General features: G+C 39.3%; 10 protein-coding genes, 1 long non-coding RNA gene and 2 pseudogenes across 11 annotated transcripts in view; 9 read left to right on the top strand and 4 right to left on the bottom strand.

Moving 5' to 3' along the window:
- The first annotated feature begins 9781 nt into the window (after positions 1–9781).
- Positions 9782–20284, top strand: HFE (homeostatic iron regulator). The gene is made up of 6 exons (XM_007534575.3): positions 9782–9983; positions 13779–14042; positions 14205–14504; positions 17082–17357; positions 17497–17610; positions 19468–20284. Exons 1-6 carry the CDS (start codon positions 9908–9910, stop codon positions 19506–19508), a joined length of 1071 nt encoding a protein of 356 aa, XP_007534637.1. The 5' UTR covers positions 9782–9907; the 3' UTR covers positions 19509–20284.
- Positions 20285–32193: 11909 nt separating this feature from the next.
- Positions 32194–32505, top strand: LOC132538198 (histone H4). Its single transcript, XM_060190798.1, has one exon. It carries the CDS (start codon positions 32194–32196, stop codon positions 32503–32505), a length of 312 nt encoding a protein of 103 aa, XP_060046781.1.
- A 7329-nt stretch (positions 32506–39834) lies between these two features.
- Positions 39835–40497, bottom strand: H1-6 (H1.6 linker histone, cluster member). The gene has a single exon (XM_007534598.3). It carries the CDS (start codon positions 40483–40485, stop codon positions 39835–39837), a length of 651 nt encoding a protein of 216 aa, XP_007534660.2. The 5' UTR covers positions 40486–40497.
- Positions 40498–42536: 2039 nt separating this feature from the next.
- Positions 42537–49477, bottom strand: LOC103123898 (histone H2B type 1-C/E/F/G/I). Its single transcript, XM_007534574.3, has 2 exons — positions 49044–49477; positions 42537–42744 (listed from the first exon to the last, which is right to left on the bottom strand). The coding sequence occupies exon 1, from the start codon at positions 49432–49434 to the stop codon at positions 49054–49056; it is 381 nt and encodes a 126-aa protein (XP_007534636.1). The 5' UTR covers positions 49435–49477; the 3' UTR covers positions 42537–42744; positions 49044–49053.
- A 218-nt stretch (positions 49478–49695) lies between these two features.
- LOC103123897 (histone H2A type 1-C) lies at positions 49696–50556 on the top strand. The gene has a single exon (XM_007534573.2). It carries the CDS (start codon positions 49762–49764, stop codon positions 50152–50154), a length of 393 nt encoding a protein of 130 aa, XP_007534635.1. The 5' UTR covers positions 49696–49761; the 3' UTR covers positions 50155–50556.
- Positions 50557–83216: 32660 nt separating this feature from the next.
- On the top strand, positions 83217–84689 carry H1-4 (H1.4 linker histone, cluster member). Its single transcript, XM_007534572.2, has one exon. The coding sequence runs from the start codon at positions 83265–83267 to the stop codon at positions 83925–83927; it is 663 nt and encodes a 220-aa protein (XP_007534634.1). The 5' UTR covers positions 83217–83264; the 3' UTR covers positions 83928–84689.
- Positions 84368–116700, top strand: LOC103123925 (histone H2B 1/2/3/4/6-like; annotated as a pseudogene).
- Positions 84937–87124, top strand: LOC132538036 (inhibitor of growth protein 2-like; annotated as a pseudogene).
- Positions 116701–117903: 1203 nt separating the features above from the next.
- On the bottom strand, positions 117904–121341 carry LOC132538197 (histone H3.1-like). The gene is made up of 4 exons (XM_060190797.1): positions 121248–121341; positions 121057–121128; positions 120864–120955; positions 117904–118404 (listed from the first exon to the last, which is right to left on the bottom strand). The coding sequence occupies exons 1-4, from the start codon at positions 121339–121341 to the stop codon at positions 117991–117993; spliced, it is 672 nt and encodes a 223-aa protein (XP_060046780.1). The 3' UTR covers positions 117904–117990.
- A 1231-nt stretch (positions 121342–122572) lies between these two features.
- Positions 122573–123028, bottom strand: LOC103123895 (histone H2B type 1-C/E/F/G/I). The gene has a single exon (XM_007534571.2). The coding sequence runs from the start codon at positions 123000–123002 to the stop codon at positions 122622–122624; it is 381 nt and encodes a 126-aa protein (XP_007534633.1). The 5' UTR covers positions 123003–123028; the 3' UTR covers positions 122573–122621.
- Positions 123029–123335: 307 nt separating this feature from the next.
- Positions 123336–124040, top strand: LOC103123894 (histone H2A type 1-B). Its single transcript, XM_007534570.2, has one exon. The coding sequence runs from the start codon at positions 123344–123346 to the stop codon at positions 123734–123736; it is 393 nt and encodes a 130-aa protein (XP_007534632.1). The 5' UTR covers positions 123336–123343; the 3' UTR covers positions 123737–124040.
- A 2541-nt stretch (positions 124041–126581) lies between these two features.
- The window catches only part of LOC103123893 (uncharacterized), a 25242-nt gene continuing 21230 nt past the window's right edge, over positions 126582–130593 (top strand). The window contains exons 1-2 of the mRNA XM_007534568.2: positions 126582–126867; positions 128087–128453. Of these exons, the coding sequence (XP_007534630.1) occupies positions 126582–126867; positions 128087–128453 (653 nt within the window). The remainder of the gene's footprint in view (positions 126868–128086; positions 128454–130593) is intronic.
- Positions 129107–130593, top strand: part of LOC132538047 (uncharacterized) — a 20668-nt gene continuing 19181 nt past the window's right edge. The window contains exon 1 of the long non-coding RNA XR_009549449.1: positions 129107–129254. This is a non-coding gene — a long non-coding RNA (uncharacterized LOC132538047). The remainder of the gene's footprint in view (positions 129255–130593) is intronic.

The raw sequence follows: 130593 nt of genomic DNA, 5'->3' as shown, positions 1-130593 counted from the left end.
GATGGGGTCATTTGTCTTCTTGTTGTTGAGTTTGGCAAGTTCTTTATATATTCTGGTTATTAGCCTCTTGTCTGATATATGGCATGTAAAGATATTCTCCCATTCTATGAGGGGTCTCTTTGTTTGGGTATTGGTTTCTTCTGCTGTGCAGAAGCTTTTTCATTTGATGTAGTCCCATAAGTTTATACTTGCCTTAGTCTTCTTTGTAATTGGATTCATTTCATGAAAGATGTCTTTAAAACTTATGCAAAAAATATTTCTGCCAATATTTTCCTCTAAATATCTGATACTTTCTGGTCTAACATCCAAGTCCTTGATCCACTTGGAATTTACTTTTGTGTTTGGTGATATATAGTGGTTCAGTTTCATTCTTCTGCATGTTCAACTCATTTTTTCCAACACCATTTGTTGAAGAGTCTCATCTTTCCCTATTTAATACTCTGGGCACCTTTGTCAAAGATTAGATGTTCATAGGTGTGGGGGCTTACTTCTGGGCTCTCAATTCTAGTCCACTGGTCAGTGTGTCTATTGATGTTCCAGTACCAAGTAGTTTTGATGACAATGGCCCTACATATAATACAATTTGAGATCTGGGACTGTGATACTTCCAGTTCGGTTCTTTCTTCTCAAGATTGTTTTGGCAATTCTAAGTCTTTTCTGGTACTAGATAAACATTTGTAGCATTTATTCTATTCTCCTAAAAAATGTGGTTGGCATCTTGATAAGAAAGATTGTATATTTCTACTATTCTCAGACTAACTACAAATTCTGGATCATATAAATTCCATATTTCCTTACTTTGGGATATGTGCTAATGTAGAAGAGTTTGGGAAGAAGAAAGGAAAGGTCAGTTAGGAAGTTTACCAAAAATTGAGGCAGCAAAGCTAAGAATTGTGGATTTAAGGGAGCTGGTCGGTAGTGCAGCAGGTTAAGCGCATGTGGCGCAAAGCACAAGGACTGACATAAGGATCCTGGTTCGAGTCCCCGACTCTTCACCTGAAAGGGAGTCATTTCACAAGCAGTGAAGCAGGTCTGCAGGTGTCTTTCTCTCCTCCTCTCTGTCTTCCCTTCCTCTCTCCATTTCTCTCTGTCCTATCCAAGAATGACGACATCAATAACAACAATAATAACTACAACAATAAAACAACAAGGGCAACAAAAGGGAATAAATAAATAAATAAATATTTGAAAAAAAAAAAGAATTGTAGGTTTAAGTTCTGCCTTTTCTGTTAATTAGATCTTCCCCAGAAGATACACTTATAGGAGGTGTTCTTATATAGCAGTCTCTTCAACGTTACTCTCCATTCTGCCTTCAATGTTCCTCTTATGATAGTAAACTTTCAGTAAAGATTTGGGAGTGGCAGATGATTTTTGATCCCTACATTTTTCTCAGACAAACTAACTCAATTATAAATGTTCAACAGTCACACATGGTGAATAGCCATGTTTGGATACAGGACAGAAAATTTTCATGATCTCACTCATGAAAATTTTCATGAGTGAGTTATGTAAGGCAGAACTGTTTTAAAGTATTCTTTAGCTCTTGCTAAGTTTTAAATCAAATTAAAAATTAAAAAATAATTTGATTTTTTCAGGGATATTTAATTGAAATATTTTCCAGAGATACAGCCTTCATAAAATTTAGACTACAGAATCCATCCTTTTCTTTTATGTTGGTTTCCTGATATAGCAGTGACAAAGTGTAAGAAACTCAGAAATGGATTGCCACATGCTGCTGGGGGATAGTTCTGAAATCAAGGTACCATCAAGTTTGGTCCCTTTTGAAGAAAATGAAGAGCCTCTGTGGGGAAATTGTGAGGAGCCTCATAAAGCACCCTGCATTCCTGATACTATGGCCTATCTATATAATCATTGTTTTGCCTGAAAGATCCCTACCCATTCCACTCCTTTGATCTATCTTTAAGACACTCCCTGCCTGCAGAGTATCACTGATCCCACCAGTTAAAACCTTCCCAATAGTTGCTAAAGAAGTTTCTACCTTCCCAGCCCACTTTTGCCTTTCTCCACCCCTTTCCTAGCCATTTCCGCTTCCAACTTGCCACTTCCGGGTCTATCCTATAAAAGCGTTGTCTCTCAGATCATATACAATACATATATCAATACAGATCATATATCAATACAGACATTGCATTGCCTAGCCAGCCACATGTTTGATTCCTGAGTCATCTTCCTGGGGTAGTTGAGTAAGTAGCATCCCAGGCTGGCTCCTGTGGCATTCTCTCCAACCCAGAGAGTACACACTGGGAAGAGGCACCCCCACGCTAGCCTGGCAAGCCTCATCTGTTCTTATTTATTTATTTATTTATTTTAATATGTATTTATTTATTTTCCCTTTTGTTGCCCTTGTTTTTTTTTATTGTTGTTGTAGTTATTATTGTTGTTATTGATGTCTTCATTGTTAGATAGGACAGAGAGAAATGAAGAGAGGAGAAGACAGAGAGGGGGAGAGAAAGATAGACACCTAGAGACCTGCTTCACTGCCTGTGAAGCGACTCCCCTGTAGGTGGGGAGCTAGGGGCTGGAACCAGGATCCTAAAGCCCGCCCTTGTGCTTTGTGCCACGTGTGCTTAACCCATTGCACTACCGCCAGAATCCCCCTTTTTTAATTTATTTGTTTTCCCTTTTGTTGCTCCCCTTTTTTATTGTTGTAGTTATTATTGTTGTTGTTATTGACGTCGTCATTGTTAGATAGGACAGAGAGAAATGGAGAGAGGAGAGGAAGACAGAGGGGGGAGAGAAAGACATCTGAAAAAACTGGTTCACTGCTTGTGAAATGACTCCCCAGTAAGTGGGGAGCCGGGGACTCGAACCGGGGCACTTACACCGATCATTGCACTTCATACCACATGCGCTTAACCCACTGTGCTACTGCCCGACTCCCAAGCCTCATCTGTTCTATCTCTCTTGGTTTCTCTGGAAGTCCCCCTATTCCTTTTCTCCCCTGTAAACATTCTGCTGATGTCAGTCTTACAGGATTAGGACTCCTTTTGATTACTTCATCTTAGATTGATCAATTGCAAAAATTCTATATCCAAATGAGATCACATTTACAGGTTCTGGAAATTTGGACTTTAACAGTTTTGTTTGTTGTTTTTCTGAAATGGGATAGGAGAATGTTTCAGCCTGTAAAACCTGTCAATTCATGAGGATTTCCAAAAATATGAAGGGGTGAGACTGATGCACTGAGAGAAGGCTAGCTTGCAAGTAACTCCTAAGACTCATGGAGAAAATCAGTTTCTCAGGAGGGAGAGGTAGGAGAAGCATGGGAAGAGAAAAAACCAGGACAACTCTATCTCACCCCTGCTCCCCGAGCATTTTTTCATTATGCATATTCAGCCATCAGACTTCTCAGTAGGAAATGGTGTTATGATGGGGGCCCAGTGGTGGTACAGTTGCTTAAGCAGACATAGTACTAAGCAAAAAGGCCAGAACAATGATACAGGTTTAAGCTCCTGCTCCCCACCTGCAGGGTAGAAGCTTCACACGTGGTGAAGCAGGTCTGCAGATGCCTCTGTCTATTTCTTTCTATCTATCTATCTATCTATCTATCTACCTATCTCCCCCCTCCCCTATCAGTTAATTTCTGTCCAATCCAATAAAAAAAATTTTTTAATGGAAAATGTGTCAGCCAAGAACAGTAGATTCATAGTACTGGTACAGAGACCCTCAGGTCAGGTACTATACAGGGCTTCCCACTATCACCACTTCCTATTCAACATAGTGTTAGAAGTTCTTGCCATAGCTATAAGACAAGAGCAAGGAATTAAAGGGACACAGATTGGAAGAGAAGAAGTCAAACTCTAACTATTTTCAGATGATATGATAGTATACATAGAAAAACCTAAAGAATCCAGAAAGAAGCTCTTGGAAACTATCAGGCAATATAGTAAGGTGTCAGACTACAAAATTAACATACACAAATCAGTGGCATTCCCCTATGCAAACACTAAGTTAGAAGAACAAATCCAGAAATCAATCTGTAATTAAAAAAAAATTCTGTAATATAGCTCAAAAGTAACCAAAGAAGGAGACCTGAGGCCACATGGAGGGCAGGGAGTTAAAGTTTAGTTTACGTTAATGGGTTACAGGCCGATTCCTACCATACTTGCACCAATTTGTACTGCAGTACCCAGCTTTTATCATTTTCAAACTGGGAATGGCACAAGCTGATTTGTTACAAATAGATTCCGTCAAGATATTGACAATAAAGGTGAGATCAGTGTAGCTACAATCAGAGGCCACCACTCTGTATAATGGAATGCAGAAGTAGGGGTCCACCAGCAGCCTATGGATTTTTCATTTCAAATCCCTTTTACTATAGCATCAAAAACAACAAAATATCTTGGAATGAATTTAACAAAAGAACTAAAAGTGAAATGAATATATATATATATATATATATATATATATATATATATATACTGAGAATTATGAGTCTTTTTCTATTTAAAGAAATAGAAAAAGACACAAAGTGGAAAGATATTTGATGTTCATGGGTTGGAAAAATTATCATCTTCAAAATGAATATTCTACCCAGAGCCATAAATAAATTTAGTGCAATTCCATCAAGGTCCCACCCAATTTTTTTTTTTTAGGAAAATAGAATGAACGCTACAAATGTTTATCTGGAACCAGAAAAGACCTCAAATTTCCATAACAATCCTAAGAAGAAAGAACAGAACTGGAAACATTACACTCCCAGATCTCAAATTGTATTATAGGGCCATTGTAATAAAAAACTGACTAGTACTCGAACAAAAATAGACACAGACCAGTGGACTAGAATTGAAAGCCCAGAAGTAAGCCCCCACACCTGTGGATATCTAATCTTTGACAAAGGTGCCCAGAATATTAAATGGGGAAAGGAGAGTCTCTTCAACAATGGTGTTGGAAAAATTGGGTTGAAAGATGGGAAGAATGAAACTGAAACACTACATTTCCCCCAAAACAAAAACAAATTCCAAGTTGATCAAGGACTTGGATATTAGACCAGAAACTATCAAATACTTAGAGGACAGTATTGGCAGAACTTTTCTTCATCTAAATTTTATAGGCATCTTCAGTGATATGAATCCAATTTCAAGGAAGACTAAATCAAAAATAAAACAGTGGAACTACATCAAATTAAAAAGTTTCTGTACAGCAAAAGAAACCACCACCCAAACAAGCAGACTCCCTTATAGACAGGGAGAATATCTTTTTATTAATATGTATTTTTAAGGTTTTATTTTTGGTTGATGAGAAAGATAGGAGACAGAAAGAACCAGACACCTCTCTGGTACATGTGCTGCTGGGAACTGAACACAAGACCTCATGCTTGAAAGTTTTAATGCTTTATCCACTGTCACCTCCCAGACCACAAATTTCTTTCTTTATTATCTTTATTTATTTATTGGATAGAGACAGCCAGAAATCTGGAGGAAAGGGAGAGACAGACAGACACCTGCAGTATTGATTCACCACTAGCAAAGTTTTCCCCCACAAGTGTAGACTGGGGGCTCAAACCCAGGTCCTTGCTCACTGTAACATGTGGACTCAACCAGGTGCACCACCACCTGGCCCCTGAGAAGATCTTTATATTTCATACATCAGACAAGAGGCTAATAATCAAAAGGTATAAAGAGCTCACCAAACTCAGCAACAAGAAAACAAGTGACCCAGTCCAAAAACGGGGAAGGATATGAACAGAATATTCACCAAAGAAGAGACCCAAAAGGCATATGAAAACATGCTCCAAGACATTGATTGACAAAGAAATGCAAATTTAAAAAAAAGAAATGCAAATCAAGACAACAGTGAAGTACCACTTAAGTCCAGTGAGAATGTCACACATCAGAAAAGGTATCAACATCAAATGCTGGAGAGGTTGTGGGGACATGATGCCAACCTGACTTCCCTGGGCAGACAACCTCACCTATATGTCCTAGAACCCCACTTCCTCAGAGCCCTACCCCATAAGAGTTGTACCTCTCTTATGCTACAGTTTTGTTAATCTCTCTCTCTTTTTTTTAAATAAATAATTTAATTTTAAAAATGGAAAAAAATCTAGAAAGAATTCTTACTCCCAGACTTGGAGGGAAGGAGAGACAAAAGAAGGCAGATAACCCCGAATTGGAAGCTGGAGGTTTTAAAAACTTACAAGATTTGTTTGGATGACCACAAGTTTATCTCCTCACACAGAGCCCCCACTGTTGAGGGTCAGGGAATGAATAGGCAGAACCTGGGGAATACCTACAGTACTGTGACACAGGGGCTTACCATACTATTAAAGAAAGAAATGTTGCATAGAAAGAGAATACTAACAGTTGTGGGTGTGGTTCAGGAAAGAAATGAAGGCAAGGCTTAGAGGTTTATAAACTGGTGTTATTATGGGTATGGTTTCACTCTCTGCTCAAGTAAGCCTGTCAACAAGTTAGTAAAGTTTATAACTGGGTACCTAGAAACAGTTGTTACAGCGGGTCCAGAGAGATTGCAAACTGGTATAAGCCAGTACATCAGAAAAGATTTCCTGGGTACAAGAAGAAAAGGGAATGAAATGAAAAGTTCATAAGCAAGAGAATGAGAGAAACCTCAGTAAGTGGCGGGCTCTGATTACAGCCAACTTGGTCTCACCTTTATCGTCAGCACCTTGATGGACTCTGTAACCAATCAGCTTGTGCTGTGTCCAGCTTGAAACAGTTCAGAGCTGGGTGCTGAGGTACAAGGGTGTGCAGGATTGGTAGGAATCAACCTGTAACCTGTTAATGTAAAATAAAGGCAACTCCTTGCATAAGTCCTTGCCCTCCATGAGGCCTTAGGTCTCTTTTTTTTTTCAATTTTTTATTTAAGAAAGGATTAATGAACAAAAACATAAGGTAGGAGGGGTACAACTCCACACAATTCCCACCACCCAATCTCCATAACCCACCCCCTCCCATGATAAGGTCTCATTTTTTTTTTTTTTTTTTGGTTACTTTTGAACTATAACATTGGAGAGCTATATTATGGACTTTTTTTTTTTTTTAACAACACCACAACCAAATCTTAAGAAAAACCATAATAACCCTGGGTCCATACTCCCAGAGGATTAAAGAATAGTAAAACTATCAGGGGAGGTGGTGAGATATGGAGTTCTGTTGGTGAGAATTGTATCCCTCTTATCCTATGGTCTTGTCAGTATTTCCATTTTATAAATAAAATTTCTTTTAAAAAGACCAAGTTGGGGATGAGAGTGCTTTGTAGACACCGATTATAACAAGATGAGATATTATTATCATATGCCAACAACTGTACTATGAACCATTATCTCCTCAATAAAATTACCTAAAGACAAAAAAAAAGTATATAAGAGACTTAACTAAGATGAGTCATCCAGAAAATCTCAACAATACTTTGTGAAAGCTATGTGTTTTCAACTTCTAGCAAAGTGAAGTCTTGAACAAGGAAAGATAAGAAGCCTGTCATTACATAGATCCAGCTCAGAGGTAAATTAGCAGCCAGGTCCTTTCAAAGACCTCTTCCAGCACCCCATTCCTTGTAACCCTCTCTTATAATCACACATACCATCCTTATGCAATGTGTCATTAGCAGCCAGCAAGGAGTTTCAAGCAGAGGTAGCTCATTAGAGATCATCTGACTACACTGGAAGCAGATATCACAGCAACAATGCATGAAAAAGCAAAAGATTTTGTATGTGATTTAACAAAGATAGTGCATTAACAGACTTAGCAGGTCTGAACATATGACATTCTGTGTGAATAATGGCATGGGCACTATGTCATGAGGCAATCCAAAGCCATCCTACTTTGGACAATAGCTGTCCTTTAAGTTTGCTGGTGAATTTCGTAAATACTTCTTTTTAAAAGATGTTTATTTATTTTAATGAGAGCAATACAAGAAGAAAAAGAGAGATCAGAGCATTGCATAGCTCTAGTGTATAGTGGTCCTTGAAAATATAACTGAGAGCTTACAGCCTCATGCATGAAAGTCTTTTTGCATAACCAGTATGCTATCTTCCCAGCCTGGTAAAGGCTTCCATATTTGTTATAGTGTTGTCCAATGGGTGGCAAAGATAGCAGCTAACTGATCAGAGTAGTGTCACTAACTGAGCAGATTGTTGTCAATTTTAGTAAATTGGCCTGGTTGTGCTTTTATTCTATGTTAATCAAGGGAAGGCAACTTTGTCAGGTATGAGGCAATAACCTAGGAGAGAATATTCCAGAGCAGAACCCTCACCTTTTCTCCTCTGTGGTTTATGTTCCATCCCAGGTAAAGTGCATTTTAACAGATCCAGCTTATAGCAGGGTGAGAGTCCAGTGGTGACTGAGTTGCAATTGCAGCCAACAGTAGGAACAGGACATCAAAAGTTTTAGTGATTCTCCAGCTTGAAACTGTGACCCAAAAAAAGAGAGGACTGCCTGTCAAAGGCAAATTAAGTTAGACAAAAATAATAACCCTTGTTTTCTATTCTGCAGAAACTGCTTTGCAGAGGCAGTCATGTTTTCAGAGGAAAACCACAGAAACACATTGTTATCAGGAAGTCAAGTGTCCCAAAGACCTCATGGTTCCTATTCAGTTTATTAGTTTATCTTGAGAACTACCTATTGCTTGTCCCAAAACTTATTGTGTGTGTTTCTTTTTTTCCTTTATTCTTTCTTTCTTTCTTTCTTTCTTTCTTTCTTTCTTTCCTCCAAGTTATAGACAACATAGAAGTTTCAAGCCACCCCCTCTACCTGTATATATATTCCCTAAAAATAGATAAGGGCTGTATCTGAGTATTGTTCTTGACTCTATTGTTCTGTGAAAAATTAATTTAATATGTATATTGTGAAAGATGTTTCAGTAGGTTTTTTTGTTTTGGTTTCTTTTGTTACCAGGACTGATTCTGAATTGACTTTTTCATATGGGAGGCTCATATTTCAAAAAGGCAGCTTACTCTGAGACTCGATTTTAAGACTTATAAGGAGTGTATATATAAGTGTGGAAAGTGGGGGCATTTTACTTTGCTGCCTTGCCAGAAAAGGATACTGTCATGCTAAATGAATCTCTAAGATCTGGTGGTTAATTCCTTGCAAAACTTTAAGAGAGTGAGATTAAGCAATGTCTTTTTTCCTGGATGCTGTGGTTAACATTTGTTGGGATCAGGAGACAAGGTAAAAGATTAACAGAGAATAAGAAAGATACAAGAATATTTACATATATACATATACATATACATATACATATACATATACATATACATATACATATACATATACATATACATATATAGAGAGAGAGAGTACAAGATGGAATCTGATGCTTCTCATTGACACAAATCCTTTTGCTAAATCGAATATTTGAACTGGCAAGTCTAACTTAAAAGTTTTGAATGTTGAGTATATAGAGAGTGAATATGTAGTTGAAAAAATCATTAGAGACCCAGAAGGTGGTACAGCGATAGAAATTTGGGTGATAGAATTTTGGGTGGTGCAGTGATAGAATTCAGTGATAGAATTTGAGGGCATGAGATCCTGAGTTCAATAACCTGCACCACATGCGCCAGAGTGCTGCTTTGACCTTTCTCCTGCCTCTCTCCAGTGCGTGAAATAAATAAAATAAATCTGGAAAAAAATTAAAAAGGACATCATGAAGTGAACTTCTCCCAATCAGTATCATGCCCTCTGGATTTTCAAAACAGTCTGGATTATTGTTTCACAAACAGATACTCTGGCCTGCAGAAGAAAAAGTTCAAGTTTAGGAGATCTAATTAATTTCTTCAATGGCTCGGGATAGGATGGGGCAGGAAGTTTTATTCTAGATGTCCTGAACCAGAGCAACAATTCCAGGGTGACTTCTAGGGCCATCTGTTTCCCCGCCCTACAAAAGCGCCAGAGACTCCACTAGACACGAGGTTGGAGTCCGAGAAATGGGCCCGCAAGGTTGGCTGGCACTGATTCTCATGATTCCCTTGCAGATCACGGCCAGATCTGAGCGACCACCGCGTGAGTTCTGCCGGGGGGTGGGGGTTGAGGGGGAGAGGGGCCCGCTGGGGGAAAGCCGGGAGCTGCAGGGAAATAAAAATCGAAACTAATTTGTTTAGCTTTGGGGAGTTTGCTAAATACATAGGAATAGCTTAGCCCTGTGTGCAGTTCCCTCCCCCAACCTGGCAGGCAGGGAATTTTGCCCACTAGACTGTAGATGTGGCTAAAGGACTCCTTGCCCCGGGTCTTTGCCCCACCCCCTCTCCGGATGTCCCTGATCTTTGGAGTGAAGCTCAGAACCAACTGCTTCCTCTCCGAAAAGTGGCGTTTCTAAATAGAAATCTTTTAGTAAATGTCGCTGAACTAGACTGGGGGAGAGGGGGTGCTTAAACTGGGATCTCGGGTTTCTAGTTTCTATCTTTGGCTGTGGAGGGTGTGAGTGTGAGTATATGTGTGCGTGCTGTGGGGGGTGTGTGTTGTGTTGTGGTGTGGTGTGTGTATGCGCGCGCCTGCGCTGTGGTGTGTGTGTGTGTTTGTGTTGTGGTGTGTGTGTGTGTGTGTGTGTGTTTGTGGTGTGTGTGTGTGTGTGTTTGTGTTGTGTGTGTGTGTGTGTGTTTGTGTTGTGTGTGTGTGTGTGTGTGTGTGTGTGTGTGTGTGTGTGTGTGTGTGTCCCCATAGACTAGTTTTTGCTATCCCCACATACCAGTTAAATCCAAATAGAAAGTTCGGTTCACCAAAGGCGACCTTGGCCGGAACGCCCGCCGGGTATTTCCACACCTGGGCTGAAGGGTAGGGAAGCATTTGACCATAGTCATCATAGTAGACAGAACTAAGCTTGGTTGCTACACTAGAATAGCTTCCTCTGGGGCCAAGGGCTAGGAAGACTGGGGAGATTAGGAGGTGTCTGAATTCTACCCCACCCCCACCTATTTTGATGAAGCCTGGGGCTGGATGTCACTGAGGGTGGGAAGCTTCTGAGAGCCCTCTGGCCTGGACCTTACAGATTCAGAGTTCCTGTTCTTTTACAGGAAAAAAAAAAGTACCTATTCTATTTGAACCTTTGGTCTGATCGTCACAGTTTACTTGTCAGTTTGAGGCTGTTAATTTGCAGTGTTTAGCACCATGGGATGGGAAGACCTTTGCAAAAGAATCAAAGTGATGTCAACATGTTAATCCTGACCTAGGATTTAAATCACTTTCACATCTAAAATGTCTTTTAACCCTACTTTGCATTTAGAAATTGAATCTACTAATGTGTTGGCTTTAATAGTGACTGACAGGTTCTCAAGTTAAACAATTTTCCCCAGGTTACAATGAATTTAGACAATCAGATATTCTAATGTGTCTAATTTTAGCTGACAGTAAATTTGTTTGGCATACAGATCAAGTGTGTTGTATATCATTTAGCGTTGGAAAGTCGGTCTTGTGTATAGCTTTATTTTATAGACTAACCATATATATTTGTTTTTTTACCAGAGCTCTGCTTAACCCTGGCTCTTGATGGTACTAGGGTTTAAACCTGGAACTTTTGGTGCCACAGGCCTAAACACCTTTCTGTATCACCACTACACTATCTCCCTTAGATTAACTGTTCATTGGTGACCTTGTTCAATACTATCCTGGGATTTGGAGGCCAAGTCGAAATCTCTACAGATTCAGTTCTTAAACATCACTATACAGCAGAGAGATTCATCATACAATTGATACTGAACAGAAATATTTGTTGTTCACAAAAATAGGAATACCAGCTTCCTAATGTGTTTACTAGACTTGAATGATAACAGCCATCTCAAGACTATAACGCTGGGTATTTTGCATTCAGGTGTGGGGATGGTGGGATGGAACTAGCAAATGAACCAAGGGATAAAGCGAGGATGTTGTGACAGCCTATGAAGCAAGGAGGTCAGAACAGACACTCTTTCAGACCAATTTTGTTCAAAGACCTGAAGGAAATAACAGTGAGGTGATTAGGAGCAGTGCCTCCCAGGAAAGCAATGTTCACACGGTAGATTAGGTTGAGGCCAGGCTTTCACTTTCAGTATTATGTCATCATTTCATTTTTTTTTATTTTTTAAATATTTGTTTACTTTCCCTTTTGTTGCCCTTGTTTTTTTTTTGTTGTTGTTGTGGTTATTATTGTTGTTATTGATGCCATCATTGTTAGATAGGACAGAGAGAAATGGAGAGAGGAGGGGAAGACAGAGAGGGGGAAAGAAAGATAGACACCTTCAGCACTGCTTCACCACCTGTGAAGTGATTCCCCTGCAGGTGGGGAGCCGGGGCTCGAACAGGGATCCTTTTGCTGGTCCTTGTGCTTCGAGCCATGTGCGCTTAACCCGATGCACTACTGCCCGATTCCTATCATTTCATTTTATTTTTGTTTCATTATAAATGCTGTCATGTGCTTTGTAGGATGCTTAGCTATCTCCCAGTCCTTTATTTACTGGATGTTAATAGCAATCCCCCACTTGTGACAACCAAAACATCTCTTTACATTGCAGATATCCACAGAGAGACAGTTTGCCAGTTAATATTTACTGGTTCAAGAAAATGTAAGAGTACAAAGACAGAGAGAGGGCTAGAAGGGGTGGTGGCATCAGTCAGGGAACCACTGGCATACGTTTCCTAGTTTTAGTCCAGGAATGGCAAGAACTGTCATAACTTTGGCAAATAGTATTCCAGTTTCACTGCTCTGTGGAAAACAGAATGAAGGGAACAACAATAAAAGCAGGGAGAGCAATGCTGACGCTGTTGCATTAGTTCAGTGCAAGAGACAATGACTTGGGCTGGTGACAACAGAATGACTATGAGGCATGTTGTATTTGGAATATAATTTGAATAAAATTTGTTTTTTATTTTTAATGTAATTTAATTCAGAATGTATATATAGAGAAGAGGGGCTGGGGGGCACAAGAGCACTGCTTAACTCTGGTTTATGGTGGTACTGGGGATTGAACCTGGGACTTCAGAACCTCAGGCATGAAAATCTTTCTTATAGAACCCTATGCTGTCTCCCAAGACCATTTAATTTAATTCATTTTGATAGAAGAGGAGAGAGAAATTGAGAGGGGAGTGGGAGGAAAGGGGAGGGAGGGAGGGAGAGAGAGAGAGAGAGAGAGAGAGAGCTGAAGTTCTGCTTCACTTCTCAGGAAGCTTTCTCCCTGCAGGTGGAGACCAGGGGTTTGAGCACAGGTCCTTGTGTTTGGTAACATGTGCACCCAACCAGGTGCACTACCTCTTGGTCCCTTTGAAAAAAGATTCTAAAAACCTGAATCCTATAAGGAACTGAGGGAATGTTGGAAGGAAAGTCTCACTTGCCTAGAGATCTTATCCTTTTTTGTTTAATGTGATTCCTCAGTGTTTGATTTGGAATTATATTGATATAGAAAAAAAAATAGCCATGTGCTATTTGTCAGTAAAGTCTTCCAGCATTTAACAGCAACCTTTGCCTAGAAAGGAGTTTACAAATTAAAGTAGTGGGGAGAAAAAAAAAATTCCTATGCCTTGAAACTAAGTAGCTCTGAGCCTCAACTCCTAAGCTCAGTTACCATGGCTAAAGAGGCCTAAGGATTTTCTAGAGCCTGTTTGTTCTGAAGGGAAGTAACAAAGTCATGAGGGAGTACTAAAATATTGGCTGAGGGCAATAAGGGTATAATGGGGCATAAGAAGAGAGCACAGGATAGTCATTGGTTCAGAGCTATATGTCACTTTTCTAGGGTAGCCCCAGACACAACCTGGGAGAACTGACTTAGAAGGTGTGTTGCCTCACACTTTCAAATCTCTGCAGTCCACAGAGGTCTGTTGTTCTTTTCTCAGGGTCACACTCTCTGCGCTACCTCTTCATGGGTGTGTCTGAGCGAAACCTTGGGCTGCCACTATTTGAAGCCTTAGGTTATGTAGACGACAATTTGTTTGTAGCCTACAATCATGAGAATCGTCGTGCAGAACCCCGTGCCCAGTGGGTCACCAGTGGGGACACCAGCCAGCTATGGCTACAGCTGAGTCAAAGTCTGAAAGGGTGGGATCAAATGTTCATCGTTGACTTCTGGACCATCATAGACAACTATAATCATAGCAAAGGTATGTCACAAGGTGCGTGGAGTCTTTCTCTGCTTCAGTAGTGTATCTGGAGGGAAAATTCTGGGGACCAATGTCCTGGGGGGGCAGGAAAGAGGGAAGTTGTTTGCTTCCAAAGGTTCTTCAGTGCCTGATGGAGACAGAGACCCACTCCTTTGGTTTCAGTGACGAAGCTGGGATTGTTGCCAGAATCCCACACCCTGCAGGTGATCCTGGGCTGTGAAATTCGAGAGGATAACACTACCAGAGGGTTTTGGAAGTATGGATATGATGGGCTGGACCATCTAGAATTCTGTCCTGACACACTGAATTGGAGAGCAGCCAACTCCAGAGCCCAGGCCACAAAGCTGGAGTGGGAATTGATCAAGATCCGGGCAAAGCAAAACAAAGACTACCTGGAAAGAGAATGTCCTCAGCAGCTACAGCACCTGCTGGACTTGGGGAGAGGGGTTCTGGACCAACAAGGTAATGATGGGAGTACATCTTTGCCCCTTTTTCCAGTGATGGAGAAATAAGCATCCCTAGCTGGGAGTTCAGAGGTAATTGATGTTTTATGACTCTCTGGGAAAGAACTAAGTTCTGAGGTTTCTGCCCCAAGGGTTTTCCTTATAATTGGAATGTATAATACAGCTATGGATTACATTTTTTTTTCTTCATGTTTGTGGTTAAAGAAGAGGTACTTGTTATCTTCTCTTTATTTAACCATGAACCTTCTCATATTTATCCCTTTTAGAAATCTGGAATTTTTATATGAATTCCAAGGCAAGAAATGACCAAGAAGGCAACTAGCTGATAAGAAGAGCAGAATCCTTTGGTTACTTTCACAGATTGTAGCAGTAGCCCCTTACAATATGAAGTTTAAATCTCAAGCAGGCTGGCTTCTTCCACTAAGTGGAAATATTTCACTTCATGACTTGAGCCAATTGCATTTAACTACATGATTTCTTTTTGGTGGGCAGGGGAGAGAGTCTACATTACAACAATATCAGCATGCAATTAATTCAATTAGCAGTAGAGGGTGGAAACAGGAAGATGGACCACTTGAAGGAAACTAAGATGACTAACTGATAAAAGAGCAATGACAATCCTGACAATTCTTTCATGGCTATCTCACTGCAGGGAGAGAGAAGCCTCACCTCCTTAGTGGAGGACCCTGGCTATCCTTCCTGGAGAAGGCTTCAGGACCATGGGTGTAGAATTCAGGCAGTGTCTCAAATTTAACCCAATTTGATGCCCAAATTTATACCATCTTTCAGGTGTCTGTTTTCAGGAACACCTGTTAATTTTAACTTAGTCAGAAGCCTCTCACACAGGCAGGCATTTATCTATTTCTTGCTGTTCACACATCTGTTTTTATTGATGACCTAAGTCACTCGTTACTGCTCCTAGTGTGTGTGTGTGTGCGTGTGTGTGTGTGTGTGTGTGTGTGGTGTGTGTGCATGTGTGTGTGTGAGGCAGGAGTAGTGTGTGTGTGTTGGGTGGGGGTTGCTCCACATTGGAGCTCCCCTTCATTTTCATCAATCAGGTTATTACACTGTCAGTGTATAATACATTTCTATCTGTCAAAGCCAACACCATATCAGCACATATAATGTCCCCGAAGCCTCTCATGGAAGGATACATAATAGGTTGGACAAGATGAACTTGCCATAGTACATGTTCAATACTGTCGGGCATGCGTGGGGGTGCTTCTTCCCTGGGCACATGCGCTCTGGGTTGGCGAGAACTCGATTAGACTCAGCCTGGGCTGCTACTCACTCAGCGATGCAGGAGATAGATGACTCAGTAACCAAGCTTGTGGTGGTAGCAATACAAATCTTTATTCATGATGGAACCCCAGAGTCGGGTGTGAGTGCAGCGGGTTAAGCCACGTGGAGCCAATACCGCAATGTCTGGCTTCCGCAGGTCTGCACACCTGACCTCCTCTAGGTCAGGACGCTGAAGCGTGGGAGAAACCAGAAACAGAAGTGGCTTTTATAATACCATAAGTGGGAGGGGCTGGAAATAGTAGGGGCTTCCCTGGCAACCATTGCCAGTGATTCAGTTGGCAGGAATTAGCAATATCCTGTGGGGACTTTAGGAAGGAGACCTTTCATCATTCTTAAGACAAAGCAGAAGATTGGTATGTAGATGATAATACTAGCATGGAAATAGGGTGGTTTGTGGGCCCTGCCAAGGTCGGCCACATCTGCACAATTTCCCAACACAATACTTTATGATTCATGTTAAAGGCAATTTCATCTGACTTGATACATTATTTTAAAAATGAAGTCCTCCCTGATGGTCTACTGGTTAGAATTCAGCTATCTCACTGCCACTGCCCTGGTTCTATTCTCAGTCAGGGAATGTGTTTTAAGAGTTCCTGTACCTGAGTGTGTGTGTGTGTGTGTGTGTGTGTGTGTGTTTAATTATCTTTATTTATTGGATAGAGACAGCCAGAAATTGAGAGGGAAGGTGGAGACAGAGAAGAAAAGAGACAGAGACACCTGCTTCACCATTCACAAAGCTTTCCCCCTGCAGGTGGGGATCAGAGGCTCGAACCCAGGTCTTTTCACATTGTAACTTGCGCACTGAACCAGGTGCACCACCACCCAGCACCAAAATTCCAATTCTTGACTGTTTGAAAAAATATATCATCATCAAGGCCAGGCAGAGGCATATCTGGTTAAATACACACATTACACTACACAAAGGCCCAAGTTCAAACCCCTGGTCTGCAATTGTCTCTCAGTCTCTCTCCTTCTGTATCTTCTCCCTTTCCTCTCAATTTATATCTCTAGTCCATAATGAATAAATATATATATTTTTTAAATTAAGACGTGAGCAATAGGTCTGCATGTTCACCTAAGGAGCGGGAGAGATTGATATGACTCTCACTGTCTGGAAACACCACATTAGAGTTGAGTATTAGAAAATGTTTTGATATATAGTGATGTTCCTCCTGCAGCTGGTTTTGTCTAAACAGGATATCTCCTTCCTCCAACCAGTAGAGGAATGGAAGTGAAATTTCCCCTCTCTAGGAACTTCCTTATTCTTGTGCAGTGCCTCCCTTGGTGAAATTGACTCGTCATGTGATCCCTACCATGACCACTCTACAGTGTCGGGCTCTGAACTTCTACCCCCAGAACATCACCATGAGGTGGTGGAAGGACAGGCGGTTGCTGGGTGCCCAGGATGGAGATTGTAAAGAAGTGCTGCCCAATGGGGATGGGACCTACCAGTGCTGGGTAACTTTGGCTGTGCCCTCTGGGGAAGATCAGAGATATACCTGCCAGGTGGACCACCCAGGCCTGGATCAGCCCTTAGCTGTCACTTGGGGTACGAAGGGGAACCACAGACTGGGGAAATCTTGTTTGGGTGGAATGGGAGTCACCTGGGCTACATGGGGAAGGTCTGTTGTGGTTGGGTGGGAAGTGTGTTGACAGTCATAAGGTATATTTTACTTTTGATGTTTCAGAGCCCTCACCACCTAGTACCCTGATTACTGGAATCATCAGTGCAACTGTTGTTTGTGTCCTTCTCTTCCTCATTGGGATTGTGTTTCGAATCTCAAGGAAAAGGCAGGATTCAAGTGAGTAGGAAGCAAGAAATCTCTTAGTGCTTCTGCCCCCAACACACATTAATTCTCCAGTAGAAAGTGGAGTTAGAAGGGCAAAGAGGAAGGATTTGGCATGAGTGAGAGTCCTCCTCCGTCCTCTCCCCTCCCTCCTCCTTTTGGGAGCACTGACACCTCAACAGGAACAGAAACAAATGGTTTTTCCTCAGAATCAATTTTGAGTGACTTTTATTTGGCATGTTTCTCTTTACAATATTACAGGAGTTTTGAGATTGTCAGTCATTGTTGCTATTCTTAGCACTCAAAGCAAGGAGAGAAGTAAACCCTAACAAACCTCGAACAAATGAGTACATTTGTAAAAAAAAAAAAAAAAAAAAGACACCTCTGTGGCCCCGCAAAGTCTTAAGGCAGATAGGAAGCAAATGTTGGGGGTGGGGGGCACATTCAGGGGGTCTTCAAAAAGAGTCTTCTGGATCTTGAAGAAGTAGGATTTCTTTAGGTGAGCTTGAGGACTTTGTTGGGGGTGAGGGGAGCTGTTACAAAGATGGAGTTACCTGCAAGTGAGTAGGTGATAAAGGGCCTGGAAGATGAGAAATAATTCTGGGGCTTCATTCATGACTTTGCATACTTATACTTATCAGCCACCAATTCTGTATTTGTACCCTCTGAATACGTATGGTGTGGGAAGAAGGGGAACATACTGAAACTGGGATATTTGATATGAACACTGGGAGTCAATGAAAAGACATCATAAAGAATTGACATAGTCTCAACATAAAGGGTGAGTTATTAAGAGACTTAGTAGGTGACAGGGAGACCATTAAAAAACTGCTAAGAGGGATAGGGAGATAATATAATGGTTGTGCAAAAAGACTCTTATGCCTGGGAGTTACACACCAGAAGGGGCTGCCTATGAGAATATGCCCTGAAGCAGCAAGAATGAGTCTTACAGGATCCTTCTCAGTGCCCTTCTCATGGTTAGTGATGGGACAAGAGATCACCCAGGGACTGTGTTAGCGAACAAATCCGTTTATTGAATAGCAAAGCAGGGTTTTTAAGGAGTCTCAGGGAGGTAAATTGTCTATACCAAATATGGTCAGAGAGGCAAGGTGCCGGGGGAGGGTCAGAATCAGTTAAAGGAACGAGGAAGCAGGGTTATCAGTAACCAGCAGATAGGGAGGGTCCTGAGGGCAGAGAGAAGATGGATCAAGTATGATCAAAGGAACAGAAGGGGTGGGGAAGTAGGGAGGGGACCTTCAGTTACTGTTTAATAGAGCAGAACAATGATATATAGATAACAAGGGAGTGGGCTATTGTGTCAGGGAATGCAGGGTCCTTGTGAGGCAGGAAGGCTAATAGGTGGGCAGATCCAGGAGGTCGTGTCCTTCCTTGCTCAAGCTCTTAGTAGAGAGAGACTGATAGGATGGTTGTGCCACTCGGACACCCATCTTTCAATGGGGGGGGTCCCGCCATGCTTTACCGTATCCTCACAATTCCCTACATGGCATAAGAATCCTGGTTCAAGTCCCCTCTCCCCACCTACAGGGGAGTCACTTCACAGGCGGTGAAGCATGTCTGCAGGTGTCTTTCTGTCCCCCTCTCTGTCTTCCCCTCCTCTCTCCATTTCTTTCTGTCCTATCCAACAACAACAATAACTACTACTACAACAACAACCAAAAAAAGGGCAACAAAAAGGGAATAAGTAAACATTTTTTTAAATTAAAACCTCATTAAGCAACTCCAAATGAGAGCTTGATAGCAAGAATCCCATGGGAACTGAATAGTAAAGGGAGAGTGAGAGGTCATAGGCAGAAAAGAGATGAAATGTTGCCTAGGTTTGTAATGCTTCTTTCCTGGGTTTCTTCTTTACAGGAGGAACTATGGGAGACTATGTTTTAGCAGAACGTGAATGAAATGCAAGTAAAATTAAGAACCCTTCTTTGGAGGAGACATGCACTCAAAGCGGGTATCTTCATGGTATTCATGTCTCAGGACAGAGTTGGACTTAACAAATAGAAACCCTAAATGAAACTTCAGGTCCTAATCTTGCTTATTTACTCTTAAAAATATTTTTTTCTTTTTTTCTTTTGTTTGTTTGTTAAGGCACCCCTATGGGGATCTCTCCACAGAAATGAACTTACTATCAACAATATCTCAAACTCTGTATACCTACTAATCTCACACCCCTCTGGAATAAGACTCCTTAAATTTGAATGTCTTATGATTCCTTTCAATATCTCAGAAAAGCTCTGAACCTTCTCAATTTATACACTATCAATTCCTTACCAGAATGTCACACACACTCAGGCATTCCTGGGCCCACTCAAGTTTTCCTTTTATCTTCTCTCTCTACTGTTTAATAATTGCCTGGCTCAATGATCTCTTTCCTTGGAAGTTATCTGGGTCACTGGACAGCTATTAAGGTTATACATTGCATAATCTGAGGTACCACCTTTTCTTGAAGAAGCTTCATTAACGTTTACATGCATGAGGATCTTTTTCCTGAAAGTAGACAAGGAGTGTCTTGGGGAGGGGTGTCCAATTTGTCCAAAGATTTCATGTGAGTTTTCTCAAACTAATGATGCCTGCATTTATAATAGTCTCTCTGTATGCTAGATTTCAAGGACTTTTCAACTTAGTTTTTCTTGACTCTATAGTCCTGTTTTGATAAATAAAAATGATGAATATACTTGTGATAACATGGCTCAAATTTGTAAAAAAAAAAAAAAAAAAGTTAGTTCTTGTGACCTGGGAGATGGTGCAGTAAACAGAACATTAGACTCTCAAGCATAAGGTCCCAAGTTCTATTCCTGGCATAACAAATGCCAGTGTGGTACACTGCTTCTCATAAATAAAGAAATGTTTAAAAACAACACTTAGTGCCAAACCTGGTTCTGAGCAACAACTTGCACATATTTTATCATACTACTCTGATTTAAAAATAGTCATGTATTAATGATCGAGAGATAGAAGAGAGAGAACCTGAACATCACTGTAGCATATGCTACACCAAGGATCAAACTCAGCACATTATACTTGCAAGCCCAGCACTTTAGCCATTTCTCTACCTCCTAGGCCACTTCTCTCTTGCTATTCTTACAATTGTTTGATGTTCATATGACTATCCTTTCCTTCTTTCTTTCTTTTTTTTTTTAATGAATAAAATAGACTATCCCACAGTACTCCAAAGACAGAGACAGGTTTCAGGCTGTCAAATTGACTCTTTGAATCAACTTTTCCATCACTGCATTGAGGTGACTTAGTCACATAGGATAAATAAAAGGACAAATGCTATTGTGGTGGCCATTCCCTTGTCTCATTAACTTCATTCTCAGTTTGGCTAGATGAAAGGAAAGCTAGCTCATCCATGTTTCCCACTCGTCCCGGTGGGATAACCCTGAGAAAGTCTCTCTCTAATTTTTCTGTTGTCACTATTAATCTATCTGCCATCTCTAGCCCAGGTCAGGTCTGTGGTTGGTGGTCACTGTTAATGGTTCTGTCAGACATCGAAGTGCTTCAGGAGTTGCAATCCTGCTGGCATTTCTGTCCATGAAATGGAGAATCCTCTCACTGAAGACAGTAAAAAATGGTGGCTTAAGGAGATGGCTTAATGGCCAGAGTGCATCTAACATGCATGCATCCTTATCACCACACATGATGGAGTGGTGCTCTGTTTTATTTCTTTTTTAAATATTTTATTTAGTTATTTATTATTGGATAAAGACAGAAATTGAGAGGAGAGGGGTAGACAGGGAGAGAGACAGAGAGAAACTTGCAGCCTTGCATGGGCACTTGTGAAGCTTTCCTCCTGTAGGTGGGGACCAGGGCCTTGACCTTAAGTCCTTGCACACTATAATGTGTGCACTTAATCAGGTGCACCACTGGTTGGCCACCTCTGTTCTATTTCTCTCACATAAAAATAAATGAATCTTTAAAACAATATAAAAAGATAAAGTGGAAGCTACCAAATGGACTTATGAATACTCTTTAACACATTTTAAAAAGGTGAGGAAAGAAGGGAAGAAGGAAGGAGAAATAAAGGAAGGAAGAATGGAAAGAAAGAGGGAAGGAAGGAAAAAAGGTAGGTAGGAAGGGTGATGATTGCAAGTGAGAAGCTTCAGGAGCAGTGAAGCAGCTCTGCTGTTGTCTCTCCCTCCCTCACTGCCTCCCCCTCACCTCCCGATTTCTCTCTGTCTTATCAAATAGAGGAAGAAAAATACATTTTATTTTTTTTAATTTCTTTATTGACCGATTAATATTTCACATTCGACAATAAATACAATAGTTTGTACATGCATAATATTTCTCAGATTTCCACATAATAATACAACCTCCACTAGGTCCTCTGTCATCCCTTTTGGATCTGTACTCTCACCTCCCACGCCCCAGAGTCTTTTACTTTGGTGCAATACACCAACTCCAATTCAGGTTTTACTTGTGTTCTCTCTTCTGAAAAATAAAATTTAAAAAGCAAGGAAGGAAGGAAGAGAGAGAAAGAGAGAGATGAAAAAAGGCCTGCAGGAGTGGTGGATTTGTTTTGTCGGCAGTGAGCCCCAGCAACTACCCTGGTAGCAAAAAAAAAAAAAAAAAAGTAAGCAGAGACCAACAAGATAGCTCATGTGGGAACACTTCTACTTTGCCATGTGCATGATTCAGGTTCATCCCTGACCCCTGTGGTCCTGGGGGAAAGCTTCAGTGCTGTGGTCTCTCTCTCTCAGCAGTTCTCTTTAACTTAAAAAGTTGATCCAGACCAGTAAGAGACGAGACAGACAGAGAGAGATAAGTAAATGAGTTGCCCAGAAAGTATTAGATTCTGAGAAAGTGATTTATCTAACCACATTCAAAAGAGCACTAATATATACACCTAAATGCCCTGGGCTTTTATTGCTACATATATTTTACTGCATCATTGTGAAGCAAGGCATTCTGTCTTGGAAGGCAGGCACTTCAAGAGACCAAATACAATTCATAAGTTTTAATTTTCCTTTTGTTTTGTTTTGTTTTGTTTTAACTCTGTTTCTGGTTATAAAAGTCAAGCATATAAAAGCCCCACTGCACTGAAGGAAGTTTCATTGCTATGGCCTCTTTCACTGTCTCTGCCTCACTGCATTTTCTGTCTCTATGGGGGGGGGGGGGGGAGGAATCAAGCAAACAACAACAACAAAAAGAAGAAGAAGAAAGAGTGCCTGAATGTCAGAGCTAAAAAATAAAATCATAATAATAAATTACATGTACTTTGGTGCAATATACCAACTCCAATTCAGGTTCTACTTGTACTGGAGTTGGTGTATTGTAAAAAGTAAAAGACTCTGGAGTGGGAGGCCTGGGGGGTGGGGTACATGTCCAAAAAAGGATGACAGAGGACCTAGTGGGTCTTGTATTATTATGTGGAAAACTGAGAAATGTTATGCATGTACTAACTATTGTATTTACTGTCAAATGTAAAACATCAATCGCCCCAATAAAGAAATAAAAAAAAAATTCTGAAAAATACTCTTACCTCCAACCCTCCACCTAGGTCCTCCTCCACTATCATGTACTAGGACCTGAGCACCACCCCCAACCCCCAGAGTCCTTTGCTTTGGTACAATATACCAAACTCAGTCCAAGTTCTACTTTGTGCTTCCCTTTTCTGTTTTTATTTTTCAGTTTCTGTCCATGAGTGAAGTCATCCTATATTCATCCTTCTCTTTCTGGCTCATCTCACTCAGTATGATTAAATAGGCTCATGAAGTAATTATGTGCTACTTCTGTTGGTAAATAGTATGTAAGGTCTTGTATGAATGAGGTTCTAAATTAAATTCCCAGCTTCTATCTTTCTCATATAGAGTATACTTTCAAAAAGAAGTACCTAAAATACATAGTTATATTGCCATTTTTAGTATTTATTTTTGTAATGTAAAAATCTATTGAAAAATCCCCAAAATGATTACAAACCATCTATACCTTCATAAAAGTCATTTCAAATTGTACTAAAACAAAATATTTTAAAAAACAGAATATTTTACAAAAAATAATAAATAGTGGTCCGGGAGGTAGTGCAGTGAATAAAGCACTGGACTCTCAAGCAGGAGGTCCCAAGTTCAATCCCTGGCAGCTCATGTACCAGAGTGATGTCTGGTTTTTTTTTTTAATTTTTTATTTTTGTACTTATTTATTTATTTATTTTTCCTTTTGTTGCCTTGTTGTTTTATTGTTATTGTAGTTATTGTTGCCCTTGTTGTTGTTATTGATGTCATTGTTGGATAGGACAGAGAGAAATGGAGAGAGGAGGGGAAGACAGATGGGAAGAGAAAGATAGACACCTGCAGACCTGCTTCACCGCCTGTGAAGCGACTCCCCTGCAAGTGGGGAGCCAGGGGCTCGAACCGGGTTCCTTATGCAGGTCCTTGCACTTCGTGCCACCTGCACTTAACCCACTGTGCCACCGTCTGATTCCCCTGTCTAGTTCTCTCTTTCTCTTCTCCCGTCTTTCTCATGAATAAATAAAATCTTTTAAAAATAATAATAAATAAATAAACAAATTACATGTTACTTGTGTTTATTATGAAGAGTTAAAAGTATCATCCCATTAACCAGTGATGAGCTCTATCAATAATTCATATATCTTTCCATTATTAATGTTCTAATAAGACATAAGATTAACAAAATACATTTATTTTAATAAATGTACAATTAATTGTACTGTGTATTGCATGGCTTTGCTGATCTACTTGCCTCTCCTTTGTAATGTTTAATAGTTACATTATTTGGGGGGTTATTGATGATACTTCCACATTTTTTTAATTACGCTTTAAGAATGTTTTCATTAAACTATGGCAGTTGAATTGCTTTTCTCAGTTCTGGGACATCACTGCTTAAGTTGTAACACATTGGTCACTGTATCTCCAAAACATACTGAAAGCATATCAGTGTAGCCAGAGAATGTATGGCTCTCTGTTTCCACAAATTTCTTATTAGTTGCCACATAGAAACAATGCTATCTCGGATTTAAATAAGCAGAAGAAAGTTAATCAAGAAAAGATGCACAGAGAGACAGATTCTGGTTTACTGAGAGGTCCTGATATATTTAAAAACTGTCTTTTATACTGTTCTTAGGCTGTAGGGCAGCCACACTTTGCTTAATGATTATTACATAGATAGTGCAGTCTTAACATGTGTTTCTTTATCTATTACCCTACTAGGGAACAAGGTACCCTCCCAGTGTGTGTGTTGAATGAGTTGTTTTGTCTCTTGGGGAAGATTCACAACCAGCAGCTGGTGTTTTTGTCCCTGGGGTTTTCTTTGCCTCCACACTCTATATTCCAGTCTTGCTCACAGATATGTCTGCAAGATCAACTTCAGGAAAGGATAAGCACCATTTCCCCCTGTATTTATCCCTTAATCTGTTCCTTATATTGATAATTTTTTTTCTTTTAGCATCATCCTAGAGGCTAGAAAAACAGGGTCCCCACTGCCTTCCTCCCAATACTCTAGTATTCACTAGCACATTTAATAACCATTAGAAAGTTTAGATTTATTTTTTTCATAACTCAAGTTATAGATATCTTTTTTCTTTTTCTTTTTTTTCTATCCACTTCTTTCCATTGTTTCATACCTTAATTATTGGGGCTTTAGGGAGTTGGGCGGTAGCGCAGCGGGTTAAGCACATGTGGCACAAAGCCCAAGGACTGTTGTAAGGACCCCAGTTCGAGCCCCCGGCTCCCCGCCTGCAGAGGAGTCACTTCATAGGCAGTGAAGCAGGTCTGTAGGTGTCTTTCTCTCCTTCTCTGTCTTCCCCTCTTCTCTCCATTTCTCTCTGTCCTATCCAAAGACGACATCAACAACAATAGCTACAATGACAATAATTTTAAAAGGGCAGCAAAAGGAAATAAATATTTAAAAAATTATTGGGGTTTTATTCATTCATTCATTCATTGTCTAATTTTTTATTTGTTCATTGGACAAAGACAAAGAAATTTAAAGAGAAGGGGGAGATATAGAGGAATACAGAATGATAGATACCTGCAGTACAGTTATATCAGTAGCAAAGATTGGACCTGCAGGTGGGGACCGGAGGCTGGAATCCAGGTATTTGCACATTATTTATTTTAATTTACTTTATTATTATCTTGTGATTACAGTGGGTTACATACCACACTCACCACCAAAGTTCTGTTCTCCACCTCATACCTCCCAAACAACCACAACAGTTGTCAAAAGTCTTAGAAATAGGGGGCCGGGAGAGACTTCCGGAGGCGGAGCTACGAGCAGCAGATCGCTTTCTCTCCTCTCCTCTCCTCTCCTGGATCAACTAGGAATACCAAAGGAGACCACCCAGACCGAAACAAGACAGGACTAGAATGACCACAGAAACCCAGTAAATCACCCGTGAGTACAAACACGCGTGGCTGGTGACAGAGAGGAGAGAGGTGCCTAAGGAGAGATTAAGTGACTGCCAACAGTTCGACAGTTTGTCAGTGGAGACACCACCTCCAGTCTGCTCCACCAACAAGGGGACAGCTGAAGGGAGGAAAGGACTCCCCAGAGACTCACCAAGTACAACTCTGAGTCTCCATTGCTACTACCCCCAGAATCTGGAGCAGCAACAGGGAGGGACACCAGGGCACAGAGATCTAACCAGGAAACTCAGGAGAAGACCTATACCTCGGTGGCATAGCTGAAGGGCTGTGAAAGTCTCTTTGCATAACCACTGGATTATCTCTGCCACACCCTGCTTTATCTCTTGGTCAGGAGTCATTGATTAAGCCAAGAAGCCTATTGATAGTTTAAAAGCCCTCAGGCTACCATAGCCTACAGGGGAAAAAAAAAGGCTTTTACACCACTGAACTCCAACTCAGGGATTGAAAAACCTCTTAACTTATATAAAATGGTTAAAACAACAAGAAAAAATAATGGAGACTCGAACCAGGACAAGAGTCCAGCTAAAAGTCCTCCAGAGGGCAAAGCACAAAACAACGAGTTCAACATCCAAACATTAGCTAAGGAAATAATAATAGGAGTGAGTAAAGAAGTTGAAAAAATTGTAATCAGAACTGCAGGAACAACAAATGAGAATATGGAAGAAAATTCTAATTATCTCATGGTTATTAGAGAGCTGAAAGCTGAAATTGCAACTAGCTGAACAAGCTAAAACAGTATCAGAGCAGGGCAACAAAATAGATGAACTCCAGAAAGCAGTAGAGGGCAAAGAGAATAGAATCAATGAGGCTGAAGACAGAATTAGCAAGATTGAGGATGAATTAGAGACAACTAAAGAAGAAGTAAGAGATCTCAAAAAGAGATTAAGAGATGCTGAAAACAACAACAGAGTCCTATGGGATGACTTCAAAAGAAACAATATACGCATTATTGGCTTACCAGAGGAAGAAAGAGAAGGGGAGGAAGAAAGCGTTCTCCAGGGCATAATAGCTGAAAATTTCTCTAGTCTAGACAACACCAAAGACATAAAGATTCAAGAAGCCCAGAGGGTCCCAAACAGAATTAACCCAGACCTAAAGACACCAAGACATGTCATACTTAGATTGGAAAGGAATAAGGATAAAGAAAGGATCCTCAAGGCTGCAAGAGAAAAACAAAGAGTCACCTACAAAGGAAAACCCATAAGATTAGCAGCAGACTTCTCCATACAAACACTACAGGCCAGAAGAGAATGGCAAGATATCTATCGAGTGCTCAATGAGAAAGGCTTTCAGCCAAGAATACTATATCCTGCTAGACTGTCATTCAGACTAGATGGAAGCATCAAAACCTTCTCAGACAAGCAACAGTTGAAGGAAGCAACCATCACCAAGCCTGCCTTGAAAGAAGTTCTGAAAGGTTTCCTATAAACAACCAGACCACCACAAATAGAACATATATCAAAACACTCTAAAACTCTACAAGAATGGCGTTAAAATATCTTCAATCTTTGATATCAATAAATGTCAATGGCCTGAATTCACCTATTAAAAGACACAGAGTAGGAAGATGGATTAGAAAACACAACCCAACAATATGTTTACAGGAAACTCACCTAACGCAACAAGACAAACACAGACTTAAAGTGAAAGGATGGAAAACTATCATTCAAGCCAATGGCCCACAAAAAAGGGCAGGAACAGCTATTCTCATATCTGACATGATAGACTTTAAAATAGATAAGATTAAAAAAGATAGGAATGGACACTACTTAATGCTCAGAGGATCAGTCAATCAAGAGGACTTAACAATTATTAATATCTATGCACCCAATGAGAAGCCATCTAAATACATCAAACTTCTACTGAAAGAGCTACAGCAATATATTAACAGTAACACAATCATAGTAGGGGACTTCAACACCCCACTATCTCAACTTGACAGATCATCCAGGAAGAAAATCAGTAAAGACATAAGGGAGCTAAATGAAGAGATAGATAACCTAGAACTATTGGACATTTTCAGAGTCATTCAGAGCAAGTTGTGGTATATATACACAATGGAATACTACTCAGCTGTAAAAAACGGTGACTTCACCGTTTTCAGTCCATCTTGGATGGACCTTGAAAAAATCATGTTGAGTGAAATAAGTCAGAAACAGAAGGATGAATATGGGATGATCTCACTCTCAGGCCGAAGTTGAAAAACAAGATTAGAAAAGAAAACACAAGTCGAACCTGAAATGGAATTGGAGTATTACACCAAAGTAAAAGACTCTGGGGTGGGTGGGTGGGTGGGGAGAATACAGGTCCATGAAAAATGATGAATGAAATAGTGGGGGTTTTATTGCTAAATGGGAATCTGGGGAATGTTATGCATGTAAAAAAAAAAAAAGAAGTAGAAACGAAAAGCAGAAATTGACTGAGTTTGGAGTATGGCACCAAAGTAAGAAAGCAGAAGTATACTAGAGTTTGCAGTGAGTACCTCCCTAATACTTCCTCTCCACTTTTCCAAGCTTTGGGTCCATGATTGCTCAACAATTTGTTTGGCTTGGTATGTTAACTCTCTTTTCAGTCACCAGGTTCCAGGTATCATCAGGATGCCGGCCAGACTTCCCTGGATTGAAGACACCACCAATGTGTCCTGGAGCTCAGCTTCCCCAGAGACCCATCCTACTAGGGAAAGAGAGAGGCAGACTGGGAGTATGGACCGACCAGTCAACGCCCATGTTCAGCGAGGAAGCAATTACAGAAGCCAGACCTTCTACCTTCTGCAACCCTCAATGACACTGGGTCCATGCTCCCAGAGGGATAGAGAATGGGAAAGCTATTGGGGGAGGGGGTGGGATATGGAGATTGGGCGGTGGGAATTGTGTGGAGTTGTACCCCTCCTACCCTATGGTTTTGTTAATTAATCCTTTCTTAAATAAGAAAAAAAAAAAAAAGAAAAGAAATAGGGGGCCGGGCAGTAGCACAGCAGGTTAAGCGTACACCGCGCGAGACTCAAGGACTGTAGTAAGGTTCAAGTCCCTGTCTCCCCACCTGCAGGGGGTTCACCTCACAGGTGGCCTGCAGGTGTCTATCTTTCTCTCCCCCTCTCTATCTTCCCCTCCTCTCTCCATTACTCTCTGTCCTATCCAAAATAAAAATTTAAAAAGTCTTAGAAATAGTTTGCTTGCTTGTTTTTTTTTCCAAGTTCATTTGTATCAGTTTTCTAGATTACACATGAGTGAAATCATCCCATAGCTGTCTTTCATCTCTTTACTTATTTTTGCTAAGCATAAACACCTCCAATTCTATCCATTTTGCACATCACAATGTGTGTTCAGTGCCACTGCCTGGCTCCTATTCATTCACTCTTAAGGTCAACTATATATATATATATAAAATCAAAGGCATGATAGTTCACCTTTTTGCATAGATGGTTCACCTGGCAGGGTTCACCTCACAGGTGGTCTGCAGAACCTGGGTTCAAAATTTGGTCCCTACCTACATGGGAAGAATTCTAGAAGCCACAAAGCCGTGCTGTAGGTGTCTTTTTTCTCTCCTCTCTCCCTTTCCTTCTCAATCTTCTGTATCTATAAGGGGAAAAAAGTCCTCCAAAAGAGATCAGTGAATTCACTGTGCAGGAACCAAACCCTAGTGATAACCATGTTGACAATAAAATGGAGAAAGAAGAGAGGGAGAGGTCAAAAATCTACAATTTAAAATTCTCTGTAATTTCACTTCTGACCAAACCTTCTGAAAAACAGGGTAGAATAGAGAACAGTGACATCTTGTGGACACAGTCAAATGGGTCACAGTGATCTTGTGACTATGGAGAGCAAAGACTGGAGGGACAAGAGTGTGAATCAGAAGAGCACTTGTGGAGAGATGCCTTAGAAAATTAGGAAGGATAGGAAAGAAAGGAAGTGGGAGAGAGAGGGGAGAGAGCTATTTTAATAGAATGGAATCATAGGGCATTATTGATTGGGACAAATAGAAGAAAAATAAATAATGAGACATACTTAAAAATTCTTATTATGTTGTGTTATAATAATGTCTTACAACAGTGTGTTACTGATGCATTACAATATATTCATTTATGCCCATGAAATACTGAAGATGTGAAAATATAACATCACTAAAATGCAGAAGGTGTTTATAAATGATCATTTTTAAAACTCACACTACAATAATGACTAGAAGTCAAATATAGATGATTTTCACATATGTGGACAGGTATTTGCATTCTAATATATCTATAGACTTTGGGTCATCTTTTTTTTTTTCCCCTTTGAATCATGGTTCACATAAAAATCTTCTTCAATGCAGTGAAGGCCAGGCTTGAACCCATCATATATATGGCAAAGCAGCACACTACCCAAATGAGCTATTTCACCAGACCAAATTTATACTATGGATAGTATAAAAAATTCCATAATATAGCTCAAAAGTAACCAAAGAATGAGACCTGAGGCCACACAGAGAGCAGGGAGTTACCTTTATTTTACTTTAAGGGGTTACAGGCTGATTCCTACCAGACCTGAACAGGCTTGTCCTGCTGCACCCAGCTTTTATCAGTTCCAAACTGGGCACAGCACAAGCTCATTGCTTAGAAACAAAGTCCATCAAGGTGCTGACAATAAATGCGAGAGCTGGTTGCCTACCATCAGAGCCGCCACTGGGATGTTGGAATATAGAAGTAGACTTCCACCAGGAGCCTATAAACCTGTAGATTTTTCATTTCAGTTATTGTAACTACCCCTAAATTTTTGTTTGTTTGTTTTTTCTCAGAGCACTGCTCTACTGATTTATGGTAGTGCTGGGGGTTGAATTTGGAACCTTTAGTGCTTTAGGAATGAATGCCTCAGGCCTGAAATCCCTTTTCTTCAGGCTGGGGAGATAGCATAGTAGTGATACAAAAGTGCCTAGAGTTCTGAGGTCTCAGGTTTAACCCCACAAACAAAAGCAGATCAGTCTTCTTGTCTCTCTCTTTTTCTTTATTTACCAGAGCACTGCTCAACTCTGGTTTATGATGGTGCGAGTGATTGAACCTGAATCTATGGAGCCTCAGGCATAAGACTCTTTATCTCTGTATCTCTATCATTAAAATAAATAAAATGGCTTTTCTTAAAGAAGTGACAAAACTAGAGCTTTAAAAACATTATTTTAAACAAAATCTTTTTTAAGGTTATCTCCCTAGCATTCCATGTAAATTCTTAAATGATATTTTCCTTTGCTAACCTAATTTTGTGATTACAAATCCAGTCTAAGAAACCAGAGGAGTGAGGAACTTCTCCTTTGTGTCAGGACCGAGCCTTGTGCATGAAAGTTGTTTGCATAACCATTACACTGTCTCCCCTTATAATTTGTGTACTTGTGTTAAGGAGGAGTTAGGGGAACTGAATTTATGGCAGAAAGATGTAGCCACTGAATTAAGTCAGAGATGCTACAAGCCACATGCCATCCAGTGCTTTACTGCCCTACTCTTGGTCTATTCTCTAGACTTCATCTCTTTTCGTGAATAAGTCTAGGATAATATTGTGTCTCTGGGCATTGTGTTTGGGTTACTAAGAGGTCAGTACTATTTCTAAGTATACATGGCAGACATTTTTTCATGAACCAGGAGGGAACATGTCATGTGCCTTTTTCTTTTAGAAAGACTGATCAAAGTAATTAGCAAAAATTACTGTAAGAAGCTAACGCAAACAAATGAATTTAATAAGTAATTCCTTAAAACCATAATTCATGGTTATACTTTAATAAAATAAATAAAATGCCTAAGATTAGTCTCCTTAGAAACGATAGTAATCTTACCAAATACTTTAAAGGGGGAGGACCTGGAGGCTTTGCAATGACCTTAATCAAGTATTAACCCTAAAACTGGAAAACAGAAAGGATAAAAAGGGATTAATATAAATTGGAGGGGGAGCTTGTTTGTAATGCGCCAATGGGAAATGTATAATTTTAATACAAGTCAAGCGAAACCAACGATTTTTAGAAGAACTATAGCCGTACTTCCCCTTCCAGCCCGCCAACTAAGGAGACCATTCACTGGCCAACCAAAACGCTGATATGTTAATAATTATTCTCCTAGCTCCACCCCCACTGGTTACCTAATAAAAAAAGTCCACCCACTCTGGTAGTTTTCAATTAGGTCCGCTAATACACTATTTAAAGCGATGTGGCTTGGATTCACTCTCACTACAGTGCAACCATGTCTGGACGTGGGAAAGGTGGAAAGGGTCTCGGTAAAGGCGGAGCGAAACGCCATCGCAAAGTGCTTCGTGACAACATCCAAGGCATCACCAAGCCCGCCATTCGTCGCCTAGCTCGTCGTGGCGGCGTGAAGCGCATCTCCGGCCTCATTTACGAGGAGACTCGCGGGGTGCTGAAGGTGTTTCTGGAGAACGTGATCCGGGACGCTGTCACCTACACCGAGCACGCCAAGCGTAAGACCGTCACCGCCATGGATGTGGTCTATGCCCTCAAGCGCCAAGGGCGCACTCTCTACGGGTTTGGCGGCTGAGCTTTCCGTCACGTTAGGAAAAAAAAAAGGCCCTTTTCAGGGCCGCCCACAAAATCTTTAAAAAGAGCTGTGTACTTAGCTGTGGTTATACCATGTAAGAGCTTTTTTTTACAAACGGTAAGAATTGACTACAATTTTCTAGTGTTCTGAGGACATCTGTACTGAAATTACTAAACGACTGCTGAACTGAGATTTGTACCACAGCACAGGTATATAAGCTTGAATCTTGTGTTAAGAATCTCAAACTGCAGACGGGTTTCAGGCCCATTTTCACTTGGTCAAAGCAATGACAAATCTAGCTACTCCCGGCATTGGAGCAACACAATTTTTTCTTTAAACCCACTACGCAGGTGCTGAGGTCCTGAAGGTGAAAAGAGTTCACAGTATGGCTGTGCACTAACTTCTGGGCTGGAAAAATGGCGGTATTTCAACATCTCCCTTTGAAGGTTTGGGCACTTGGAGCTCTTTATCAACAAAAACATTCTGTTAGGACTATAACAAAAGAGGGCCGGGTGGTGGCGAGCCTGCTTGAGCGCACATATTACAATGCTCAAAGGCCCAAGTTTGAGGTCCTGGTCCTTACCTGCAGAGGAAAAGCTTTTTGTGAGTGGGTGAAGCAGTGCTGCAGGTCTCTTGTCTCTCTCCCTCTCTATCTCCCCTTACCACCTGATTTCTGGCTATCTCTGTTCAATAAAGAGATCATTTTTTAAAAAGTAAGAAGAAAACTGCCTGCTAGGGTAACTGTCTTTTTCTATACAAACTGAAACCTTTATGTTTAGTTGGTGATGTATTCGTGATGGGATACACGTTACTATTTTATTTTTGCTTTGACACCAGGAGTTATCAAGGGCTCAGTGCCTGCACAAGAAAACCATTCCTTTTGATTTTTTTTTTTTTTTAAAGAGAAACACCTGCAGCACTGCTCCACCAACCCTGCAAGTTTGGACCACTGATTGAACCCAGGTCCTCTCACATGGTAAGTTGTGTGCTCTGAAGGATGGGCCACCACTATTCCCCATAAATAAATCTTTTCAAAATGCTGAAGCAAAAATTCAGAAAGAGAGGAGAGAAGCTGGAATCTCTCTCATGCTTGATTCCACTGTTCCTGGGGGAGTCACTTTCTGAGACAGACACCACAGCTTCTGCCATAACCACACACACCATGCCACCCTGGTTCCCTCCTGTTGTTCCATGCTCACAAGCATGCATGGCAAGGAATAGTGCCCCACAAGGTGAGCTTACTTCTGCAGCCCTGAAACAACCTAAAATTTCCTGTTAAGACCCTGAGAGTTTCCTAATATGAACAGTTTGTGCAATTTAGAAAAAATTCAATTCAGGGGGCCTGATGAGGACCCTTGTCAACATGGACATGGATCCTATTTCAGACCCCTACTCTCCACCTGTAGAGGGAAAGCTCCATAAATGCTGAAGTAGTGCTGAAGATCTCTCTCCTATGTTTACTAAGGCTCTCAATTTCTGTCTTATAAAAAAAAAAATCATTTTCCACAGAACTTAGGTAGTGGGTATGATGTTGAACTACACAGGGAAATCTTATAGTCCATTGTTAATCACAAATAAAAATAGAAAAATTCAATTCATATCCAAAAAAATATGCAACCACCTACATTTCCATAAAATTTGTAGACATTGTTCAGTTTGTGAAGTTCAGTCTGGAAGTTTGTTTAGTCATGTTTTATTTGTTACTAATAGTCATTTATAAGATTGTATGATTACAGGACATAGTTCCACACCATAATGACAGCTAAGGTTCTGGGTCCCCACTCTCCCAATAATAACCATTTTAGTTCTCACAAAGTCTTAGAGACAGCTTGTTGACTTGATTTGTGTGTTTTGCAAATTCATGTGTGTAATTTCTCTAGGTTCCATATATGAGTGAAACCATCTGGTAGTTGTGTATTCACCTCTACTTATTACACTAAATATATTCACCTCCAGTTCCACCCATTTTGTCCCAATGGACACAATATCATCCATTTTTACTGCAGAGTAGTATTTCATGGAGTATATATACCATACTTCATTATCTAGTCATCTATTGATGGGCATTTATGGGATTCCACTTGTTGGCTTGTTGGATATATTGTGAATAATGCAGTGATGAACATAAGCACATGTCCCTTTAAATTAGTGGGGGTTTTTTTGTTTTTTTTTTAACCAGAGCACTGCTCCACTCCAGCTTATGGTGGTACAGAGGATTGAACCTGGGACTTTGGAGCCTCAGGCAGGAGAGTTTCTTTACATAACCATTATACTATCTACCGCACCCTAAATTAGTGTTTTCATGGTCTTTGGACAAATGCATAAGAGTGATATTCCTAGACCATAAAGGTGTTTTTTTGTTTTGTTTTGCTTTCCTTTTTACCCAGAGCACTGCTCAACTCTTGCTTATGATGGTTCATGGCATTGGACTTTCAGCTTTCTAACCTCTGGCAAAAGAGCCTCTTGCATAATCATTATGCTATCTTACCATCGAGTATTTTTAATTTAATTTCTTAAGAACTCTTCATACAGTCTTCCACAGAGAAATTTGCATTCCGCTCCACCCCCACCAGTGTAACATAGGCCCTTTTCCTCTAAAACCTTATCAACATGTATTATTTCCCATTTTGTTAATGTAGGTCATTTTCACAGGCATGAATTCAAATCTCAGTGTATTTTTAATTTACATGTCTCTAATGTTAAATGAAGTGGAGCATTTCTCCAGAAGTCTGTGGACCATGTGTATAAGCTCTTCTATAGAAAACGATTAGGTCTTTGGCCCACTTTTTAATTTTTTTCTTTTATTCAGCTGGATAATTTCTTTGTAGATCTTTGCTATCAATCACTTGTTAGATGTGTTATGTGCAAATATCTTCTCTCAATTACTTGGTTGCCTGGTTACCCTTGAATAGGTTGCTATTGTTTCCAATATGTAGAAGCTTTTTATTTTGATGTAGTCCCATCTATTTAGTCTTGCTTTCATTTAGCATGCCCATTAGGTTGAATCTCCAAATACAGCTTTGGTGCTAAGGTCCTGCAGTGTTTCCCCATGGTATTTTTCTTTGTATTTTATAGGTGCTGTTCTAATATCCAAGCCTGATGTTTTTTTGTTTTGTTTTGTTTTTTCTGTTTTGGAGGCATGGTGTTATATGCTGCTCTAGTATCATTTTCTGTTGTTCCCATTCAGTTTTCCTGTTGGGGTCTGCTTGGCCCCGATCTAGGCCCAGCAGACATTCCATAAGTCTGGCTCGAGTTTGGCTCATGGTTACTAACTTCCTCAGAGTGACACAGCATTTCCTGTAGGCCATGCTTAAATTCACCTCTGCCCTCCAGCTGATGACGCTTAAAGAGCATAGGCCCCACTGACGGTGACGCCACCTCACACCACCTCTAATGTCATCTCACCCTACCTTTCCATCCCTGCCTCTACCCCTGCCTATAAAAAAAAAAATGGCCTTTTCCTCAATAAAGCGAGTCACTGCCTTGACAGTACTCCCGACCTGGTGTGGTGTCTTTTCTCAAGTCGTCGACACTCTCCCTCCCGCTCAGCCCCAGAAGGGGGGTCCAGCTGGTCCAGATCTCCCCTCCTCGCGACTACCTGTCTGGGAGAACCCCGACATTTCCCAGCACCATAGATGAAGAGACCTTCTTTTCTACATTGGACAGTTTTGGTTCCTTTGTCATATAGGTGGCTGTGAAACGAAAAATCTGTAGGCTCCTGGTGGATGCCCACTTCTACATTTCAGCATCCCAGTGGTGGCTCTGATGGTAGCCAACCTGCTCTCACTTTTATTGTCAGCACCTTGATGGACTTTGTTTCTAAGCAATGAGCTTGTGCTGTGCCCAGTTTGAAACTGATAAAAGCTGGGTGCAGCAGGACAAGCCTGTTAAGGTCTGGTAGTAATCGGCCTGTAACCCGTTAACACAAAATAAAGGTAACTCCCTGTCCTCCATGTGGCCTCAGGTCTCATTCTTTGATTACCTTTGAGTTACATTATAGAATTTTTTATTACAGCTGTATATGTGTGGGTTTGTTTCTTGGCTCTCAATATTGTTCTATTGGTTCAAGTGTCCATTTTATTCCAATAACAGTTTTGATTACTATTGCTTCAAATATAAACTGAAGTTGGGAAGAATGATACCTTCATTTTTTTTTTTCTCTCCCCCCACCGCTAGGAGTGTTTTGGCTTTTTTTGGTTTTGTGGTAGTTTTGAATAAATTTTGGGGTTAGTTGTTCAGTTTGTATGAAGAATGTCATTGGGATTTTGATAGGGATTACATTGAATTTGTAGACTGGTTTTGATGGAATAGCTATTTTAATCATTAGAATAATATTTCCAATCCATGAACATAAAATATTCTATTAGTGTCATTCTTTATTTCTTTTGACAATGTCCTATAATTTTCATTGTAGAGATTTTTCACCTCTTTTGTGAGCTTCACTCCGAGGTATTTTGTCTTTTTGGATTCTATTGTTAATGGAACTGAATCCTTCAGTTTCCTTTTCTCATTTGTGTTAGCCTATATATTATTCATAAATAAATTAATAATAAATAAATAAATAAATAAATAAAAATTTTAAAAGTTTGTGGATTTTCTCTTGTGACCCAGTCTTCCATGTAGGATTCATATTAACTAATCACCTTGGGCGATAGTGCAGCGGGTTAAGCGCAGGTGGCGCAAAGCCAAAGGACCAGCAAAAGGATCCGGGTTGGCACCCCTGGCTCCCCACCTGCAGGGGGAGTCGCTTCACAAGTGGTGAAGCAGGTCTCCAGGTGTCTATTCCCCCCCCCCCCCCCCCCCCCCGTCTTCCCCTCCTCTCTTGATTTCTCTCTGTCCTGTCCAACAACGATGATATCAATAACAACAATAAAACAACAAGAGCAACAAAAGGGAATAAATAAATAAATATTTTTTAAATAATTTTAAAAATAAATAATCACCCAAAGACTCATGTCTGGAACTTTGGGTTACAATATGGTTTAAATGTTTATAAACTGTCTAACAACCGCTATGGGATTTTATTTTCTCTTTTTTATCTTCTATTAGTTAGTTACAAGGTACAGTAAAGGAAATCCACAACAGTTTAAATTAGCAAGTGCAGCCCTAGGTCTCCACCTGTAGGGGGAAAGCTTCATGAGTGGTGAAACAGGGCTGCAGGTATCTCTTTCTCCTCTTTCCAATAAATAAAGACAATACAATTCTTTTAATTATAATAAACAAATAAATTGGGGGGCGGCCGGTAGCGAAGCGGATTAAGCAGACTTGGCGCAAAGCACAAGGACCGGCTTAAGGATCCCGGTTGGAGCCCCAGGCTCCCCACCTGCAGGGGAGTCGCTTCACAGGCGGTGAAGCAGGTCTGCAGGTGTCTTATCTTTTTCTCCCTCTAGCTTCCCCTACACTCTCCATTTCTCTCTGTCCTATCCAACAACAATGACAGCAATAACAACAACAATAAACAAGGGCAACAAAAAGGAGAAAACAGCCTCCAGGAACAGTAAATTGGTAGTGCAGGCACCCAGCCCCAGCAATAACCCTGGAGGCAAAAATAGTAAATAAATAAATAAATAGCAAATAGTGTTAAGGGAAAAAATAGGGTAGTGCATAAGGCAGTGTCATAGTCTCTTTTAGACTAACATTATTTTGTTTTAAGTTCTCTTTTGACTAATATTCCTAAAAGTAGCCCAACAGATTTATGGTTGATATATATATTAAATGGATACATTATTTGATTAAGTTACTTATGTACTCCCTTATCAGGAATCAAATAGGAATCAAATCTGAAGCTTTGCTCTATTGACACCTTGTCAGTGGGTATGTTTGAGAGAAGTTATTTATCTCTGCCACCTATGCAAAATGATCAAGTTATAGGTTGCATAAGTCTTATGACAAATACATACTTGGAATGCTGAGAGATATTCCCTGGCCTGTTCCCCAACAATAGAATGAAAATTATAATTAGGTCTATTGTATTAAAATAGCAAAACAATTTTTAAAGGAATTAAAAAAAAATTATTTGTGAGAAGTCAAATTACCTCCTATCATTTTATTAGGACTTAGGATTGAACCAATGTCTCATTAATGCAAAGTATGAACTCAACAAATAAGCAAACTCCCTAGTCTCTAATGCCTACTTTATTTTTTTTAAGTGATCTTGGAAGCTAAGCAGGGTTGGGCCTGGTTACTACTTGGATAGGAGAAACTAGAACACTGATCAGCTCTGGCATATGCACCAGGGGTGGAACCTGAGACTTCAAAGCCTCAAGCATGAATCTTTTGCATAACAATTATGTTGTCTTCCCAGTTCAAGCCATCTTTTGTAAGTAACAATATGGTGATTCTTAATATATCAAATAAGTTCTACTAATAATAGTACTTCAGAAATAATGAGAACAAATGATATGTGCTTATCCTTGCAACTGTAAACTGAAAATATTTCGTGTAGAGTAAAAGGTATGATTTTGACCAATTCAAATGTTCTACATCTGGATGTCAGGAAGTCCATGAACTCAGAGTTAAAATGATATTAGAAATGTGCTACTGGGAATATATTATCAGGTATGTTTGGGTACTGAACTGACCTTGACTCTTTTTCAAGAACACTGGGCTTTCTACTAAAGGAACATTTAAAAGTTCTTATGGTGTGGTTCAGGCTGTCACAGTGGGTAAAGCATGATGTCTCAAGTTCAATCCCCAACAGTACATATACCAGAGTGATGGTTCTTCCTCCTTCTCCAGTATCTTTCATAACTAAATAAATCTTGAAAAAAAATATAAGATCAATTATGACTCTCCTCAAAAAAAAAAAAAAAAAGGAAAAATCTTTATGATGGTTATGCTTAATGAAATAGGTGAGGAGGTGAAAAATCAGTACCAACATCCACTACTACAAGATAGATTCACTCATGTGGAATATATCAAATGAATTTGCAAAAGAATTGAGAAAGGTGTGTGTGTTTGGGGAGGCAGTGCATATAACTTTGATGTTAAGTGTAGTGTGGAACTATACCCCTGAAATCTTACAATTGGATAAACCATTATGAAACTTACTAATAAAAATAGATACAAACTCAATGTTATGTGTCCAATTCTATCATAAACTTTAAGTTCAATCTATCTTTTCTAGAGTGATTTTTGAAACATCAGAGTATTAAGTCCTGAGTGGACCCAGGCCTTCTTTTACCTTTCTGAGTTTGCCTGATAAAAGGCAACTACATTGACTAGTGATGGTTCCACAAACTCCCTTTGTGTTACACCCTTTTGAAATTGCTTGGGTGGCTCTTAAAAGAGCCTTTGGGTTCTGTGTAAATTAGTATTTCAGAAAGCTGCTTAATTCTTCGGGGCTGTCTTTCTAGGATTGGTTTGATGTTTGATTAATTTGGGTCTCCCTGCCATGGGCTTTCTTGCCTTGGTCTTTGCAGGACTCTTGCACTGTTGCTTGACGTTGGCTCCTTTAACCTTCCTGTCATCCTTAGTGCCTTTCTTGGCAGCTTTCTTCCTACCTAAAGTTGAGGGCTTGTCTTTGTTGGTCTTGGAATTCTTTGGAGACTTTGAGTCTTTGGCTAAAGCTAGCTTCTTGGTGTTGGCAGAAGCAGCTTTCTTGACTTTGCCCTTAGTGGATTCAGGAGTGATCCTTTTGCTTAGCTTGAAGGACCCAGAGGCGCTGGTACCCCTAGTCTGCACCAGAGTGCCCTTGTTTACAAGGGACTTTAGCCCCAAATTGATTCGGTTGTTGTTCTTTTTCACATCGTAGCCGGAGGCTGCCAGCACCTTCTTGAGTGCAGACAAGGACATGCCTGTTCGCTCCTGGCAATCTGAGAGAGACTCAGTGATCAGCTTGGACAGAGAAAGGCTTGGAGTCTTCTGACTTGCACCTGTCAGATTGTTCGACTTCTTTGCTAGCTTCTTGACTGGAAGCTTCTCCATAGAGATTGAAGCAGGGTTATCCGGGGCTGCTGGGACAGTGTCAGTTGAAATCATCAGGAAGTAACACAGAAGAAAAATGTGCCTCAGGGCCTTATATAGAGCAGGACGCTCTGTGATTGGTGCATTTCCAGGCACCACCTCTGCCCTTGGGGGAGGAGCATCTGTGTTTGTTTTACTTGCAAATTTTGCTTCTCACAAAAGTCCTCAGCATGGAACCACTGAGGTTCCACTGACACATGACTAAAGGAGACTGAGGTTTCTTATTTCTTTTACCTATAAATGAAATATGATTCTCGTCAAAATTGTAAGATAAAGTCTTCAATTTTAAGTACAATTCAAGGAGAAGAACAAAACTTCCTCTATTCTGTATCAATTTTTAAGTACTTTTTAGTAGGAGTCATATTTCATTCTGTTGGAGCTATCCTTCAGATTGTTGACTTCCAATCTATAGAAAAAATATATTACTCCTATTCTGATTTTTATTGAAAATGATTCAAGTATATGAGGAAAATAACACAGGTCACTTAGATATCTCACTGTGGTGATAGGTGCTGCTTATAAATATCACTATGATTTATGCCGTTGTCAGTTGGGTAGGTAAAAATGATTTCTGTACATAATCCACAGTTTACTTTTTTTTGAGATCCAACATATGTGCATGACTGAGTAGTCAGAGTGCATCTGTTTCTGACTGAGCATTCACCAGGTGACCACACTTGGTCCAATGTGGCTCTGAGTACACATGGTTCTGGATACTCTAAAGCTATTATCTACAGGTAGAATGGAGGAGCCTAGGCACAATTTCCCAACAGCCTTGAAATAAGGAGAACTGGTTTAGTTTCCCACCTTGTCTGTTTTGATTTTTGTGACTTTTAACAAATTTAACTTTATTTTTCCTAGCATTTTATATCTCCTTTATCTATAAGAAACCCATGAACTGACTTACTCTGTTTATACTACCCCCCAACAACATACAGCTTGAACAATAGAAGTCTATTTTCTTACAACTCTGGAGGCTAGAAACCTGAAATCAGGATACCAAAATAAATGACCACTTCAGGTGAAGAATTGTTCCTAGCATGTATATAGCCATTTTCTAGCTGCTTCTTCATATGGCCTCTCATATGGCATGTTCATTCAGAAAAAAACCTCTTTCCCTCCTCAGAACATAATCAATGTAACCGGAGGGGATTGTAAGAGAATAAGTCAGAAGAGAAAGACACATAGTAGATGATGTCACTAATATAATGGAATATAGAAATAACAGACAAAATCAAATAAAAATTAACTCATTAACCACAAAATTGTGGTTACTAGAAGAATAGAGGAGAGTATAGAAGGTGGGGGAATTTAATAGATCATAATGAAAGAATGTGGCACTTTGGTATTAGGGCCAAACATATTTTATCTAGATGTGGAGTTGTGTGCCTAAAACATAAAGTCTTATAAGCAACATTGTGTCAATGAAAGAAAGCCACCAATCTCAGTGGAAGAGGAGCCTACCTTTCTGATCTATTTAACCCTAATTACTTCTTATAAGCCCTTTCTTCATAGTTATGTGAGAACTCCAGCATAATTTTCAGAAGGACCTATTCCAATCCTTTCATTTCTTGAAGTTTAAAGACATAACAGAAAATTAAGGGGGGAAAAAAACCCATGCTCTGTACATATACAATAATATATCTTCTGCATAAAGATGTATAGTGCACAAAGATGGAACTCAACAAGTAGCCATTAAGAAAACTAATAATGAAAGTAATAACACACATATAAACTGACTTTCTAAGTGGTCCAGGAGTTGGAACAGTGGATATAGAATTGAACTCTCAAGTATGAGGTCCTGAGTTTTGATCCTTGGCATCACATGTGCCATACAGATGCTCTGGTTGTTTTTCTGTGTGTCTATTTCACTAACAAATCAATTCATAAATGCTTAAAATTTATTTTCTAAGCATACTCTCTAGAAAATTATATATACAATACTTGAATTTACTTTATATGTGATATACATTTATAAATATATTACTTATATTCATACATACTTATAACTATACATTTACATTTAAATTACATTTAAAGGATAATAATAAGTATAAGATACTAAGTCATTTTGATTTTCTTTATTTATTTCTATAAATTTCTACAATGAATTATACTCTGAAGAAAGTGTTATACCAGGGTCTCATTGATTCGTTCCTGGTTGTTAAAAATTGTTGCATTTATCTTCCAGTATTACTCATTTTCATTAGGTATTTTAGAGAAGAAGCACTGTCCAATGAAAGGAAAGCTGTGTTTAAAGCCAATTTTCTGCTCCTGTAAAAAGAGAGGTTAATTAATTCATTTCTGTAATTCATCAATTACATAATAATTATAATTGTCATAATTCATTGAAGTTTTTTTTTTTTTTCTATTCTGGGCAGTGTTAAACGCTGTTACAGACACCAATGTATTTAATCTCGCAACTGCCATTTAAGGTATCTACTATAGTACTTTTTCCTTCTGTAAAGATGAAGTAATTAAAGTATAGAGAAGTAGAGATACACAGGAGCTTGCAATACAGACCGGTAATTTCCTTCTTTTTTTTCTTCTCCTTCTCTTTCACTTAATTTAGATTTTTTTTAAGGTTTTGCTTTTTAACATTTATTTATTAACTAGAGACAGGAGAAGGGAGGGAGAGAGAAAGAAAGAGAAGAGAGACCTCCAGCACTGTTTTACCACTCACAAGGCTTTCCCCCTCCAGAGAACAGGGGGCTTGAACAGGTCCTTGCACATTGTAATATGTATGCTCAACCAGGTGTGCCACCACCCAGCACCTTTGGACTGGTGATCTTCTATATTAAACTCATATCCTCAAGCATGTGAGTTTCTATACACATTTAAAGAAAGCCTGACTATGAGAGATTACTCAGTGGTGGAGCACAGGACTTGTATACTTGGTGTTCCAGGTTCAATACCTAGTACGCATATGCCAAAGCTGAATAATGCTCTGTTCACTCATATTAAATATAAATATGTAAATATTTTAGGAATCCAGGAAAAGGTACAGTAGATAAAGCATTGGACTCTCAAGCATAGTATCCTGAGTATAATACCTGGCATTGCATTTTCTAGAGTGATGCTTTGGTTCTCTCTATTCCTTTACTAATAAATTAATAAATAAATCATTAATTAAATAATGTCTATTGCCCATCAATGATAGTATGTCCTCACCCCACTACAAGAATATTATTGAATAAAATCTAAATAAAAAAACCAATAAAACATATTTCAAATAAAGCATGGCTATGACTTAGTATCTTGTAACTATCATTTGAACTAGATTCTGACAGGTGAATAGGGACTTGTCTTAAAATGATAAAGATCTAGAAGTAGGGATGTCTAAACTAGGATACTTGAACACCTGGGGAGTTGCACAGGGAATAAAGTGTTGGATTCTCAAGCATGAGGTTCCAGGTTTGATTCCTGGCAATGTATGTACCAGAGTGATGCTCCAGTTCTCTTTCTCTCTTCCTCTTTCAATAATAAATACATTAATTTTTTTTAAATAGATGTGAAGTATTTGGGGTGAGCCTTGGGGACCTCCCTGAGAGGGATGAGTCAGGCAGTTGCATAACAGGTTGAAAAGTTCAAGCTTGTTATTTTATCATAGAATAGTGCAAGGTTTCCCAGAAGTCCTTTTTCTCAGATGTTTCTCCCTCTGGACTATTGACTGATGAAGTCATCCTCCCACTTTAAATAATTAAAATTAAGTATATCAAGTGGAAATATGAGCAAATGCTTATACTGTTTTTGAGATTTCATGCACGCTCCTTCTCCTCTTGACAAGAAAGCAGAGGCGAACCTTATTTTATTCTCTTCAAATGTTTAAGCGTAGTGTAGGAAAATGTATTACAGGTTTGCTTATTAGAGATTCCCATTTAATATCTGTGGATTGACACATTTTTCTGGTAAGGAGATACAGAGTTCTGTGACGAATATTTTTACAGTTGCCTAATCTGAGAATTTATACTCTTTAAGACATCTAAAACCTAAATTCCAAGAATACATTTGCTCTATTGTCACTAAGCTCAATGGACTATATAGAATACTCACAGTTAAGTTTTTTGGGTTTTAAGAAAGATCTTTGAACTAGAGCCTGGTTGTAGTAAGTATGGCCAAAAAATGTCAATTTTCCTTGTTTCACTAGTGGGTGCACAAAATGTTCTTTGCAACTACTGACCATTTCTGCTGCCTTATGGTAAAATTTCAGATGTTTCAGAAGCATATTTAACTGAGTCACTTTTGCTTCAAATGCAGTATGCTTAAAAAATAACCATTTTTTAAGGACTGGGGAGAAAACATAATGGCTATGCAAAAGGCTTTCATGCCGGAGATGATCAGTATTCTGGTCTCTCTGTGCATTTCTCTCTGTATCTCTAAGAAATAAAAAAGACTTAAAAAATAATTAATTTTATTCGTTCACCATTGGTTTACAATAATATAATTTCAGGAATACAACCTCATCTTTCTATACATGGGTCAGACTCACCAAAGTCCCATTGTACTAATACTGTCAAAATGATTTCCTTAACTATTCCCTCCACCTCTCCTTTCTGTTTCCTTTTGTTAAACTCCATATGTTTCAGAGTTCAGGAGATATTTTTGTTGTATTTTGAATATTCACTTGGTTTGAATTAAACCCTATGGTCATTTAATGCAAAGGCCATATTATCTTAAACAGTATTGAAAAGGCACCAAATTTAAGGACTGTGCTAGAGAAAAAGATCTTCTACTGGTTTCCACACCCACACCACTCTTCACAAGCTCACACCTGAGTAAGGGTAATGGTAGGAATATAATTTTTTTTCAATTCCATAATATAGCTCAAAAGTAAGCAAAGAACGAGACCTGAGACCACACGGAGGGCAGGGAGTTAAATTTATTTTATGTTAACAGGTTACAGGTCAATTCCTACCAGACCTACACAAACTTGTACCACATTACCCCAGCTTTCATCAGTTTCAAACTAGGCACGGCCTGCACGAGCTGATTGGTTACAAACAGCGTCCATCAAGGCGCTGACAATAAAGGTGAGCGAGCGCAGACTGGCTACAGTCAGAGCCCTCCACTAAGGATACTGGAATGCAGAGGTGGCAGAGGAGGGGTCCACCAGCAGCCTATGGAGGTTTCATTTCAGGAATGGCAGGGGTAGGTTATGGGGCATTTAACGAACTGCATGTGTGACATTTATTCCACCAGTTCTCAACCAGAACTTCCATTTTAGATTGCTCTCATCTTTATTATTTCTTGCATAAGAATTTCTCAACAATCCTATTTTAATCTATGAGGCATAGGTCTAACCATATCTTTTAGTATATTCTCTGTAACATTATTTCATGGACACATTGCTTTTAATAGGAAAAGTTGCTCAAGATACTGTGTCTAAGACTAGAACTTTTAAAAGTCGTAAAACTGAGAATGAGGAGATGTGAGGTGGCAACACACAGGACTTGCAACCAAGATATACCTTATTCTATCTTTGCAACCACAAATAGCAAAAATTGAACAGGGGTCCAGAAAAAGAAGAAGAGGAGGAGGAGGAAGAGGAAGGGAAAAAAAAAATCGAATTGCTTCAGCACCCAGGGTGGTAGCACAGCAGAAGAGCATAAGATCTAAAGCACAGGGCCCAAAGTTCTATCCCTAGCACTGTATGTACCACAGTAGTACTCTGGTTTTCTCTCTTCTTCCTTCCATAAGTAAATAAATGTATAAATAAATCTTTTTAAAAAGTAGACAATAGTGAGCATACAACTGACATCTTAAAAATTCCTTAAAATACCCAATATTTCTTATCCCCTCCAGTGTGCAAGATGTGGGAATAAATCATTGATAACTCAGTGATCAAGGAAACTGCAGAAATAGTTTCATGAATGTGTGTTAAAATCCTACTAAAAGTTATATTTATTTGAATTTAGAGCTGGAATTTATGATAGGTAAAAATAAATAAAACTGTTATACAAAACTAAATAATAAACACTAGATATCCCTTAAAGAGTAGAACTATTGCTGAGCAGTAAATTCTGATACCCTTCAAAGTTTGGTGGGAAATTCTGGTTTCCTGTACAAATAAATTCTCATTTAACCGTACAGAAAGGACCTGATAGAATAGCGATTTGGAATTATTAAACTGAAATGAAAAATCTATAGGTTTCTGGTGGAGTCCCACTTCTACATTCCAACATCTGAATGGATGGCTCTGACCATAGCCAATCTGCTCTCACCTTTATTGTCAACACCTTGATGGATATTGTTTCTAACCAATCAACTTATGCCTCGACCAGTTTGAAACTGATAAAAGCCCGGTGCTGCGGGAACAAGTGTGCTCAGATCTGGTAGGAATTGTCCTGTAACCTGTTAATTTAAAATAAACCTAACTCCTTGCAGTCCAAGTGGCCTCAGGTCTCCTTCCTTGTTTACTTTTGAGCTATAATGTGGAATTTTTTTATTGCAAAGTCACACATTAGAAGCTTTGGTACAGAATAAAAGAGACAAGTCAGTACATGCTAGAGATTTAATTTTCTTGTTTTCTTTCTTGTCATTAGCTTTCTTATGTCTAACATTAAAGTAAAAACTTACAATAGGCAGTAACTTAATATTCATACTATCTTTAAAGTAGGAATGTTATTTCTCAGAAATTGAAAATCTGCACTCATTATGGGTAAACATGAGAAGAAAAAATTAAGAGGAAGAACTCTGATCTTTAATTATAGAAACTCACATAACATAGAAACACAAAAACAGATTAAATCCCATTAAAAACTAGGGAGGGAACCCATGTCTTCATCTTTTGTTCTCAAATTTGAGAGAATAGCAGAGTCCTTGGACAACTACAAACAATTCAAAAGAAGATTAATGAATTGACTAGATTCCTTTATCATTTAATGATCTAGTTAATAAAGCCACTAAAGTGCACCCAATCAACAATCAGAATAAGTGGAAATCTGAAAAGAAAAAAAAAAAAACTTGCAAACATTTTAGCAATGTAAGCACCAAAGGAAGGTCAGCAGAAAGTGTCCATCCAGCCCAGAACTAGGTGAATTTTCATGATTATTCCTATGTATTGCCTTGGTGGAATTTGTAGAGACAAATGCTTAGCAAGTTCATGACTATTTATTTGCATTTAATGTACAAATAGTAATGTAATTATCCGAAGATAGGGAAATCTGGAATTCAAATGAGCCATAATTTGTAGTCAGTATAATCCGAAGGTAAAGTGATTAGTGAACAGGCTAGTCTGGTTTTGAGCCATCAATCCTTCACTAAACATGGTAAAGACAGATTAAAAAAACAAAAACAGGGAGGGGCTAAATAACAATGGTTATGCAAAGAGATTCTCATGCCAGAGGCTTCAGTTTCAGGTTCAGTACCCCTCAACACCTGGAAAGTGCTCAGGTTAATTTAGCAAAAAACAAAACAAAACCAAAAGCACTAATTTAAATTGCTAGGTTACTCTGGAAACCAGTGTCTTGAATCTAGGTCAGATTTAGGCCTGAACTGTACCATTTCTCAGACGGTTCTAAATCAGGGAACAGTAATTACAGAGCTATTCAAATAAAGGTCTCTGTAATACCTAACAGATTTTTAGTACTTTTCCCAGGTATCAATCTGCTGGAACTTCTATTAAGTAAATTTGTAAAGTAGATCATAAGATTTGTACATGTATACATGTATTTTTCTTCCTTGTTCCCCTCTCCCTTCCATTTAAGTTTTTGTTTCTAACATTTTTTACTAATGAGAGCAAATTAGAGCAGTATTCTGGCACAAGCAATACCTAAACTTAATTTGGGACTTCATGGCATATTAAATACTCTATAGACACTGTACCATCTCCCCAGCAGCAATAATATTTTTATCCCTAAGCTACCAGTGGACTTGATTTTTGTAAAGGGTAAGGGAGACACACTACTCCACCACTCCACAAAGTTCCATGAGTGTGCTTCCATGTGGTAGCTATGAAATCAAACCCAGGTCCTTGCCTGGTAAATTTCCCCGACCCTTATTTTCTGTATTGTGTGTTAAGTTAAAAAAAAATAATAATAAGTAAAAAGCTGTGTTTGCTAAGCAGAACTTGAACTGGAGTTGGTGTATTGCACCAAAGTCTTAAGACTGTTGTGGAAAACTGGGAAATGTTATGCATGTACAAGCCATTTTGTTTACTGTCGAGTGTAAACCATTAATCCAATAAAGAAAAAAAATTCCAGTTTGAGTAAGAAATGGAGGGACCAAAGATAAAAGGAAGGGGGGAGATTAGAACACATTACCATACCTGTGAATGCTAGTTCTATTCATACACACCACTTAACAGTATGTTAAGGCAAACCTTTATCTGAAAGGCATTAACTGTCTCCTGACTTGTAAGGGGGAGAGGTTCCATTTGCGACAGCAAACAATGAAGCCCTCGAGTTAATTTAGTCAATTTACTGCAAATAAAGCAGGCTTATTGTACACGTGCTGTTAAAAACAAACTTACTCGAACTGAACAAAATACAACCGTTTCAGTGAGATCACAGCTCTACTTGTGCAGAAATGGGTGGCTCTTAAAAGAGCCTTTGGGGGTAGATATAAACGCTTACTTGGCCCAGTTTACTTGGAGCTGGTGTACTTGGTGACAGCCTTGGTGCCCTCCGACACGGCGTGCTTGGCCAGCTCTCCAGGCAGCAGCAGGCGCACGGCAGTCTGGATCTCCCTGGAGGTGATGGTCGAGCGCTTGTTGTAGTGCGCCAGGCGGGAAGCCTCGCCGGCGATGCGCTCGAAGATGTCGTTCACGAAGGAGTTCATGATGCCCATCGCCTTGGATGAGATGCCGGTGTCGGGGTGGACCTGCTTCAGCACCTTGTAGACGTAGACGGAGTAACTCTCCTTGCGGCTGCGCTTGCGCTTCTTACCATCCTTCTTCTGCGCCTTGGTGACGGCCTTCTTAGAGCCCTTCTTCGGGGCAGGGGCAGACTTCGCAGGCTCAGGCATCTTGAAGTTTCAAGACAAAAACTGAATCACGAAAACAGCGGAGGCCTTTGCTACTTATAGGACATTTATGCTAATGAGGGATTCAAAATTTGCCTTAGTTAATTGGAAGACAACAAAACTGTCATGGGGGCAGGTCTATGCAAATGAAGGATGAAAACGATACTTTTCTATTGGCTACTTACTGAAGCTTAAAACTAGCCAATCAGACAACAGACTGTTAACGCAGGAAATTAAGTATAAAAACAACGGTGTTAGTTGCATACGCGTTGATTTGGTTTGGGAGTTGGCATATATTTGTGTTCTTTCATCTACTTATTGAACTTCATAATGTCTGGGCGTGGCAAGCAGGGAGGAAAAGCCCGTGCGAAAGCAAAATCGCGTTCTTCTCGGGCTGGTCTGCAGTTCCCTGTCGGCCGAGTGCACCGACTTCTCCGCAAAGGCAACTATGCAGAGCGGGTTGGGGCTGGGGCTCCAGTGTACCTGGCGGCGGTGCTGGAGTACCTGACGGCCGAGATCCTGGAGCTGGCGGGCAACGCGGCCCGCGACAACAAGAAGACCCGCATCATCCCGCGCCATCTGCAGCTGGCCATCCGCAATGACGAGGAGCTCAACAAGCTGCTGGGCCGAGTAACCATTGCGCAGGGTGGTGTCTTACCCAATATTCAGGCCGTATTACTGCCTAAGAAGACCGAGAGCCACCATAAGGCTAAAGGCAAATGATTCCACAGGCTTCTGAGTTTCCGGAAATGGCTTTAAGACCCAAAGGCTCTTTTCAGAGCCCCTCCACCACCTCTGAAAAGAGCTAGTACCACATTTCGAAAGGGTAAATTAGGTTTTGAACCAGGATAGAGTAATATCAAAACCTCAGATTATCAAGAGACTTGGGATGTTTTTAAATTTTTTTTTTTTGGGGGGGGGTTGAGAGGCGAGTAAAGGCAGTTAATAGGAAGCGGCAGATAAGTTTATAGTCGATATTTACAAATACTTGTTTTGGCTAAATGTAGATGTGCCAATTGAAATAACAAAAAAATACCTCAGAGGTTGGTTTCCTGACTTAGTATGACGAACTCTTAATTGCAGTTCATTAATACTTGAAATTCGGCCCACTCTAGTTTTGACAACTGAAATTGGGTACTTATGGTCTTTATTACTCACTATTCTTTATCAATACCTAAGATAACAATTTAAATTCAAATTAAATCCCTAACCCAGCCAGAAGATGAGTATTATAGGACCGGCGTCCCGAAATAGTTGCTCCTAAATGTCTGGTAATCTTTATTTCCACCAACCTGGGTTGCCCCTTAAACTCAGGATTACACAGGGATTCCACCTTTCTCAGTGGCTATTTTATCCCCTTTATAAAAATAAAGTTGTTTTCTTCCTGATAGAGACAGCAAGAAATAAAAAGGGAATAAGAGGTACCTGCGGGGCCAGGCGGTGGCGCACCTGGTTGAGCGCACACATTACAGTGCGCAAGAGCACAGGTTCAAACCCTCGTCCCCACCTGCAGGGGGAAAGCTTCACGACTGGAGAAGCAGGGCTGCAGGTGTCTCTGTCTCTTTTCCTCTCTATCTCCCCCTCTCCCCTCTCAATTTCTGTTACTATCCTGTAAATAAAAGAAAAAGAAAAGAGAGAGGTACCTGCAGCACTTCCACAACTAGTGAGGCTTCCCAATCTTATGGAGAGGGGATTAAGAATTTGAATCCATTTTCTGGTAATAGTATGTGAGCTCTACTCAGTGAGTCTCAAAAGCCTTGTAATTTAGTAACTCCAGCAGAAACATGGTGATCTGAGGTCATGCAGAATTCCCTGGAATCTAATTTTTCAGTGTTCTGATCAAGTTTGTTTCTGGATAACTTGGTTTGTATTTTATTTGGGTAACAACAAGAACAGTGAATGTGGTAGGGAACACAGATTATCCAAGCAATTGCTGGTTTATACCAAAGCAGAATAACTAAATATTGACACAAATGTGTGGTTTTTGAGCCTGTCCACCTTCTATAAACCAGCTGAAGAAGTAACTATAATACTGGCTATACAGTGAAGGTCACATGGGGGCAAGGGAGCATCATGTCATAATATCCTGGTCAAATAAGTGGGGGGAGGAAGACAGATTGGAACAATGAACCAAGTTATAGAGGAAAGTTGACCTGCTCTCACGTGTGATGTATATCATGCTAATCTCCTGAAATGTGGGAATTGTTATTACAGTATGCCAAGACCAACTGAATTGGTACAACATCAATACCTCTGGAGTAAGGCAGCTGACAGGTGGTGCACTCAGCTTACCACACACATTACCAGGTCCCCATCTGCAGGAAGAAGCTTCATAAGTGTTGAAGCAGACCTGACTCTAACTCTCCTTCTCTACCTCCTTGTCACTTCTTAATTTCTTTCTGTCCTACCAAATGAAAGAAAGAAAAAAATCTAGGGTATGTTTAGATTCAATGACAACTTCAGAAAAGCAGTTCAGCAATGAAAAGCAATTTTTCTATCACCAACTTTAATAAAGAAGATCGTGTCACTCTTCTGCTATTAGCTCACCAATTACTTCTCATGGTAACTTTAAATATAAATCACTCACAGACACACACACACACACACATCCTGGGGCATGTATAAGGATGCTAGTTGGCACTGGGACTGAAATCAAATAGCAGAGATTTTTACCTCACATTGTTCCAGTTATAGGTCCTCTGAGAGTACCAAATTTTCCCCAACATTTCTTTTTTTTTAATTATCTAGTAAGAAAGAACAAAAACTAGAGCATCACTCTAGGATATGTGATATCAGGATCAAACTTAGGACCTCATGCTCAAGAATCCAAAGCTTTCGCCACTGTGCTACCTCCGTGACTGCTACCCAGTATTTCTTATATGTTGGGGAACTTGGATCCTAAGGTCAAAGATGCTTTATTGCTCACTTTGAAATAAAAGAATTTTCTCCATTGTATGAGTTCTGAAATTATAATGGGCTGAGAAACACAGAAGATACCAACTGATCAGCATTTACCAAAGAGATACTAAGATTACTCTGTAAGAATATAACTTTCTTCACAGCTCTATCCTAGCTCATCTCCAATATGCTTCTTACCCATCTACTTTGAAATTGTTTATACCCAACAGTCCTAATTACTTCTTGAGAAAATTCTCTAGTGGACAATAAACCCTCAGTAGCTTCAGATGGTTCCCAGCCCTTGAGTTGGTCTCCATCTACCATAATTCAAGGACTCTATGGAGAACCATTAAAATTGGAGCAAGTTGATGAGAATGATAAATCCAGATTTCCAATTACTAAAAGCACCTAGGGACCAGGGACAACAGTTGATCTTGGAGACTTAATAAATTGTGGGACTGAGATGAAACAATTATTTAGTTATCTAGGACTTTTTAAACAAAGCAGGTAATTTTATACAACATCACCAATTATCTTTTAAATTTTTCAAATCCAAGCACTAATATTCTGAACTATTTCATTCATTATCTACTTTCTTATCATTTGTAACTTTATAGTCATTTATGAAAAATAAATGAATTTAAATATTTCTACTAATTAAAATGTTTGTGTGTGATCAGAAGACATTAGGAATTTAATGAAAGATTCCACGTAAATTCTAAAATTGAGGATAAGGGATCGCATGTAGCCAAGGAATTCTTCCTTGTCTTTTTTATCCTAATACCTGAATGTTTCACCAAGCTAAGATTAGCATCATAGTGAAATCTAAAAAAAACAACTATTACCTATACTTAAATCTAGAAAACTGTACTGGGTTGGCAAAATCCTTACTGGGATAGTGCACTGCTTTGCCAAGAGTGTGATCCAGATATGAGCCCACCCCCCACCACATTGAAGAAAATGTCAGTGCTATAGTCTCTTACTCTCTCTCTGTTTTTCTGCCTTTATCTTAAAAAGTAAAGTAATTAAATAGACACATATATAAACAAACCAGGTAAGTATAACTAAAGAGAAATTGGAATGTAAAATATAAGTTTTAAAAAGTGTATTGTCAGAAATAATACTAGTATTATGATACTTTCTAAATAACAAAACATCAGGCAGAGGAGACAGCATTGTGGTTAAGCAAACAAGTTTTCATGCCTGAGGCTTCATGGTTTTCATGCCTAAGGCAGAGCTGTGCAGCACTCTGCTATCTCTTATCTTTTTCTCTGTAACCCTCTCATTAAAATAAAATAAGATAAAACAATAAAAAATTTGAAAGGGCAAGAGAGATACCATAATAGTTATACAAAAGATTCCCTTGACTGAGACTCTGAGGTCCAAGATTCAATCTCTCATAATACCAACATAAGCCAGAGCTAAGCAATATGCTGGTAAAAATAAATAAATAAATAAATATATATATATATATATATATATATATATATATATATATTAAATTCAACATGGGTATAGATATCAGATATTGTTGAGGGCTGTTTTATCATGAGAGTAGCCTATATTTGAGCCCCACACCCACTGCACTGAAGGAAGCTTGTTGTGGAATTTGCTTGGAGTGAAGAAACTAACATCTAGATGTTCGAACCTAGGTAGGCACATTTATTATCAAGACTCCTGAAAGAAAGTGTACCGTGCTTCAGACTCTGTTAGAAGTTGTCTATCAGTTAAAGTTTGAGTTTTTATCATATTCCTCACATTCAGGAAGAGTAACCAAAGACAAGTGAGCATACTCATCATTTCTCCCTGTATTTTTGCTGTTATACAGAACTGAAGACTGAGGGTTTGACTTAATACTACAATGAAGTGACCTTACATCTAAAATTGGCCAGACTATTATGTGTTCTAAATTTTAAAGAACATTGGAGCTTGGTTCTAGCACCCATCTTTACTGCAATTTTAAGACTATACATTTATGTGACTGGGAGAATAGCTCAACTGGTAATGCAATTGATTTGCATCTCTAATATCCTGGTTCCATCCTGGTTGTTGCACATACCAGAATGTTGCTGTGACTTCTCTGTCTCTAGTGTGTGGGGCGGGGGGGAGCCACCAAGAACAATGAGGTCCTCAAAGCAGTAAAATGCCATAGCGATAAAATAATTTGCTCAAACCAAAATTCTAGGAGTGAATCTTGATCCTTTTTCTTCATCTCTCAGATACAATTGGCACTTTCAATATGCATCTTAATTCATGTATCATCCTATAATGACCTTTAGGAACCACCAATGATCTCTTCTAACTTAATCTTCATTTCTCTGTTCAAATTACACTAGACTCTCTTTCCATCTACCAAGTTTGTCGCCACTTCAGGACATTTATTTGCATAGCTTTTTTTTTTCTTCAAAAATCCTTCTCTGACTTTTCTCCTGGCAAGTTCAACCTCACCCTCCAAGATTGCAGCTCTTTCCAAACAGGTTTATCTGAAATGAACCTAACCAAATGAATTATTTAATTGTGAATTACAATTATTTGATGAAATTTTTGGAAACACTTTATTTTTTTATTTCTTCATTGAGAGATTAATGATTTACATTGGACAGTAAATACAATAGTTTGTACATGCATAACATTTCTCAGTTTTCCACATAACAATACAACCCCCACTAGGTCCTCTGTCATCCTTTTTAGACCTGTACTCTCTCCCCACCCCCACCCCCACCCCCACCCACCCCAGAGTCTTTTACTTTGATGCAATACACCAACTCCAGTTTAGGTGGAAACACTTTATTTATCAAGTGTGTGTATGTGTGTGTTTTGAAAGGTCATAAAGACACATAGATAAGGAAGGAAATTTAAGACACACTATATCATAAAGAGCAGAATATTGGCAATAATTGGGATAAAGTTTTTGTGAACAATACACAGTGAATTATTAATAAATTAATTTACAATGAAGGTCTGAAAAGTGCTGGAGAAAAAAAAAAAGGAGGGGTGTGAGGCAAGTAGTAATAGAAAGTTGAACATTTTTAACTCTCTTTTCAGCCACCAAGTTCCAGATGCTAACATGATGCCAACCAGACTTCCCTGGACAGACGACCCCACCAATGTGTTCTGGAGTTCGATTGTCCAGAACCCCGTCTCACTAGGGAAAGAGAGAGGCAAGCTGGGAATATGGATCGACCTGTTAACGCCCATGTTCATGGGGAAGCAATTACAAAAGCTGGACCTTCCACTTTCTGCATCCCACAATGACCTTGGGTCCATACTCCCAGAGGGGTAAAGAATAGGAAAGCTATCAGAGAAGGGGATGGGATACGGAGTTCTGGTGGTGGGAATTGTGTGGAATTGTGCCTCTCTTATCCTATGACTTTGTCAGTGTTTCCTATTTATAAATAAATGATTTTCTAAAGGTTTAAACAAAAAAAGTAATAATAAAGTTGAACATTTTATACTCTTTACAAAACTCATTCACATGGTTAACACACAGAAAAAAATACCTACTCACCTTCCCAAGAATGAAGTTATGCATCTTGCAGCAGCAAAATATGTCATCTCTCACCTACCAATGACCTATAGTATTCTGATTGCTGAAGATGAGAAGTTATTGCCATTGTCATTGTCTTTAATTTTTTTTAGTGTCTTTGCAAATAAAAGAGGAAGGAAGGGAGGGAGGAAGGAAGGAGGGATATGAAGGTGGAAGGAAGGAGGGAAGGGAGGGAGGGAGGAAGGAAGGAAGGAAGGAAGGAAAAAGTATATTGATAATATACATTAAAAATCCATTAGTAGGGGCCCCAGGGCAGTGGCGCACCTGGTTGAATACACATTACCATACTCAAGGATCCAGGTTTGAGCTCCTGCTATAGGGAGATGCTTCACAAGTAGTGAAACAGGTCTGCAAGCATTTATCTTTTTCTCTCCCTCTCTATCTTCCCCTCCTCTCTAAATTTCTCTGTCCTATCTAAAATAATAGAAAATAACTCTTTGGTAAACACTTGAGAAGAGAAGCTACCTACCAGCTAGAAATAAAGGTCCCACTATGTGCTATCATATGAAAGTTATTATTTATCTTCATCATTATTATTACTAGAGCACCACCCAGATCTGCTTTATGGTAGTACTGGGAAATGAACCTTCGATCTTTGGTACCTCGCACATGATAGTTCTTTTGTATAACCATTATACTATCTCTCCAGCCCACAACATTGCTAACCTTTATAAATATCTGAGTTCAGTGAAATGACTCACTTGGATAGTGTGCTCCTTTGGCATGGGTGCACCACCCCCAAGTGTAAACCCAGTCTGCAGCCCCCTCCCGACCCCAAACTGAAGGAAACTTTGGTGCTATGGCCTCTCTTCCCTCCCCCCCACCCCTACGCCCACCCCCACTCTCTTTCTTTTCTTTCTCTGTCTCTAACACACAGGCACATATGCATATAACATGTTAAAATGAGCATGCCATTTTGATAAAATAAAAACTTAATGTTAAAATGTTTCTGTTTCACAGCCACTAATCAGAATTTGAATTTTTGTCAATATTTTGCCAGATAAAAATCAATTTATTTGTTACAGGAATATTATACTTTGTTTAAAATTTTTGGTTTATATAAATTGAGTATTTTCTATGCCATCAATAAATGATATCCTACATATAAGACATTATTTTAAACAAATAAATATTATTTTAAAAAGTAAAATAAAATGAGCATATCTCAAATTTGTAACAATATATAAAAAGTAAGATGAAAATGTAACCTCCATCTGCCCACTTCTGACTCTATATTATTTCCTATTGGTCATCCTTTCTCCCTTTCTCTCAATATACTCTGCTCCATGAGGTAGAAACCTGATCTGTCTACTCACTATGCTATCTCAACTTCAAGCAGAGGAGTGTACTCCACCCTGGTGAGTGATCCAGAGCAGTTCAGAAAAACCTTTTAGAACCAAACACTTGGTTGTCTTAATTTCTGCATAAAAATGTTTGTCCACTAACTATTGATGGAACAAGCATATTAGCGTTGTCTATCAATTTAGCCAACAGTCAAGACTGAGTGAAATTTGGAAGTACACATCTTTTACTGTTTTTCTCCAGGTTTGTGCACTAACTTCTGCAAACTTGATCTCTCCAGATACCTCTCATTTGCTAGGTATCTAAAAAATGTTCTGTTCTTTGGTGCCTGGTAACATGCATTAAAAAATGCTTTTCAGTATGCTACTGGGTGTGTGTTTACTTAACACCATGAAACGAAAAGGTTTGCACAGCTACTCTGTGTGCCCAAATCAATCAATGCTGTTTCTTCCACACGTTTCTTCTGCAGCTAAGGTTAAGGGAAACAAAGACTTTGTAGGCTTTGCCATTTTAATACCAGAATTATACAGTTACTGCTCTCATCTAGAAGTTAAGTTTGTTGAAAAATTATATCATACTCATCTCTATACTCCTGGAATTTCACCTTCTCCTCACATAGTAGAGCTTCAGTAAGTACTTAGAAAGAATATTCAGAGTAAATCATCAACAAAATATAGCTACAGGAAATGGAATAACCAATGAACTACAGGATTTTTTTTGTTGTTGTTGTTGTTTATTCCTGGGTTATATGCCATTTTACTTACTATTAGAACTTAAATTCCAGGGTATGGGTAGATAGCATAATGGTTATACAAAGAGATCTTCATGCCTGAAGCTCCAGAAGTCCCAAATTCAATCCCCCACACCACCATAAACCAGAGTTAAGTAGTGCTCTGGTAAAAAATTTATAAAATGAAAAATAAAAAGAACTTAAATGTCAATTGCTAAATTTTAAGTGGAGATACAGGACTGATTCTAGAAAAGCTGTTTAATACAGCAGACATGAATCATATGTGACACTTTAAATTTAAGTAAGAAAAATTAAAAATCCAAGTCCTTGTTGTTTTAACTGTATTTTTTTTTACTTTCCACAGGGAATAAGACCTTTATGTTTCATAACAAATTATAGAGAAGCATGAAAATCAGAATTCTATTCCAGCAATATCACACTACTTCTCACAGAAGGTTTTATAATTACACTCTTCTGTGATAGAATACTTTGTAATACCTTCAATATTTATTGTTCCATAGCTAAGATGGATAAATCATTTCAAACTCTGGAAATTTTAACTGCATTTTTAAGTTGCTGATGTATCAGATAGCAAAGATATAAAAATGTCTGCCATCACAGAAAGTATCCTAGTAACACTGGATTAGATACTTGTCCCTCTGGGCATATGTGTTTAATTGCATTTAAACAGTTTTCTCCAGGGAGTATCTGAGAATATGGTTTCCAGATAAAACATAGTTAAGTTTGAATTTTAGATAGGCAACAAGTAATTTAGTATAAGTGTGTTCCAAAATATTGCATGGAAACTAGTTCACTGAAGCAAAAATTGCTGTCTGAAACCTAGTTTTCAGCAGGCATCCTGTAGTTTTGTTTACAAAATATGGTAATTCTATTTGAAAATTAAACTGGGAACCTCTCACACAGGAAGCTGTGCCCTCTGATCATTTTAACATGGAAAATTCAAAATTTCCCAAGAGAAGCCAATTCATAATGAGAAAGTAAAGCTGTAAGTTTCTCTTTTTTAAATTTTATCTGTGATTTAATATTGATTTACAAAACTGTAAGACAATAGGAGAATGATCCAATACATTTACCACCACCAGAGTTCTGTGTCCCATGACCTCCATAGGAAAATGCAGTACTTTTCTTAAGGTCATTGATACAGGTTGGTTCTATAACTACCTATCTATATCTATGAACATATATTTTTGCCTTTTTTTTTTCAAGAATATTGCCTTTATTTCCTTTCCAGGTTACCCTACACCTACTACTAATACAGCTACTATCAAGTGTCTTCACTTTTGTTCCTCTTCTCTCTCAGATAAGCAAAACCATACCTGGCTTCCTCTGGTGTTTTCCAGATTCACTTCCCTTTCAGTGATGGTATATAGAGCTGTAAGTTTTTCTACTTGTTTTGAGGAAGGCTGAGAATGAAAGCCCCCAGATACACATAATTTCCTTTCTACTCTCTCCTTAAGTCTTAAGTTTCTCATGAAGAAATGCCTAGATGTAGTTAGTCAAGCCCATCACATGTTGGAAATAACATAGATGATGACATTGATTGACTCTGGACATGGAAAAAATGTCTTATTAAAAACATGCTCGGGAGTTGGGCGGTAGTACAGTGGGTTAAGTGCACACAGCTGAAAGCGCATGGACCAGCATAAGGATCCTGGTTCCAGCGTCTGGCTCCCCACCTGCAGGAAGGTCGTTTCACAAGCGGTGAAACAGGTCTGCAGGTGTCTGTCTTTCTCTCCTTATCTCTGTCCCCCCCTTTCTCTCTGTCCTACCCAACAATGACAATATCAATAACAGCAATAATAAATACAACAACAATTTAAAAAAAAAGGACAACAAAGGTAAAATTTAATTTTTTTTTTTTTTTTAAAGCATGCTCTGGTAGTGGAGAAAGAAGATTCAGCTAGTAGAGCATGCTTTGCAAATCTTGGGCCTCTGGTTCAATCTCAACATGATCATGTGGGTGTTTAGTCTTATTTCTTTCATAAAATAAATCTTTTTGAAAATAAAAATTTACTCTATTTATTTACTTTTATTTGTCTATACATATTTTTCTTCACAATAAGACAAATAAAGGGTGAAGAAAATATCAAAGGGAAAATCTTTTGAGTACAAAACTGTCTAATTTTTAAGTATGTAGTATACTCCGCTAAATTTAAAAAAATGAAATAACAGGTGTATGGGGGTAAAGAGATAGTATAACAGATATGCAGAAAACATTTCATGGCTGAAGCACCAAAGGTCGAAGTTTCAGTGCCCAGCACCATCATAAGCCAAAGCCGAGAGTTCTTTTTATAAACTCACTACTATCATCAAGGTAGATACTGGGAAAGTATCTTTCTGCTAAATTACTCTACTGCTCCCTAGTTATCTTTTTTCTTAATTTTGTATCTGTCAGTTTTTAATCTGTGCAGATGAAAATTAAGTTAATGTGTTCATAAAACAAATGAGACTACATCAAATTGAAAAGCTTCTATATATTGAAAGGAAATTCTACAAACATCAAAAAGACGGGAGTCGGGCTGTAGCGCAGCGGGTTAAGCGCAGGTGGCGCAAAGCACAAGGACCGGAATAAGGATCCCAGTTCAAGCTCCGGGCTCCCCACCTGCAGGGGAGTCGCTTCATAGGCGGTGAAGCAGGTCTGCAGGTGTCTATCTTTCTCTCCTCCTCTCTGTCTTGCCCTCCTCTCTCCATTTCTCTCTGTCCTATCCAACAACGACAACAATAATAATAACTACAACAAGGGCAACAAAAGGGAATAAATAAATAAATAAATAAATAAATAAATAAATAAATAAATAAATAAAATCAAAAGACAGCCCAGCAACTGGGGGAAGATATTTGTACATCACACATCTGATAAAAGATTGGTATAAATCATAAACTACCAGGGCGGGGTGCACCTAGTTGAGCACACATGTTCCAACGCACAAGGACCCAGGTTCAAGCCGCTGGTCCCCACCTGCAGAGGGAAAGTTTTGTGAATGGTGAAGCAGTGCTGCAGGTCTCTCTCTCACTCTCTATCTCTCCTTTCCCTCTTGATTTTTGACTGTTGAATACAAAGATAATTTTTTAAAAAACAAAAATATAATAAAGATCAACTATAAAACACACACACAGTTGAAAAGTGAGCATAGGATTTGAGTAGGCAGTTTTTTTTATGAAGATATACAAATGACCCAGAGACAACTTTTTTGTTTGTTTGTTTTTCACATTCTTCTTATCATACATAATATCTTGATATTCTTTAATTTAGTATTTGAGTTCAAGTACTCTTGTTGTTATAGTTTATATCTGTTACCAAATGACTTGTATTTCTCTGAAAGCTAACTACTCTATAGTTCATTCATATCTGCAATTAAAGAACTGAAACACATGAACTTCTTAAAAAATGTGAAACTATCACTAAGACTTTGCAAAAAACTATAGTGGTTATCCGTGGGAAGGAGGGGGAAAGTGGTGGGGTTAGGCACAGAATTTTATGATTTGTAAACCATTATTAAATCACTAACAAAATAAATTTAAAAAAAGAAAACTAATCAGATGATATGCCATATGAGAAAGCATTTTATTCTTTGTAACAGCAATTATGTGTCAGATTATATAAATTCTGTAGAAAGTTAAAGATAGATATCTTCTGTGTATATAGTATAAACTATACTGTCACACATCATTATCTAACATCTGTATCTAAGTCTTTTCATTTAGTCACTTCTTTAATGTCATCTACCATCTATATAATCTACAACAATCTTTTCAGCTGTCAATCTATGGCCTATATTTTGTATATATTCTCCTCCTATACCTATCAACTAGATTTATCTATCATCTTCTGGCTTAGAAAAGTGAAAGTTCAAGAGATTTCCTTTGAAGATTTATTTGTTTCCCTCTTGCAGACTGAAGTGACTGAATTAGTGTTAAACCAGAGTACTACTTTCTTCTGGCAATAATTGACCCTTTTTCCAGGAGGAAGCTTCTGGAAGATTGGGCTTGACAAAATTTCTTGTGTTGAAATGATAGAAGACCCACCTAATTCCCTTGTCCCCTAGGGCTAGAGCCACAGAAGAAGAAACAGCACCAATGGAAATGAGCAGGCATTGCAGCAACTGAGTTGCATTTTCTAAAAGAGAAACTCTACCAGCAAAGTTCCTCTACTACCCATTTCGGTTTTAAATCAACTTGAAATATGGGGATATTCATCACTGGGTATGGAGAATTTACCCACATTGATTCTTTTAGCTCAATATGTTCACATTGTAGACGCCCAGAATCACTTGGTCTTCTTCAATGGCTATGAGAGAGAATAGTGGTTTGTAGCTGTCAAGACACTAACTTACATTTCTTTCTTTCTTTCTTATTTTTCATTTTATTTTTTTTATTTTATATTATGTATCAGAGTACTACTGAGTTCTGGTGGTGCTAAAAAACTGAACCTGAGGACCTTTGGTGCCTCTGGCACGAAAGTCTTTTTGCATAACCATCATGCATAAACATTTTCTCCCCAGCCTTGAGGTACATTTTTATCCTTGGCATCTTCATCCTCTCTGTTTATGAATAAAAACTTTACCAATCTCTTTGAATCTCTCCTTTCTTTCTACTCTTTGTTCACTGTGACATTAGTAACTTGAAATTGACCATAATAGCAGTATTTATGCCACTCAGATTAGCAAATGCTACAAATCAAGGCTATAATTTTTTTCCTGGAATGCTAGTTGTTGTACACTTGTCAACCTATCATGATCTTAAACACTGTGTGCTAATGCCCAGTAAGTACTTACATATCCCATATCATTTACTCTGTTTCTCAGGAACACACATATTGACTCACTATTGTATTAAAATACGGTAATGGAGCAAAAATCTGCAACTCCAAAGTATGTTTTAGACAGATGATTAATTTCATGTAAAGAGATCTGAAATCTGGGTGGAGGATTCCTTTGAATAAAAGATATTTACATCTGCAATGGAAATTATTTTGGTTGTGTCATCTCCCCTTCTGCACTAAAGACTTAAAATCCCCTTATCTCTAACTAAAATAGAAGGCAAAAGTTAAATCTGTATGCCTTGCTTTTACTCTGTTCCCTTTTTGGTCACATTCTTAACCTCCCATTGCTTTTTCCCAAAGTCATCCACATTACCTACCTAAATTATATAAAGAGAATGCTTAGGACCATGTGGCAAGTTACTCAAAATTTCTGTTTCTCTAGCATAGATAGAGGAGGTACACATATTTTTAAATAAATTTCACTTTACTTTTTCTCTAATAAATCTGCCTCATGCTTGTTTGATTATTTGTTCAAATTCTGAAGAACCCAGAGGGTACAGAATAGTTTCATTTCACTCCGTCAATACTCATCTGTCTCACGACTTCATTACTTCAAGCTTTTGCTCAAGAGTCACCTTGCCAGTGAGACTTTCCCTGGCTAATCTCTTGTTTTTGGAGTGGGGGAGTTGTCTTCTGGGAAGATAGCCAGTATCTGGCAAGTGATGATGATAGTAGTGTGAACAGGTGAGAGGTGTCATAGCAAAGGGAGAATAAAAACACAGTAGGGCTGTTTAACCAGTAAGCTTGGGGACTTCCATTAGGTTGCCTGGCAATGGGCTGGGAATAAGGCTACTTCTCTCCCTGTGGGAGGATCAGGCACTATTCCCAGCTGACAACCACACTGAAAATGTTCCCCTGTGTCTCAGTCTGCTGTCTTGTTTTCTCTCCTAAAGGTAACACCCAGGCTGTGAGTTCCCTTTATGAACCCAGCCCCACTGTCCATCTATGACCTCCCTGGTTATGTGGCTTTGGGGGCTCATCAGAGCCAATATGGCGTGTCTTTTGACATCTGCCCATGCACAAGAGACAGAATGTCCACTGTTATGACAAGCAGAAGCCCAAAGTAGGAAAACCTGTTTGGAAGAATTAGATGGCCCCTAGAGAAAACGAATGGATATAAACCATGGAAACAAATGAATATAAGCTTTCATTTAAAAAGCTTGATTGATTGATATTTACCACCAAGGCTCTGTGCCTGCATGATTTTACCACTGGGCATACTCCACTATTTCCAGCTAGGGGTTGAGAGAGAAAGAGATAGATACAAAAAAAAAAAGTACCACAGAGCCTCTCCTCTGCTCTTGAAAATACCTCTTTTGCATGGTGGCGGGTGCCTCAAACTCAGATCATTGCACACAATCATGTGTGTGCTCTACCAGCGAGTTCCTTTTCAGCCCCTAGATTTGCCTCAGGCTTCAAAGTCCCAGGTTCAATCCCCAGTACCACCATATGCCAGAACTGAGCAGTGCTCTGGTAAAAATAAATATATAAATATTTAAAAAAAAAAAACTACAAGCCATGATCTCCTCCTGTAATGTATTTATTTCCTTATGTGCTCCTCTTTATGTCACCCATACTTTTTCCACTTTAATTTTCTCTCCATTTAGCATCAACCATTTATAAAAGAGCACTTGTGAGGAGAGCCTTCTTATTTTCGTAGTAAACTGTTAACACTGCAATATATACAAATATATAGAGGCCTTACAGTGCTGTGCTCAGTAGGCATTCCAGCAAGGCTCAATCACAGGACCTTAAGAACTCAGCTCTGATAACCTGGTACCTACCACACCTGTGCTATGAGCAGCACATGCAGAGCTGTCCTCTAGCTCCATCCTCTGGAGCCTCACTGAGAAAATATAAGCTGTGGCTTGAAGGATGTGTCTTAGAATCAGACTCCCTTGCCAAAATTTATCAAAAGTATCACCTAAACTAGAACTGAATTCTAAGGCGTGTAGTTTCTCTCTGCTTTCATTCATAAAATTAGGATGCTTACTATGTGCCAACTGCTTGTTTATTTTCTTTAATCTTCATATTAAGTTTATGAGCTAGGTGATATTGCTACTTCACTGTGTATATAGGAGGGCAAGGCACAAAGAAATAAACTTGTACATCACATGTAACTATTAAAAGGAAAAGGCATAGGAAATATACAGATAAAACACAAGTAATCAAGTTTGTAGTGTTGTGGAGAAGATAAATGAGGTCATGTATGTAAAGATCTCAGAAAAGTGCCAAGCACAAGAGAAACTACTTTTTAAATCTCATTGTTGTCACTGCTGCTGTGACTACAGTAATTGTGATTATTTTATTATGCACGATGGCAGTATCCAAGGAGCTAATGACTGTCTCTTTGGAGGCTTTATTTATTTGCTACTCCAATTTCATATTGTCTCTGGCACTTAAACCTTTAACAAACAAACAAACAAAAACACCAAGAACATAATCCTACCGTGTGTGTGTGTGTGTGTGTGTGTGTGTGTGTGTGTGTGTGTGTTCCTTGGAGTTTCATCACTATAGCCTGATTTTTTCAGATAGGAAGAGAGATACCAAGATAGAGGGAGAAAGGGAGAAAAGGAAAGACAACACAGCACTACTGCTAACCTTAGTGAAGTAAGGACTGGGCTTGAGCCTAGATGTTGAATATGGCAAAGCAGACAATGTCCAAAGTGAGTTATTATTACGAGTTCCTAGCTCCTTTTTAATTCTTACTTATGGGGGGGGGGGGTGGAGAGAGACAGAGAGAGAGAAGAGAGAGAGAGGTCAGACCAGAGCACCATACTTATATAGTATTGGAGATCAATCTTGGGACTCGTGAATTTTAGATGTGCACTCTACTACTGAACTAATTTCCTGGCCCATCTTTTTTTTTTTTTTTTTTTTAGGTGAATCATGATATTCTTTTTTTTTTAATATTTATTTATTCCCTTTTGTTACCCTTGTTGTTTTATTGTTGGCGTTGTTGTTGGATAGGACCGAGAGAAATGGAGAGAGGAGGGGAAGACAGAGGGGGGAGAGAAAGATAGACACCTGCAGACCTGCTTCACCGCCTGTGAAGTGGCTCCCCTGCAGGTGGGGAGCTAGAGGCTCGAACCTGGAACCTTACTCCAGTTGCGCCTATCCTTGTGCTTTGCGCCACGTGCGCTTAACCCGCTGCGTTACCGCCCGACTCCCGAATCACGATATTCTGCACAATATTCTAGACCATTTCCTTCTCCCGTCCTTTTTAAAAGTTAGATTACCTAAGAAAGTTAATTAGCCTCTCTGTCCCTTGGTCTCCTATCTACACAACAGAATAGTAATAACTTACAAGAGCCTGGATAGCTCAGTCCATAGAGCATCAGAATAGCAATAACTTCCATTCATAGACTTAATATGAATTTAAAATAAAATAGTGTTTGGTACATAATAAACATTATAATCTAATGAAACTGGGGGCTCAATTTTAAGAAAAGAACATAATATTCAATTTTTTGTTTGCTCTGTTACTGGGGCTTCATTGTTCTAGGTTGACTTTCTCATATAGAGATATTGAAATATAGAGGAAAACATCAAAACACCAAAATGTCTTTCAATGCAATGGAAGCAAGGCTCAAACCTAGGTTTTCCATGTGGTAGAAATTGACACACTTTCCATTTGAGCTATATTTCCCATATAACAATGGGTTGGGTTTCTGAGGAAATAATATAATAGTTATGCAAAAATTACTTTTATGTCTTAGGTTCAGAACTCCCAGGCTTAATCCCTAGCACTGTTATAAGCCATAACTGAGCAATACTCAAATATATATAGTGAATTTTAAACAATTTGTTGTCCCCTCCGCCCAACTGAAATAAGATGACAAAAACCTCAAAGCTGTTAATTTTAATGTTTGGGGACACTGATATAACAGAATTAAAAGGAAAGGTTTGGCAGTCCATAGAGACAAACTTTGCAACACAATATGACTTTGACCGAATTGTTTTCCCTTTTCATCCTGTCTTTGGAAAATAAAGCTAGTCATAATGAACCATCATAGAAGAAGGAAATTAAGGTTTTGTGGAGATGATGTACTTAGCACTGAAAACTATGCTTTCTCATTTTTTCATTTTATTTTCCCCTTCATTCAGGTATTTGATTCGTCTTGATGTATTTGCTGTCTACTTCTCAGTCACAAGATATCCCCAAACTTAGCATTTTCTGGATTTTTTAAAAATGTTTATTTATTTATGAGAAAGAACTAAAGAATCCCCTTCGCGCAAGTGATGTCAGAGATCAAACTAAGGATCTCATGCATTTAAGTACAAAGCTGTAGTCACTGCCCCACTAACCAGACCATGAGTTACATGGTTTAATAAGTATAGAGAGGGGGCCAGGTGGAGGCACAACTGGTTGAGTGCAAGGACCCAGGTTTGAGACCTTGGTCCCTATCTGCAGGAGGAAATCTTTATGAGTGGTGAAGCAGTGCTACAGGTGTCTCTGTCTCTCGCCCTCTCGATCTTTCCCTCCCCTCTCAATTTCTGGCTGTCTCTATCCAATAAATGCATAAAGATAATAATAAAATAGTTTAAGGCAGGAATAGATAGCATAATGGTTATGCAGAGAGAATCTCATGCCTGAGGCTCCAAAGCCACAGGTTCAATCCCCCAGACTACCATGAACCAGAACTGAGGAGAGCTCTGGTAAAAATAAAATTAAAGAAAGAAAGAAATTTTAAAAATAAGTATAAGGAGACACTATATTATCTAATTATTTATTATCTTTATTTACTTATTGGATAAAGTAAATTATTTATTTACTTATTTATTTACTTATTGGATAAAGTTTCTATCTGCCAGAAACTGAGAAAGATGGGAGAGAGACAGAGAGACACCTGCCACACTACTTCACCACTCACAGAGCTTTCCCAATGCAGGTGAGAACCGGAGAATTGAACCCAGGTCCTTAAGCATTACAACATGTGTGCCCAAACAGGTGCAGCCAGTCCCTAATTATCTAATTTATCTGTATAATTCAGCAGCCTATCAGAACTTCTGAATCGAAGGAAGCCAGATTTCTGTAGTTGTATAACATCGCATCCCTGTAGAAATCCCAGAAACTGGTCCAGGTATTCCCAGTCCTCCTGGGAGAATTCTATAATTACATTCCTGAAGGGCAGCAGTCTCCAAGAGCCTGCCATTTCTACTCCTCTTCCGATTTATTTCTCAAGTAGCAATATGAGGGATCCGGGCAGTTAGTGCAGCGGGTTAAGGGCATATGGCACCAAGTGCAATATGTGCAGCAATCACAGTTTTATCTTGAGAATACGTGTAAACACCAGGACAGAGGCCTGGGAGATGGTGCAGTAGATAGTGTTGAACTGTCAAGCATAAGATCCCAAGTTCAATTCCTAGCAGTGCATGTATTAGAGTGAAGCCTGGTTCCTTCTCTTTAATTTTCTCTCTCATTAGTAAATAAATAAAATATTAAATAAAAAAGGCACCAAGACCTTTTTTTATTGGATAATACTTCACTTACACATAGGGTATATGTTTGTTTGTTTGTTTTGTTGCCACTAGTGTTATCACTGGGGCTCAGTGGCAGCATTAAAAATTCATGGGTCCTGGCGGGCATTTTTCCCACTTTATTATTATTATTACTATTATTATCATTATTATTGTTATTACTGACAGGATAGAGATAAATTGATAGGGAAAGGGAGATAGATAAGGAAATTAAAAAAAGAAATGGGAGTCAGGGGGTGAAGCAGCGGGTTAAGCGCACATGGCGCAAGCACAAGGACCAACGGAAGGATCCCGGTTCAAGCCCCCGGCTCCCCACCTGTAGGGGAACCGCTTCACAAGCGGTGAAGCAGGTCTGCAGGTGTCTATCTTTTTCTCCCCCTCTCTGTCTTCCCTTTCTCTCTCCATTTCTCTCTGTCCTATCCAACAACATCAGTAACAACAATAAGAACTACAACAATAAAACAACAAGGGTAGCAAAAGGGAATAAATAAATATTTTTTTTAAAAAAAGGAAAAAAAAAAGAGAAAAACCTGCAGACCAGCCTCACAACCTATGATGGGTTTCCCCTTCAGGTGAGGAGCAGGGGCTTGAACCCAATCCTTGGAAACCGTGATACCTGCACTTAACAGAGGGTGTCACCACCCAGCAGGCAGCAGAGGTTGGGCATTTTTTTACATTGTGGCTCCAGGCTTTTCACTGTATACTCTTGGAATTGCTAGGCACTGTAAGAGAGGAGAACAGCAACTTCCGTATATAAATGGGGTCTTCTGGGTCTCTCACACAGTGAAAACTAAGATGTAGTGAAGGTAACAGATATTTCAAGGCTCTGGATGGGGTTGATGCATTTTCAGCCTCCAGGACAATTGTCAGGATTTAGTTTCTCAAGTGTTGTTGAATGAAGACCTCAAATCTTTGTTGGTGGTTTCTCTTATGGAAACTCGCCAGGAAACTCACCAAGCTACATTCCAGCTGTTTTTCTTCTGATGAAATGAATGTATGTGATGTGTAAGTGAGGGTCTAAGATGAACTTGAACCCCAAAAGGACTGGATTTTGATTGTCTAATATGACTGTGAGGGGAAAGGATTAAAGATAAAGGGACTGATAAAATTTAATTCTGGGGCTTTACTGGTTTTCATGCTTCTCTTGATCAGTAGTATCATTTGATACTGTATCTGCTGATGCAAATCAATGCTCAACCAAATCAATGCAACCAGTTCCACCTGGACATGTTTGACTTCAGACTGTGTCCAGAAGCATCAGGTCTAGGAAGTCAACCTTCCAGCTCCAATACTCTGGTGAGAAATTTCCTGGCTCATAAGTCTCTCTAGGTCCATTTCAGGTGGCACATTTCCTAACAAATTTACCCAACCTAGATATAGACCAGGGCCCAAGAGATAGGGCACATGTATCCATAAGATAGGGGAAATACACACACACATATATATATATTAAAGTAAAAGTGTCCAGTAGTCTACAGTGACTCAATAAATGTATCAAGCAAGTAGAAAGACCTAAATAAATAAATAAAGTACTTACACAAATCTTTTCCACTTAGGCCTAAATACCCTCCTTACCTATTTACCATTTCACTACTCTCAACCTCTCTCAGTCTAACCTTGTCAGATAAAGTAAGGACTACAAAAGCTGGATAAGCGCAATAGATCAGCACACTTTAATGATGGCCCTTTTAGTCACTACCAAGCCACCACATCATCCAGGGCCCTAGTCAGGGAATCCTGGGATTCCACATAGATATGATGAGCCTAGACTTCTAACAGATCCCTCTCTCCAGGTCCTGATGTTCCTGATGGAGATGACCTTGCCCTCAATGTAGAACAATAGTGGTATAAACTGCCCCACTCTCCAAAGGGAGGCTGGGTCAACATACTCTGCCACTCAAGGAAGATTAGTCCTGAAATCAGTGCAACCTAGAATGTTCCTAGATATGACCATGGAACGTGAGCCCAGACCAGCAGAGATACAGAGGCTCCTGTGCTAAATATAAATAGACATGGGCCAGATGGATGGGGTTTAGAGTTAATGGTATTTATTTACTTTTCCCACATTTAGAAGCTACTGTCTGCCCTGAATCAGCTTTCTAGTCCTATTCTAAACTTTGACACCATCTTCTCAGACAATACTTTCAGCCCACCTGCATGTTAGGTGACAGGTTCAGGCAAAAATTTGCAAATTCATGGGCCCCTTCGAATATACCTTAGACTTCCTAGCTTCTTCCAACATGAAGAGCCAAAAACACATCTGCTATATTCTTACTTTTAGGTCCATGATTATTAAACAATTTGTTTCGCTTTATATCTTACTACTTTTCAGCCACCAAGTGGAAGATGCTACCATGATGCAATCTGATACCTCTGGGCAGATGACCTCCCCAGTGAGTCCTGGAACCCTACCTCCCCAGAGTCCTACTGCACTAAGAAAAGATAGAAACAGGCTGGGAATATGGATCAAACTGTCAATGCCCATGTGCAGCAGTAGGTCAATTACAGAAGCCAGACCTCCCACTTTCTGCACCCCATAAAGATCTCTGGTCCATGCTCCCAGAGGGATGAAAGACAGGGAAACTTCCAATGGAGGAGATGGGATACAAAACTCTAGTTATGGGATTTGTATGGAATTGCACTCCTCTTATTCCACAATGTTGTTGATCACTGACAAATCACTAATAAAAAAATAAAATTTTTCTGGCAATTGGTATGTGAGTTTACTGCAAAATACAGTATCATCCCCCTTCATTCTTAGAGAAAAGAACCAGAGTCTTATGCCAAGAAGTCATGGGAAATAAGATCTGAAGGTTTTATACACGATCATCTCCTCTGTTCAATGAGAGAGAGAAATTAACAAGAGTCTAGAAAGATCTAAGCCTGACTTCTAACCCAACCCCATCTACACATATAAAATAGTGGCCATTCCTGAGAAATTTTAGGTTAATTTGAGCTAAAAAAATAAATGTGTAAGTTCTCTGATGACATAATGTGCAATAATAAAACAGAAAATTCCTCTCTGCAAAGGACTGGTGGAAGAGAAATTAGTTTCTCTTGCACCAGGTAGAAATGGACCGCATTTCAACAAATAGAATAAAATAAATAAAATATCATTCATAAAATAAAAAAAGAAGCTACCACCATCTATAAGCTAATATCATAAGTGATATCTATCACTATTTACACATTTTGTTTTTCAGAAGCAAGTTACTAGATGAAGCACACACTCAAGGAAAAGGGGTAACCCATAGACATAAACCCTTAGAGGCAGGGATCATTGGGGTCATTCTAGAAGATACTTACCACACTTGGTTTTGAGATAATTTATTTGATCCTACCTAGGTCACTTTGGAACCCAGATCTAACAATCACTCTACCACTAAACCCCAATAATAGATAAAGAGAGGAAGAGAAAGACACATAAGCAACAAAATGTAAGCACAAGATCGTGTTCCTGCTTTGCCATGCACAGGACCAAGGTTAAAATACATTCATACAGGGAATCGGGTGGCAGCGCAGCGGGTTAAGCACAGGAGGCACAAAGCACAAGGACCAGCATAAAGATCCCAGTTCAAGCTCCGGGCTCCCCACCTGCAGGGGAGTCGCTTCAAAAGCGATGAAGCAGGTCTGCAGGTGTCTTTCTCTCCCCCTCTCTGCCTTTCCCTCCTCTCTCCATTTCTCTCTGTCCTATCCAACAATGGTGACATCAATAACAACAATAATAATAACTACAATAATAAAACAACAATGGCAACAAAAGGGGAAAAAAAAACACACTCATACAGTACTAAAAGAAATTTTGGTGCTGAGGTATCTTTCCTTCTGTCTCTCTGTTTCTATCTGTAAAAAGCTGACCTAGAGCACTGAACCCCTGGTAAAGACAAGAAAATAAAAATAAAAAACAAGGGTAGGGGTAGATACCATAATAGTTATGGAAAGAGTCTGTCATGCCGGAGGCTCCAAAGTCCCAGGTTCAGCCACCAGCCACCACACACACACACACACACACACACACACACACACCACTACCACCACCATAAAGCAGAGCTGATTTGTACTCTGGTAAAAAAAAAAAAAAAAAGAAAGAAAGAAAGAAAGAAGAAGAAGGAAAGAAAGTAAGAGTGAAAAAGGGAAGAAAGGAAAATAGAATGAGCACTAGCAACTTCTTTAAATAAATAAATACTGAAGAGATAAATTAGGAAAATGATTATGAGCTCAGTGTTAAGGGTGATAGAGCCTTAGTTAATATCTCAGAAGTCACTGTCTCCCATCACGTTAGTTTTCCAGACATAAGAGTATATTTTTTGGAGTTTTATCAGGTTTTAAATTTTTATCCTGGCACTGTATGAGAGCATGGATGCACAACATAAGCTCTCCGCAGGCCTCACTCTCTTCCTCTATATATATTAAATTAAATATAAAGAGAGAAACAGAGGAAGAGAAAGACAGAAAAAAAAAAGTCTACCAGTAGCACTTTTTCTCATAGGTGAGAAAAAGAAAAAAAAAGTCTTTGATTTTTAAGAGTACATATGTAAACACTTTAGTTTTATATTCTTAAGTTGTTCTGGGTCAATAAAGTAGATGAGGTAGTAGCAAACCTGGTTGAGTGCACACATTACATTGTTCAAAAATCCAGGCTCAAGCCCCAGTCCCCACTGCAGGAGGGAAGCTTCAAATGGAACAGTGCTGCAAGTGTCTCACTTTTGATTTCCTCCTCCCCTCAATTTCTCTCTGTCTTTATCCAAAATAAATAAAATATTTAATTTAAAGAAAAAAAAACTTCTTGTATACCTGCATCTTTTTCAAGGACATTTCCCGCCTCTAAATTCCATAGGACCATTTCCCAGTGGGCCACTAACTTTTCTTGGGTATTCATCATGAAACAGTAATGGGTTATGGAGTCCCATATGCTCCAACCTTCAAGTTATATTTAAAGTAATTTATTAGATTTACATTTTTATAATTTTGTCTTATTTACATAGTCTTAAGCTGATATAGAACAATTTAACTCTAAGTTTAGAGCTTAAATACTTGTCTATACATGTATATACACACAAAATATGGACTAGTGGGGGTTGTATTGTTATGTAAAAAACTGAGAAATGTTATGCATATACAGACTATTGTATTTATTGCCAACTGTAAAACATTAATCTCCCAATAAAAATTTAATAAATAAAATAAAATATGAACTAAATTTGATTTTATCCCTACTAACTGAAAGTATGCTATCCTGATTTCCAAGGTTAATTTTAGAAATCTAAACATCATCATTATTTATATGGAACAATTAACCAAATAGGAATATTCTACTTCTGAATAACAGGATTAACAACTAAAATATATGCAATCTAGTTAAGATATAAAAATAAAGTAAGATCATCTCTTACAAGCAATGCGTCTGTAATTCATTGTTGCTTCAAGTGACTGACTGAAATCAATTCTTCATAAAATCAAATTAGTCAGTTCTGATCAGCTCTATTGAGAGTGTGCTCAAATTCTACTATTCCAAGATTCTCAAATTTGGGATTCTCAAGAAGCTGCTCTTTGGTATGCAGATAACTTTAAATTGAAAAAGATTTTAGCTCCCAGTGCCTTTATCTCCCATCTTCTCAAATGAGCAGCATATTCAAAAGTCTTTGTCTTTTTCAGGTTTAAAAGGGCAGAACTGGGGCCCTAGGATTATGTAGTGAATAAAACATTTTTTTTTTAAATTGATTGGGAGTCGGGCTGTAACGCAGCAGTTTAAGCGCACATGGCGCGAAGCAGAAGGACCTGTGGTTTAAGGATCGCGGTGGCAGCCCCCGGCTCCCCACCTGCAGGCGAGTCACTTCACAGGCAGTGAAGGAAGTCTGCAGGTGTCTATCTTTCTCTCAGCCTCTCTGTCTTTCCCTCCTCTCTCCATTTCTCTCTGTCCTATCTAACAACGAGGACATCAATTACAACAACAATAATAACTACAGCAATAATTTTTTTAAAAGAGCAACAAAATGGAAAATAAATATTTTTTAAGATCTCTTTTATTATCTTTACGTATTTATTGGATAGAAACATCCAGAAACTGAGAACGATGTGGGGTGACAAAGAGGGAGATAAACACATAGACAGCTACAACACTGCTTCACTGCTTGCAAAGTTTTCCCCCTGCAGGTAGGGACTGGAGGTTCAAGCCTGGGTCCTTATGCATTGCAACATTTCACTGAAATAGGTACGCCACCACCTAGCCCTATGAATAAAGCTTTGACTCTCCATAATGAAGACCCAAGTCCAAGCCCCACCAACTCGTGTGCCAGAGTAATGCTCTAGTTCTTTTTTTCTTTCTCTCTTATGAATAAATAAAAACAATTTTAAAGAAAATAAAATGACAACATTGCTGCTTCTCCAACCCTGTTCCTATTTCCATGATGAATCCCTACCTTGGAGTAATTTTGAATTTAAATTCAATTTTTCCCCTGGCATAGCAGGATTTCCTTGGTCACTGTAACTCCCCCTTGTAGGATATTAACCCCCCCCCCTTTTTTTTTCCTTTTCTGACCTAACATTTTAATTACTAATCTATTCTGAGAAGTACTCAGAGGGATGGGCAGGTTTTTTCCCCCTAAATGCTGACAATTGAAATTAGAGGAGAGGCAAAAGAGAAAGAAAAAAGAGAGAGAGCAGATGAGAAGATGACAAAGTAACTCCATTCAAAAGAAATAAGTATTACTGTCTCAAATTTTCATTCCAATTAGGGCATGCACCCATTAGTGTAAGTATAATGGGTACTTACTCAGTCTGATGTAGTATATGTTTACACTTATACTTACTTACTTATATAGTAAATGTTTCTGGTGTACACATACTGTCAAAAAGGCACACATACAATCAAAAGATATTTTAAAAACTGGTGGAGAAAGACAATACTTCTGTTTATTTTCTTCTGGCACTGTAATAAAAATGCTCACTTAGATCAATGAAACAGAATTGGGAGCCTAGATATGAGCCCACACATATACAGCCACCTGATACATGAAAAAATGACCAAAACCATTCAATGGAGGAAAGATTTCTTCAACAAATGGTGTTGAAAATCTGGACAGCAGGGCTGAGTGGTGGCACACGTGGTTAAGCACACATGTTACAGTGCGCAAGGTCCTGGGTTCAAACCCCCAGTCCCCACCTGCAGAGGGAAAACTTCACAAGTGGTGAAGCAGGGCTGCAGGTGTATCTCTGTATCTCTTCCTATCTCCCCATTCCTCTCAATTTCTGGCTGTCTATCCAATAAAAATAAAGATGATTTTAAAAATTTAAAAACTGGACAGCTATGTGTAGAAAAGTGAATCTAAGTCATCACTTAATACCATACACCAAAATCAGATCTAAATGGATCAGAGACCTGAATATTAGACCAGAAATTATAAAACTTAAAGAAAGCACTCCCCATTTTGCCTTACATTGGATGCAGTTTAAAGGAACAGAGTTGAGTGGGTTAAGTCAGAAAGAGGGTGATGAATACTGTATGATCTCACTTATAGGTGGAATTTAAGAGACAAGGACAGAAAGGAAAAACACAAAGGAAAACCTGGATTGGGGGTTGGTGTACTGCATCAAAGCAAAGGACTCTGGAGAGAGAAGGGAAGAAAATTGTCAATTAGAGACTTTGGAGTCCTTGCAGACCTATCACTGGAAGATAGAAAATTGTAACCATGTGTCAGCATCTGTACTGTAAACCAGTAACCCCTCAATAAAATGAAGGGGGGAAAAAAGTTGGTTGTGGGTAGAGAAGAAAGCATAGTAGTTACACAAAAAGATTTCCATAGGAGGAAGAGATAGCATGATGACTATGTAAATTGACTCTCAGGCATAAGACCGGAGACACCACAGGTCCCATGTTCCAGCAACAACATAAGCCAGAGCTGAGAAATACTTGGTAAAAATAAATAAATGAATAATAAACCAATAAGATGCAAAGAAATTGGTCTTGTTAGGGGAAAAATGCAAAAAAAAGCAATATGATTTTGTATATATAAAAATTACAGGACAAATATTGTTCTTGGAGACATGTTTAAGTCTATAAATAAAAAAAGTAAGTGATTTCAGTTAAAATTTGATACAGAGTCTAGGAAAGGAATAGACAATACAGTCCTTTGAGAAACTCAGACCATTGTTTTACTATGTCTTGTAATATTTTAGTGTAAATATTTTTTACTAATAAAACTAAAATCAGAAATTTTGCAAGATTGTAATATATCAAACAGAAGAATAAAACTATCTGTATGTATACTACTATAAAGGATCTATGTCACAATTAATTATATTTCCCCTTTCTATTATAAGTGTGATAATATGGTAAGAAAACAGCAAAAACATTCTAGGCAAATTTTATTTTGAATTAATGTCAGACTACAGGAAATGTGCAACAATAGTGCAAACACTTCCCTTAAATTCTTCAATGGCTTTTTCCCAATGTCAATGTCATATCTACCTTCAGTACAAATAACACAAACAGAAAATGAACATTGGTATACTGGCAGGGGTAGATAGCATCATGGTTATGAAAAGAGACTTTCATGGCCGAGGCTCCAAAATCCCAGGTTCAATCCCCTGGACCACCATAAACCAAAGCAGCTGAGCAGTGTGCTCTGGTTAAAAAAAAAAAAAAATCAATTTGCCTGGTCTATTTTCCATATTGGAGTGAATTTATTAAATTTTGCCAGGAGTTATTATAAAAAACTAAAATTAAATGTCCTCAGTTCAAGAAGTTCATGGTGTCAATATGTTTTTACTACCTTGATTTTTTTTTTTTTTTAATTTATTTCGTAACAGAAAAGTGGAGAGAAGAGCCAGAACAATGTTTTAGCATGTTTGGTGCCAGGTGTTGAACCTAAGACTTCACACATGCAAGTTTCTGCATTCTAACTGCTCAGCCATGTCCTCTACTTACTTTGATGTTAGCCTTCTCAGTTAAACTCAATATCTTTCTCTTCTCAATTTATTTTATGAGAGACACAGAGAAAGAGAAAGAGACGGAGATATAGAGAGGCCAGAATAGTGCTCTGGCATATGTAGTACCACAGACTAAACTCAGAAGCTCATATTGCAAGTTCAGTGTTCTATGCCAACTCCTAAGCCATTATCTTTCTTTTTGTACTTGATAAGTATCTTTCATGAGGATACTTTTGAGACTACAAATTTTGTTTTTGCTTAAACTTTCATCCGATTATTTTATTTCATTTTAATTAATTCAGCAATATTTTGGAATTTTAACAGGATATAAATACTCTTTGAATATTTAAGAATATATTGATGGGAGGGTGGGTGTTAAGAGAGTTAAGCACACTGGCACAAAACGCAGGAACCTGCATAAGGATCCCGATTCGAGCCCCTGGCTCTCTACCTGCAGGGGGTGGAGGTCACTTCACAAGCGGTGAAGCAGGTCTGTGGGTGTCTATCTTTCTCTCCCTCTCTCTGTCTTCTCCTCTCTCCATTTCTTTCTGTCCTATCCAAGAACAACAATGGCAATAACAATAATAGCAAATGTAACAAGGGCAAAAAAAAATGGGGGGTGGGAATGGCCTCCAGGAGCAGTGGATTCATAGTGCAGGCACCGAGCCCCAGCAATAAACCTGGAGGCTATACATACATATAAATATATAATGATGGTAGAGCCAGGTGGTGGCACACCTAGTGGAGCACACATTACCGTGCACAAAGACCCAGGTTCAAGCTCTCAGCACCCACCTGCCATGGGGAAGCTTCAGGAGTGGTGAAGTAGTGCTACAGGTATCTTCCTCCCACACTCTATCTTCCCCCTTCCTTCTAAATTTCTCTTTGTATATATCAAAAATAAATAAAATATTTTTAAAAGAATATATTCATGGTAACATATTAAATTTGCAAATTCAGAGTTAAACACTTGAAATCCACACCTGCAGCTCTCCTTTTAGCATTGTTGATATCATATCCAAAATGAAATGTTACAGAGTAATTCCCTGCCTTCCATCACTCAGGATTCTTTAGACACTTTAAAATAGTTAATAAGAAACTTTTTTTTCCTTGCTGATTAAAGATAAACACACTTGGTAATATTTCATGCTACGAAAATTCAAGACGTTCTATAGAAAGTCTCTTCTCACTCTGATCATAGAGTCTGCACAGTGAGTAATACATTTTACATGAGGGTACCCAACAGAGACATGTTGATAGTTAAAACTACCTTGCCTGGAAGATAGTATAATACTTATGCAAAAGACTTCCAGGCTGGACGCTCTCAGGTCCCAGATTCAATCCCCAACACTACTTTAAGTCAGAACTGAGAAATGCTCTGGTTATAGTAAAAAAAAAAATTTAAAAATTAAAAATAATAATAATAATCACTATATGCGTTGGGTTCTGGTGTTTTATTAACAATATTCATTCTATTCTACTTCATTAAAAAGAAAAAAAGCTTTGAATCAGCAAAGTGCTTTATGCAACAGATGTTCATGCCTGAAACAGAAGACCCAGATTCAATCCTAGGCACCATCATAAGCCACAGCTAAGCAGTGTTCTGATGAAGAAGAAGGGAAGTCAGGCACAGTGGGTTAAGCACACTTGGAGCAAAGCTCAAGAACTGAAGTAAGGATCCCAGTTTGAGCCCCTGGCTCCCCACCTTCAGGGGATCACTTCACAAGTGATGAAATAGGTCTGCAAGTGTCTATCTTTCTCTCCCCTCTCTGTCTTTCCCTCCTCTCTGTCCCATCCAACAATGACAACATCAATAACAATAATAGCAACAACAACAAAACAACAAGGACAACAAAAGGGAGTAAATAAATAAACATAAAAAGGAAAGAATTATTTTTAGGAGACGGAGAAGAAGAAGACTTTACTCAAGTAACTTGACCTCATTTAGTAGCTTAATTCAGTTGAACACAGTATTTATTTAAAAACGAGTTTTAGGTTGTTGTTATTGTTGTGTTTTCTATTGTTTTGCCTTCAGGGTATCGCTGCCCTATGAATCCACTGCTATAGGAGACCATTTTGTTGCCATTATTATTATTATTGCCACTGATGTTGTTGGATAGGACAGAGAAAAATCAAGAGGTGAGTGGAAGACAGGGAACTGTCAATGCCCATGTTCAGCAGGGAAGCAATTACAGAAGCCAGACCTTCAATCTTCTGCACCCCATAATGACCCTAGGTCCATACTCCCAGAGGGATAAAGAATAGGAAAGCTATCAGAGGAGGGGATGGGATATGGAGTTCTGGTGGTGGGAACTGTGTGGAGTTGTACCCTTCTTATCCTATGTTTTTTGTCAGTGTTTCCTTTTTATAAATAAAAACTAAAAAAAAAAAAAAGTGCCCTGTATGCATCTTTATTAGCATCTTCCTAGGTGAATTAATTAACCAACCTATAATTTTATCACCTACTGTGTAAAATTTAGATGCAGTTTGTATAACAAGGGAATATTACATTAACTAAATAAAAATGCAAGGACTACACAGTAAAACATGCAATGAAAGAAAAGTATAGTTTCATATTAAGAATGCTAAGATGGTATCAGCAAGGGAACAGCAGAAGTAGGAATCAAAGTCCAACTCTCCCTTTGTGAATTAAAAAGTAATTAAGCATAAAATCTTTCACTGCCACTCTTTCTCCTTGAATCCATTCTAATACACATTCGGGTGTAAAACCAAAAAAGTCAAAATTGGATTGCTGAATCTTCCTTTTCTGTGGGCTTACACAACATTAGCTTTTTTTTCTCTCTTTTTTTTTTAACTAGGTTTCAAAGGTAAAGTGCAGAAATCTGTAGAAATCACAGGACATGCCCAGGTTTCATTGAAATGGGACAACCAGCAGTCTGGGAATGAAAGAAGAGGGAATTGTTGTGGTTTATAGTGGGCCTACACTCCAGAATTCCTAGATAGGCTGAGAAGAAACCCCCCCCCCCCCTTTGTGGTGGGCTTCCACTTTTTCTTTCCCATGGCCTTGACTGTTCCACCATGTCCCACTTTAAAGTTCCCACCACATTCACTTCTGTCCAATTCACTTGCACTATAAATCCTGAACGCAAACAGCAGTTGGTTCAAACTCTGGTAAGAAACTACTGTTTTAATGAAATGTCCTCCTTGCCCTCACATGGTTCTAAGTCTCATTTTGTTGGCACAAACAGATCATCACTGAGAAGAATCAAAGCAATAACAGATTTAACAGGGGTAGATTTTCACTGTCCTCTCTCTCTCAATATTTATTTTATTCTTTCATGTTAGAGCCTTACTAAGCTCTGCCTTATGGTGGTGCTAGGAATTGAACCTGGAATCTCTGAATTTCAGGCATGAGAATCTTTTACATAACCATTATACTATTTCCCCAGACCTTTCAGTGCCTTTTTTTAGAAAGGTATATCAAATTATCTAATTGATGAGATAACACATAATATAGGAGACAAGCAAAGGTAAATTTGAAGCATAAAATTAATCCTGTTCCAGCCAGAAGGAGTAAGGAATACATAGAAGAAAAAAGCATTTGAAAGAAAATTTCATGTGTGCAAATTTCAGACATTTGTGAAAGAATTTTGTTTAACATTCAAATTAATAACTCCACTGTTCTGGGATCAAGTGCCCAGAAAATTAGTTTCCCTGATGACCATCAATTGACCTGTTTTAGAAACTTATCTTCTGTTCTTTATCTTTAATATATACTTAAAAGCATACTTGCTCAATGCCCTCATGTCTCAATTATGCTGAAAGTGTTAATGCTTTAAAAGCACTGATAACTATGTCTTTATACCAGACCCAATATTAATTTAAAAGAGATAATTTTGGAAATTTTTATCTTTGTGTATCAAAGATCTGTATTACTTTTGATTTCAGGAGTGGAGTATCACATTAATGTTCCCATAGTTTGTGCACAGAAAGCCTTTCAGCAATGGAACAATAAGTTATATGATTCCAATGCAGTCTTACAATCAGTGAGATGTACAATAGTATAATATTGTAGCAATTGCCCAAATTGTGTTTTGTCTCTCAAGAACAGGGCATATAGTTTTTGAAGACAACTCCATCTAGATAATTTTTCAGTAGTTCCTTCATGGAGTTTTCATTGTTAACATGTATTCTGCTGATTTGGCAAGTACCTAAACAAATCTACTCTGCGTTGTAACATGTATGTTCAACCAGGGCCCAGATTTACAATATTGTAAGACTATAGGACATAAGTCCACAGCACACCCACCACCAAAGTTCTGTGTCCCCAGCCTCCCAAAGGTAAACACCATAGTTCTCCATAGTTCTCAGAAAGCCTTAGAGATAGTCTGCTTCCCGCCCCATACCCCGTTTTTTTTTTTTAAGCCAGAGAACTGATCAGCTCTGGTTTACAGTGGTACTGGGACTGAACCTGGGACTTTGGAACCTCAGGAGTGACAGTCAGTTTGCATAGCCATTATGCTATCTACCCCGCCCTTGTTTTCCCTTTTTTGTTCATGTGTATCAACTTTATTTTTTTTTAATTTTTTTAATTTTTTTCTCATCTTTATTTATTGGATAGAGACAGCCAAAAATCGAGAAGGAAGGGGGAGATAGGGAGAGAAACAGAGAGACAGTTACAGTCCTTCTTCACCACTGGCAAAGCTTTCCTACTGCAGGTGGGGACTTAGGTTGAACCCAGATCCTTGTACATGGTGACATGTGTGCTCAACCAGGTGTGCCACCACCCAGTCCCCTAGTATCAGCTTTCTAGGTTCAGTTTATAAGTGGTATAATCATGGTGTACTTCTTTCATCTCAGAATCCTCCCAAATAGTATTTCCAATAACTTAGGTAATTTCTGTCAAAGTTCTGCTTTGGGGATGGAAATCTAAACCTGCCTATCAATCCTATATGCCTCTCATTTTCATGTCTATGAAGCTTAGAAATATAGGGCCATAATATCAATTAGTGGAGTCCTTTTTGATGTGTGGACTAATCATTTGACTGAAATTCAGTATTAGTGGGGTCGAGGTTCCAGTAATAATGGAAACAGATATGCTAAGATCTGCACTTCTCATGTATCTCCCCTTATGTTAACTCCTAAATTTTAATCGCATGACAATTTGGGCCTGAAACATACCGAAAGAACTCAACAAGACCTCAGTTTCCTCAGAGTGCACCTCCACTTCAAGTTACTTTCTTGACATCGCCTGCATAATTTTTGAAAATTAATTATTTTCTACATCTGTACCTTGACCTTTTTTCCAACTTCCCTTCATTCCTAAATATCCAGAATTCAAGGTATGCAAGCTCTTGGAGTAGTTGCCCAGAGGAAGAGAAGCAACAGCCCCGCCCCCAACCTTAGGAGCAAACAAGAAAAAGAAATATACTAAGAAACTGTTTAAGATTCTCGATGCAGTAAATAGAAATAAAAGAATGCTGGCATAGATTGAGGTCTCATGTGTCCAAAATATAACCCCAAACAGGCAATAATTTGTTTGTCATTAAGCTAAATCACTTTGATGAACTCAAATGCCCTCAGCTCAATAGGCAGGACTCTCTGAGGAGCCTGTGTTACTTCCCTCACTTAAGTGCAAATTTGTAATAAAAACTTTAATGCTAGTGGCATGGTTTTTGGACATACAAGAAGCTAACCACTTAGAGAATCATACTTGACAGGTCAGAAAGCTCCACAGTTAAAGATGGGTTTATAATTTACAAAGAAATCAGAAAGTTTTGTTTCTCTGAGTTGGAATTTGAAGAGCACAGCGAGAAATATTGCTACTTTTTGGCATAAGGCTTTGTGCTTTCCTCACAAATTGAGACCTGTGTGAATCCTGAGACTTCGGGGATCATTTCCTGAGAAAAGACGGACAATTCGGTGTAGAATATTTTTATATTTTTGGCATTTTTTAAGGTGTAACAAACACAACTCAGGATCAGAGAGGACACTCTGCGGCTGCCAGCGAGGCGGGCTGGACAGCGCACCAATCACCGCGCAGCTCCGCCCTATATAAACGGGCGGGCGCAGCAGCGAGGTCTGAGTCTCGGCCAGTGCCTCTGTTTCCGGCTAGATTTGCTGTCTTCACGCCCTCCTTCGACATGTCTGAGACTGCGCCTGCCGCGCCTGCTGCTCCGGCCCCAGCGGAGAAGACGCCAGTCAAGAAGAAGGCTCGTAAGGCTGCAGGTGCCACGAAGCGCAAGGCGTCCGGGCCCCCAGTGTCCGAGCTCATTACCAAGGCCGTCGCCGCCTCTAAGGAGCGTAGCGGCGTGTCCCTCGCTGCGCTCAAGAAGGCGCTGGCGGCCGCCGGCTACGATGTGGAGAAGAACAACAGCCGCATCAAGCTGGGGCTCAAGAGCCTGGTGAGCAAAGGTACCCTGGTACAAACCAAGGGCACCGGCGCCTCCGGCTCTTTCAAACTCAACAAGAAAGCGGCCTCTGGGGAAGCCAAACCCAAGGCTAGGAAGTCGTCGGGTGCAGCGAAGCCCAAAAAGCCAACAGGAGCCGCTAAGAAGGCAAAAAAGGCTTCGGGGACGTCTACCCCCAAAAAGAGCGCAAAGAGGACTCCAAAGAAAACGAAGAAGCCTGCAGCAGCAGCTGGAGCCAAAAAGGCTAAAAGCCCGAAGAAGGCAAAAGCGGCCAAACCCAAGAAGGCGCCCAAGAGTCCGGCGAAGGCCAAAGCTGTACGGCCTAAGGCGGCAAAACCCAAGGCCGCTAAGCCTAAAGCAGCTAAACCAAAGAAGGCGGCAGCCAAGAAGAAATAAGCGGTTTCTTTGGACAGCTGCTTAGGCTCCACAACCCAAAGGCTCTTTTCAGAGCCACCCCACTAATCTCAAAGGGGAGCTGTTGCACATTTCAGGGAGGGCGTGGCTTTTAGTAAAAGCACGTAGTCAGGGGCCAACTTTTTTTAGTTAGGTTGGGGGTGGAATGTGTACAAGAAATTTGTTAAAATTATGTACACTGGAATATTTGGAGCGAAAGGGTTTTTGTAATAGCGACTACAAACTCGCACATAATAAGATACACTCGCACACATTTAGTTGCATGGACATCGCGCCAGCCAATACGAAGAGCAGTAGGGGTTTAGCCCCACCTACAAGCCTAAAACTGCTGTATGCTCTTCTGGGCAGCATTTAAAGGCACAGACCAATTTATATAGTAGCCTTTGGTAGTCTCCCCTTCCCCTTCTGATTGGATCACGCAAATGGTAAATTGGCCAATGAACGGGTAGCCTTGCAAGTGTTTTTTATGCTTCTCATTTGTGGGTTTGTGACGACAGGGTAAAATTAATCCAATCCTGAGCGTAACTTTACCAGCCTCATTTGAATACCGTATCTATAAATAAATGTGACCTTGTGGCGGATTTTAAATGTTATTAATGTAGGTGTGTCATTTTAGTTACAATTCCTGAGTCTACCAAATCTGCTCCTTCCCTGAAGAAGGGCTCCAAGAAGGGCTCCAAGAAAGCCGTGACTTAGACGCAGAAGGATGGCAAGAAGCTCAGGGAGAGCTACTCCGTCTACGTCTACAAGGTGCTGAAGCAGGTCCACCCCGACACCGGCATCTCGTCCAAGGCGATGGGCATCATGAACTCCTTCGTGAACGACATCTTCCAGCGCATCGCCGGCGAGGCTTCCCGCCTGGCGCTCGACCATCAATCACCTCCAGGGAGATCCAGACTGCCGTGCGCCTGCTGCTGCCTGGAGAGCTGGCCAAGCACGCTGTGTCGGAGGGCACCAAGGCCTTCACCAAGTACACCAGCTCCAAGTAAACTTGGCAAGTAAATTTCATTATGCCTACCCTAAAAGGTTCTTTTAAGAGCCATGCATGGTTTCAGCAAAAGAGTTGTAGTCTTTTCAATGCAGAAGTTTCTTTGGGGTCTCTCATGCCATACCAAGAACTGCTTTGTAATTGTTTTTATTGAGGTGTATAGGACAAACTTTCAAAGTATTAGGTTATTGCCAATGCCTATGTTCAGCAGGGAAGCAATTAAAAGAATAGGAAAGCAATCTGGAGGGGATGGGACACGGAGTTCTGGTGGTGGGAATTGTGCCCCTCCCCTTGTCAATATTTCCATTTTATAATTTTTTTTAAAGTACTAAGTAACTTACTGTCCTGAATTTCGCCCTCACTGAATAAATGTAGGTGTGTAAAATTTTATATCACTTCGTATCTAATAAGTAAATTTCAAATAGCTCATTTTTACCCATAGGTTTCATTTGAACACTAATCTCCGGGAGCACAAAAAGGCAGTCTGACAACTTTGTTTTTCTCAGATTCTTTACTCTCCACCCCACCCCACTCCCATTTTCATGTTAAATTGTAGGTCTGTTAATACAAAAAGGCTGAAACAATGTGAATTTAACTGGAAACACATTTTTTCTGTTTTACAATTTTTTGCCTTCCTGATGGAAACTCAACGCAGGGAGTGGAGGAGGGAAGAGTGAACTAAACCAAAATACATTCAGATTTTGTCGGTCCCTATGCCTTATTTCAAGCATATGTTCTATTTAATTTATACACTTAATTTTGTCAGTATTAACCTTGTAAAATATTCTGCTTCCTTCAATGAAGTGAAACTCAAATCTGGTTTGAGTTCATGGTAGAGTAATCACTCCATCTTGCTGATCCAGTTTATTTATTAGTGGAAGAGAAGAGAGAACCAGAGCATCACTGGCACATGTGTTGCCAGGGATTGAATTTGGAAGTTCAGGTTTGAAAGCCCAATGATTCATCCACACTACCACCTCCCATCTTGCAGGATAGCTTTTTTTTAAATTTATTGGGGGGAGGGGGTAATGCCTTACAGCATAGTAATTGGCACATGTGTACATTTATCAACTCATTATATGCATCTGCAAAACACCCCCAGTTTAGCACTAAGGACTCTAAAATCTTCACCTTCTCTTTTTCCTGAGAGTCCAAGTTGTACTTTTTTTAAAATTTCTTTATTGGGGGGATTAATGGTTTACAGTCGACAGTAAAACATAATAGTTTGAACATGCATAACGTTTCCACATAACCATACAATCGTGTGGAGTCCCTGCACCATGGCATGCGGAAGAACAACAAATACCAAAAGTCATTAAAGGAAACTGATGGTGTCTATGGAAAATAAAATATTTCAAGCTAGAAAAATTGCCTACAAAAGCATCTCCAGAGAGCATTAGTCAATAACCGAGAACTAGAAGATGAGAAAATTAAAATTGTCAAACAAATGCTCGAATTGGTGGAAAATCGAGCAAAGCAAGCATTCTCAGTGTTTCCAAGATTCTGCTTCTTCTTCTAGCATTTGCCCTTCTTCCGTAGCCAGTCAACAGGTCAGGTTGAAAGCTGTCAGGAGCTACTTGTTGCTGGCTTTGAAAGTTTCTGGGATCCATGTAGATTCAGTCGGCTAGGAAGGATCGTCAGTTTCCCCAATGAATGGGTACTCACGGGATGCACCACGAGAAGGTCGATCCAATGCATCCCAAGATTCTGCTGAAAATGAATGAGCTTCAGAAAAAGTAAGGATGGATTCCAGCCAACCAGAAAGATCTTCAAGACTCCATAGACAGCAAACCAGTGAAAATTGTGATTTAGGTCACATGACTAATGAAATAGAAGGCTGTGGTAATCAGCCACCTATGGAAAAGAATTCCCAGTAAGCAAAGAAAAAGAAAGGTTTCAAGGCTAGGCAGTAAAGGGAAGCTTCTACCTAATGAGTTTGCAATAGATCCCAATGACTCTACTTGCTGTTGATATAACCAAATGTCTTAAAGGGAAACAACTGGAAGTGACAATAAACTGTCTAGTTAAATGGCTTCACTTTTTTAATATGTTTTTACTAAGTTATAATCCAAAGGAGAAATGGTACTGCCCAAAGTGCAGGGGAAATAATGAGAAAATAATGGACAGGACTACTGAGAAGACAAAAAAAGATAGATGATCTGGGTAACAGTACATCCACAGTTTAAAGGTTTGTTTGTCATGTAATTCTTCCCAAATTTACTTTCAAAAAATGTTTTAGGGTAAAATGCATAACACTATGCAATAAAATTTTAGTTGTTAGTATTAACATTGTATTAAAAGTTGTACTTTAAAAAAGGGAGGGCAGGGGGGCCAGGTGGTGGCGCACCTGGTTGAGCGCACATGTTACAGTGTGCAAGGACCCAGGTTTGAGCCCCTGGTCCCCACCTGCAGGGGGAAAGCTTCATAAGTAGTGAAGCAGGGCTGCATGTGTCTCTCTGTCTCTCTCCCTATCACCCCCTTCCCTCTCAATTTCTGACTGTCTCTATCCAACAAATAAAGGCTTAAAAATATTTTTTAAAAAAAAGGGGGGAGGCAGGTGGTGGCACACCTGGTTGAATGAATATTTTGCAATGTGCAAGGACCCAGGTTCAAGCCCCCATCCCCACCTGCAGGGGGAAAGCTTTGCGAGTGGTCGTGCAGGTGTCTTTCTGTCTCTTTCCCTCTCTGCCTCCCCCTTCTTCTCGATTTCTGACTGTCTATATCCAATAAATAAATAAATATAATAAAAAATATTTAATATTAAAAAATAAAAAGGCAGCAATACAACCAGACCACCTTGCCATGCTACACTTTGGACTGTTTCCAGAGATGTCAGACATAGAATGTCAATCCTTCAGCTTCATTACTCTGGTGAGACCTTCCCTAGCTATTGGACTTCTTCATTCCATTTCCGGTGGCGCACTTCTTAACAAAACCTCAAAACCTAGATACAGACCAGGGCCCGTGATATAAGGCATATGTACATGTACCCATAAGTTAGGGGAAAAAATATACCTTAAAGCAAAACTGCACAGTAGTTTTCAGTGAGTTAATAAGTGAAGCATGACAAGTAGAAAGACCTAAAAAGAAACCATAAAGTTCCTAATGAAACAGTTTCTACTTAGACTTAGATACCTTCTTCACCTACCTCCTATTACATGTCCCTCAATCACTCCAAAGCTAACCTCGTCAGACAAAGTAAGGACTACAAAAGTTGAATAAGGACAAGAGACTCGCATACTTTAATGATGACTCTTTAGTCACTACCAGGCCACCCCATCACCTGGGGCCCTAGTCAGGTAGCCCCGGGGTTCTCACATCCACATGATGGGCCTAGACCTCTAACAGATCCCTCTCGCCACTATTACTAGTCATCTCCATTACAGAACAATGAACCCCTTTGGGCCATATAAGACCTTGCCCTCAATGTGAATCAACAATGGTAGAGAATGTTCCATCTTCCAAAGGGAGATTGGACAACATAGTCTACCTACTACCTAAGAAAGATTGGTACTGAAATTAGTGCAGCCTGGTATGTTCCTAGCCATGACCACAGAATGTGACCTCAGACCTACAGGGATGCAGAGGTTACATAGGCTCCTAAGATGAATATGGGCCCCAGATCAAATTGATGGGGTTTACAGTTAATATTTATATTTTCCCCAATTTTGGGAGTTAGTCTCTTTCCTGATACAGCTTTCCAGTCCTTTTTCCAACTATGACACAATCTCCCCACACAATAAAGCTGGGTCCACCTGCATATTAGATGTAAATCATAAGCCCCTTAGAATATATCTAAAATAGATCAACTAGCTTTTTCCAAAACAGAGACCCCCAAATCTTCATCTACAGTCTTCTTGCCTTTAGGCTCATAATTAGTCAACAATTTGTTCTACTTCATATCTTAACTCTTTTTCAGCCACCAGGTTCCAGATGCTACCATGTCAACCTGACTTCCCTGGGCAGACAACCCCACCAATATGTCCTGGAGCCCTGCCTCCCCAGATCCCTGCCCAAGTAGGGAAAGAGAGAGACAGGCTGGGAGTATGGATCGATCAACCTGCCAAAGCCCATGTTCAGCAGAGAAGCAATTACAGAAGCCAGACCTTCCACGTTCTGCACCCCATAATGATCCATACTCCCAGAGGGATAAAAAATAGGGAAGCTATGAAAGGAGGGGTGTCGGGCTGAGCTTCATTGACGGGAGACAGACGACCCGGGACTCATGGCTGGGTTGTACGCAGTATCTCTTTATTCATGCAGGACGCAGCACAATCTATACCAAGCTAGACTAAACTAACAACTAACTAAAACGAACAATGTTGTCTTTATATATACTTCCCAAGTAGGGTGTGAACAGGAAGTGACGCAGAGAGGGTGGAGAGAAAAGTGACTGGTGAAAATCAGGGTGTGACAAGGAGAGGGGGTGGAGGAGGTGAGAATTCTACCACTAAACCACCAATGCCCTGGAGGGAAGGTGGTGCTTTATGTAAATGTAAAAGTGATTTATGTAAATAGACGGCAGTGGTTATGTAAATAGAATACAGTGGTTATGTAAATAGAATAGTGTTAAGCAGGGAGGATTAAACCAAATGAAACAAAAGAGGTTTTTAAAAGCATACCAACAGAGGGGATTGGATATGGAGTTCTGGTGGTGGGAATTGTGTGGCATTGTACCCTTCCTATACTATATAGTCTTGTCAACATTTCCATTTCATAAATAGATTTTTTTTTTTAAAAAAAGGTATCTGAGGTCACAGGTCCAGTTTCCAGCACCACTATAAACCAGAGCTGAACTCTGAGCTAGAAAAAAAAAAATACAAGAAACAAAACTTAAGTTTGTTCAAGGATAAAAATATTATTAAAAGTGATCAAAAATGTGGAAAAACATATATATATATATATATATGTATGTATATATAGTGTATGTAAAGTGTGTAGATATATAGAGAGAATCAGCAGAAATAAAATCTGGCTAGGAGGGTCTAATATTTAATTTTAATAAATTTTATAACCAAATCTTTGAGAAATTACACAACGTACAGAGAGGAAAGTGTCAAAGAGAGCGGGGACTAATAGTAAAATTATCTGAAATGCAGTGTTTGTGATACTATTTGTAAGAATAGTGTAAAATTCTGTATAAGAGGAGTGCAGAAACTAGCTCTAGATTTGTTGGTTCACGTTGAAACCTACTTTAGCCTTTTTTTGGGTTTTTTGTTTTAAATTTGGCTTGCCTATAAAAAAATGAAAGGATAGCCTAAACATCTGTAGTGCTCATACACAGAAAGCAAAAAAAAAAGATGAAACTAGCCCCCAAGTTTTTAGATTTAATCACTATTCCATTTATGTAACTACTATTACAGAGGAAAGTTTAAAAACCACCCTGTTTAGGATAATTACATAAGCCAGCTGAAAGCTAGTTCTCTTCTAGATAAAACATTCTGGTTAGTGGAGACTAGGTGGTGCCATACACAATAGAGCACACATATTACCATACCTAAGGACCCGGGTTCAAGTGTCCCACACAAACACAAAGCATCACTAGCTGTGGAGCAGTGTTGTAGGTGTCTATTTCTCTCTCTCTCTCTACTTCTATCCAAAATAATAATAATAATTAAAATTAAAAAGAAGACCACCAGAAAGAGTGTATGCAGGCACAGAGCTCTTGAGATAATCCTCTTCAGGGGTGTGGGAGAAGGAATGCCTGGTTAACTTAAACAAAACTGTTTCCATAACTGAAGTAACATGAAATGTGGAAGTTCTTGAATCAATCGATAACTCCCTACTGCATGTGGAATCCTGAATTTTGTACAAAGTACAAGTGCATGCACTGTTGTGTTCTGAACCTGATGGAAATGGAATATTAAGTAAACAAAAAGGAAATCGTTAACTTTAAGGACTGTGAACTAGGTATTAGAATTGAGAAACATATGACCAATTTCAGATGTGAGAGTAGGAAAAGTAGGAAGGGAGGTGGAGGGGAGCAGAGGGAAGGTGAGAAAAGAAAGGAGGAGAGGAAATTGACAAGTATCTGATAGCTCCAGGACAACCAAAAGAATGATGTAGTGGTCAGGGAACTGTCTCAGTGTTAGAACACAGGACTTGTATGCATCATTTCCAGAATTCAACTTCTGACACTGCATATGCCAGAATGATGCACAGTTTCTCTATATTAACACATTACTAAATCTTGGTCTTTGTTTCTTTGGTTTTTTGGTTTTTGTTGGGGTTTCACCCCTCCACCCCAACTTTTCAGATAGAAAGAGAAACAGATGGACAGAAAGAGAGAGGGAAAAGCACCACAGCACCAAAGTTTTTGAGATATCACTGAAAGTCAGGCTCATACCTGGGTAGGACCCATGGCAAAGCAAAAGCATGTTGGCTATACTGCCAGCCCAATATATAAATAAAAGAATGATGTAGGTATGAAGTACAAAAGAGCATGGCTGATTATGGGTTAGAATTCACAGATTCCTAATATAATTAAAAGTAAATAAGAACTGGAGAAATAGCTTACCAAGTAGGACAAGTAGATGCCTTGCTATATTCTTGGACCAAGTTTGAGACCTGACATCAGGTGGTGCCCCGGCCAGCAGGGCGGTGAGCAGGGGCTAGGAACCCAATGAGACCTGAAATGATAGGGACAAGAGACGCGAAGAATGAGAGCAAGTCAAGTTTCTGATCAAGCTCTAAATTTTATTGTGAACACAGGCATTATAAGGCTTTGGGGAAGGAGGGGGAAGTGCTGGAGGAGGAGGAGGGGGAGCAATCTTCAAAGGGGGAATGTTCCTTGCAACATACAATGGATGAAATCATGTTTGCTACCACAACTATGTGTTGTGTCACTGTTTCTGATAAATGGTCTACCTGAGGGGAAAATGGCCTGCCCAGGGGGAAATGAAACTTGTCTTGAGGGCTTCCATTGTTTCAAAGCTAATCATCTATCAAAGCAGAGAAATGGCTCCTGGCATCTCATCCCTTCGTTATAATTTAACTTGAGGCAGTTAGTTGAGGTGAGGAGCAGGGACCTGAACAGCAGGTATAACCAGAGGGGGGAAGTATTGACCCGATTCCTCCCACGGGGTGGGTGCAGAAACCAACCTTCCCGCATCTTATAAGGCTCTCGGTGTCTTTTTGGGGAGGGGAGGCAGAGCCACAGTTTCCAGGGAAATGATTTTTTGTTGCTGACACCAACCTCCATGCAAATCAGGTTTGCTTCACGGGGGACTCAGAGGCGGACAACAGGGTCCTCCCCCTGCAGTGCTTTGCCTTGCACCCCTTACTGGTGTCCTTTCCCTGCCAAGGTTGGATGTTTCCGTGCATAATTCTGAGTTTTATGCCATCCGAAAGGGAGGTCAGTCATCCTCAGGTTCAGCCAGGCCTCTATCAGCCAAATCAAGTCTGTGATAATGGATTTGCAAAGGTTTTGATGCCAAAGAGTCAATCTGCCGTTTTATAAAATCAGTAATCTTATTAAAAATAAAGGGTCCTAAGGTAACCATTAACAAAAGACTAATAAGGGTCTCATAAGGGGCTCTGTAGTGACTCAAGACTATTTGTGGTGGAGTCTATAACCTGTTGTAATTTGTCAGAAAATTTATGGGAGGAATATATAGAGTGTCCTAGCATGCCACCAGCAAGTCTAAGGGAAGCAGTCAGTGGATGTGATGTCCAGGGGAAGAAACACAGCACGTCTGGTCTTCTGGTCAGCGCCAACTGATGAAATTTTCTTCTTCTGGTCAGCTGTGGAACAAGCAAGACTAGGAGGCAAGGACCAGGTAGAGAAGAATTGACATGAAAATATAGGATGGTGTTTATCAAAACACAGAGGAGGTGCATACACATTAGGAGTTAAGGTGAGGTTCCTTGAACATCGAGGAGTGAGCAGTCAATAAACATGCAAAGATAAAGTCAGCAGTGGTAGGTCAGCAGAAAGAGAAGACTTGGATAAGCTGGTGAGGTTAGTTGGAGTATATACTGCCATGGCGTCCTTTGTGGTAAGGACTTGCCAACAGGGACTCTGTGGATTTTGCAAGAGCAATGTCATCCACCATAATAAAAGGAAAACAAACATGGACATCCAGTGTTGAAAAAGAGAAAAAGGAAATATGTCTCTGTGACTGGAAAAGTGGATGGCTTTGTCAATGAGATATAATAAATGGACAATTCGAATTTTTGTAAATATTAAAAAGATTTAGTATGTTACTTCATTGACACTTTAGCCAACTGAATACTGGAGGGTGCATTACCCTTCTTTTTTTTATTATTAATTAAGCTTAAGGGTTTTAGTTTTTCTTGTTTGAGCTGTAGCCCACATAAATTTAGAAAAAATATCAACTGAGAAAAAAAAGTTTTTTTTGTTTTTTGTTTTTTTTTTTTTTTTTACTAAACATGGGCAGGTGAATTACATCAATCTGTCAGAGAGCATTGGCTTTTATCAATGGAGATTAATCTTAAAAGTCTGAATAGCAAGATCTTAATTAAATAATGCAGGAGCCAGTAAAGTGCTCTCACTATGGCAGGTCAAGCATTAAAATTTTAAGAGGCTTGTAAAAAAAATGATAAAAAATTTTAGGATATGAGTGACTTTAGGAGTCATCACACACCCATAAATAAAAATTAAAAATGTTTAGTTTTAAATCTTACCATATGAGCAGTCAGTTCTTCATGTGCAGATGTACCTATAATTATTTACTTAGGGAGAGAACTTGTACCAAGTTAATTGATGATCTAATGGTTAGAATTGACTTTTTTTTTTTTATATGATTTTAGAAGGCTCTTTATTAGAATATACCAATATGTTATAGAAAGTCAATACCTAATGTGTTGACATGATAAAATATTTACCATTTTTTAGCATTATTTTAAACTGATTAGACAGTTTAAGCACACTATTATGCCTTTAGTTTACTAAGATCTTTACTCATCACAAGGCTATCATGAGTAAGCATAGATATAAAACTCTTAATAGATTTTGTTCCTTAGAACTCTAATATGGCAACTTAAAAGGCTAAAATAAAACCTCATAGTTTAAATATTCAAAATATTAATTTTGTTAAATCAGGATTTGCCAAAACAAATCTTCTATCAGACCAAAAACACAATGTATTACCTTAATTTATCAAGAATAAACCTCTGGCAGTGTCTTAAAACAAACCAGATAATTTTTAAAAGCAGAAAGATAAAAGAGGAAAACCAGCGCAAGAGCCTCTGGCATGCAAATAATTAACATAACCATTGTGTTATCTTTTACTAACCCAAGCCAGTTTTGCCTGTTTAGTTGAGAAAGTATTTTAAAAGTTTTTTTTTTTTTTTTTTTTTGAAATCACTTAAACGATTCTAAGTAAAATGTTAAACTTTGTTTGTTAGGATCTTTGTTTATCACAAAGCTATCACACCCTTAGGGCAGCTATGAACAAAGGTGGGTACACAACTTAATTGATCTTTCACCTTGATTTGGATAGGTAACTTAAAAAGCTAAGATAAACCTCATAGCTGAAATGTTAAAATAAATTTTTACTGTTAACATTTCTTTTAGATGACCATTTTACACTAAATAATTTTGTTGAATCACATCTGTTGAAAAAAAAAAATTTTTTTTATCAGGCCAGGAATAGCACGTTTAACCCTTTTTTTCCTGGCAAGGCCACTGCTCTACACTGACTGGGTTATTAGAAAGTCAGTTCAAGCATGGAATTAAATTAACAAACAGTGGCAGTTGATATTGAGGTGCTGGCAATATCTACAATTTTCACAAGAGTGAGACAGACTGCAGAGGCATTTTACCATGCCTAGATATCTCAGAAAATCTTTTTAACTAATGAATTGATGCTGATATTAGCTATCAGAAGGACGAAACTGTCCTATATTTTACTCTGGTAAAGGTGTGCCAACTCTATGAGTCTGGATCTTTAAAACCACATTTAGCTTAACTAAATCTTATTTAAAACTTAAAACAAACTTTAGTTACTTAGGGGTTAACACACATTAATGAAAACAAGGTTAGCACAGACTTAAAACATACATTCTTGGTGAAAGGAAAATTTTCCCTTTGAAAAACCGCTTTGGTTTTTGGATTCCTAACTCACAGCCTATCTATCCAGAAGGGGCGTTTGTGGCTAAGGTACATTTTACAGTTTTAAAGAAATAAATAATTAAATTTCTATCAAAAGTGTGTACTGATTTTCTGGTTAATAGCTTTTAAGTTAAAGAGAACATCTTGTTTGATTGATTTCATTCTTTCTCTAAGGAATAGCTTGTTAGCCAGATAAGATCTCACTCAGAACTGGTTTTAAGCTTTCTGAGAGTAGAGGGAAAAAAGCTGGATCTTTTTTGGCTGACTAGTTTTAAGATAATGCCAAATCAAGAGCCCACAGTTCTTTAACTAATTGTAAATGTTCTCATTTTTTTTTTTCTCTACTAATTTTCTAAGGGAAGCTGTTTTTCATGCTAGTTGAGTTTTAGCCTTGGTGGTCTAATCAGTATTATTGGCCAAGTCAAGGACCAGAGCACAAAACGGAGGGACGGTGATGTAGGGAGGCAGTCTGGACAAGGAAGAGCCTAGGGGTTATGGTTAACCAGTTTGAGCCTGGCTCCAAGTAACAGGGAAAGCCAAAACCGGTTTTGATTTGGATGGTTTAGTCTTAGTTTTAGTTTTAGGGATTGGGTTTTTTGGTGAGGCTAAAAATGTAAGCTCTTCTGTAACTGCAGCTATTTCTTTCATTAATTCAAGCTGCTCTCTCCGGTCAGCAAGGACCTTGCGGAGGGTGGAAATTCCTAGAAGGGCTCCTGAGAGTGCCCACCTGACAGAGGGATTGTCAAGGAGAGGGTCAGGCTGGAGAGCAGGGGCACGGATATAGGGAGGGGAATTAAAGGGAGGAGGATACCAATCAGGATTGTGATATTTGGCAGCCTCTTTTTCTAGCAAAGCCTCATCCTCCGCGGGGAGTGCTTCAGGAGAGGGGGGGTTTTGTGGGAGGTTTTGTAAAACTGGATAGAGGCGGGGAAAGAATGCTGGGTTTCACTCTCATGTGAATTAGCAATAGGAGAGTCAATGGAGGGAACTTTAGTAAGTGAGGTGGAACCTGTAGGGAGGGGAACAGGGCTTTTACTTTCATCAGGTGCTGGGAGGCTTTTATTTTGACTGGGTACCGGGGGATCAAGATCAATAACCACAGAAGGGCATGGAGATGGGGTCTTTGTCCTGGACGGCGGACGAGAAAGTTGCCGGAGGACCTTTTCACCCTCTGTAATAAGGTTTTTAATATCAGGGTGATTATTATAGATTTTTAAGATATCATTAATCAAATTCCAGTAACAAAAGGCAGAAACAGGTACACGTTCAGGACCAAAAGACTGATAGTGATCAAGTGATCATTAAGACAATCAACAATTCTCCAACGTTTCTCATTTATAGTGCCTTCCTGGGGGAACCAGGGGCAAATATTTTTAATATAATCTAAAAACTTCTTTAATTCTTTCTCTTTTTTTTTAAACCCTATTTCTTCGTGTCTTGAGTGACTCCTTGAGTCCTTTAATGAATAAATAGTTTGCTGAATTCATGTCCCATGGTTTGCTTACCTCAGCCGCTGTGACACTCTTCCCCAGATGCGACTCACGGGCGGGTATTTCCGTGGCGATCTCTGCGAGTCTTTGCGTTACCCCCCTCGAGCCGCGGTGACTCTGTGAATTCGGGTAGGCCTACCCCCTCGATCAGCGGAGTTTCTAGGTCCAGAAGGCTTCTTTGCCCCACGCTCGGGCGCCAGAATGCCCCGGCCAGCAGGGCGGTGAGCAGGGGCTAGGAACCCAATGAGACCTGAAATGATAGGGACAAGAGACGCGAAGAATGAGAGCAAGTCAAGTTTCTGATCAAGCTCTAAATTTTATTGTGAACACAGGCATTATAAGGCTTTGGGGAAGGAGGGGGAAGTGCTGGAGGAGGAGGAGGGGGAGCAATCTTCAAAGGGGGAATGTTCCTTGCAACATACAATGGATGAAATCATGTTTGCTACCACAACTATGTGTTGTGTCACTGTTTCTGATAAATGGTCTACCTGAGGGGAAAATGGCCTGCCCAGGGGGAAATGAAACTTGTCTTGAGGGCTTCCATTGTTTCAAAGCTAATCATCTATCAAAGCAGAGAAATGGCTCCTGGCAAGGTGGGAATTTCTGTAGTACCTCTTGCTCTGTCTTTGTCTACCTAAATGGGAAAAAAAAAGGAAAACCAGAGCTTTGACATTGGGTATGTGTGGAGCCACAGTTCTATTAAAAATAAGTAATTTGGGAAAAACAGTGACACCGAAAAAGGAGAAAAGGAGTCATGACACACATAAAAAAAAATAAACTGATAGAACATACTAATCCCAGAAAAATATAGAAATGTACAACGTGACAATGACAACAACAGTCCTGTAATTTAACATTCCCTCAACAAAGTGATGCTGGGGGCGGAAGAATAAATTCATAGAACAAATACAATACTGATTATCATAAAGTCCACCTTTTCTCCATGTTAACCGATGGCATCAGAAAGTCTTAAATTCCATGTGAAGGATAAAAGAATAATTGCTTATTTATGTATTTAATTTATATCTATTAATTTCTCTTTAAATTTTGCTGATTCAAATTAACATTCAATGGATTATTTTCTCATTTCATATGAAACTATTATTAGCAAATAAAGATATTTAGCATTCCGATAATTTGTTTAGTACTTCTATCATGTTAGCTAATTACTTAAATCACAAACTTTGCTAACAGGCATTGCCATCCTTTTTCTCCGTTTCATCAAAATGACTTTGGGAGTTCACAGCTTATAGTGTTTTGTTTGCTTGTTTGTTTCATTTATTGTTTTAGGATGCAAAAGGAATGATTTATGAGGACTGGCAAAATAGCGTACCTCATTTTGCCTTGCTTCAAGCCCGGCCCTTACTTTGGGAAATTTCAGTGCTGTGATGTCTTTCCCTCTCTCACTCTATTATGTGTCTCTGGCTGTCTAAAAGATTTGGCCTAGAGCAGTGAAAACTTATAACCCACAACTAATTAATTTATTAATATAATTGATTTTCTTTTTTTTTTTTACCAGAGCACTGCTCAGCTCTGGTTTATGGTGGTATGGGGAATGAATCTGGGACTTTGAAGCCACAGGCATGAGAGTCTTTTTGCATAACCATTATGCTATCCACCCCTACCCTTCAAATCCATTACCTTAGGCATGTGTTTATTCTACCACTGAACCACCTTGGCCCAATTTTTTTCTTTTTCTTTCTTTTTTTCTTTTTTAATCAAAGCACTGCTCAGCTCTGGCTTATGGTGGTGCATAGGGTTTTTTTTAAATTAATTAATTTATTATTGGATAGAGACAGAGAGAAATCGAGGGGAGGAGAAGATAGAGGTGGAGAGAGACAGAGAGACACCTGCAGCCCTGCTTCACCACTTGTGAAGCTTTCCCCCTGCAGGTGGGGGACCAAGGACTTGAACCCGGGTCCTTGCACACTGTAGTGTGAGCACTTAAGCAGATGAACCACCGGGCCAGGGGCCCCCTTTTTTCTTTCTTTTCTTCAGATTTTTATGACCTACTACAACACCACTCTACATTCCACAGAGTTCCACTTATCTCTCATTGGTTTCATGTGCTACAGCATTACCACACATATGAAAAGCATTGCAGAGCCACTTCCAAACCCCTTACTTGACTTTATCAAACGACTCCTGAATGAGGAAGTATTCTACACAGCAAATAAAGAAGCACAACACATTGTCCAAAATGGAAGATTTTTGTAGAGGGCAAGTAAAAAGAAAATAAAATAAGGAAAATTGAGGATTGGGAGATGGTACAGGAGACAGTACACTGGACTCTTAACAGTGAGATTTCTCTGTTCAATTCCTGGCATTGCATTGCATTGCATTCCTGGTTTTTCCTCCTCCTCCCTCTCCTCCTCCTTCCCCTCCTCCTCCTCCTCCTATCTCTTCTCTCTCTCTCTCTCTCTCTCTCTCTCTCTCTCTCTCATAATCTTTTTTAAATGGGGGGAAAGGAAAGAAAATATTATTTTGAGGCAAAATCTTCTATTAGAAGAAAGTTGGATACTTTTGCAAATTACTTTACCAGTGCTGATGAAGACTTTCAGATGAATTGATTTACATTTTCATTTATGGAAGAAGTGATAACTGCAGTTGGACTATTCATTGTACAACTCCACTTTGGGTCTGGTGGGGGGTTTTTTTGTTTGTTTGTTTCTTTGTTTGTTTTACCGGAGCACTATAATCTGGCTCTGACTGAAGCTGGGACATCAGAGCCTCAGGCAAGAGAATCTCTTTGCATAACCACTATTCTATCTACCCCCACCTGCTTTGGGTTTTTTCTTTAAGAATTATTTTAAATGTTTTTCTTTTACTTCTAAGACAGAAAGAATGAGGTGGAGAGGGAAAGAGCACTGCCTCACCAATGAAACTTCCCACTTCTTCAGCAGGGCTTGAACCCAGATCCTTGATCCTGATAACATTTGCAGGCTGTTTTGTTGTTGTTGTTACTGTTGTTTGTTTGCTTGTTTTTAAGCATTTTTGTCTGTTGTATATTCAAATAGATAACTGGGTTCTACCTTCTGAGGTAAGGATAGTTAAAAGAATGTGTGAACATTTTTTAAAAACAGCACACATCATCTTTTTTTTTTTTTTACCAGAGCACTCTTCAGCCCTGGCTTAAGGTGGTATGGAAGACTGAACCTAGAACTTTGGAGTCTCTGGCATGAGAATGTGTTTGCATAACCATTATACTATCTACCCCCAACCCACACATAATCTTTCTTATGCCCTAAATACTGGGGTAATAAAAATAAAAGTCTGTTTCAGAAACTAGATAAGTCAAACTGAAGCAGAGAAGCAAAGGTTAACTGCTTAGTAAACTAGAGTTAACTTCTTCATTGAAGAAAAATGCAAGGGTGAAGGAGACAGCAAAATGGTTATGCAAAGACTTTCCTGCCTGAAGCTCTAAAGTCTGAGGTTCAGTCCCCTGCACAACCATAAATCAGAGTTGAGCGGTGCTCTGGTCTCTCATTAAAATGCTACAAACAAAAGATTTATTTTTAAAAAAAGAAGAAGGGAGTCGGGCGGTAGCACTGTGAATATACATGAAGCAAAAGGACCAGCATAAGGATCCCAGTTTGAGCCCCTGGCTCCCCGCCTGCAGGGATGTCGCTTCACAGGAGGTGAAACAGGTCTGCAGGTGTCTGTCCTTCTCTCCCTCTCTCTGTCTTCCCCTTCTCTCGCCATTTCTCTCTGTCCTATCCAACAACAGCGACATCAATAACAACAATAATAATAACTACAACAACAATAAAAAACAGCGAGGGCAACAAAAGGGAAAATAAATAAATATTTTTTAAAAATTTTAAAAAGGTCTAACATCCAAGTCCTTGATCCACTTGGAATTTACTTTTGTATTTGATGAAATACAGTGATTCAGTTTCATTCTTCTGCATGTTTCAACCCATTGTTTCCAACACCATTTGTTGAAGAGACTCTGCTTTCCCCATGTAATAGTCTGGGCCCCTTTGTCAAAGATTAGATGTCCATACATGTGGGGCCTCATTTCTGGGCTCTCAATTCTATTCCACTGGTCAGTGTCTCTGTTCATGTTCCAGTACCAAGCAGTTTTGATGACAATGGCCCTATAATACAGTTTGAGATCTGGGAGTGTGATGCCTCCCGTTCTGTTCTTTTTTCTCAAGATTGTTTTGGCAATTCTAAGTCTTTTCTGGTTCCAGATAAACATTTGTAGCATTTTTTCTATTCTCCTAAAAAATGTGCTTGGGATCTTGATGGGGATAGCATTAAATTTGTAGATGGCTCTGGGTAATATATTCATTTTGATGATGTTAATTCTTCCAACCCATGAACATGGAATATCTTTCCACTTCTTTGTGTCTTTTTCAATTTCTTTGCACCAAAGTAAAAGACTCTGGGGTGGGTGGGTGGGTGGGGAGAATACAGGTCCATGAAAGATGATGAATGACATAGTGGGGGTTGTATTGTTAAATGGGAATCTGGGGAATGTTATGCATGTACAAACTATTGTATTTACTGTTGAATGTAAAACATTAATTCCCCAATAAAGAAATAAATTTTTTTTTTTTTAATTTTTTTAAAGGAGGGAGTCGGGCTGTAGCGCAGTGGGTTCAGCACAGGTGGCGCTAAGCGCAAGAACCAGCTTAACGATCCCGGTTCAAGCCCCCGGCTCCCCACCTGCAGGGGAGTCGCTTCACAAGTGGTGAAGCAGGTCTGCAGGTGTCTGTCTTTCTCTCCCCCTTGCTGTCTTACCCTCCCCTCTCCATTTCTCTCTGTCCTATCCAACAAAGACATCAATAACAACAACAATAATAACTACAATGATAAAACAACAAGGGCAACAAAAGGGAATAAATAAATTTAAAAAAAAATTTTAAGGAAAAATAAGTAGAGAAAAATAAAAGGGAAAGAATGCAGCTGCTGGCAATCTTCCTCCTCCTCTCAGCTTAAACAGAGCTTTCTACTGCTATAATCTAAGTGGCCTTGGGCAATAGTCTTAGGATCTGCTACTTATGCTTAATAGTCTGTTGATAACCCAAAAAAATTGTATTATCTTTATACAGAAAAGAAAAAGCTTGTTGCTAAAGCTAGTCTCTACGAGTTACTATGAGAAAGTTGATAACCGTATAAAAGGCCAAGCCTTACAGGGCTGTTTTTTGGGGTAGGATCCTACTGAGTCAATAATGCTGGCGCTAAATTAACACTGCTTCCTGCTTAGTTGCCTGGGTGTGTTACATCGCTCTGAAAATCCAATAACAAAACTATCACCTTGTCTTAACACCTTTATAATTTTAGTTATAACAGTGCTTGGAACTCAAGACTACAAGTAGCCACAAAGAAAGGTCAATAGAAATCCCACATAACATCCTGAGGAACTTTTCCCTGGGTTTAGAAAAGACAAAATAGTGACCTCTACTGTAATATAAAACATTAACTCACCACATCTTAGGAACTCTTAAAAAAAAAAAAGTATTAAATGGGAGCCAGGCAGTTGTACACTGGGTAGAACACACATGTTACCTTGTGCAAGGACTACAGTTTAAGGTTCCAATCTCCACCTACAGAGGCGAAGCTCAACATACATACTTATTATTATTATTTATTAGAGACAGAGAGAACTTGGAAGGGGAGAGAGAGGAAATGAGAGACATCTGCCTGCAGCCCTGCTTCACCACTTCTGAAGCTTCCCCCCTGCTGACAATAAAGGTGAAAGCAGGTTTTTTTGTTTGTTTTTTGTATATAGAGAGGGGCTGAGTCAAATTCAGAAAGACAACACAGCCCCAAAGCTTCCTCCAATATATTGGGAGCTGAACTTGAACCAGTTATGTGTAGATGACAAATCAGGTGCACTATCCAGGGCTGCTGTTTTGACAGCCCTTATATTTTTTCGTTTGTTTGTTTGTTTGTTTCAGAAAATAGTGTGATCAAGCAAGAGAAGAGAGGTACTTACTATGCTATTTCACTATTTGTGGAGCTGCTTCTTCAGTTGCTGTAGAGCTCCCATGTGTTACCTGTACTCATAACTAGGATCTCTGCATAGTAAGGCCTGGCTCCCTATTCATTCGCTAAGCTTTCTCCAAATCCTGCTAAATCAGTAATTATTTAAGATTTCTCTCTGTGTCTCTATCAGCATCTCTCTGTCAAAAAAATTATTATTATTATTTAAAATAGAGAACTTCAGCAGACTGGAAAATAACTAAGCTGGAAGAGCTCATGACTTGAATGCTCCTGATTTGATCCCTGACAGTACCTATATCAGAATAGTGCTCTGGATTCTCTCGTTCTGTAATGTGAAGCTCTGAATAAAATAAATAAATCATTTTAATGAATCGTGGTTTAAATGTCCTGAAGATTAATAATGAGGTAATACTTTAAGATGTGTGATTAGGTGTAAGGTAACAGATAAAGAGCTGGAGGGAAGGAGGGGTGAGGGAAATCGCGCAACTTTAGTAGTACACCAGCCTGGAGTGTAGTGTTTAGGTATGTCTGTCTGTCCTTATCTCTACATAAAGATCACCAAGAAGGTACCCTCCTACATGAACTTTTTTTTTCCTTTTTGTCGCCCTTTTTTTCTTTTAATTGTTGTTGTAGTTATTATTGTTGTGATTGATGTCATTGTTAGATAGGACGGAGAGAGGAGGGAAAGACAGAGATGAGGCGAGAAAAGACACCTACATACCTGCTTCACCCCTCTGAAGCGACTTCCCTGAAGGTGGGGAGCCGAAAAGCCAGAGGTTCGAACTAGGATCCTTCCGCCTGATCCTACCGCTTCGCTCTTAATCCTTAACCCGCTGCGCTACCGACTTCCCCTAGATGAACTATTTTACCACCTCCAAAGAGTTTCTCATAGAGATAAGAACAGAGATACCTAAGCACGGCTTAATTCTTGCTTGTGGTGGTGCTAGGCATTTAGCATGAAATTTCTGAGGCTCAGGCATGAAAGGCTTGTGCACTAACGTTGCAGCAGTTTTATTTTTTGTTTTGTGTTGTTTTGGGATTTTTGTTTGTTTCTTGCCTGAGGACTAAAGTCTAGAAGGAACTCAAACCTAGGAATAGCTTTTAAATTGCTCTAAGGAAACTAATCCAAGACTGGGTGCCTGCGAGGGAGATTTTTACCTGTTGTATATAATCTGTAAATAGTAACAGTTTCTCCTATGACTCACTGTTTTCTGTGTAGCAGTCTCTCCTTATCTAATAGGAGATATATCCCAAGCCCTCCAATGTATGCCTGAAACCAAAACAAATAGTAATAAATCTTAATTGTACTGTTTTTTCTTCTTTTAACAATTATTTATGCATTTATCACAAGAAAAGAGAGTGCCAAATAATCACTCCTGGCACAGTGGTACAAGAACTCAAACTCAAAACCTAACACTTGAGAATCCAATGCTTTGTTCACTGCACCACCTCAAAAGCTGCTTATGATCTTTTCCCAATTATATATTCCTAAAATAATGGTTAGTATTTAATGCTTGCAAAATTAGAGATTAAGAGCCATGACTGAAAATAAAATAACAATCATAGTAGTATATTAGAACAAAAGCTATATGAATATGTTTCAATATATCTTATTGTATATATTTTATATTGTTTACCATAAGTAACTGAAACCAAGAAAAGTAAAATTTAAATGAGTTTGGTTACTATAGTTTATCATTTAAAATATATATGAAAGTAGAACAGCAGAAATAGAGCTCAAAGCTGCGTTGTCACAGTGGTTTAACTGAATGATTAATCCTTCTGGGTCTTTCATCATCACTTTCATCATCTATACAATAATGTAATCATAAAGTACACTACTTCTAAGAATTATTTTAAGAATAAGTAAAATCATTCTGTTGTGGAAAATTCCATAATATAGCTCTCCAGTGTTACAGCTCAAAAGTAACCAAAGAACGAGACCGAGGCCACATGGAGGGCAGGTAACGGGTTACAGGCCTGCTCCTACCAGAACTGAACTCACTTGTACCACAGTACCTAGCTTTTATCTGTTTCAAGCAGGATGCAGCACAAGTTGGTTACAGAACCATCAGGCGCTAACAATAAACGTAAGAGCAGGTTGGCTGTAATCAGAGCCCACCACTCAGGATAATAGAATGTGGAAGTGAGAGTCCACCAGCAGCAGTTATTCTCATTCTTTTGCCTGTAGATTTTTTATTTCAATTCATGTAAAGTTTTCAAAACAGTCATGAGAATTTTTTTTAAAGATTTTATTTATTTACGGGAAACAGGAGAAGAGAGAGGAAGAACCAAACATCACTCTGGTGCATGTGCTGTCAGGGATCAAACTCAGGACCTCATGCTTGAGAGTCCATTGCTCCATCCATTGTGTAACCTCCCAGACCACAGTCATGAGAGCTTAATAAACACTTATAAGTTGTAAATAATTATTATTCACTGTATTAAAATAAAAATCAGGTGGTTGTTTCTGTGTAGGACAAAAAAATTAAGGAGAAAAATACAAATTTTTGAACTGTTTAAATCCTACTTCAAGATGGATCATGGGGGCTTTGGAATAAAGACCACATTATCTAGGAATATACTGACTAACCATAATTTGAGTTAGTGTCTGTTAATGCTGGTAATGAGTAAAGTCTAGATAGTACTGGAGTAGAGATTGTTCATAGCATATTATATAAACACATAAACAAAGCCCTCTTTGTATGGCAAATATTAATGCTGATGGCAGAATTTATACTAACTCATTTTTCACTTTTCCAATTAAGGGAGAGATATGAATGCAAAGAAGAAATTGATGCAAACAACTGACACTATAAATGGCCCTGGACATTGTGCAGTGACTAAAGCATTGGCTTCACAGTCATGATGTCCCAGATTTAATCCCCAGTATTAAATGTATTAAAGTGATGCTCTGCTTGCCTCTCCACCCCCACCCCCACTTCTACTAACAAATAAGTAAATCTAAGTTAAATAAATAAATAACTGAAAGCCTGAATCTACCCTGACATGTTATGAAGAATGAAATGTGAGCTGGGCTGTTGGCACACTGGGTTAAGCACACATAATACTATGTGCAAGGACCTAGGTTTGAGCCCCCTCTCTCCATCTGCAAGGGCAATGCTTCACAAGTGGTGAAGCAGATCAGCAGGTGTATATCTTTGTCTCTTTCTATTTCCCCCTACCCTCTCAATTTCTCTCTGTCCTATCTAATAAAAAAAGGGGGGAAGGCCACCAAAAACAGTGGATTTGTAGAGCAAGCAATAAGCCCCAGAGACTGGAGGCAAAAAAAGAGAATGAAATCTGTCTCTCTGAAAATTATTGACTAGTGTGCATATCTGCCAAAGCCAACACACCCTAGTTTAGTAAACTTTGATTTATGAGTCTTCAAAAGGAGAATTTTATCAGAGTGAAAAAATATTAAAAAATTGTTTAGGTCTTTCATTTTGTTGTTGTTTGTTTGAATTAAAAAATTTACTTCTGTTACAGGCCTTGGTTATTGGAAAGTCATTTCTCATACATTACTATTCTGGGTGAAATCTGAATGAGTCTGTGATAAAATATAAATGAGATGTTAAAATAATAAAATCTATGGAGAATTAAAATTCTGCATTCACTATTGATTCAGTTCTGTCTCCTGGGAGCTCAGCTTTCCAGACATATGATTTACTTATTTTTCACTTTGCTTTTTGGCATCAAGTTCTGAGTAGAGCAGCCGAGGTAAGCACTATTTCGATATTGGTTACCTTATTGAAGGAAAATAGTGTAATTCAGCTCAGTTGACATTTCAGAGGTCACCTCTAACATGGGAATTAAAATAAACACAAAATTTTGATGGCCACTTTGCTTATTAATTAATTTATTTATTTATTTATTTATAAAATGGAAACACTGACAAGACCATAGGATAAAAGGGGTACAATTCCCATCAGCAGAGTTCCGTATCCCATCCCCTCCCCTAATAATTTTCCTATTCTTTAACCCTCTGAAAGTATGGACCCAGGGTCATTATTGATGGTCTCTTTTCTAATACATGGTTAGAAAAATTGAAATACATGCTTCAATTTCAAATGGCACATTCACTAACAAAATCACAGAACCTAGATATAGACCGGGGCCTAAGGGACAGTATACACGTGCACATGTACACAAAGGTTAGAAAGTACGGACCTCTAACTAAAAGTGATCAATAATCTGCAGTGAGTTGAGTTAGACTCAAGAAGTGCATCAGTAAGTAGAAAGGCCTAGAAAAGATACCATAAAGTACCTAATCAAATATTTACTATTTACTACTTACACCTAGATGCTCTTCTTTTTTTTTTTTTTTTTTTTTTTTTATTTAAGAAAGGATTAATTAACAAAACCATAGGGTAGGAGGGGTACAACTCCACACAATTCCCACCACCCAATCTCCATATCCCACCCCCTCCCCCGATAGCTTTCCCATTCTCTATCCCTCTGGGAGCATGGACCCAGGGTCATTAAGGGTTGCAGAAGGTAGAAGGTCTGGCTTCTGTAATTGCTTCCTCGCTGAACATGGGCGTTGACTGGTCGGTCCATACTCCCAGATAGATGCTCTTCTTAACCCCTACTTCACTTCCCTTAATCTGTAAATCTAACTTTATCAGATAAAGGACTACAAAAGCTGGATAAGGGCAAGTGACTGGCATACTTTAATCATGACCTTTTTGGCCATTACCAGGCCACCCCATCATCTGAGGCTCTAGTCATGGAATCCTTGGATTCCCACAAAGATATGATGGGCCTAGACCTCAGACAGATCCCTCTCCATCACTGGTCACTTGCATCAGGATCATCATCATAAACCTTCTTGTGGGGCTCTCCAGGATCTTGTCCTCACTGCAGAGCAGCAATGGTGGGGACTGCCCCACTCTCCAAAGGGAGGCTGAGTCAACCTACTATGCCATTATGTCATTTATGGCCATAGAGGTTTGTTATAATTCTTTCTTGTTAAACTGACCTTGCTGACCTGCACTCTGTATGGCCACTGAGTACTGACAGAATCTTGACAATACATTAACTGTTCCACATATGATGGCCTGGGGACTCAAAGAGAGGTCATTAAACATCATAAAGTATGTACTCTATCAGGTGAGCCATCTCTCAGCGGTTGAGAATGGAGAATATTCTTTACTGTGTCACATAAGGGCCAAAAGGGAGAGTGAGGGATCATGAGAAAATACGATGAAACTTGTGATATCTGCTCATTATCTAATGACTACTTACAGCCAGGGTCCTGAACATGCATTCCCTGGCCCTTTAAAGAGAGTGACTGGTTATGAAAGGAGATACCAGAGCCCTACTCCATTATGCATGGAGCTCTCCCAGTGCCAACCACAATACCACTGGGTGCTGGAGCTCAAACCAGTGACCTTGAATATGGTAAAACATATGCCCTAATAGTGTACCCCTAGAGATCATTTTTGTGAGAAAAAAAATTATCTCAGGGAAATCGCTTATTCAAAATCATACTAACAAAAAATAACAATTCTATGGTTTAAGAAATACCCTTTATTTTGTCATCAAATAATCACTATTTTTAAAATATTTTATTCATTTATTTATGAGAGAGAAGACACAGAAAGAAACATACAAAGAGAGAGAGATAGAACCTGGGACCTCAGAGCATGAGGCATGAATGTCTACTTGTTATTTAGAGCAAATGGGATAGAGTTGTACCAGGACAGGACTGGGAACTCTCACATATAAGACTTCTGCACAAGCACTGTGCCCTTTCCTCCATCTAGACCCAGAAAAATCGAAAATGAGATAGGGATGATTATAACTGATAGTTTACCTTTTATTGAATGTGGGGGGGAGGAATAGTGCACCTAAATAGTTGCTACAGGTTCATTTTTCTGCCACTAACAAAAGTTCAAGATCTCATTTGTGCTAGGGAAAGTTTGTTTATTAACATTTGAAGCATGCTTCCATGCCTGGGGGAAAGCATGATGTTGCTTTTCAGAACCCCCTTCCTCTCTCATTTTTAGCCTTATTTTTTAATATTCTATGCAAATTATTAATACTTCATTCTTATTCAAATGTGGAGGTGGTATTTCAGGTATCAGTCTCCAAGTTTGTGTGCTGTGGAAAGGCCAAATAACAAAATCTCCCATTATGAGTCAGGAGGAGAATCAGTGGATACAACTCTGGAATCATAAGTATTATGTTCCAATTTCATTTCCATGGCATTGTAGGTGCTAGATGCTCTGGTTTCCTCCACACACATACACCACAACACACACACACACACACACACACACACACACACACACACACACACACACACACTTGGGTTTGCTAGGCTTTTATTTTCCAAACTTGTTGAAATGAAAAATCCATAGGCTCCTGGTGGACGCCCACTTCTACATTCCAGTATCCCGAGTGAGTGGCAGGCTCTGATTGTAGCCAACCTGCTCTCACCTTTATTGTCAGCACTTTGATGGACTCTGTAACCAGTCACCTTGTGCCGTGCCCCGTTTGAAACTGATAAAAGTTGGGTGCTGAGGATACGATCTTGTGCAGGTCTGGTAGGAATCAGCCTGTAACTCGGTAACATAAAATAATCATAACCCCCTGCCCTCCATGTGGCTTAGGGTCTTGTTCCTTGGTTATTTTTGAGCTATACTATGGAACATTTATTACATTGTAATTGCCACAGAGTTTTGCAGCCCATGGCCTAATTATTATGCATAGCCAGCAGAGATATGTAACTTCTCACACATGAATTGATGTCAATGGATGCCAAAGTTCCAGGCCACAGCCAGTTTGATACCTGCCATGAATGAGGGAGGTATTTGACTTACTGATATTGCAGCCATAAATCTGCTGGGCTTCCCTTAGGAATGTTAGTTAAGACAGAACTTAAAACAAGAATCTAAAAGAGACTCTATGACACTGCCTTATTTTCTTATTCTGTGTTATTTCCCTTTAACACCATTTGTTCTCTTAAACAAACCACTGTCCTTCTAGTAATTTAATTTTTTTAGAATTCCTTTGATGTACTTTATAACTAATTAATAAAAGACAATTGACTCCAGTGGTTAGGGCTACAGTGTTTGCCATCTTCTTAAAGCCCCTGAAGTTCCAGACATGAGATTTTTGGTAATTATTTATTTGTGTGAATCCTATGTGGATACTGCAGTTGGGGAGAATCAAGTGTTAGCCCACACTCTTTCCCTTCTAAATTCCCATTCCCTGCCTTTTCAAGGACTAGCTGAAGGACATTTTGCCCCTAATCAATATGCCAGTCATTCAAGACATAGTTATAATTACTACATCATACAGACCCCAAAACTGGACACTCCTTCACACACACACCCCTAGGAGTCCCACTCAACAACTGGTCTCAAGGTAAATATGTTTTATAATCTCTTCCAGTCAAGTCTCTTTTTCACAATATTTCCTCATATTGAAATCTATCTAACTTTGTTTAACATTTTCTGTAAAGAGGGCAGGGGAGATGATGCAAAGAGACTCTCATGCCAAGTTCAATCTCCTGTACCACCAGGAGCCAGATTTGCATAATTTCCTGGTAAAATAAATAAATAATTTAACATTATATATGTATAATATATATAATTTTATATATTATAATATATATAGTTTTACTACTACTTCACAAGTAGTGAAGCAGATGTGCAGGTGTCTATCTTTCTCTCTCTCTATCTTCCCCTCCCCTCTCAATTTCTCTGTCCTATCCAAAAAAAAATCCAAAAAATGGCCTCAGGAGCAGTAGATTTGTAGTGCCAGCACCGACCCGCAATATCCTCCAACGATAAAACAATAACCCTGGAGGAAAAAAAAAAGTCACCCTTGAACTCTCAGAAGGCTAGAAATGGACCTACCCTATGATCCTGCAATTCCTCTCTTGGGGATATATCCTAAGGAACCCAACACACCCATCCACAAAGATCAGTGTACACATATGTTCTTGGCAGCACAATTTGTAATAGCCAAAACCTGGAAGAAACTCAGGTGTCCAACAACAGATGAGTGGCTGGGCAAGTTGTGATATATATATACAATGGAATACTACTCAGCTATAAAAAGTGGTGCCTTCACCATTTTCAGCTGATCTTGGATGGACCTTGAAAAATTCATGTTAAGTGAAATAAGTGAGAAACAGAAGGATGAATATGGGATGATCTCACTCTCAGGCAGAAGTTGAAAAACAAGATCAGAAAAAAAAACACAAGTAGAACCTGAAATGGAATTGGTGTATCGAACCAAAGTAAAAGACTCTGGGGTGGCTGGGTGGGGAGAATACAGGTCCAAGAAGGATGACAGAGGACCTAGTGGGGGTTGTATTGTTATATGGGAAACTGGGGAATGTTATGCATGTATAAACTATTGTATTTACTGTTGAATGTAAAACATTAATTCCCCAATAAAGAATTTTTTTTTTTAAATCACCCTCCCTCTATTGCAATAACCCCAGTTTTCACTATCAATAATCCTTTGAAAAGAAGTCTCTCCTAACCAACATAATTATATTTTATCTTCCTTGTACTTTGTGTGTTTCAGCAAATTCCTATTGGCATGGGATAGATACTCCATTTTAGATCCATTATTACCATTCCATTATTATTATTATTATTTTATTACCATCAGAGCTGGGGCTTAGTGGCAGCACTTTGAATCCACCAGCTGCCCATAGCTATTTTTTAAATTTCATTTTATTTATTTTTTTTTATTAGATAGGACAGAAAAAAAATCGAGAGAGGACACAGAGAGAGAGAGAGGGAGAGAGAGAGAGACCTTGTAGACCTGCTTCGCAGTTAGTGAAGTGGACCCCCTGCAAGTGGGGAGCATAGTGGGTGCTCGAACCCAGGTCCTTGAGCTTAGTGATATGTGAGCTTAACCGGGTGCACTCATTACCATTTCTTGAACAGTTTAAAGACTAAGTTTATTTTATACATGGTTTATACCTGAAATTGTTTGTCTATTAGATACCTAATTAAAATCCTACAAAGTCAGAAACAGTGCAACAAGCTTTCATACCAGAAACTACAAGATCTCAAATTAAATCCCAAGTAAGCTAGACTTGTGCCCTGTTCTCTCTTTCTTGTTAAAGATAAATAGATAGATAGATAGATAGATCCTATAACCTTGTTGTTATTTGCAACAACTGCCTATACTTATGAAGCAAATCAGTTTAAAAAAAAAAATCTTAGTTTTTCTATAGAATTAGTCAAATTGGGAGATCAGTGTTATACGTGGCTAATGGGAACAACATTGGATAGCACAGCTGCTCTCTTATAAAGTTAAACCCAAGAAACTTTCCTAGTTTGGCTTTTTAATCCAGTATCTGTTAAATTATACCTATACACATGTCTGTGTGCTTATTAAATAGGAAAATAGTAATTTTCAAATAATTACTATGGGGTCTTATCTAATCAAGTAGCTTACATATACAGATAAGAATGACATTGTTAATTTTTAAGAAGTCAAAATACATTCTTGTAGAGCAGTGAAGGAAAATAAAAGGAAGTCTGGGAAGAGAAAACCTTGCTTTTTGTGTTTGTGATATTGTTTGTTTTAAAGACTTTTTTTATTTTGGTTGTATTGTTATATGGAAATGTTATATATGTACAAACTCTTGTATTTTACTGTCAACTGTAAACCATTAATCCCCCAATAAAGAAATAAAAAATGAATTAATTTTTTTAAATACCCCAAAAAAGACTTATTTTATTTTATTTTATTTTATTTTTTTCTACCGGAGAAATGCTCAGTCCTGTTCTATGGTGGTATAGGAGATTGAACCTGGTCTTTAGTGCTTTAGGAATGAAAATCTTACTATGTGCATTTAACCAGGTGTGACACCGCCTGGCCCTCATGAAATGAAAATCTTTTAGATAAGCATTGCTATCTCCTCCACCCCTTGACTTTTGGATGGATAAATTAACCAGGAGATAATAAGAATATTAATGTAGTTATTGTGCTATCAAGTCAAAGTCAGCCTAAATTTTCATCCAGATACCAACACTTATAAATAATGACATTGGGGAGTGAACTTCTTGACTGAGGTTTTCTAGCTTCTTTGCCTATAAAATGGGGGGAAATGATAATAATACTCAACCAGGTGGAACATTTTTTTTTTTTACCAAATAGATGACAAAAAAAAAAACTTTATCTATGATTCTGGAGATTATATTAACTAAGTTGAGAATTAGAAAGTTGGATAGGGTGATCTGGGAGGTGGACTTTCAAGTGTGAGGTCCTGAGTTCAATCCCTGGCAGTATATGTACCAGAGTGATGTCTGATTCTTTCTCTCTCTCCTCCTACTTTCTCATTAATGAATAAAATCTTTTAAAAAAAAGAAAAAGAAAAAGAAATAAAGTTGAATAGGAATTTAGATTTTCTGAAGACTGACACAAAAAAATAGCTATTTTGCAGAATAAAGATAAGAAGGTGAACTCAGGTATAAATATTATCTTGTTGGTCTCAAACCTGCTGCATAACTTTGCTGATAGTGACTTCCTGAGCAGTGATCATATTAGGGTACTGTGGGGGAAGTAGAGGAAATCAGAATGTCAGATTCAGGGAGGACCCTCTCTCTACAGAAAGATAGGAGGGAAAAACTAAGGACCAGTTCCAGCTAAAATTATCACAAATTTAAAAATAAAGCTGGTAGATATATTTATTTTATTTTCAGATAGAGATAAAAGGAGAGCAAGAGAGATACCAGAGCACCAGGGGTGCCCCTGTGCATGCCCATGTGGTATCAGGACTCCAACCCAGGCCCAGAACATGGCAAGGCAGATGTCCTGCCAACTGAGCAATTCCTCCAGACCAGGGTAAATTATTTCTAAACTGTTTATCTAAACTTGCTATGATTTGATATTTTCCAAAATGAAGACCTGTACTCATATAAACTAATAAATGATTTCCTTTCTTACCACATTTCAAGAGATTATTTTGCTTTCCACTGAGATTTCAGACACTCTCCTTTATTTTCATTCTACATTTCTGCATTTTTTTCATAGCAGAAAACACTGACACTGCAATTGCCTCAATAATCACCATTGATCAACTAGTCTGAACAATTGCCCAATAGTTCTCTTATTCCAGTCCCTGTAACTGGTGTTAATATCTGAGGTTCAGCCAGGGAGGTGGCACAGTGGCTAGAGTGCTTGATTTATGGTTATGAGGTCCAGAGTTCAAGTTCAGTTCCAGGCATCACATATGCAAGAGTAGTACTCTTGGAGGCAGAGGGTAGATAGCATGATGGTTATGCAAATAGACTCTCATGCCTGAGGCTCCAAAGCCCCAGGTTCAATCCCCTGCACCACCATAAGCCAGAGCTGAACAGAGCTCTGGTGATAAAAAAAAAAAAAAAAAAAAAACAACAGTGCTCTGGTTCTCATAAATAAATATCTTGGTCCAAAGTTACAGTGAATAAAGCATTGAACTCTTAAGTATGAGCTCCTTAGTCTGATCCCCAACATTGCATGTGACAGAGTAATGTTATGGTCCTTTTCTCTCATTATTAAAAACAATAAAGTAACACAATTTGTTTGTTTGTTTGTTTTCTTAAAGAGACCATAGCACCAGAGCTTCCTTCAATGCAGAGGAGGTCAAACTCAAACCTGACTCATAAACATGGCAAAGCAGCATACTATCTAAAAGAGCTATTTTGCTGGCACTAAAATAAATCATAAAAACAAAACAAAGGGGTCCAGGTGGACTTGGTTGAGCACACATGTTATTGTGCGCAAGGACCTGGGTTCAAGTCCCTGGTCTCCACCTGAAGGAGGAAAGCTTTACAGGTGAAACAGTGGTGCAGATGTCTCTCTGCCTCTCTATCACCCCCTTCCCTCTTGATTTCTGGTTGTTTCTATCAAACAAAATAAAAGATAATTTTTTTAAAAATTTAATTTAGATTCATATATAAAACTACAGCTACTGGCTGGGAAGATAGTAAAATGTATGTATGCAAAAGACTTTCACGCCTGAGAATCTTAGGTCTCAGCTTCAAGACCCAACCCCACAGTAAGCCAGAGCTGAGCAGTGCTCTGGTAAACTTGATTAACTAATTAACAAAAATAAAATACAGCTACTTCAGGAGCTTTAAACGTGTATCATAAATCAGAGACATAGGACCAGTATTTGAATAGTGCACTGCTTTTGAAATAGAAAAGAAAAAGAGAAAATGTTAGTGCAAAAAAAGAGTTAACTAACCAAACTCCTGTGGGAAATCCAAATGTACAGAAGAGAAGGCCCAGATTCCTCTGGCCAAATAGCACAAGGCCTTGAAAAAGGTCTTGCCCACCTGAGTGGTATATCTTATCCTGAAAGGTCCTAAAACTTCTAAATCCTGCCCATCTCCAATGCAGCCACTGAATACTATAAGACTCCAGCCTCCTCAGAGTTATGCTTTTATGAATCCTAAGGTTAACCTTCCCAAAACACCGCTATCCAGGAAAAGATAACAGTAAGTGGTCCTGGAGGTTGCGCAGTGGTAAGGCTTTGGACTCTCAAGCATGAACTCCCGAGTTCAAGCACATGTGCCAGAGTGATGTCTGGTTCTTTCTCTCTCCTCCTATCTTTCTCATAAATAAATAAAATCCATATATATATATATATATATATATATATATATATATATATACATGATAACAGTAACTAAGACAACCAGACCCTGAGCAATGGGTTGAAGATCCCCCCCTTCCCCCATCACCACTCATCCACTTTTATGAGAATGCTTTCTGATATCAGCCTGCAGTGCCTCCATAAAAGCTGCACCTTCCCTTTGTTCGGCGCCTAGAATTCTTTAAGAGCATGAGCTCTTTCTGTGGCCCATTATTGTTAAACTGTATTCTCCAGACACTCCTGGAATGGCTCTTGAATTTCTTCAAGGATAACTGTTTTTGCCATAACATTTTCTGCAACACTTTGCCAAGTTCATGGCCAAGGTCTGAGCCCAGCACTGGCCACACAGAAGGAACTTTCACTGTGTTACCAATAATAATAATAATATATATATATATAAGTGTGTGTGTGTGTGTCCAGAGAGATTTTACACTCAGCAGAGATTCAAGAGACATTCCAGGAATGTGACGATGAAATAGAGAGAGGATGAAAAGGTAAAAATAAAGTTGACTAACCAAATTCCTGGAGAAAGCCCTAATGTATACCAGATACCACTGAGACCTGTCTAGCCAGACAGCACAAAGCTTTGAGGAAGGTCTCCCCAATCAGCATGGCATATCTTATCCTTCCCATCTCCAAGCAGCCAATGAATGCTCACATTCCTAAAATGTCTCTTGAATCTCTGCACAGGGTAAATGTTTCTGCACAACAAATTTTTGGAACAAGAAAAACACAGATTGTTAATATAAATGGGCCAATATTCATCACCTCTAAATACAAATGGCTAAGAAATTATGCTAATTTGCTAAAAGAGTCCTCTGAGAAGTATTCAAAGTAATAAGTACTTAAGATTTAGTTCACCATTAATTCCCTCGAGGAGTTTCAGTTGATTTGGCCTTTTCTCTATGGTCTCTGAGGAGGATCAAATTGGATCAAAGTTGTTCCAAGTGTTGACAGTTCACACAAATGAATTTAAGTAAAGTTCTTTGGGGACACAGGATTAAGAGATATCTAGAAATGACTATATAGTAAAACTTCATCTTTATCCTTATTCCAACTGTACTTGAGCCTCTCCTTCATTTCCAGTGAAATGAAAAATCCCGTGGCCCAGGAGGTATCGCAGTGGATAAAGCATCAGGCTCTCAAGCGTGAGGTCCTGAGTTCAATCCCCTGAAGCACATGTGCCAGAGTGATGTCTGGGTCTTTCTCTCTCTTCCTATGTTTCAAATAAATAATAAAATATTAAAAAAAAAAAAAAAAAGGAAATGAAAAATCCCGGGAGTCGGGCGGTAGCATAGCCGGTTAAACGCAGTGGTACAAAGCACAATTACCGGTGTAAGGATCCGGGTTCGAGCCCCGGGCTCCCCACCTGCAGGGGAGCTTAACAGGCAATGAAGTAGGTCTGCAGGTGTCTGTCCTTCCCCTTCTCTGTCTTCCCTTCGTCTCTCCATTTCTCTCTGTCCTATCCAACAATGATGATATCAGTAACAACAACAATAATAACTACAACAATGAAAAACAACAAGGGCAACAAAAGGGAATAAATAAATATTTTAAAAGAAAAAAAAGAAAAATCCCAGGTAAAGAATATAAACATATTGCTGGTAAACTCTCACTTCCTCATTCTATTATCCCAAGTGGCAGACTCTTGATTATAGCCAACCTGCTCTCACCTTTATTGTAAGCACCTTGATGGACTCTGTAACCAATACGCTTGTGCTGTGCCCATCTTGAAAAAGATAAAAGTCGGGTGCTGAGGTTCAAGGTTGTTCAGGCCTGGTGGTAATCTGCTTGTAATTCGTTAACATGAAATAAATGAAACTCCCTGTCCTCTATGTGGCCTCAGGTCTCATTCCCTGGTTACTTTTGAGTTATATTATAGAATTTTTTTATTATCTTTATTTATTGAATGTAGACAGCCAGAAATCGAGAGGTTAGGGGAGATAGAGAGGGAGAGAGAAAGAGAGATACCTGCAGCCCTGCTCCACCACTTGCAAAGCTTTCCCTCTGCAGTTGGAGACCTGAGGCTCGAACCCAGGTCCTTGAGCACTGTAACATGTGCGCTCAACCAGGTGCGCCACCATCCGGTCCCATATTATAGAATTTTTTTATAACAACAGATGCAAGTAAGAATGTAATTAGGATGGGGTGGGTGCGTGGGGAGAATACAGGTCCAGGAAGGATTCAGAGGACCTAGTGGGGGTTGTGTTGTTATATGGGAAACTGGGGAATGTTATGCATGTACAAACTATTGTACTTACTGTTGAACGTAAAACATTAATTCCCCAATTAAAAAAAAAGTGAAAAAAAATGTAATTAGGAGAACCTGTGCTATATTCATATCACATTGAATTTTTAGATGTTAATATGGCAAGTTGTCATTTAAGTATAAATCTAAGCAGTGATGATTTTTAAGTTATGCTATTTATTAATAAACACATGCTAAAGTTTCATCAATCTGGATGGTTAAGTTGATGGTGGTATTTTAATATGCTATGTTTCCTTTGTAATTGTCGAGGTGAAAGGGAAATAATTCCACCCCCTCCCACTCTGGGGACTCAAACTAGCATCACAGACTAGGAGAAGAAATAGGAGGCCAGGTTGTGGGGAGTATTCCCTCTATGTATTATTAAATTATCTTCCTTTGCTAACACAGGTAGTGTAATTGGAGTTATTCATCCAATTCCTGGAGAACTCTGAGGGGATTTTCCTAGAGCCCTCAACAGCCACATATATCAATATATACATATAAAAAAAGCTTTCTCTACCCAACAAATAAAAATTTAAAAATTAAAGTCACCCATAGTAATATCCCTGGGAATCTAAGTAGAGCCAAGTGTACAGCAACCTCAGACAGGATGATTGGCTCTGAAAAGAGCCTTTTGAGTCTAGGGTTGGCACCTCGTGGGGAAAGCAACTTATGCCCTCTCCCCACGAATACGGCGGGCAAGCTGGACGTCCTTAGGCATGATGGTCACACGCTTAGCATGGATGGCACACAGGTTAGTGTCCTCAAATAGCCCCACCAGGTAGGCCTCACAAGCCTCCTGCAGAGTCATCACAGCAGAGCTCTGGAAGCGCAGGTCGGTCTTGAAGTCTTGGGCGATCTCCCGCACCAGCCGCTGGAACGGCAGCTTGCGGATCAGCAGCTCGGTGGACTTCTGGTAGCGGCGGATCTCGCGGAGGGCCACTGTCCCGGGCCGGTAGCGATGGGGCTTCTTCACGCAGCCGGTGGCCGGAGCGCTTTTGCGGGTTGCCTTAGTAGCCAGCTGCTTACGCGGCGCTTTGCCACCTGTAGACTTCCCAGCAGTCTGTTTAGTACGCGCTATTTCCTAATCTATGAGGAACAGCTAGTTGATTGTGAAATGAGGTTCAGCCTCCACAACAAGTATAAATAAAGCAAGTCTCGTTCTGATTGGACAAGGCATTTACTCTCTAAGGTTCGCAGTGTGTGTATTGGTAGAAACTATCACTTCCTGGTCACATGACACTTAGAAGCCATGAACATAAAAATTAACTTCTTCAGTACGGATTTCAGTACGGATGTTTTGTCTTTTAAAGGATTTCCTTCTCCGATTCTTAATAAATCATTATAGTGATAATTCATTGCTGTATAAAAGTTCTAAATTATGAAAACTAAAACTAGATTTCACTAAAATTTTTGACAAAACCTCCAACAAAGTTATTTTTTAAAGTGCTGTGCTAAAAGTTATTTGACAGGTGTTTATTTTCATTCTAGTTTATGAAAGCTAACTTTACCCCAATTCTATCTAGAGGAAAAAAGGAAACTGAAACGCTAAATAATATAAACTGATAGCCTGGGATGCACAGTGGATAAAGTATTGGATCCTCAATTATTAAGCCCTGAGTTCAACCCCCAGCATCATATATGGCACTCTTGATTCTCTATTAGATAAATGCAAAACACCATCACTTATGCCTTCTTACACCTTTCAAAACCACCACAGTCCCATTCACGTAATAATTCCATAATTTCCGGATAACGTTTGCATTTGTATATTTTGATTTTAATTTCACCTCATTTTTCAAGTATTTTAACTTTTCCTAAATCACCACTGTAGATGATATAATTTAATACCAGGTATATAAACTACATTAACACATTTTGCTTTTAACACTCACAGATTAAAGCACACCCTGCTGCGTTCAACAACTTCAACTGAGATTTTTAGTCAGGATAAATTAATAAATTAGCAAATAGAAGATAACTATCTTGCTGAACCGCATGGTTAGCATGTCATATGCTCTAACTGCAGTGGACATAGCACAGGCGTCCTATCTACAATTAAAACCATGAAAATAAAGCTGAGGCAAACATAAGTTACTGTAGGAGGAATTGTATGTTTTCCACCCCATAAAAATGTAATTTTAAAGGTAACAGTTTAATTACAATTATTCTATAGCTCAGTAGTCATTCCCGGTAAAAACTTTCTTCAGGATAAACTGACACCCTACTACATAGGTGAATCTGTGACAAGCAATATGCTTTAAAAGATATGCTTTTGGTTTTGGACATTTCCATAGCTCATTATTCCTGAAGGTTGACAAATACCCGCAGCTACCTCAAGATTAACAAATTCTTAAAGTCTATAGGAATACTAAGTTTTCTTTTTAAAGATTTTATTTTTTATTTTTTTTAAATATTTATTTTATTTATTTATTCCCTTTTGTTGCCCTTGTTTTATTGTTGTAGTTATTATTGTTGTTGTCGTTGTTGGCTAGGACAGAGAGAAATAGAGAGAGGAGGGGAAGACAGAGAGGAGGAGAGAAAGATAGACACCTGCAGACCTGCTTCACCGCCTGCGAAGCGACTCCCCTGCAGGTGGGGAGCCGTGGTTCGAACCGGGATCCTTATGCCGGTCCTTGTGCTTTGCGCCACCTGCGCTTAACCTGCTGCGCTACAGCCCGACTCCCTAAAGATTTTATTTATGAGAAAGATAAGACAAAGAACCAGACATCACTGTGGCACATATGCTGCCAGGGATCGAACTCGGGACCTCCTGCTTGCGAGTCCAAAGGTTTATCACTACGCCACCTTGCTGGACCACATGATTACTAATTTTCTATGCAAGCTATTTCATTAGAGACGGGTGGCTCTGAAAAGAGCCTTTGGATTGCAAGACCTGAAACTATGTTTTCATATTTACTTGCCCTTGGCTTTGTGGTGACTCTCACTCTTCTTTGGTCTTCTTACGGCATGAATGTTAGGCAGAACGCCACCCTGAGCGACAGTTAACTTTCCCTAGCAACTTGTTGAGCTCTTCGTAGTTATGGATGGCCAGCTGCAGATGGCGCGGGATAAGAAGAGAGTCTTCTTGCCTCGGGCAGCGTTGGCCGCCAGCTCTAGAATCTCAGCAGTCAGGTACTACAGAAGAGCTCTTGGCTTTAGCTCTTGCCTTACCACCTTGTTTGCCGCCGCCAGACACCCTAAGAATTTGATATAATCTTTAGGAAAGGAAAATATATATAACTAGTGTCTTTCTACAAATGAAAAGTAAATATACTTGCAAGCCGCATTGTAAATTTCATCGTTTTATTGGCTAAAACGAACTCTAAGATTTTAACCAATTACAAAGAACTATATCACTTAATTTGCATACAAAGTTGCAACTGCATCCAATCAAAGGCTACAAGTTTTTAACGCCATATTTGCATAAAGCCCTTATTAATACATACTGTACTTCTATTTAGTTATATTTATTTATTCCCTTTTGCTGCCCTTATTACTTCTATTTAGTTTTATACATACTTAAGGCAGAGAAATCAGCACCTTTCCCAAAGAAGGAACATCAAAGCCTTGACCAAGGCGCACAAGGAAGGCTAGGGTGCCGCCCACGAACTTTGTGTCAGAGGGCACCAAAGCTGTCACCAAATACACCAGCTCCAAGTAAAGTTAGACTGAATGAAAGTCACCTAGCAAAGAATTAGAGGGAGAAACCCCTGTGGTGAGAAGAGGGCCCTACTCTTCATCCCGATGTCCCAACTATCCCCACTGCACTGCTCCTGCTTTTTGCAAATCTGCTCACAGATGTGCCCTAAATGCAAAAAGCCCTCGTAAAATGGATAAAAACCCTGGGCCAAATATGGGAGTTAGATTCAAGCTCGGTAGGAGCCGCTAAAACCGGCGGCATAAAGCAAAAGTATGCCCTCCTACGTCCCTTCAGTTTCGTTTTGGGATCCCTTAGAGCTGTAACAATCAAGAACTGTGAAATGTATTTTGCTGTAACACGGACGTCTTTACACCTCATTCCAAAGGCTCTTTTAAGAGCCACACAGTTTTTCACTTAAGAGTTGTAATGACTTTGATAGTTGGCTTGGTGTTCTCACAGGTTAGCTTTTGGTTATGTTGATGTTAACCTTTAAAGTATCTGGTGGAAAGATGGGCCTCTCAACATGTCAAAACTAAATTACACATTACAGGTAGCTATTAGGGTTGTTTAAAAGACTGTTGATTCTAGATTATATACTAGATACATCATTTTGAAACAATGACTTGAACAATAGGATACTTAGAGGATATTTAAGGGAGTCGGCGGTAGCGCAGCGAGTTAAGCACACGTGGCACAAAGCGCAAAGACCAGTGTAAGGATCCTTGTTCCAGCCCCCGGCTCCCCAACTGCAGGGGAGTCCCTTCACAGGCGGTGAGGCAGGTTTGCAGGTGTCTTTCTCTTCCCCTCCTCTCTCCATTTCTCTCTGTCCTATCTAACAACAATAACTACAACAATAAAAAACAAGGGCAAGAAAAGGGAAAATAAGTATCTTTAAAAGTTTTTTTTAAAAAGGATACTTAAAATTGAAAACGAGCGTCACTGTCTCCAGATATTACAAAGCAACGATTCAGTCTTCCTTGCTAGTATATCTGATATCAGCAGTAACTACTGATTTCACATCATTCAATCCTTGTGCTATTCTTCTTTTAAGCACTTATTAAATCCTACAAAGAAAAGACTGAACAATGCTTAGTGTGAAGTGTGAGGTATAAGGAAGGAATGAAGATTGAATGTGGGGTCTGGAATTTAAAGCACGAGTCTTGTATTCTGGTACTGAGAAATCTCAGTGCTTTATTACTTTTATACCATTGAGTTGTCAAAAAAGCCAGTCCACCTTTCTTTCTCTCCTTTTTCTTCTTCCCTTCTAAGCCAGACACTGCTCAGCTCTGGATTATGGTGGTTAGGTGTGGAATTGAACCTAGGACTTTGGAGCCTTCAGGATGAGTTTCTTTGGATAATCATTTTCTCTCCCCCAATCCAGGACCTATTTTTCTATGCAAAACTCTTTCACTTTCTGTACTCAGTCTGCAGCCTTCCCTAAAAGCTTTAAGTTCTTTGTTCAGGCCCCAAGAATCCCATAAAAGCATGAGCTCATTTAACAGTAATAAATTGTTTTCCTCACATCCCTAGAATGGCCCCTAGTGTATAATAAAGATACCTGCATTATGAAAGTGCTAAATAACAGAATTAAAGCTCTCTAGAAGAATGATTGTGTGGCTCTGAAAAGAGCCTTTTGGTTTTCACTGCCTGTAAGCCATTTACTTGGAGCTGGTGTACTTGGTGACAGCCTTGGTGCCCTCCGACACGGCGTGCTTGGCCAGCTCTCCAGGCAGCAGCAGGCGCACGGCAGTCTGGATCTCCCTGGAGGTGATGGTCGAGCGCTTGTTGTAGTGCGCCAGGCGGGAAGCCTCGCCGGCGATGCGCTCGAAGATGTCGTTCACGAAGGAGTTCATGATGCCCATCGCCTTGGATGAGATGCCAGTGTCGGGGTGGACCTGCTTCAGCACCTTGTAGACATAGACGGAATAGCTCTCCTTGCGGCTGCGCTTGCGCTTCTTACCGTCCTTCTTCTGCGCCTTTGTCACAGCCTTCTTGGAGCCCTTCTTTGGAGCAGGAGCAGATTTCGCTGGTTCGGGCATCTTGAATGTTCAAGATTCTTACCACTTAAAGGTTAAGACAAAAGACTGTTAAGTTTCAGGATTGAGGATTTTTTATACATCGTACATGCAAATGAGGAAGCAAGAATATGCGAATGTGATTTGACAATACATTACTGACGCTATATGCAAATATGATAGCCTCATCACACTTCTCATTGGTTAGCTAGCCAATTAACTATCGCAGCCAATCGGAATTCGAGTGTTACCATTCCTTCTAGAACTATAACTACCAAGTTGCGGACAGCCTCAATCCAGTCTCCTCGTTTCTTTGCTGTGTATTATCTCTCTCTCTCTCTCTCTCTCTCTCTCTCTCTCTCAAAATGTCTGGTCGTGGAAAGCAAGGAGGCAAAGCTCGGGCTAAAGCTAAGACCCGCTCTTCTCGGGCCGGTTTGCAGTTCCCGGTGGGTCGAGTGCACCGCCTGCTCCGCAAGGGCAACTACTCGGAGCGCGTCGGAGCCGGCGCCCCCGTGTACCTGGCGGCGGTGTTGGAGTACCTGACGGCTGAGATCCTGGAGCTGGCGGGTAACGCGGCCCGCGACAACAAGAAGACCCGCATCATCCCGCGTCACCTGCAACTGGCCATCCGCAACGACGAGGAGCTCAACAAGCTGTTAGGTCGTGTAACTATCGCGCAGGGTGGTGTCCTGCCCAACATCCAAGCCGTATTGCTCCCCAAGAAGACTGAGAGCCACCACAAAGCTAAGGGCAAGTAAGCCACTTAGCTGTTCCTGTGGTTTCGGAAACCAAAGGCTCTTTTAAGAGCCACCCACTTTTTTATAAAAGTGCTGGAATGCTAATAGCCTTGAGTTTCAGCTTAGTGAGAATTTACCTAGTTACAGTTAACATTTAGGTGGAAGGATGTCTTCCTTGTACTTATTAGGCCTTATGACAATACGGCATGTGTCAATTTCTGGGGTTCTTGTTACTTGATGAAGGCGTTTGGTGAGACCTGAGAGAGTGCAAGGTTCTTTCCTACTACCGACACCTGAGGCGAAAACGGCTCCACCTTAAAGTCAGGTGAAGCATGTATGATAACTTGGAGAGGACAGGACATGGACACTCCATCAAAAAGATGCAAACCAAGAAACATGAATGCACAAAACCAGTGATTATCAGATATAAATTAGATATCACTTCACCCCTGTAAAGATATCATACATTGCAGAGCATTGCAAATATCTAGGGTGTTAGGGAAAAACTTCTATACTGCTGGTGGGTATGAAAATTGGTCGAATTCCTAGGATTTATTAGAACACTAGATATGGCACTATTCTATAGTGGACCAATTTTTCTCTTGGAGATCCATTCAAAGATAACACTTTGTAAGAAGAGATCTGGAGCAGGGGTAGATAGCATAATGGTTATGCAAAAAAGGCTGTCATGCCTGAGGCTTCAAAGTCCCAGGTTCAACCCCCTGCACCACGGTAAACCAGAGCTTATCAGTGTTATGGTGAAAAAAAAAAAAAAATCTGTATACATCTATGTTCATAGCAGCATAATTTATAATAGCGCAAACCTGGTGTCCAACAACAAATATGTAGATAAGGAATTTGTGGTACATATACACAATGGAATACTACTCAACTATTAAAAATCTCATTCTTTGGTTACTTTGGTTCTGTAACACTGGAGAGTATTTTACACTGGAGAGTAAAAACTTATAAAAGTTTTTCCCAACAGAATGACAAAAATTTAGATGCTTCTGCCATAACATTTTTTTAACACCTCTAAAATGGAGAGGGGGGAAAAAATGTAGATCTATACTTATTAGTAAGTGGACTGTAGGCCACAGCATCAAAGCATCCTTCCAGTGCAGTGTAAAGCTATCTTGTTCAACATAAGAAAGTTTTTTAATTATGGAGTCAATCAGTGGGACATTAAAATGAAATTAAATGGGGTCATGATAGTTATCATCAGTGAATGATGAGCAGGTAACCAAAATTTTACTTTTTGATTTTCAAATCACATTGTTATTGTCATGATTAAAACTTTGCTAGGGGGTCCTACAGGTGGCTCAGTAAACAGGTCCTTGGACTCTCAAGCCTGAGTTCAGCCCTAGAATCCCATTTAGTAGAGCAATGCTCTCATTTTTCTTTCTCCTTATATCAACAAATAAAGAATTTGTAATGTTTTTAATTTCATTCTACAGGTGAATAAAAATGATAAACAAATGCCAAAAACCAGGCCAGGAACATCAGAAGTGTAGTGGATGTAAAGAGACTAAAGACTGCATGCTTCCCAATAATAAACACATCAGTGATAAATGATCCTAGTGCCAAATAAATTGATCTTAACACCTTCCTTTTTTTTTTTATGTCCCTAAAAAACTGCCAATTCTACCAAAGTGTCTCAGAATATTCCCCCTTTGATGCCCTGCTCTCCATCTTCATCACAATGCAAGTCAGGTCCTCAATCACTCTTCCCTGAACTACTACAATTTTCACCTGGGTTCAAGGCTAGGGTTTTCACCTAGGAGGTGGAGGGGTTGGAGGAAGAGGAAATCGTCAAAGCAGTAGAACAGTGCTGTCGGTGTCTCTTCTCTGTGTATCTCCTTGTTCCTCTCTATTCTCTCTCACCCTATGCCAAACAGAAAGAAAAAATAAATGGCTACCAGAAATGATGACAGGACAAATGTCCAAGTAATAACCCTAGTAGGAAAATAAATATGTAAATAAATAAAATAGAAGAGGGGTAGAAGGAGGAGTAGAGGAAGAAAATGAGGAAGAGGAGGAAGAAAAATGCTAAAAGAAATCTGAGAGCAAGTGAAATAGCACACCTGTATAGTTTGCATAAGGCTGGTTTAAGTCCAACCCTCACAGCATTGAAGGAAGATTCGGTGTTGTGATCTCTTCCACTCACTCTCTCTGTATCTGTCTCTATTATAAATAGATAAATAAATAAACCTATTGCTGAATTTTTTGCATATGATCTTCAAAAATAATTTTATCAGAATCACTGTGTTACTTTGCCTTAAAGTATAAAAAAATAATTTTAGAATGAAATATGAGTGATTCATTGAAATATCACATTTAGGGTATGGCACTAAGAAGCTTGAGAAATAACGCACTAGAGTGGTCCAGGAGGTGGCGCGCTGAAGAAATACAACACCTGATAACTCAAAACAGAAGCTAGCAAACATGAGGATACAGGTTTATTCCCACAAATCCCGAAAAGTGTCCCTTGTGCTATTTATACATTATAGAATTATATTATTAGAAAATAAATTATTTTCTAAATGTAACACAATAAATGATTTCAGTAGGTCAACGACGTGACATGATGTGAACAATCGGTAATAACAAATGTAAATATATATAGGTTTGGAAAATGAAAAGAGTTCACTAATGGTAATCCAGAGAGCTTTTTTTTCATTATTCATAACCCTTTGAAGAATCAGATGAGTGAAAACAGAATTGTGGGCGGGGATAAATCCCGATATCTAGAACTGTTCCCGCCTACTCTGACCGCCTTCATTTGTAGTCCTCAATGAGGTCCGAAAGGGAGCTATAACTATGACTTTAGTCTTTGGAATAAGAATCAGCTTTCTACTTTGCTAAAATGTCCGGTCGTGGTAAAGGTGGCAAGGGTCTTGGTAAAGGTGGAGCAAAACGCCACCGCAAAGTTCTACGAGATAACATCCAAGGAATTACTAAACCAGCTATCCGCCGCCTGGCTCGTCGCGGCGGCGTGAAACGCATTTCTGGCCTCATATACGAGGAGACCCGAGGGGTGCTGAAGGTTTTTCTAGAAAACGTGATCCGGGACGCTGTCACCTATACGGAGCACGCCAAACGGAAAACTGTAACGGCCATGGATGTAGTCTACGCTTTGAAACGCCAAGGACGCACACTTTACGGCTTTGGAGGCTAAGGAACGGAGGGATAACTCAAAGAACACGGCCCTTTTCAGGGCCACCTACTCAATCACTAAAAAGAGTCCACAGCACTTTTGTGCTTTTGGAGCCAGGAGATCTTAAGCTTTTCGGGTGGTGAGTTATTTAAGGGAAACTTCTGCCCAGTACACCAGTTACCGGCCAGAAGTGTATTGCCATGGGGCCCAAAAAGCTATGCCCTGTGCTTTTTGTTAATATACCTCACTTATCCTACTCGAAAATGTTATTAAAGATGTGAATTAGATGTTTGTCTAGGTGGAAGTGCCTGACAGGCATCTTAATTAGTTCTGTCTTTATTTGCATAGTAACTGTCTTAGTGTTTTCTTGCAGTTACTATGTACCAGTAGAATAACCAGCACACCAAGCGCAAGGTCAAGACATGCAATAAAAATATCAAGCATGAATACCGAGTGCAAAGGAAATGCAAGTGTATAGTCTAAAAGATAAATTTTTACTGAACAAGAAATAGCCAACAAATTAATGCGTTAAAAGATTCCAAGCAGGTTTTCCTACTGGATGAAGTAGAAAGCTGTCATTTAAATGACTTTTAAGTAGGTGAAAACCCTGAAACGGACGTTAAAACAGGAGTACATTATTGAATTTAAACAGAGTTGTTCTCAAGTTCAATTCCGAGACGCAGAAATACAGTAAAAAAAATTTGAGCAATTACACCCAGTCTTTCAATCGTATCCAGCTTTAACCAATGGTCCTTATTGCACTCCACGCAGAGATAACTTGCCACTAGGACAGAACTGGCATTTTAAAAGAAAAACAATGCAAGTTTTGTGCTGGAGTCAAATCCGACTTTAGAGAAGCAAATATAACCATTCAGAAAATGAAAGGGCTGTTATTTTCGTTTCTTAAGAGAATTTATGAACTACTGTGAACAGAACGCTGCATATATAAAAAGATAAAGCAGTATAATACTTTATAATTAACACGTACGTGGGTTAGACCTCTGCCAGTGCGGCCATTACCAAGGAAACAATTCAGAAAATGATCGTTGGAAAGGAAGGGAAGAGAAGATGGCTGCTGATTGAAATTAACCAATCAGAAACCAGCAGCTAAAAAACAAGCCAATCGTAAAAGGTTACCCACACCACCGGAATTCGACTAACAGCAATCGCTCACAATCCAATCAGAGTAGGTGTCTTGCTATATAAACACAAAGTCAGCTCTCCTTCCCTACTTCCCTTCCTCAGTCAAGCCATGGCGCGTACTAAGCAGACCGCTCGTAAGTCCACCGGCGGCAAGGCGCCGCGCAAGCAGCTGGCTACCAAGGCAGCCCGCAAAAGCGCTCCGGCCACGGGCGGCGTGAAGAAGCCCCATCGCTACCGGCCGGGTACAGTGGCCCTGCGCGAGATCCGCCGCTACCAGAAGTCCACCGAGCTGCTGATCCGCAAGCTGCCGTTCCAGCGGCTGGTGCGGGAGATCGCCCAGGACTTCAAGACCGACCTGCGCTTCCAGAGCTCTGCTGTGATGGCTCTGCAGGAGGCTTGTGAAGCTTATCTGGTTGGTCTCTTCGAGGATACCAACCTGTGTGCCATCCATGCCAAACGTGTGACCATCATGCCCAAGGACATCCAGCTTGCTCGCCGCATTCGTGGCGAGAGAGCGTAATTTGTTTACTTAACACTAATTCTAAAACCCAAAGGCTCTTTTCAGAGCCAACTATTCGCTCTGTAAAAGTTTCTGTAACGCTCAGCTCAGTACTGGAAGTATTAGTACCTACTTTTGCAGCTATTTTGTAAGTTTTCTTCATCTGGCAGGTGTACACTTTACTTTGTAAACTGTGTTCTTTATTGTCTGAAGTACTTTATTAGTATATTGTCTCCGTTTGTGCCCCCCTACCCTTTTTTTTTCCCTCAGGAGTAGTTCAAAGGCTCATAGTTAACACTAAGGTGTCCCTGTCAATAAATTTTGCAGTTGTTGGCTGGGCTGCCAGGGCTTGACTATTGAGGCTGTTTTCCTGTCTTCCAGGGGAACCATGGTAAATCGTTGCCTTTACAAGTACCTGCGGACTAATCGCTTTTGGCTTTCGCTGGTGTTATTTAAATGCGAAAAGAGCCATTTTGTGCTAGGTATATTCTGGCTTCAGCACATTAAAAATAATTGCAGAAAATTAGTCATACAAAAAAAAAAGCAGTTGTCTGCAATTCTAAATTATTTCCCATGAAACTAACTGGTTTTTGTTTTTACTTGGATCGACAGCCAGAAATCAACACGGAGAGAGACATCTACAACCCTACTTCACTCTGGATGCTTTTCCCCTCTGCAAGTAGAGACTGACTGGGTGCTTGAACCTTGGTCGGTTCGCATCCTAACGTGTGCTCAACCAGGTACGCTACCACCCTGTCCTGCAAATTTTCTTAATGTCTTCTGAGGATTAAAAAGAAAAATTCTCCGTTGCTTCAGATATGGGGAAGGGTGTTAAGTGAAATACTGCATGCTGATTGAAAGAATTTGTCTGCCTAAATAATCCAATTATTATAGATTAGGACTAGTATCAAAGTGAACTGTATCCGCATGCTTTTTCCTGTTACCTCCAAGCTCACCAAAATTTTTTATTCAGGTGGTGGTTTTTAATAGAAAAGTGCATTAAAAGCATCCTAACAGCCAATGTAAGGAATCCTGTGGCTTTTAGATAAAGTAGTTCTTAAGACTCAGCGATTAGTAGTTGAGTAAAGTTATCAGGAGAGTCTGGGTCAATGTGGGGGAAATTTTTTTATTCACAAGTTTAAATGTTAAAAATTTGTAATGCTGAGCGGGAATGGTTATGCGAAGATACTCTCGTGCCTGAGGCTCCAAAGTCTCAGGTTCAATCCTCCATACCACCATATGCCTGAGCTGAGCAGAGCTCTGGTAAAAATAATAATAATAATAATAAATAAATTGTAATGCTGACTAAAATCACTATCAGTTCCCTTTACTGTTTTTCATTTTTTTTTTAAATTTTATCAATGTTTTAGTATTATTACAAAATTATAAGATAGCAAAGCTACAATTCCACCTTTCCCACCACCAAAGGTCTGTCTCTATTCCTTCCACTGGAAACTACATTAGTTCAACCTAAATCACAGATAAAGGTTGACTTATGATTTTATTTTACCAGGACACTGCTCAGCCCTGGTTTATGGTGCTGCATGGGATTGAACCTGGGATTTGGGAAGCTCAGGTATGAGGGCTTTTGCCTTACCTGCTATCTACCCCTGCTGGACTCTTCTGTCTCTCAATATTGTTATATATCCTCTCTCCAGGTTCTGATGGAACTGGAGTTCAGAGTCCACTGGTCATCTTCCCCTAGCCTTTACTTCTTTGAGAACACAAACCAAAGTTCTTTAAGGGGTGCAGAAAAGTGCAGTGTGGCTTCTATAATTGCATCTCAGCTGGACATGGACACTGGCAGATCAGTATGTTTCTATCTTTCCCTAGTGGGGTAGGGCTGGAGAGATGAAGTTCTGGGACACACTGGTGAAGTCATCTGCCCAGGGAGTTCAGGATGAAATTATACTAGCATCCACAAATTTGTGTCTGTGAAATGAAAAATCCATAGGCAAAAGAATGGAAATAATTGTTGTGGGTGGATTCTCACTTCCGCATTCCAGTATCCCTAGTGGAGGCTCTGATTAGAGCCAATCTGCTCTCACCTTTATTGTCAGCACCTTAATGGACTCTGTA

This window comes from Erinaceus europaeus, chromosome 4 (assembly GCF_950295315.1).
Source record: "Erinaceus europaeus chromosome 4, mEriEur2.1, whole genome shotgun sequence".
Lineage (NCBI taxonomy): Eukaryota > Metazoa > Chordata > Mammalia > Eulipotyphla > Erinaceidae > Erinaceus > Erinaceus europaeus.
This window is presented reverse-complemented; position numbering and strand designations above follow the sequence as displayed.

Bases quoted from the DNA above. Each gene is read 5' to 3' on its own strand.
- LOC103123894 (XM_007534570.2), top strand. From the start codon at position 123,344: ATGTCTGGTCGTGGAAAGCAAGGAGGCAAAGCTCGGGCTAAAGCTAAG.
- H1-6 (XM_007534598.3), bottom strand. From the start codon at position 40,485: ATGATTTCAACTGACACTGTCCCAGCAGCCCCGGATAACCCTGCTTCA.
- LOC132538198 (XM_060190798.1), top strand. From the start codon at position 32,194: ATGTCTGGACGTGGGAAAGGTGGAAAGGGTCTCGGTAAAGGCGGAGCG.
- LOC103123898 (XM_007534574.3), bottom strand. From the start codon at position 49,434: ATGCCTGAGCCTGCGAAGTCTGCCCCTGCCCCGAAGAAGGGCTCTAAG.
- LOC132538197 (XM_060190797.1), bottom strand. From the start codon at position 121,341: ATGAGGTGTAAAGACGTCCGTGTTACAGCAAAATACATTTCACAGTTC. The intron at 121,129-121,247 runs GTAGGAGGGCAT...TTTTGCATTTAG, and splicing joins CAAAACGAAACTGAAGGGAC to GGCACATCTGTGAGCAGATT. The intron at 120,956-121,056 runs GTAGGGCCCTCT...ATTTGGTGACAG, and splicing joins TTGGGACATCGGGATGAAGA to CTTTGGTGCCCTCTGACACA.
- LOC103123895 (XM_007534571.2), bottom strand. From the start codon at position 123,002: ATGCCCGAACCAGCGAAATCTGCTCCTGCTCCAAAGAAGGGCTCCAAG.
- LOC103123897 (XM_007534573.2), top strand. From the start codon at position 49,762: ATGTCTGGGCGTGGCAAGCAGGGAGGAAAAGCCCGTGCGAAAGCAAAA.
- HFE (XM_007534575.3), top strand. From the start codon at position 9,908: ATGGGCCCGCAAGGTTGGCTGGCACTGATTCTCATGATTCCCTTGCAG. The intron at 9,984-13,778 runs GTGAGTTCTGCC...TTCTTTTCTCAG, and splicing joins CAGATCTGAGCGACCACCGC to GGTCACACTCTCTGCGCTAC. The intron at 14,043-14,204 runs GTATGTCACAAG...CTTTGGTTTCAG, and splicing joins CAACTATAATCATAGCAAAG to TGACGAAGCTGGGATTGTTG.
- H1-4 (XM_007534572.2), top strand. From the start codon at position 83,265: ATGTCTGAGACTGCGCCTGCCGCGCCTGCTGCTCCGGCCCCAGCGGAG.